The 134,566-nt window shown below is 46.2% G+C and overlaps 1 long non-coding RNA gene across 1 annotated transcript; it reads left to right on the forward strand.

Annotated features, from left to right (window-relative positions):
- Positions 1 to 26,034: 26,034 nt before the first annotated feature.
- On the forward strand, positions 26,035 to 116,716 carry LOC138301858 (uncharacterized). Its single transcript, XR_011205124.1, has 3 exons — positions 26,035 to 26,156; positions 27,868 to 27,993; positions 116,645 to 116,716. It is a non-coding gene; the product is annotated as an uncharacterized lncRNA (long non-coding RNA).
- The last annotated feature ends 17,850 nt before the right edge of the window (positions 116,717 to 134,566 follow it).

Consider the following 134,566-nt stretch of genomic DNA (forward strand, 5'->3'; position numbering starts at 1 on the left):
GCGTCCTACCCCAGTACACGTTACTCTACGATCCTCCAGACAAACAGGTGAGTACACTGTGAGCATGATGAGTGGGCCATGAATGTATGGAGTGCTGTGTAAGTAAGCCACATGTGGGGGGGGGGGGGCAGAGGCGTCCTGTAAGGTGGTCAATGTATGTGCGTCAGGGGATGGTAGAGATCTGGTGGGCAATTAGTCTGACGGTCCGGCCCACCAGAAAAAGGGTATTTGGCGTGCCATAGCCAAGGAGGTACGGACCCTGGGGGTCTTTGACAGGTGGAGCACCCACTGACGCAAGAGGTGGGAGGACCTGCGCCGCTGGACAAAGAAGGCGGCGGAGGCCCAGCTGGGGCTGGTTCCCCAAAGAGGATGGGGTTCCCCTTCGCACCATGACCCCCCTGATGTTCCGCATCCTGGAGGTGGCCTATCCGGAGTTGGATGGGTGCTTGAGGGCATCACAGCAGCCACAAGCGGGTGAGTACTGATTCTGAAACCTGACTTTGCACGTGTACCTGGGTGGGGGATGTGGGCTATGGGTGCCACTAGGCCAGGGCGAAAATGGCAGGGTAGGTCCCTTGTTGGGCAGGCTCTGAAGCACTCCTACCCAAATAGTGTTAATGGGCATCTACTACTGGGCAGGGTCCTGTGGGTTTCTGGTGTGCAGCTGATTGCGTTAGGCATTGTACCCATTGGGCTGGCGACTATCTTAGTAAATGTTTGTTGTGTACCCCAACGGTAGCGGTATTGCTGGCAAGGACCAAGTGTATCCTCCTACTCTTCCCCCCCTTTTTGTTTTGTCATCCTGTCCTTATGTGCATTAGCATAATCTGGAGGAAGAGCAGAGGCACCGGCGATGGAGGGAGCTGCATCCCAGATGGGCTTGGAGGCCGAATCCACCAAGGGTGAGGGCACCAGTGGGACGGAGGGCGAGGGGAGCACCATGACGGGGACAGGAGGGGACACCACAGACAGCGACTCCTCTTCCGATGGAAGCTCCCTGGCAGTGGCGGACACCTCTGTGCCTACCCCAATAACAGGTACAGCCGCCATCCCCCCCACCAGCGCCGCTCTCCCAGCAGCCCCTCAGCATGTTTCCCGTGCCCGCCCACCCAGGAGGGTGGGCATCTCCTTTGCCCCAGGCACCTCAGACCCTTCCCCAGTCAGCCCTGCTGCCCTCAGTAAGGCGGCTATTGACCTCCTCAGATCCCTCACTGTTGGGCAGTCAACCATACTGAATGCCATCCAAGGTGTCGAGAGGCATTTGCAACAAACAAGTGCATACCTGGAGGGCATTCACTCTGGCGTGGCAGCCCAACAGAGAGCATTTCAGGCTCTGGCCTCAGCACTGATGGCAACCATTGTCCCTGCCTCTAGCCTCCCCCCTCCAACTTCCTCTACCCAGTCCCAATCCCCTCAACCCCAGCCTATCCCAAGCACACCTTCAGACCAGCATTCACTCAAATCAACACACAAAAGTGGCTCAGGCAAACACAAGCACCACACTTCATCGCACAGGCACTCACAAAAGCACCATTCCCACGTAGACACACCAACATCTACTGCCTCCACTGTGTCCCCCTCCTCCTCCTCGTCCACCTCCCTCTCAGTAGTGTCTCCACTCACACCTGCATGCACTACATCCTCATCCACTACCTCCATCACCAGCACGCCCATCACTACTCACTGGCAGTCACCACCCCCACATCCATGCACATGTCCCCTGTGTCCTCTCCCAGTGTGTCTGTGACCCCTCCTCCCAAAGTACACAAAGGCAAGCACCCACCCACCCACCTAGCAGCCATCCACCTCACAACAGCATCCAGCACATGCACCTTCACCCAAACTCAGCAGACATGCACCTCCTACAACCACTCCCTCTTTCTCCACTTCCAAACCCTCTCCCTCTTCCCGCCCCAGTGTGTCTAAAAAGCTTTTCCTGGCAAACATTGGCCTGTTCTCTCACCCCCCCCCCCATCCTTCCCCTCGGGCCAGGGTGTCCAGAACCCAGGCCAGCACCTCAGCCACCAAGTCGGCGTCCGCTGTGGTACCTGCAACTCTCAGAGGCTCAAAGGGGACACCCGTCAGGCCAGCAAGTGTGCCATCAACCCGTGCAAAGAACCAAAACATTCCACCACCTGCCAAGGTGAAGAAGAGGACAAAATGCAGCAAGGGCAAGGAGCACGACCCACCCAGCAAGGACTCCTCCAAAACTCCAACTGCCAGAGCCAAGGTCACAGCAGCATCTGCCAAGGTGAGGAAGGGGCAGAACACCCAAGGCAAGGCACTTCAGCCGCCGGAGGCTGCATGTTAAGGCCTGGTGCCCACCAGCAGAACCACCAGCCCCGCCTCCTACACCGTGGGCAGCACCGCCAGCAGCTCAGCCGCAAGCACCGCCACCTGCACCACCGCTGGCACCACTACTATCAGCAGCAGTATTCCCAGTGGGCAGCCGTCTGAGGTTGCAGGAGAAGGGCTGGAGCATCCCTCCACCACTGGCAGCGACGGCACCTGCACCACGGGCAGCACCGCCAGCAGCACCACAGCAAGCACTGCTGCAAGCACCGCCACCTGCACCGCTGACAGTGGGACTACTACCAGCAGCAGCAGCCCCAGTGGGCGGCCGTCTGAGGCTGCAGGAGACTACCACCACCACTGGCAGCACCCCTACCAGCACCAGCACTACCACCAGTTTGCAGCCTTAAGCACTGCAGGATGGAGTCTGGCCCTGCCTCCATGGACTATCATGCAACCTGGTCCCTGCAAATCTCGTGCCTCAGACACCCAGGTGAGGGAATGTAAACTGCCACACCCCAAGTGCTGCATCACTGGGCACAAGGCCCCCTCCAGAACCAGTGGAAGAAGGCATCCACTCACCCTATCCTTGGCAGGATGAAGCACACTGGGCACAAAGCCCCCTTCAGAACCAGTGGGCAAACCACCCACTTGAGAGACTGTGGCCTTGCACTCCCCAGGACCAAGCAGTGGGCAAACCACCCACTTGAAAGACTGTTGCCTTGCACTCCCCAGGACCAAGCAGTGGGCAAACCACCCACTTGAGAGACTGTGGCCTTGCAATCCCCAGGACCAAGCAGTGGGCACACCACCCACTTGAGAGACTCAGTCCTTGACCTCAGCAGGGCAGAGATCATCAGGTAGCAGAGCAGTTCAGAAAAGCAGAGAAACTATTCCTCAGAAGGGTCAGTCCAGGCAAAGTGGCAATTCTTACAGCACAGCAGTCTTTACTTCAGCAGTTTTTTTCCCAGGTCGAAGAGTGTAATGATTTGGTAGGGTCAGACACCCAGTACTTAATCTCCAATGTGCCTTTTAAAGTGGGGGTGATTTCAAAGAAGGATGTTTGAAGTGTACAAAGATACTTTCTTCCCAGCTTTAGCTCCAGACTACCATTTGGAGGTAATCATGCCTTTGTGTGCGTGCTTTAGACAAAGTTATAAGAAACAAGATAGGATCCCCGTGCCCCAGACCATTAATGGTCCTTGACACAAAGGTTTTGACATTCTTCATCAAATGTATTAACGTACCCTAAAAAGGTATGATGGCAGAAAGGTCAAAAGAAAGAATGAGCTCAATAGATTCTTCTGAGCCCTTAATTGGGCATACAGGGCTATCTCTCTGACGGCAATTTGAGCATAAGTGGTACTTCTGAAGCTTGACCCTGAACTAGTTGGTAACCCTGGAAAAAGGTCCAGCAACTAAAGGTCAATTGTTCGGATACAATTGTATCAAATAAATTCCCAAATAACTTGAATTCCATGAGTAAAGCACAGCTTTACCTAACAAAATGGCTAACTTGTTTTTATACAGATCACCAGAAAAGGGGGCCTCTCTGTCGGTCGTGGACAGTTCGATTCAAGGTCCCAGTTTTTCTACAACAGAGGACAACCAAGGCATGAATATGAAATTCCAATTTTATACCCCCAACGGAGAAGAGGTGTTAGATACCATCAGAGAGATCAATCCAGAACCAACACCTGTAACCAGTAAGTATAAACCTCCTCCAGCATGCATGGAAGTTTGAATTTCAGTTTTTCATGCATAGCTTCAATCAATTACAGATCAGTTGGTTCTGAAGACCGTCTTAGGTTAACCAATAGAGTTCTACAAAGAACTGTTGTGAGGACCCTTCTTAGTACCTCAGTTGGGCACCCCTGTCTTAGCTTAGTTTCACGGTTTGGGCCTTTTTACATTCATACACATTTTATTGTTTTTAGTGAGTCTGCTCTTAGCAATTGCTTTTACTTATTTTATCACCTGCTGATTCTAGGAAGGCAAGGTTCACGCTGCACATTTAATCAACCATTGTACCACATGTAATCTGCACCTTCATTCAAGTCTGCTGCATACAATACATGACATGCTAACATGTGCATCAGAACTGTTCTCTGAATGAGGCATAGGTCATCATTTAAACTACACATACGCTCAAGGAGGGTAGAGGGCATTCCGGATATGACTGTCCTGGGAACTGCACTAGACGACAGACAGCTTTGCTGACCCTGGAGCTGACTTTTCCACTTCCTGAGAGTTTGCCATCCATAAAATAGGCAGACCTCTGCTATTTGATTCAGTTATGGGGCTGAGGCTAGGAAGAGGTTGGACCAGAAAGAGGGTTGCAACCACTATGCTCTCAGATCTAGACATAGGGCTTTGGTAGGGACCTCTAGAAAATCTAGGATCGCACAATATGGTGGGTTTGTTTAGCTTCTTCATTTTAGTTGTAATGTTGGTTCCCATGCTCTGTTTCATCTGCCTTATTATTGCAGCTCATGCTTTTTACTCTAGAATGCAATTGCTTAATAAACACATTGAACTCCAGTCACATTTTGGGGGTCATTACAACATTGGCGGTATAAGGCGCTTACCGTCGTGCAGAAGACCGCCAATACACCGTCGCGGCCACGGTAGACCGCCACAGCTATTATGACACACATCACGGAATCCGCCGAAATTGAGACACATCATGAAACACACACATGCAATAATCATGTACTTATACCCCCGCAGGAAACCGAAGGAACGTCACCACACCAGAGGGTCCAGACAACACCACTCCACCCCCAGAAGAGGCCCACAGTGACGACAGCAGCTCTGCCCTACTGGATCTTGATGACCAGCCCGGACCATCGTGAGCTTCAGGACAGTCGGTTCCCCTTGCCCAGCCACAGCCCAACACCAAACTTCCACCCTCTGGTAACACCAGCACAGCACCCACCCAGCGGGCCCATACCTCCCTACCCATGACAGGTCAATCAGCAGTGTGTCCACCACTACAGGGCACCCAGGCTAACCCAACACCCCAACAACAACAGGGACCTGGGGGCAGTGGTAGTGGGCACACGGTCCAGGGGATGGAGGCACAGGAACACAGGGGAACTGGGAGGGCTGCTGTGCGACAGAGGGAGGACAGGCCAAGGGAACCTACTCTCAACGAGGCCCTCTCCTCCATCATGGGATTATACCACCACTCTCAGGAGACGATGGCAACGGTCCTGGACAAGTTGCAGGAGACCCTGCGTCTGCAGGAGGAGCAGTATTTGGGGTTCAGGGAGGAGCTCAGGACCATCGGCTCCGCCCTGGGCACCATTGTAGGGGTGCAGACGGACATTCAAAAGATCTTGAGGGACACCGTGGCACTCCAAGGGGCCCCTGACACTAGCCAGGACGATGAAATGCCCACCACCTCCGCCGGCGCTAGTGGACAGGTCGCCCCGCCACAGGACCAACACACCAGCACCCCACCCCCTGCAGACGGACAACCACCACGAAAGCGGTCCCTGAGATCCAGGAACAGGACAGTGCAAGATGGCAAGACCCCCGCCAGGAAATAAGACCACCCTGATTGTCCCCCCACTGTACCACTTTGTTACCCTGTCCAAATCGGAACTACCCCAGCTCCACTTCCAATGGCCAGATGTGCAATGTACCTGTGAGACTAATCGACTGGACTCTGCCATGGACATTCTTCCACCATAACCCATCCCCATTTCACAACCCCCCTTCATTGTTATGCACTTAAATAAACACCCTTGAAACACTAATAAAACTGGAGTCAGTCAATGATTTTTAACTTTGTATTGTCAATTACAGTGTCAAAAATGGTTACCCATTGGAAGGCCAACATACCAATGTCACACATCACAAGCCTTTCAAGGGTTCAAGCTGTTGACACGTAGGTTACCACATTTGTGAAACTGAAATGGAAGGGGACAACTCAGTTAACAAATAGTGAGTGAAATGTAGGTACAGGATAGAGGTAGACGTGTGAAAGTTAATGTTATGTTAAACCTGAAAATGTACTCACCTGTGTCTCACTGGAAATATTGCTGTATGACTGACTCCCTGTTGTCGTTTTCTTCTTCATCAGCTTCATCCTCATCACTGTCCACAGGCTCTACAGGCTACACCGCTGCTACAACACCGTCATCTGGATCATTCTCCTGCAGAAAAGGCACCTGGCGTCGCAATGCCAAATTATGGAGCATGGAGTAGGCGATGATGATGTTGCACACCTTCTTCGGTGAGTAGAATAGGGACCCACCTGTCATATGGAGGCACCTGAACCTTGCCTTCAGGAGGCCGAAGGTGTGTTCGATCACCCTCCTAGTCCGCCCATGGGCCTCATTGTACCGTTCCTCTGCCCTGGGATTCCTCACTGGGGTCAATAGCCAGGACAGGTTGGGGTAACCAGAGTCCCCCAATAGCCATACACGGTGCCTCTGGAGTTGACCCATCATATCAGGGATGCTGCTATTCCGCAGGATGTAGGCGTCATGTACTGAGCCAGGGAAAATAGCATTTACCTGCGAGATGTACTGGTCTGCCAAACAGACCATCTGGACATTCATGGAATGATAACTCTTCCTGTTCCTGTACACCTGTTCACTCCTGCGGGGGGGACCAGAGCTACATGGGTCCCATCAATGGCACCTATGACGTTCGGCATATGTCTAAGGGCATAGAAGTCACCTTTCACTGTAGGCAAATCCTCCAACTCAGGGAAAATGATGTGTCTCCTTCCGTGTTTCAGCAGGGCAGACAACACTCTGGACAACATGTTGGAGAACATAGGCTGGGACATCCCTGATGCCATGGCCACAGTAGTCTGAAATGACCCACTTGCAAGTAAATGGAGCACTGACAGCACCTGAACGTCAGGGGGGATTCCAGTCGGATGGCGGATTGGTGACATCAGGTCGGGCTCCAACTGGGTACATAGTTTCTGGATTGTGGCACGTCGAACCGGTAGGTCACGATCAAATGTCTCTCTTCCATTGTCAACAGGTCCACCAGCGGTCGGTACACCGGCGGATTCCGCCATCTTCTAATATGTCCCAACTGACGGTGCCTAAGAAGGACAACAGCGAAGAAACTGTCACCATTCCTCCAGGTATGTACCCACAGTCACACACAAGACTACAACAGACAATGAACCCATCCGGGAAATGTTTTGAGTGTAGGCCTCGGTATGTGTGACGCAGTAGTAAATGAAGCCATGTGGGCCCCTGAAATGGCGGCTGCCTGACCTCTAAACTGGGACAGTGGAATTGTGGGGTAACTGCGCTGGCGTTGGACACCGTCGCGGTAGGTGGTCGTAGAGCGCGGCGCAATGCTGCATTGGTTAACATTGGACCCTATGGGTCCCAGGAGCCAATGAACAGGTGCGCTGGCGGTGATGATGCGCCCCGCCGCGGACGTCACCGCAGCGGACATCACCGCCGCGGACGTCACCACCATTTTCTATCTCTTCAATCACTAGATACCTGACCTTCGACAGGAGAGGACCGACACTGCTAGTGCTGCTGTGACCTCGGTCTGGAAGCGACGATGGCTGCTGCATCTGGGGAAAGGGCCCCTGCCTTCACTGCACAGGAGTTGGAGAAACTTGTGGATGGGGTCCTCCCCCAGTACATGCTACTCTACGGTCCTCCAGACCAACAGGTTAGTACACAGGGAGCACGTTGGATGGGCTAGGCCTGGGTGGACAGGGCTGGGTGGGAGAGGGAAGGGGGCAGAGTTCTTACCACAGAAATGCATGGGGATGAATGGACCACATCGACAGAGTTGGGAGGGGGCCACTCACATTGACGGTGCAGTAGGTAATGACTGTTCCTCTTTCCTTGTGCATGTCATGTAGGTCAGCGCCCACCAGAAGAGGGACATTTGGCGTGCCATCGCCAAGGAAGTCCGGACCCTGGGGGCCCACCAGAGACGGGGCATCCACTGCCGGAAGAGATGGGAGGACATTCGCCGCTGCAGCAAGAAGACAGCGGAGGCTCAGCTGGGGATGGCCTCCCAACGTGGGAGGGGTGCCCGTCGCAGCATGACCCCCCTGATGTTTCGGATCCTGGCGGTGGCCTGCCCGGAGTTGGATGGGCGCTTAAGGACATCACAGCAGACACAAGGGGGTGAGTACAACCTCATTCTGTGGACTTTGCGTGCAGTGGAGGTGTCTGGGTGGGGGAGGTGGGCTGTGGGTGTCCCTAGGCCAGGGCGAGTTAGGTAGGCAAGGCCCCTCCGTAATGTAGGCCATGTGGGACTCTACCCCAGGTCAGAACAGAGGCAAGTTGATGTATAGTTGCCCCTTTGTCATCCATGTGCGCAGATTTCTACCATTGCCATGTAGTCCATATCCCAGAAATTGCATGTGCAGAGGGCAGGAGCACGGCGTAATGCATGGGGCTGCTGCGTCTGTCTTGTCCGCCAACGGTAGCAGAATGCCATGCACTAAAACTCTCTTTCTTCTGTCTCCCCCCCTTTTCCTGCTCTCCCTGTCCTTTTCTACATCAGCATCATCAGGTGGAGGTACAGTGGCACCGGAGCACGAGGGAGCTGCATCCCACATGGCCATGGAGGGCCACACCACAGACTCTGAATGCACCAGTGGGACGGAGGGCGAGGGGAGCTTCACGTCGGCCACAGGATCACCAACCAGCGACACGGACTCGTCCGCCGATGTGAGCTCCCCTGTGGTGGCGGCACCATCTGTGCACCCCACTTCTACAGGTACAGCCGCCACCTCCCCTATCAGCCCCGCCCTCCCAGCAGCCCCTCAGCGTTCGCCCCGTGCCCGCTCACCCGGGAGGGTGGGCATCACCTTCGCCCCAGGCACCTCAGGCCCTGCCCCAGTCACCCCTACTGCCCTCAGTGAGGAGGCCATTGACCTCCTCAGGTCACTCACTGTTGGGCAGACTACAATTGTGAATGCCATCCAAGGTGTAGAACGAGAGTTTCAACACGGTAATGCATTCCTGGAAGGCATTCATTCTGGTCAGGCTGTCCTTCAGCGAACCCTGCAATCTCTGGCCTCAGCACTGATGGCAGCCATTGTCCCTGTGTCCAGCCTCCCCCCTCCAACTTCCTCCACCCAGACCCAATCCCCTATACCCCAGCCCATCCCAAGCACACCTACAGACCAGCAGGCACACAAGTCAACACCCAAAAGTAGCTCAAGCAAACATAGGCACCACACACACCACAGGCACTCACACAAGCATCACACCCATACAGACACAGCAACATCCACTGTCTCCACTGTGTCCCCCTCCTCCTCTTCTCCCTCCTCCCTCCCAGTGTCGTCTACACACACACCTGCATGCACCACATCTACAGGCACTAGGACTCGCACCAGGACACCCAGCACCACAAGCTGCTCAGCTGCACTCACCACCTCCACTGCCATTTACACGTCCCCTGTGTCCTCTCCCAGTGTGCCTGTGACGCCCCCTCCCAAAGTACCCAAACGCCGGCAATCACTCACCCAACATCCGTCCACCTCATGACAGCCTCCAGTACCTGCACCTGCACCCAAAACACCTAAAGTGACACCTCCTACAACCACCTCCTCTACCTCCACTCCCAGACCCCCTCCAGCTACCCATCCCAGTGTCCGTCAGAAACTGTCCCTATGTCAAACTTGACCTGTTTGCCCCCCCCTCCAGTTCATCAGTCCCGTTGTAGCGCCTCAGCCAAAAAGCCTCCAGTGCCAGTGGTGCGTGTTCCAGGTTTTTGGAGTGCACCGTCCACCAGGGCAGGCAGTAGGACCCGGAGCCAAGGCACTGGCAGCCCACCCCCTGTGAAGGCTCTGAAATTGGAGAGTGGACGACGGGACCGTGTCAAGACTCCTGGTGGGACAACTGAAATGGGATCAAAGGCGATTGTTGAGTCAGCTGTAACTCCAAAGAAGGTGGGGAAGGTCCCGAGGAAGTCTGCCCAGCCTGTTGTGAGTGTCACGGCGGAGAAGTGCGCCATCATTTCCGGCGGTCGAGACACAACCGCCAGCACCGTCGTTACTGGTCAGGAGACCACCGCCAGAGTCACAGCCCAGGAGGGCCCAAGTATCGTTACTGGTCAGGAGACCACCGCCGGAGTCACAGCCCAGGAGGGCACAAGTCTCGTTACTTGTCAGGAGACCACCGCCGGAGTCACAGCCCAGGAGGACACAAGTCTCGTTACTGGTCAGGAGACCACCGCCAGAGTCACAGCCCAGGAGGGCCCAAGTCTCGTTACTGGTCAGGAGACCACCGCCAGAGTCACAGCCCAGGAGGGCCCAAGTCTCGTTACTGGTCAGGAGACCACCGCCAGAGTCACAGCCCAGGAGGGCCCAAGTCTCGTTACTGGTCAGGAGACCACCGCCGGAGTCACAGCCCAGGAGGGACCAGGATCCCACAGCCCCGCTGGGCAATGATGGAACGTCAAGCCACACACCAATGTCCAGTGTGGAGATCGTCATGCCACACACCAATGTCCAGTGTGGAGATCGTTATGCCACACACCAATGTCCAGTGTGGAGATCGTCATGCCACACACCAATGTCCAGTGTGGAGATCGTCATGTCACACACCAATGTCAGTATCCGAACCACCATGTCAGAGCACCGCTGAACAGGGCAAAGACCACCATGGTGAAGACCACTGAACAGTCCATAGACCGCCATGGTGAAGATCACTGAACAGGGCAAAGACAGCCATGGCTAAGCACCGCTGAACAGGGCAAAGACCGCCATGGTGAAGACCGCTGAACAGGGCAAAGACTGCCATGGCTAAGCACCGCTGAACAGGGCAAAGACCGCCATGGTGAAGACCGCTGAACAGGGCAAAGACTGCCATGGCTAAGCACCGCTGAACAGGGCAAAGACCGCCATGGTGAAGACCGCTGAACAGGGCAAAGACCGCCATGGTGAAGACCGCTGAACAGGGCAAAGACTGCCATGGCTAAGCACCGCTGAACAGGGCAAAGACCGCCATGGTGAAGACCGCTGAACAGGGCAAAGACCGCCATGGTGAAGACCGCTGAACAGGGCAAAGACTGCCATGGCTAAGCACCGCTGAACAGGGCAAAGACCGCCATGGTGAAGACCGCTAAACAGGGCAAAGACCGCCATGGTGAAGACCGCTGAACAGTCCATAGACCGCCATGGTGAAGACCGCTGAACAGGGCAAAGACCGCCATGGTGAAGACCGCTGAACAGGGCAAAGACTGCCATGGGGAAGACCGCTGAACAAGGCAAACACCGTGTGGGTATGAATAGGCCGCCACATCAGGCATCCTTATCCCATGTGCAGCTGGGACAGTGACAGGACATGAACTTTCACGGGGAGACTCATCCTGTCTGGGCACCAGTCCCACCCAGTAGCAGAAGAGAACTGCAGATACTTGCGAAAATGTAGCTTTGCATTCCCCAGGATGGTCTAGTGGGCAACCCACCCACTGTAAAGACTTGTGAGACTGTGGCTTTGCACTCCCCAGGATGTAACAGTGGGCAACCCACGCACTGTAGAGACTTGTGAGACTGTGGCTTTGCACTCCCCAGGATGTAACAGTGGGCAACCCACCCACTGTAGAGACTTGTGAGACTGTAGCTTTGCACTCCCCAGGATGGTCTAGTGGGCAACCCACCCACTGTAAAGACTTGTGAGACTGTGGCTTTGCACTCCCCAGGATGTAACAGTGGGCAAACCACCCACTGTAAAGACTTGTGAGACTGTGGCTTTGCACTCCCCAGGATGTAACAGTGGGCAAGCCACCCACTGTAGAGACTTTTGAGACTGTGGCTTTGCACTCCCCAGGATGGCACAGTGGGCAACCCACCCACTTGTGAGACTTGAGAGACTGTGGCTTTGCACTCCCCAGGATACATCAATGGGCATGGAGCCCCGTCGTGGATCTGGCTTCGCATTCATCTGGCTGAGGTGCCCCCCCTTCTCTTCCCCCTGAGGTGCCTGTAGTGTTTCTATCTGATGCCCCGGCAGTGTTCTCTCGGATTTTGGTCAGGTACCTATTGTGGGCCTCGCCCATGCATTTTTGGACTGTTGGTGCACTGACATTGTTGTGTACATATCTGCACTACTTCTTGTATTGTATATATAATTATGACAGATTTCGAGATATATATCAGTATTTTTTTGTATGACATGTATATTGGCACATTACAATGTTTGACCGAAATTCGCTTTGTCTTTGCATTCTTCCGGGGGGATTGTGGGTTGTTCATGTGATTTTTGTAAATGAATTGGTGTGTATGCTGTAATATGCGAGGGTGGGGGTGTTTGGTGGGTGTCCCCCTAACTTTTGCCTTCCCCCTCCCCCGTGTCATAGATGCAGTACTCACCGGTATCTTCTGTGCCTAAGTCGCTGTTGGTCGTAGAGGAGCAGAAAGACAAAGGCAGGTAGGATTTGGAGTTCCGGCTTCATGGAGTCGTCGTTCCTCGTTGAGTGTGTTAAGGTGAGCGTTTTCCCATAGCAAAAGCTGTTTCCGCCGTGTTTTTGTCCACAGAGAATCCGCCTGGGAAAAGGTGGCGGATTGGCCTGTCATAATAGTGTGGGCGGTACATTGTCTCCCGCCTGTCTGTTGCCGGTGACCGCCGCGCTGTTTGTCTGTACCGCCGTGGCGGGCAATGTGTTAAAGTGGCTGTCTTTGTTGGCGGTTTCCGCCAGGGTTGTAATTCCCTTTTTTTGTCCGCCGGCCTGTTTGCGGTATTTCCCCAGCTTTAACACCGTCCGCCAGGGTTGTAATGATCACCTTTGTGTCTTTCATTGACATGCATAAGTAACCAAGTGAAAGGGCTATGATCTGTTTCCACGACTTCCCTGAGGAGTCAGAGTGTCAGGTTCGGGTAAGAAACTGTGAGCTAGCCAGAAGTTAGGCCGACAGCAACCAAGCAATGAGGATAGCACTCAGTCTCCCACGATCTGTGGTGCTGCCATCCTAAACATACAGTTTAATTACCAAAACAGGACCGCATAACAAAACCAGTGCAGATTTTTTTCCCTCAACTCCCCGTGCACATACACATGCAGACACACACCACGCATACACACACTCATACAGGCATACACGCATTCATACATGCATGCATCCATTCATTTATGCACACATGCACACCACATTCACACAGACACGCAGACACGCAGACACGCATTCACATATCCATTCATACGCGCATTCTCACACATGCATACACGCACGCAAACAACACTACACATACATTCGCATTCATGCACTGTGGGAAAACAGGGCTGATTGCAGAGGCCCCCTAACTTTTTGCCCCCATTTTCCACTTTATGCTGGTGTTTTCCTGACTCTGATGGTGCCCTGGGTACTGCTAACCAGTCCCAGGGCCTGTGCTCTGTGTAAAATGGATATGCAAATTAGGCTAATTATAATTGGCTAAGTTAACCTACCTATAAGTCCCTAGTATATGGTAGGGCATGTAGGTTTAGGGACCACAGCATAGGTGGTGCACACCTAGGTGCACTGCTGAGGTGCCCAGTGTCATTTTAAAAGCAAGCCTGCCTTGCTGGCTGCTTTTAAATTAAAGTTAGGGGGTTGTGTATTGAAAGGGGGTTGCCTGCAACCCCAGACCTCAGGAAGAAAATCCTGACTAAATCCCTGACAGCATGGGCTGAGGCCCAAGAGCTAGGCACAGAGGAAGCTCCAGAGGAGGAAGAAAAAGGGGAGGATGCTAACTCTAACCTCTCAGGGGAGGGAAGGCATCTGAGCCCAAGTGAGGATGAGGAAGAACGGTCCTCAGTAGATACAGTCACTAGGGGCAGATCCAAAGCTAGTGGTAGGAAGGGGGTCCTTTCAGGAGGAGAGAACCCATCCATCAGAGAAAGAGAGCTGGAAGCCCAGCTAGCCTACATAGCTTTGGAAGCAGAGAAGCTGGCCCTAGAAAAGAAAAAGTGGGCAAACAAAGAGAAAAGAGATGGTGGCAGCGACAGAGAAGTTGAGGTGTCCATGGGCGGGGGAGTTTGCCCCAGATTACCCAAGGGGGTGGTTCCTGCATATGTAGAGGGGGATGACATAGATAAGTGGCTGGGGGCCTTTGAGAGGGCCCTCCAGATGAGGAGAGTCAAGCCTCTGTACTGGGGTTCACTTCTTTGGGAGTTAGTTCCCAACTCTGGGAGGGATAGGCTCCTAACCATGAGGGGGGAGGATGCAGACTCATACCCCAGTATGAAGAGTTGCTTGACTAAAAAGTTTGGTCTGACCCCAGAGCAGTATAGAATGAAGTTCAGGGACACCCAGAAGGTCAGTACCCAGTCTTGGGTTGACTTTGTGGACATTTCACTAAAGGCACTGGAGGGCTGGATTATTGGTAACAAAGTAGATACTTATGAGGGGTTATACAATCTGATCATGAGAGAGCACATCTTGACCAATTGTACCCAAGAAAGGTTACGCCAGCATCTAGTGGACTCTAAGCAGACCAACCCTAGAGAGCTAGGGGAGGCAGCTGATGAGTGGTTGAGAACCAGGGTGGTTGTCAAGTCCCAGGGGGGAGACTCCAAGAAGGGGGGGTCAGGTCCCCAAAAACCTAAGGAGGGAGGTGGTAAGCCCACCACAGAGACTCCCTCTGGACCCCAGAACCCTAAGAAGGAGGAGAGTAAATCCCACTCCCACTCTGACAAGCAGAGACAGGGAGACCCAGGGTTAAAAAAGCTCTTGGACAGTAGGGCTTGCTTTGACTGTCAGCAGACAGGTCACTTCAGAGGAGATGCAGCCTGTCCAAAGAAGGTGGTTAGCACTGGGCTGTCCAGTGTAGCCATAGAGGAGGACTCCTCAGATGATGAAGTCCTCCTAGCAATGAGCTGGGAGACAGGACCAGATGGTAAGCTGGTAATCCCTGAGGGTGGGAGTAGGCACTTCCACCACATTCAAGTGAATGGGATCCCTACCACTGGCCTGAGAGACACCTGTGCCAGTCACACTATAGTGAGTGACCGGTTAGTGACCCCAGACATGTATGTCCCAGGAGAGACAAAGAAAGTCAGGATAGCCACAGGGGAGGTCACCTCCAAACCTGTAGCCATAGTGTCCCTAGAGAGGGAGGGTATCCTTGACTGGTTTAGGGTGGTAGTCAGTGCTGACCTGCCCCTAGACTGTATCCTGGGCAATGACCTCCCAGAGGTGAGTCTGGTCACAGATGGGGCGGTCGCCCAGGGCGCCCCCCCAACCCAAAGTCCTGGGGAGTCAGTCCCTACAGTTAGGAGACAGGGGTCCCCAAGAAAAGGAAAGAAGAAAAGGAAGGGTAGGCCACTCTTAAAGAGAGTTCCAGGGAGCCAAAGGCTTTCTGCCCCAGTAGGGGGGGAGCCCAGAGTTGGCACTGGTGAGGCCTCCCCTGACCCCACGGAAGTCCTGAGTAGTCAGGCAGCTGTCCAGATGCAGGGTGTTGCCCCTGCACTGACAGAAGGGAGAGTGGAAGGAGGGTGTCTACCACAAGAGGTGGTAGCCCCCCACTCTAGACAGCAAGAGGGGTGCCAAGACCCCAAAATTGCCCCTAAAGCAGCTCAGCCACCTGTCAGTGGAGAGCTTAGGGTGTGGTTCTGGGTACTGACAGCTGTCAGTAGCCTCTGCTGGGTGCTAGCCTTCCTGGCAGCACTGTACTTGGCCTGGGAGGCAGACCCCAAGGCCAATAGCAAAGTAGGCCCCCTGACCCTATTGGTCATGGTGGGGTTGCTCAAGTGTTGGGTGACCTCTTTGGGTAAGCTAGGTGTTGCCCTAGCAAAGTTAGGAGTAGGGGAGGTGGGCACCTCACTACCCAAGTTGGCAGAGAGAGAGGAGGAAGACCCCCCTAGAGGGAAGTTTCAGTTTGAGTTGGGTCCTTTTACTGTTGGGATGGCTTCACTACCCAGAGGGAGTGACCCTGACAGGAGGATGTAAGGCAGAGTAGGCCCTGCAAAGGGACAGCCAGTTTTCTTCACTGTCTTCCTCGCCTAACAAGCCAGGAAGACTCTCCCAGGGTTGGGCTGAGTCTCCTGGGCGTGTGGGCTGGGGGGGGGTTGTGTGGGAAAACAGGGCTGATTGCAGAGGCCCCCTAACTTTTTGCCCCCATTTTCCACTTTATGCTGGTGTTTTCCTGACTCTGATGGTGCCCTGGGTACTGCTAACCAGTCCCAGGGCCGGTGCTCTGTGTAAAATGGATATGCAAATTAGGCTAATTATAATTGGCTAAGTTAACCTACCTATAAGTCCCTAGTATATGGTAGGGCATGTAGGTTTAGGGACCACAGCATAGGTGGTGCACACCTAGGTGCACTGCTGAGGTGCCCAGTGTCATTTTAAAAGCAAGCCTGCCTTGCTGGCTGCTTTTAAATTAAAGTTATATGCAAATTCGACTTTGGAATTAAAGGTACTTCCAAAGTCTTAAACTACCTTATTTTTACATATAAGTCACCCCTAAGGTGTGCCCTATGTGCCCCTAGGGCTGGGTGCCATGTAACTATAAGCAGGGACTTTATAAAAATAGATTTATAAGCCCTGGTGAGGTAAAAACAGCCAAATTTGTTTTTCCCTCATTGAAGTAAATGGCCTTCATGGGCTAGAATGGGCAGACTTTATTTTAAATTTTAAAGTCTCCTTAAATGTTACATACCAAGAATTTGGTATCAAATTAATTGTTGTAATAAATCCCACAACTTCCAGTTGTGGGATTTAATATAACTTGTTCAGGTAAAAAGTTTAGACTTTACCTAAAAAGTTGCCAATTTCAGCTCTGCATTGTTTTTGCTGCTGTGCTCTGATTGGCCAGCCTGCAGCAGCTTCTGCCAGGCTGCCTTGATGAGGTGTGAAGTGGCCTGGCTTCACACAAAGGAATGTGCTTGGGGGAGAGAATCTCCCCTCAGCAGATGGTGAGGCAGGAAGGGGGAGGGCGGCCAAACTGGTCTTCAAAGGCATAGAAAGACATTTGGAGCACCCAGCAACACCCCCACATCCTGCAACCCCAGACAATAAGGTGCCCCCTTGATTAGATTAGGAGAGGGCAGGAGAGGGGTGTGTTTATGTTTTTTAGCCACACCAGTGGGTGGGCTCAGCCAGATGTAACCTCCAAAAATCAGATTCATCCATGTTGGATTTTTAGAGACTGTTGCCTTCTGGGATGGATTTTTGCCACACTTCCCAGCAAGTGGTCATCACAGGGGGACGACCCTGTCCCTGATTGGAGAACCAGGGCCCCCCCTGCTTTTCACCCAGGAGCAAGGATAAAACTGGCAGACCTGCACCCACACCTCAGATCCCCACCAAATTTCAAGAAGAAAGAACTTAAGGAGAAGAAGGACTGCCCTGCTGGACCCCAGGCCTGCACCTGGAACCTGCACTCAGAAGGACTGCACCAGCTGCACACTTGGGCTTCACCACAAGAAGGACTTTGCCTGGCTTCAACTGGTTCAAGGAGGGACTCCCTGTTTGCTACAGGTGAAAAATTGCTAACCAGAGTCCCCTGCACCAACTCCTGAAGAAAGCGACCAGCTGACCACTGTCCAGTGGCCAAAAAGGAGTTTGCGCCAGGTGCATTCAGGGAGTTGAAGTCCGCACCCCCCAAGGATCATCACAGAACTTCTGGACCCTTGGGGTGAGCTGTGGACCCCAAAAGAACATTAAAAGAACATCTGGGTGAAGCCCCAGAAGTTTGGAAAAGATTTGAGAATTTTTGGAAAAAAGCTCCAGAGAGGGACCGACCCGCCGCGGAAATTCTAGCCGGCTTGCCTCAACCGCGACCCGGCCTGACTTCGTGGTTCGTCCCGGTAAAGAAAAACATCCAAAAAAGAGACTAAGTCCGAAGGTAAAAAGTTGACCGGGACCTCCCAGCCATCGTATCCGAGAAGGGCTCCATGGACGTCGGATCAAGATCCAGGTTTACCCCAGTCGAAGGATTTTCATCTCGAAAAAACGACTAAGTCCTAAGGTAAAAGTCTCCACCGAGGAAACCCACATCGCGTATCCGGACAAGGGCTCCAGGAGGTCGGATTCAACTGGCAGGTTCGTCCCGGTGAAGAAAAACTTCAAAATAAAGACTAAGTCAGAAGGTAACTTTTTAACCGAGGCCTCCCGCGACTTGTAGCCGAGCAGGGCTCCATCGCGGTCGGCCTGAAACTTTGACTTTGCCCCGGTCCTGGTGCAACCAGATGACCCGATTGGCGCTTTTTGTTTCTAAGCGCTAGAAAAATAATAATACTTTAAAAATTCATATCTCCGGTTCCCCTGAACCAATTTTATTCGTTTTTGTGTCATTTTAAAGATAAAAATATAAACTATTTTTATAAATTGGTTTTGGATTTTTAAACGGTTTCCTGTGTTTTATTTAATTACTGTTTTGTGATATTTGAATGCTTTACACTTTGTCTCCTAAGTTAAGCCTTGACGCTCGTTGCCAAGCTACCAAGGGTTGAGCTGGGATTAATTTACTGAGACCTAACTGTACCTAATTGGAGGTTAGTGGCTTGTTGCTAGGTGTAGGTACCTACCTGCCCTTATCAATAACCCATTTTCCAACATGCACACACTCACATATTCATGCACACACCCCCACACACAACAGCCCCCACCTCCCTTTTCTGTCAGAAACCCAACTTACCTGGATCCAGGGGTTCTTCCGGCAGGGGACGGGTTAGGACGCTGCTACCACCAGCAGCGCCCGCCAGTAGAACACCGCCAGGCCGTATTATTTGACATAATACGGCTGGCGGCGGTCTACTGGTGTGGCACTGCTGGTGGTGGCAGTGCCACCTTAACGCCATCCGCCAGCCTGGCCACAGCCGGATTTCCACCCTTCTTTAAGCGGAAATCCATCTGTGGTCATTATTTGGCGGACTGCTGTTAGCCGCGGCAACGGTCTTTTGGCAGCCGTCGCTGCGGCGGTAGGCGGCATTTACCACCATTGTTTTAATGAGGGACAATGTGTCTTTTAGCAAAGGATTTCATGTGTGCCTATTGCCTGAACAATTGTGTAAGATCGATGAGAAAGAAGGTGCTTTAGCATTTCCCCATTATAGAACTTTTAATTTGAGAATTTTAGACAATTCAAAGGCAAATACTGTATGAGATAAACCCACTTAAAGGATCCCTACAATTTGACGCTCTTAAGCATTTGGTAACTTAATGAACAACCTAAAATGACTGGCATGTATGAAAATAGAATGTAGAAAGCAATTAAGATACTTGCAGAGGCTTGATGGGATGCAGAGCAGAAAATGTGGAGATCAGACATACTTGAGGGAGTCAGAATGTTTCCAGACCTTACAAAAGAAAAAGGTGAAAGCACTAAAGGTAGAACAGACAGCCGAAGTTGAGGTTAAAAGACAGTGATATATGAGAGTGAGAGTGATTCAGATTCTGAGTTCATCATTCAGATCCTGATGAATCGTCCACCTACGTATCGTTCAGAAGTAGGAACAAGTGAGGCAGCACAAAATGTATCAACAAATGTGTCAATTGTCCCAGTTGCACAGACCCCAAATCGACTAGTGCCAAGTACACCAGCAAATCCAGTAACTCAGATTCCTGATGTGAATCAACCAGTTCAAAATGCTCATACAGTTCAGCTTGTACCAAGTTCAGTTGTGAACCAGGTTGTGCCAAATCCTAAAGTGAGCCAGACTGTGCAGTCACCTTATGTAAAGCCTCCTGTACAAAATTGACCCTGAGTCAACCTGTGCCAATGTTTAGTCCAGTACAGTCAAAGCCAAATGTTACGTTGAGTCAAACAGGACAAAGTTTCAGTACTGTCTTACCAGGATAGAGTGTAGGAATAACAATTACTCAGAATCAGACAAATCATGTGGGTACAGATGCATTAACGGGTCCCATGACTATAGGTCTAGTTGTTCCCTTATTTGTTTCAGGTACGTCTCGAAGTAATGCCCATTTGATGATACACCAGTTACATATGCTGGGTTATCACCAAGTGGTATGCAGCGATCAGTATATTCTCATAATTCAGAAATGGAGAGACGTGGTACTCTTATTAGACGACTAACACCTATCCGGATTGCAGATCCAAACACAATGATATCAGACAGGATTCAACCTGATGCGATCTTGCCTCAGGGAACCACACTTCCTTTTATGACTAGACCTATCAGATTCAAAATGTACATTGCAGCACTCTACAACAAAGAGTACCTCTTGACATGCCAGAGAATGTCACACTTTAATACCCCAAGTCAGCAGAATATGGGACAGTCAAGAATAGAAGTAGCGCAGAGAAATAATATCAGTTTGCAAGATTTCACTGCACAATAGTTGACAGATGGGTTAAATAATTTGAGTCCTCAAAGTGCAACAGGTGTAACGAATCGCAATATGAGAAAAGAAGAGACACCCGAGAGTGAATGCGCCCAGACGTAAATTAGACTTAAATGAGATGATCTAAGGGATGTTAGACACAGACCAATTATAAACTTACACTGAATATGAATTGAGGTTTGTATGCAGAGACATTACACAATGTGCAGGACAGGGTTGTGAGAGATTAGCTGAAGTAGCCACAAAATATGATGTGGATCTAGAGAAACCAATGACAGTATATAGATGTTATTGATTAGAGTTTAGCGGAAAAGAAATAGACAACATGAGATCTCATGGAATTGATCACATATGTTCAGAAATGGGAAGCTATAGATAAGTAGGAAGGTAGATGGGCAGAGAAACGAGCTCAGAAGAAAGCCAAGCCAAGTGTACCTCTGGTTGGAGCATATCAAGCTGAGGACAAAGTGCAAATGATGCCCATAAGAGAGATACCGGGTGGAGATTATGTTCATATACCTTGGAGTAGGAGTGATATTTTGTCATTCACAAATGATTACCTGAGAGAAACCAGTGGAGTTGTACAAGCAGACAGAGAGATTTGTGAAACTTTAAAAATGTCTGTGGGAAGGTTTGAATATGTAGTTTGACATTGTCGTTCCGAATGATTTGTGAACTGAATGCAAAGTGAATATAGATTGACCTGATTGTGAACCTCAGAGAAATTCAGTGACAGGTGCACCATCTAAAGACATGATAAAAAGTATTAGAAAGTGACTGAGATTTATGACAAACTGGTGAAGCGCAGTGCTGTACCAAAAATAGCAGTGGCACGTTGTGCCACTTTTGAAATGCAGGGATGCGCTGTATTTACAGGAATATGGCGCACCACATGTTTTCCACTCTGCCCACATGGAATTAAGCTGCCTGCACCAACGCAGGCATCCTTGCTCCATAGTGCAAGGGTGTCTGCGTTGAGGGGGTAGATTATTTATGTGCAGGAAGATGTTCACTTTCAGGTTCAGACGGATCACAGCCCCTCAAAAGGTTAATGCAGATGAGGGGTGAGAACTCAAAACTGCTGAGGTGGTCTATCTCCCTACAGGGAATGGACTTTACAGTGGAACACTGCCCTGGAACATGACACACCAATGCTGATGGTCTGTCCAGATTCTTCCGTCTTAGTGATGAGAACTCCCATGAGGTTGGGTAGTTCTCCTAGCTTTCAGCCATGGGGGACACGTGTTAGACCTGGCATCCTTGGCGCGGTCTTCCCTGTCTTTTTTGCCTCTGCTTCCCAGGGTTTGACTGTGTGCCGGACTCTGTTTTTGCTGTTTTTGGTACTCTGGGCACTTTACCACTGCTGACCAGTGCTAAGGTGCAAGTGCTCCATGTGTAAAATATATGTGTAAAATAATATGTTTTTTTCCATGAGTGGTACATTTGGTTTACTAGTAAGTCCCTAGTAAAGTGCACTAGAGGTGCCAAGGGCCTGTAAATCAAATGCTACTAGTGGGCCTGCAGCACTCTTTGTGCCACCCACACGAGTAGCCCTGTAAACATGACTCAGTCCTGCCACTGCAGTGTCTGAATCTGCAGTTTTAAACTGCCAATTTGACCTGGCAAATGCACCCACTTGCCAGGCCTAAACCTTCCCTTTTTATACATATAAGGCAGGCTCTAGATAGCCCCAGGGGCAGGGTGCAATGTATGTTAAAAGTGGGACATGTACTAATGTGCTTTACATGTCCTAACAGTGAAATACTGCCAAATTCGTTTTTCACTATTGCAAGGCCTATCTCTCTCATAGGTTACAAATCTTTTAAGTGCAGTTTCCCTTTGAGAGCAGATAGAAATATGGAGTGACACAAAGGGAGCTAGGGTATAGCCTGCATATCCTAATGGGTCATCTGAGCTGGAGTGGAGGAAGGAGTGGTCACTTACACCTGAATGGGCTATGCCTGCCCTCACATAATTCAGTCTCCAAACCCCTGGTGTGAGTCTGGAGCCAGGCCTGGGCAAGGCAGGATCCTGTAAGAAACAGAGACGTTCCTTTGAAGTTTCCCTACTTTAAAGGCAGAAAGGGATATAAGTAGTGGACCCAAAACCCCAGATTTTCAGATTACTTGTGGATTCAAGAGGAACCTCTGCCGAGGAGAAGAGCTGAAGGAGGAGTACTGCCCCTTTGCCTGTGACTGTGCTTTGCTGGGTTGTCCTGCAGTTTCTGCTTCTGCCTGAAAGACGAAAAAGACTGGACTTTGTGGTTTATTCCTGTTTGTAAAGAATCTCCAAGGGCTTGGAATGAGCTTGCCTTCTGTTTTGAAGTCTCAGGGCCCCAACGACTTCCTCTGGCAGCACCTGGACTCTGCTGAGACTCCTGCCCTGCCAAGTAGTGCCAATGCAGGCCCTGGGCCATTGAAAGGTGAATGTTGGCAGAACAAGGACTAAAATCCGTGCACGTGCGAGGAAAATTTCATCACACCACGTGCAACGTGGCTAAAAAATGACACGCCACCCGCTTCTCAGCAAAAATCAGTGCTCCACCTGCATCGCAACTGGGAGATCAACGCATTGTGGCTGGAGAAACTATGCAACACCCACTTGTGGCTGCTGATAATGTCGCAAACCCCATGCAGAGCGGTTTTCCAACACCAGATTTCTCACGCATCATCACTGGGTATCAAAAGTCAATGCAAGCCTGCGCGGATATGAGGTGCCCATCCAGAAATTGACGCATCGGTCTCTTGCGGGAGAGAAAAACGATCCACCACCGACCCGAACAGAGAAGAAACGACACACACTCTCGCTTCCGAGTGAAAAATCAATGCATCCCTGACTTTTTCGACGCATGCTCGCCCGTGCTAGCTTTATTTTTTACACAAACCAGGTACTTTGTGTAACAACAATGTTTCCATTGTTTTCTATGGAGTAAGGCTCTTATTATTTAAAAAATTCATATCTTGACTTGTATATGTTGGATTTGTGTTGTTTTGGTCTTGGTTGATTTAGATAAATATTGCCTATTTTTCTAAAGCGGTGTGATGTCCATTTTGTAGTTTTTTACTGTATTACTGTGTGTGTTGGTACAAATACTTTACACATTGCCTTTGAGATAAACCTGACTGCTTGTGCCAAGCTACCATGGGGTTAAGTATGGCTTACCTAAGTGTGTATCTCCATTGCCCTGACTAGAGTGAGGGTCCCTTCATGTACAGAGTGCAAACGGACTGCCAACCAGAGACCCCATTTCTAACATTCACTTTGTACCCAATGTTGACATGTAATGACTTGCCTGACGATTTGAAAAACACAGTGACACCTGATGTTTGGGTTTTTTCAGGAAAGGAAATTAGACTCATCAAAGGAGTTGAGCCTATTAGAATAACAATGAAGCCAAATGCAATATTTCCCAAAACGCCCCCAAATAGCATGATACCTGAGACAATTGCTGGCATTACCCATTTGATTGAGCATGGTATCCTGAAGGAGATATTAGGAAGCCCATGTAATTCTCCCATTTTAGGACTGTGGACGCCCAATAGAAAGTACTGCACAGTTCAAGACCTGAGGAAAGTAAACAAAATTCTCCCTCCATGTTGTCCTATGGTACCAAATCCTGCAGTATTTTATTTGAAATTCCCAGTGAAGCAGAATGGTTTACTGAGATCGATCTTTGTCAAGCCTTTTTCTCCATCCCATTGCATGAGGAAAGCTAAATCCTTTTTGCACTCAAATTTGTCAATGGTGTTTTGGCACTGTGCCGAGTCCCATGAGGGTATACAGAGTCACCATCCATTTTCAAACAGATCTTGAAGAAGAATCTGGAATCCATTAACAAGCCCTATCATTTAGTTTTAGTATACTAAACAGATGATCTGTTAGTTGCACCAAACACCTGAGAAGAATGCAGGAGACATACAATTGCTCCCTTGAATCATTTAGGAGAGAATTGACAAAAGGTTTCCCCAGCAAAACTATAGTATTGGAAAAAAGAATTCCTGTATTTAGGTCACCAAACTGAGAAACGTGTGCAGAAGGTGTCACAAGAAATCCCCCTGTCATTCAGAAGGAAGTCTGAATGTTCTTGGGAATGTTCTTGGGAATGCTACTGTTGTCAAAGGATTCAAATTGTTTCCCTTTTGGCCAAGCCTTTACAAAGGATGGTATATAAGGCTGCGTCTCATCCAGTACCATTGGATGACAACTGCATGTGTGCCTTCACAGAGCTGAGAACAAGCTTATGCAGAGACCCAGCTCTGGGAATTCCAATTATAACAAATGTTTTTCTTTGTTTTGCTGTGAGAAGGATGGATTTGCTCTCTCCGTTTTGTTAAATGGAAATGCAAACTTATTTTCTTCCTCTCTTGATCCTGTGGGTCAGCATTCGCTGGATGTTTAAAAGCCGTAATTGCACTGAGTGTCAGCATAGATCAGTGTGAGGCATTGTTATGGGTCATCCTCTGAACATTTTTATCCCCCACTCAGTGGAAATATTGTTAACTCATACAATGACTCAATACCTTACAAGTGCATGTTTGACCCTCTATGAGCAAATTATTCTTGCATCATCTAACATAACCCTGCTACGTTATTACCTAAACCTGTTGAAAATGCATGTGACTGTGAGGAGGAGGTTGAGCATGACTGTCTTGATGCAACTGAACTGTACACCAAACCAAGATTCCCAGGCGTGTACCTTCCAGCAGGAGTGAAACGAACACAACATAGTTCCCAACTTCCCTATGAATCAAACAGACTCATGAGAAGTCACGCCTGACCCACTGGGATAAAGGGACAAGCCTTGACTAAGACCAAACCAGATTTCCACCTTGCAATGTCGATGTTGTTTCAGTTTTCAGAAAATATAAGAACAACCCTTAGTACTTATAATTCACTCATTGATTCCTTCCCAATTTACGCAACTCACGTTTGATTACCTAATGTCCCTTCTCCCTTCTTTAGGTGCTGGTTTATTCACTATGCAATAATACCAGAAGACAAACTCAAGACCATTAATTCCACCGGTAATAGTCAACAATACATGTAGAAATATGACAGTTTGCTCTAACACCTACCAAATGTATAGGCCTTATGAATCTAGATACTTAAACATCAGTCCTTTGAACAGTGAATCAAGGTTCAAATAATGGTTCCTAGGCTGAATCAGCTTTAATCTCCTGAAATCATAAATATGCATTATTATCATTGCTCTAGCTATGAGTCACTCTGCAATAATTATTGTCATATTGATATAACAACTATAATATGAGTCTTTGATCACATTTTATCAAAAAAAGCTGCTGGAAAGTAATAAATATATTTTCTTTCCTCTAGGAGAACACTAACAAAACATGCTTTACTTCACCAGCTATTTCAACAGGATTCCATCAGATAAGTATTTCTTTCCTGTCTTTAGTTTAAATCATAAACATTACCAGAACGTATAGATTTGCACTTGAATAATATCTTTTGATTGCCTTTTGCGGGTTGACAGAAGATACAGAGAACTGAAGCAGGGAAACCGGTGACCCAACAGGGAAGAGAAACTGCCATACGAGGATGCAGAGCGCTTGGGATGAAATATGAAGAGAAGAGGACAGAGCCTCCAGCACAGGTGAGTACGGAAGGGGGAGGGAAGCTGACAATGAGCAGTCATCATGGCTACGTGCTCCACCCTTAAAAGGGCCTCCCACCAAAATGCGTGTGGTGCGCCCGACAAAGACCTGACATGCAAGATGTCCCCTTAAATGAAAATGACTATGTCATGTTTACTGATGGCTCCTATTTGAGAGACAAAGAAGATACCCTGAGAGCTGGTTATGCAGTTTGCATGGCCCCAGGAATGATAGAAGTTTCCTGGCTTCGAGGAGTCTTTTTTGCTCAAAAAGCTGAATTGGTCACTCCTATTAGAGCCTGCTGTGTTTCTGAACAGCTTATAGTGACAAGTTTCACTAACAGTGAGTATGGTTTTCAGACAATTGTGGTACAAGATGACTTATGACCTCTTCTGGATCCCCTATCCGGAACAGTGATAAGATTTACAATTTGTTGGATGCATTACAGCTGCCTGAAAAAAATGTTGTCGTCAACTGTGCAGCCCATTGAAAGTCTACTGATTATGTAACTTTGGGTAATACTTATGTAGATGAGGTTGCCAGGTATTGTGCCCTTTGTTGTACCTCTTTCAATGGATAATGGATCATCGATACAAATGATGCAACAAGTCAAATTTCCTGTTAACTGCTATTGCTACATGGGAGGAAGTTAAGAGATTACGGGAAGAAGTGACAGAAGAAGAGCAGCAAAACTGGGTCGGAGTAGGATGGGTTAAGAGAAATGAGGATGATGTTTGGGTTTCCAGTGTTGGAAGAGCAATGGTGCCAAATAGCTTGTTGTCACCTATGGCTAGACTTTATCTTGGACAAGCACAAATAGGTAGATATGCAATGATCCAAACTTCAGACATAATTTAACCCCAGATTCAGAGGGATTGCAGAAGCTTTGTGCCACTGATGTGTCACATGCCAACAGATGAATGTAGGAAAACACACAGTTGTTACACTGAGTCACATAGGTAGATCAGGAGGACCATTCAATAGAACGCAGCTGGAATTTAGTGAGCTACCAATGTGCAATGGACTGACATGTCTTGGTCATCCTGTGTACTTTCTTGCTCTGGATTGAAGCCTACCCCACCAGTAGAAATGATAGTCCCACAGTAGCAAAGTTGTTACTTAGGGAGTTGACACCACGTTTCAATTTTCCAACTTCTCTATAGTCAGACTAAGGAACTAAGGCCCCTATTTCTATTTTTTTAGTGCTGCATTTGCGTCATTGTTTGACGCTAAAGCGGCGCAAGCTTATAAAATACAATTATATTTTGTAAGTTTGTGCCGCTTTTGCATCAAGAAATTTCGCAAATGCAGCACTAAAAAAATATAAATCTGGGCCTAATTTCAATAATGAGGTCCTACAAATGTTGTGTGTGGCATCACAAGTTAAGCAAAGATTGCACTGCAGCAACAAACGTGAGGCTTTAGGACTTGTGGATCAGATTAATAGAACACTGATGTCCAGACTGGCAGAAAGATGTGCATCCACCATTTTGAAATGGCCAGGTGCAGTGCCTCTTGTCCTGATGAGTTTGCACAGTACATCCGACAGAATGACTGGGTTGTCCCCTCATGAGATTATCATGGGGAGAGCCATGAGATTGCCGGCAGTGTCTGCAAATATGCAAATGTGTTTGTGAACATTACAGACAACTTGGTGCTGGATTATTACCCAAAGTACTGTGTGACGTGGTTCATTCTTTGTCTCATCAGGTTGGGGAACCCACAGCACCACTGCAACCGGAGCTTTGTCATGACCTATGTCCAGGCAACTGGGTCATGATTAAGAAGCACATAAGGAAAACCTGTTTTGAACAGCATTGGAAAGGCCCTCACCAGGTGGGTTTGGTAACCACTACAACTGTAAAGTACACTGGTCTCCCAAACTAGGTACACGCGAGCCACACTCACAAAGTTCCAGGTCTGATAGATGAGACAGCACCTATTCCAGAAGGGCCGGCTACAGTGAGTGAGAGGGATAAGGCTAGTCAAGCTGTTGGGACTGAACAAGTGACTGCTAAAGCAAAGTCCGATTTAGTCCTGAGTGAGTTGACAACAGTGGATGGTACAGAAGGGCTGAGACTGAATCAGTTGGCATGTGCTAACTCAGATGCTGACAAAAGACAAGCTGCTGTAGGTAAAGGAGGCAAATGGCCTAAAGAGCAAACACAGCCATCAACACAAGTGCCTCTGACTATTACTGCATAAACTGAGGAGCCAAGTCAAAGTGACTATTTTAGATTTTTGCTTTGCTCATAAAAAGACTGAAAAGAGACAGTGATACAATAAAGCCACTTTGCATTTTGTATTTTTTTTTTTTATTCAAACTTTCTGGACTAAAATTAGAGAACTCATGGAGTTTAATAACAATAGAAGTAGCAAATGTAAATACATATATTTATGTTTACTAGTAGTGACAGTTATCATGATTAAATTAATGCTCATTAGATTGTTTACCCATAGCAAGTGATTCAGAGAAAGTTACATCTACGAGTGCCCCAAACTTAATAGAATTCTTTGCAAATCAAGATGCCCTACATAAGGATGAGAAATATTTACACACTGGTGGTTCTAGAGTTGATTTGTCAGCTGATGCGTATTACAGATTGCTTTATGAGTATGTTGACAGCATTGAAACTAGAGATTGCTATGTTTGTACACAGTTGCTTCATCAGTTAGTGAGGGAATTACATATCATAGTGTACCCCTAATTTCCTGTAGTCTATTATTAACATTGCTGTATAAGCAGGAGTTTTATCAATACTTATATTCAAATTATGACCTAGTGTTTTCAATTGTCCACATTCCAAAGACGAAAAACATTGACACAGTGGGAGGTTCTTTGAGCCTACATTGACATTTGGTACAGCTTATGCCCATAAGAACAATTTAGCCTGTATTCTTATTCTAGTAAAAAAAGGTATTCATTGGACAAGTTGAGGAAAGGAGATGAGCTATTGTCATAGTTGGACTCTTGCTCTAGGCAAGACTGCTGGTTTAAAGATGACAGCACTTATGTTTGTAGGCGACTATGCCAATCCTACATCAAAATGCAACTGTCATCCCAATCCTTCCGGCTCACAAGCAGTACCTCACCAAAAACCCAAAACAGTAAAAGGTGATTTATGGCAGCCTTTACGCATGGACTCAAGAGTGTGACATCTCAGGGAGCGTTGTGGTGAAACAGAGATTACCCCTTTCTCACATTAACAACATGTCTCAGTCACACACAGGCAATGAAGAACATGCATTTGAGTTTTCAACAGGTTTTCTTTTAGCAAAACTGCAATCTGCGATAAGTTGCATGGGCTGCAATGATTAGGATAATGAACAGTGCAAGACACAGAATGGTAAAGACGAGAGTCATTAATACAAAGAGCCCTACCATCTTGCAGTATCATGAAATAACATGAAGTGTGAAATATGTCCTAATCCCCAAGCATAGTGAACCCAACCTCTAACCTAAAAGAGAGCTGGGTATCTTAAACCTCAATCTGCCAATGCCATGTCTATGAGAAGAGCCCCCAACCCTCGTTGCCTTGGAATGAGGTCTCTATCTCAGACTCCGTAGGGACATGAAGACTGGGTCAGTGTCAAGGTGGCGTGCAGCATCAATAGCAGCGATGGCATCTGGTCAGAATCCCTCTGACTATCTATTAAAGTGAGGAGTATTTATACAGATCTACTTGGACCCCTGACGTAGGTTTGTTCCCAAACAACAGATAACAAGACGTGCTTGGGATGGTAATTAATATAAACAATTCCCTCGAAAGCATGAAGAGGGAAAGTACCTCAAGTGAACACCTACAGTTTGTTTGTCTTTGTTGCTTGATCTTGACGTCTTAGCGCAGTGACACTGATAACGCAAACTAAAACATGGGCCTAACTCAAAACAAGGCAGCCATTTTGAAAGATTTAATTAAATAAATGTGCTAAAACAGGGCAAGCTAAGTAGGGTAAAAGTCACTGGGTAATGGGGGCATGAAAGCCACAGGCTAAGCTATCTCCTGTATCCCATTAAAACAAACTAGGATTCACTACACCCTCCCCATTGCTGTAACAAGTATGATGCCATATCTTGACGCCAACGAAGGTAAATGAATCCAAACGCTAAAAATGCTCTGGACTAAAAGCTAAAAGCATAAAAACTAACTAAATAAAATCTTCTTTAAAACATGTTAAAATCAATAACTAAAAAACATCAAGAGATATAAAGTTGACCATGACAAGCACAGCAGGCCAAAGTAAGGACAATAAATGTATACTTTGAATTTGGTATAATAAGCCAATTATCAAATTATTTATAATAGTCATGATCTTGAAGAGCATCCCGTGAGTCACTGAATGGAAAGCACCCCGAGAAAGAGGCCAGATCATCAGATGTTAGATCGATCGCGGGATGGGCAGATGGGTCAACGGAGCAGTAGTGCATAGTAGTCTCTTGTGCAGGTCCACCCGCAGTAGTGCCATCCTCCATAGTGTAACGAGCCAACTTGGTGAGCAAGGAATGCTCATAAGAGGCCTTGCGAAGCAGCGTTAGTCTCAAGGGGCACAACCGTGAATGAACCCTCATTGGGGACATCAGTAGTTCTTGGGCCACAGGAGACACTGGCGTAACAGCAAGACACACTGTAGGCAGATGTTTGAAGAGGCACCATATGCAGCGAAAGACTCATTGCACGTACCATAGGAGTGGTCAGAATGACAATATCCAATCACGCTCTAATTCCACCAGCAAGGAAGCATCAAAGATCGGAACCATGCAACCCCGGCACAGTTGAGCTGGTGGCAGCGGCTCCATTGCTTTGTGTAGCTCAAAAGACACAACCACTGCAAATTTGAAGAAATAGCAGCAGTATCCTGCCAATCAAAGTCAAACTAATTGGTAAAGCCGCCAAACACACTTGAAAATAGTGAATGGATGGCCGATGGGATGACTCAGAAGACGGTCTGGAAGATGGACACAACAGCCTTAAAGAAATGGACAATCCCAGCAGTGCTTGCGTCGTTGAAAATTCTGGAAACCAGTTCTCCAAAGTGCTTGTGGAAGTTGGTATTTAACAGGGAGTGTATCTCGGCTGATGATCTCGCAATCTGCAGAGCATACGTCTCTCTAGCTGATGTCAATGTGACTTGTTTCTGAAACAGTAGCGCCTTTAGTCTGCTCAGCTGGTTATAATTTGCATTAATCGTATCAATGTGAGGCCACATGTCTGATATTTTTTCTCTTGTGTGGGATGGAATAAAACTTGTTCACAACACGTAATGACCTTAGAGACTGAAATTGCGTAGGCAATTACTGGTCGCATACCGCATACCGCAACAGCTTTGGTGTCTCAGCACCACATAACTTCAATTCGAAAGTACATGAAATGCTCGCCGAATTAAAGGGACGGAAGTACCCTTCAGAAAGCAGGCCAAATTTGTGACCCCCACAGTGCAAAGGCCGTGAAGGGACACCTGCTTATAAATCATTGAATGACTAACAGTAGTCTCACATTTGCTTCCGCTAAGAAAGACCTCTATTTCGCCGTTCAGACACTTATAATCAAAGGGCAACTCCTACTCTTCTTTAATATAGCTATCGCCCAGTTGCTCGTACCTTCCCACGGCAAGATGTTTCAGGCATTTTGCAAAAACAAAAAGTGGAAATGGGCAGATTGATAATGCCATGTAAGAGCCATACTTTTGAAGGACTCTGCAACTGTGAAAGGCAGCTTTTCTAACTTCTCTATATGAAGCATGGTGAAACTCGCTTCCCTTTTAGCCATTGTCTGCTGTTCCTTGGAAAAATGAAAAGTAGTGAACAATTAACTACTGTTAATGTATTTCCATGGAATTCGGCCATTTATCTGTGTCTGTAACGTCCAACCTAACTGCATGGTGGAACGCAGCTGACTTTGTCCATAATATAAAAGGAACATGTCTGTCTGAATGATATCCATCGTAGATGACACAATGTTTGTCAGTGAATAAATTCTGTTGGACAAAGTGTTCATGCTGTTATTTACAACAGTTAAAGGCTTTTCTAAGTTCTCCCTGTCTCTTTGCCTTAAGCATGCAGCAGCATCGATCTGAGAAAGCTTCCAGATCTCATTATACATAGCCTATATGAATCGTTTAGAGCATGGCTTTCTAGGACCTAGCAAAAATTCCTGCAAGTCTACATCATCAGAAAGAGTGTTAAGATGTTCTTTAACTGCGGCTAACGTGTTAGACTGTACCCATTGTTGGCACAGTTTACCCACACTGTATGTTGTAACTATACCCGTGTGTTGACCAGAAATAAAGCGAGGGTCTGGCTGGCTGATTTTGAAACCCCCTGACGAGTTCAAAAAACCTGCCTGACATCCATTAGTGTTTATTGGCCAAATTAACCACCCACCGGGACTGGAAAGTGAAGAATTATAAGTACCAGCCTGAACCTTTGCATCTAGCTCTTCCCCAGTGACATTCAGGAAGAACATCCAATCATTAAACTTCGCAGGTGTAGGGATACTGGGCGTGTTCATTTCTTTAATTTTCGCTAACCGCAGACAGGATGTCTGTTGAACGGTGTCATTTTAAAAGATCATTTAGACAGGAATCAGGCATGCTCTAAATAAAGCTTCCCTACCCTGTATTTGCCAATCTTGTGTTCCCCATACAATTAAATCAATAGTGTTCTTCCAGTATTTGTAACCTTCAACTGCAAGACAGGAAACAAAGGAACCTGAATAGATCAGCTTTGTATCTGTTAGCAAAAGTTTCCTAATTGTGTAAGGAGGTAATTTGAAATAATACGACTAGGACTTTTTGTGTCATGCCCAGAAAAATAAGTGAACTTATCTAAATAACGTTTCGGGCTCCCCACAGGTGGTGTAGAACAGTGTTCCCACTGTGAATAGTTAAGTACTGGTCTGAGTCTAGAAGCACGGTGCAGGTAGTAATGTCCTCAGTTATTGTAACAGGACATTTCCCCATAATTCATTGTATGGCTATATACATCATGAATTTCGAACACTGAATAGTCCTTCATTTCAGTTAACATAGAATCAACTGTCTGGACATCCCAATCGTCAGATACAATACCAGGTATAATGACATCTGTCATAGAAATATTGAATACATATTGATTCTGAATGACCTCAGTAGGCCCGTATATATCAAATGGAACGTTGTCACACACAATACCATCAGGAATTGGCACAGCTGAAATGTTCACAAGGGACAAGTCTCTTCGGACCTTATGTGAAGAATGATATGGAGTTAAGATTTCATCCACAAGTTCAACTGAGGAGTTTTCAGGAAGGTAATGACCATTTTTAAGCAAAAAGAAAACAGTCACAAACCCAATCCAGAGGAACAATGCAAAAGTGTCAAACAGAACCATAAGTAGTTCCATAGGTGAATTAAATAGTTAATTTTAAGCCATAGGTACAGCTTACGTGTCTTTGATACATTTTCAATCACTGGAGTGGATGAGTCTGAAGAAAAGTCATCAATGTTGATGAAATAACCAGAGGCAGTCGATGCAAATACGGGAGCAGGTGTATTACTGGGAGATTGATCCACTTCACGTGGAGGATCATAGTAGACGGTGTCATCAGTCTGTGTGGTGTTGGTGTAAAAAGCAGCCAAATCATGGGCAGGTGCTGTTGTTGAAGTGGTAACTGGAATCAGCAAGAGCTCATTTTCCGCCGTCCCCATGGTCGAGGAGGTGTTTGAAACATGATTGGACATTATTATGTAGTTCGAAGTAGTGTTCTTAAATCTACTTTGCAGAGGTATGTCCTGTTGGGTAGTGAGAGGGGATCGGGAAATACCCAAGGGACCTCTGGGTCTACTGTGCAGTATCGGCCACATGGTGAACCTTAACGTCATGAATGGAAATGAATCTGTTTGCTCTGGAACCAGGCAGTGGTGGCAAGAAAACAGTTCTGGTACCTTGTGTTCCCAGGACTGGGGCTGGTGCTCTGAAGGATGGACCGAATTCCCTCATCACAGCAATCTTCTCACAAACCAGATCCCTGACTTTAGGAATCCAGCCAATGGAAGTTGTTGGTAAATCCCTTATTCCTAAGGTGGCAGCACTGGCGAATGATTTATCATCACTAAATTGCTGAAGCTCCTGTAAGACAATGAGACGTTCATTAATGTCAAAAGGTGTGGCTGCTGCCAACAAACCAGGGCCATCAAGATCTGGGACATACATAGGTATCCCAAGAGAACCTCATAAGGAGTGTGTTCCCCCAAGGACCGTCTTGGCAGATTATTCAGTGCTCTCTGGACCCATATATGTGATGAAGCCAACTGTGGCTAGAACCTAATACTCTAGCTGTTAAGGACTGCTTTAGATCACGGTTCCGCCTCTCCACGACCGAATTTCCCTCGGGATGGTATGGTGAGGAGTAATGGAGTTCAACACCCATCGTCCCCATGGTGTCCCTGAATGCCTTAGAGGCAAATGCAGGGCCCTGGTCAGAATGGAATGCTGCAACCGCATATGTACTGAAAAAGATTAGCAAGTTTTTTATAACAGTTCAAGCGTCAGCCGACCGCTGAGGCCATACCCACAGGAATCTAGAACAACAATCAACAGCGACGAAAATGTATTTGTATGCACCATCAGGTTGGAGTTGACCACAATGGTCCAGGTACACACATTGTAGTGGCATGCTGGACACTAAGAGGGATGTCTGCGGTGGACATTTGATATTAGAGCCCTTTATTTGCTGGCAAATATGACAACAAAGGACGTATCGTTTTGTCTGTTTGTATAGACCTGGCCACCAGAAGTGTTTCTGCAAGAGAGTTACTGTGGCTGAGATATCAGCATGTGCAGAAGCGACACCCTCATGAGCGGCTTTTATTAGATCTAGTCTCTGGTCTTCATTGGGGATCGCTCGATCTCCAACCCCAGAAATTGTTGCATAAGCAACATTCTGTGCACTGGTAGGGAAGAATATTTTGTAGGGTATACTCTTGGAAGAGACTTGCCTTCCGCTGAAGCCTTCACGGCTGTCAGTATTCCATTATCCAATCTTGTCTGAGAACAAGTCACTGCAGCCACAGAAGCCATAGCTACTGAGGATTTGGCTGCTTCATCAGCCAAATTGTTGCAGATGAGGTGTACCCCTACAAATTGGTGGCCCAATGTATGTACTGCATGGACACACAGTAGCTTATACTTAAGATCAGCCACCCTCCCCCACAAAGTTTTGTGTTTTATGGTGTTCCCCCCATTCATCTTCCAATGATTGAGGTAATCATTGTAGGACTGGACGCAGTAGTATGAGTCTCAGACAATCAAAGTTGGCAAGCCTGGCTCTGTGTTTTCTAGCACTAGAAGAAGGGCTTTAAGTTCAGCCAGATAAGCTGTGCAGTCCCCTAGGTTCTGCATGTAGGTATTGTGAGGGTGGAAAACTCCATCCTTCATCACTCCACTCACAGCTGCGCAAGCGGCTGAATAGTGATGTTTGGTACCTACAGCTGGTTGTGCTGAACCATCAGTATAAATGAAAGTATGGTATCTGTCAAATGACAATATATCTAAAGGAGCAGTGTACTCCTGTTCGTATTGGAGAAATACATGTGTCTGAAGTTTTGGGTCAAAGATGTAGTCAATATCAGTGGCTGTCAGGGAGGTTGCCCACTGAATCCAACGTGGATGTAATGCTTTAGCATTAGGAATGCTTGCTTTGGTGACAGCCTCTAAGGCTGGCACCGGGTTAATGACAATGATGCGTTTACCTTGGGCAAGTGGCCTCTCCTTAATGACAGCTATTTGAACTGCAGTTAGAATTTTTTCTGTAGGTGCAAAACTTTGTTCTGCATTGGAATATAAATGTGATTTATATGCTATGGGCACCATGTCTCCCTAGTTAAGGGTGACATAAGTAAACCCAATGGCACCAGCAATTATTCTGATAACCAAATTTGTTTTGGTGTCACATGTGTGCAAGTGTTTGGCTTCTAGCATGTCCTGTTGCAATTCCCTAAGGATGCGTGTGTGTTTAACTGTTCAGTGTTCGCTGGAAAAATCTGGGCGTATTAAGTCATAAAGTGGCTTGATACGTTGTGCATAGTCAGGAATGTATGTTCTGCCAAAATTAAAGAAGCCAAGTAAGGACTGTAGCTTCTTAAGCGTGTTAGGTGGGTGAAGTTTTGCACATTTCTCTAGAAAGTGCAGGGCCAGGCTCCTCCCCTTGTTTGATAGCTCATATACCAGGAACAATACACTGAGAAAGGCTATCTTACTTTTCTTAAAGTTACATTTGTAACCGAGGTCTGAAAATCCTAAAATGATCCAATTTACCCTGACAAGATGAATGGTGAGGTCGTCATCTGTGAGATAAATATCATCCACGTAGGATAACGTCTCAGGATCAAGATCATGTAATATTGACGTTACACGGGCTGAAAACATTCGTGGACTGTTCTTAATAGCCTGAGGGCAAACGGGAGAAGCGTTTCTGTGAGCCAAATGAGAATACACTCAGGTCCCGACTTTCGTGTGCAGAAGAACCCGTTGGAAACATCCAACATTGTTTTGTATTTTTTACACACTATAATGTTAATTAGTGCTGTGCTATGTGAATTTTGTTTAGCGTATGTGCGTGTATGACTGTTGAAGTGACTGTGATTTAAGACTATTCTGTAGGAATGGTCTGGCTTTGCAACCAGGAATAACAGGTTATTTATTGCAGAGACACAGGGCTCAATTACTCCCTGGTACTTGAGCTGAGTGAGGATCTCTCTCACTGGAGCTTTTGCTTCGTGTTTAACAGGATATTGTGCCTGAGGTTGGGGTGTGGACCTGATAGGTATTACATGACAAGGAGAGTCCTTGTCCCAACCTACATGATTGCGGTATAGTGCAGATGCCTGCATTAAAGCCCAATCCGGAACAAGATCAGAGAAAGAAGGCAAAATTACATCTTCCCATGTGTGAGCTTACGGACCTGCTCAGGTGGCCAGACTCTTTGGCCAAAGATTATCACAATTGAGTTCATCCCAGAATATCACTTTAATGGTGCTCTCTATGTCTCCCTCAATTTGAATTTTTAAATCATAAACCCTATGGGGTGAGAGAACGCACCGTCCGCAGTCTCAACTGCAATTAAATCGCTAGTTGCTGTCTCATCCAGATGATCTTTCAGACTCTGGCGACATATCGTGACCTCTGCTGCTCTGTCTAACAGTGCCACTGCCCACGTCATGTTCTTCAGCAATGTTCTCAAGTGTACTGGCATTATTAATTGACAGTTCTGCCACCTTTTTCTTTTTAAACTGTGGCTTCTGTTGTGGGGACTTATTTTCTTTTTTGTCTGAAGACTGTGGTGAGTCCTTCTTATGTTTTACATATTCAGGACGTCAATCAGGGCGGCCCCCCCTCTCTCGCTACGTCTATCCGGTGCATTCTGAAAGGAACGAGAGGGACATGAATCAGTATAACTGTCAGGAGCTTTTATACTTTCTCTATTTCTGAGAGTACATCTCCTTTCGGAGTTCCCTGGATGTGGAGAATCTGCTCTCTTATTTCGTCTTTCTTTAAATTCTTTTTGCTCATCTCAGCACTTCTTAGAAATTTCCTGTGCTTGTTTAGTACCTTCTTTAGGGGTGGTACTTTGTATTTTCAGCATTGGAAATAACTTTCGGTTGCTCTTTCTCCTGGTCCAAATGTGGAATCTCTCAGAGACACTGGTGTATAGCCAGTGCTACTGCTTCCCCTTTAATGTTACTGAGTATGATTGAGGAGACTGCATTGAAGTTACGTATGAATTTCATCCCCAAATCTAGGGCTGGTGCAGCCCTGTGCTCATTCTGTATTTGTTTTAGCACTTCTGGTATATTGGCAAGTGTCGGGGTACCATGTGTGGTAATATATATTGTAGCGAAGACTGTACCCCATGTGGTGCAGTCATCTTCCGACAGAACCATCCCGAAGGGCAAGCATATAGTGAGAACTCTATGTTTCTCCTGTGGTCCCTTATCGGGAAACACAGCTTCAAGCTGATTTGCTTTCTGGTCTATCCAGAAAAATATTTTCTCTCCTTCTGTGGGTACCTTACCCATGATGGTATGTTCTGTTTGTGGATTAATCCCAGTAGCCAGTTGGTATCCAGCAGGTGCTGGTGGTGCTGGATGCGCTGGTGTTGTGTTAAATGTTCGCATTACAAACTGAACTGGTCGTCTGTATAGTGTTACTAATTCAAGATATAAGTCTCGAAGGTCTGCTTCCTGCATGTTTTGTATACCAGAGTGAGGTGTGTATATGGCAAACATAGGCCATGTAGGTCCATCATTACCTAAAGGACCTAATCTCATGCATTGTATTACATGTGGTAGGGCGCTTTCAAACTGGTTCTGATGCTCTTGGTCCGTGAGCGGTATTTCAATATACTGGTATGCTTGGTACCGTTGAGGTACGTTCGCAATGTTATATGTGTGGAATGTGTCCGATCCGTCATTCTTTGCAGGAAATGTGACCCAAGAATAAAATATTTTTGTTTGGTAAGCTTCACTAGCTTCTACTATGAAAGTAACATCCCCGCACTCTACTGCTAAGCCATGCGCTACTAAATGTAAAGTTAAAGCTTGTCTAGCATTCTCAGGAATGTTTATGGCGTTAGCCATATTTGTAAAAATTAGCAAAGAGATGGAACACCAAGTGGGGAGTAAAGTCCTTTTATGAGTTCGAGCTCTTACAACCTACAGCCTAATTAGGTGGTCCATGTTCAGCTGAGGAGGATCTTCCCCAAGACCACAGACGTTTCCGTATAATGGGTCTTAGGGTACCTGTATAGTGCATAACACCATCGTTGGTGGCGCCATGTTGTAGTTGGACCCTTGCTCTAGGCAAGACTGCTGGTTTAAGGATGACAGCACTTACATTTGTAGGCGACTATACCAATCCTACAACAAAACGCAACTGTCATCCCAACCCTTCCGGCTCACAAGCAGTACCTCACCAAAAACCCAAAACAGTAAAAGGTGATCTGTGGCAGCCTTAACTCATGGACTCAAGAGTGTGACATCTCAGGGGGGGTCGTGGTTAAACGGAGATTACCCCTTTCTCACATTAACAACATGTCTGCACAACTGCAATCTTATAAGTTGCATGGGCTGCAATGATCACGATAATGAACAGTGCAGGAAACAGAATGGTAAAGACAAGAGTCATTAATACAAAGAACCCCACTGTCTTGTAGTATCATGAAATAACATGAAGTGTGAAATATGTCCTAATCCCCTAGCATAGTGAACCTAACCTCTAACCTAAAACAGAGCTAGTTATGTTTAACCTCAATCTGCCATTGCCATGTCCATGAGAAGAGCTCCCAACCCTCATTACCTTGGAATGAGGTCTCTAGCTCAGACTCCGTAGGGACACGAAGACTGGGTCAGCGTCAAGGCGACGTGCAGCATCGATAGCAGCGAAGGCATCTGGTCGGAATCCCTCTGACTATCAGTTAAAGTGAGGAGTTTTTATACAGATCTACTTGGACCCCTGACATAGGTTTGTTCCCAAACAATAGATAACAAGGCGTGCTTGGGACGGTAATTAATATAAACAATTCTCTCGAAAGCATGAAGAGGGAAAGTACCTAAAGTGAACACCTACAGTTTGTTTGTCTTTGTCGCTTGATCTTGACGCCTTAGCGCAGTGACACTGATAACGCAAAATAAAACATGGGCCTAACTCAAAACAAGGCAGCCGTTTTGAAAGATTTAATTTTAATAAATGTGCTAAAACAGAGCAAGCTAAGTAGGGTAAAAGTCACTGGGTGACAGGGGCACGAGTCTGCAAGCCACAGGCTAAGCTAACTCCTGTATCCCATTAAAACAAACTAGGATTCACTACACTATGAAAGCAAAGATGGAAGGGGGAGTAGTTTTACAAAATTGGGAAAGGAATGAAGCAAACACAGTAGTTGGAAATTGCGATTCTTATAGGTCTTACTGAACAAAGAATCAAGATTTTAATAAAGACAAGGACGTGAGCATTATGCAGAAACCTTTTATTCACCACCTCCGAGCAGCCACTTAAAAGCTTCCAGAATAGAATCAACATACATCACAATACAAGAGAATTTTGAGTCCCGAAAAGTGCAGCCTGTCAACGATTTTCTCCTTCTTTTGTTTGTCCTCCTTCCGTCGCTGTCGTTGATCTTCCTGATTGACATTACCTTATCTTCGACTATATATCTAGAAAAATAAGAATTCTCATTTAAACCATTTCTTGCAAGCTCCAATAATCAATAATAGAATACATAATTTCCAAATACATGAATGATCCATTATCATAAAATTTAATTTAAGATAAGATAATGCAAAGAAATAAACTGCTGTCTAACAGGGATCGGTGGGAGGTATAATGCTAGCCTCCTTGTCTTCAATAAAATCATGATTCTTTGTTCACTAAAACATATGAGAATCACACTTTTCTGTCAAGACAGGAGGTTAGCATTATGCATTTTCAAAGCTTTGTAAAGCATATTCAGAAACAATTTCAACCTCTTTGTATTACAATCTCCAAGATGTTCCAGCATTTGACCAATTTGTTGCTTTCAAAACATCCTCCAAACAACCACCCATCATATATACCTTCCTCGCCATTGCACCTCTTATGGAATGAGCTGTACATTTTGTCAAATCCACACCTGCTTCATGCATCACAACTTTAACCCATTTAGCAATTGTAGCATTTCTCACTGGCTTAAATGGTGTTACATATGAAATCAACAATTGATCATTCTCTGCTCTCCTGTTCTCATATTCTGTCAGACATCTTCTCACACACAACTTTGGAATTTCATCAAACCTCAGATAAAATATGGATTCAGACATTGTCTTAGTCTGTTTGTAAATTTCAAAATTCATACCTTCTTCATACAAACCTATGTGATATTTCTAAAACACGTACATCTGACACCCTACTAAAAGAAATCAAACATAGCAAATACGCCAATTTCCAAGTTAATTCTCTTATTTTCAAAAATCTGTTATATGGGCAAGCCATAAATAATTTTAATACTAAATCCACATCCCGCAAGGTCTGATATTTAGCCTTAGGAGGTCTTCTCAAATGGATACCCTTTCATAGCAGGGGGTTCCGGCCAATTCAACACCAACATAACCAAACCTTCCATCCTCCTTTACACTTCTTTCTGGTACCTGGGGCCTAAGATTCATCAAGTAAATTTGAAGCTGTTCCTGAAAGGCCTGCAATGCTTCAGGAACACCTGATATTTTCCATATTAGAAAGTTCATATAACCTGATTCTACTAAATGATGTTCTTTCCCTTCTGCACCCATCAGAAGTCCCTTGTGAGACAAAATCATATATGGAATTTCCACTGTTATTTCCATGATTGTTGAGAACCACACCTGAGTTTTCCAAAAAGGAGTCACCAATACCAACTGACATCTCTGCCTCCGTACCTGTACCAAAACTCACTGTATCATTGAAAAAGGGGAAAAGGCATAACCTTTCTTTTTCAACCACTCCTGAGTAAATGCATCTATTGTTACCGCACCTGGATCAAGTCGTCAGCTGACATACCTCTTCAACTGATCTTAGTCTTGATGCAAACAGATCTAACTCCAGTGGACCTAAAAGCATCTGAATCCCCTGGAAGAGATTGACTCTCAACTTCCAATCGCTGAAATCCCTCACATTCCTTGAATACCAATCTGCTTTTACATTCAGATTCCCTGGAAAATACTCTGCTTTCAAGTCTATCTTGTGTTCTAAACAAAAGTCCCATATTTCTTGAGCTAATTCTGTAATTTTCTTGAATCTGCTTCTACCAGTCTGTTTATATAAGTAACAGCCATCACATTGTCCATCTTCATCAAAACTTTTGGAAACAATGAAGGGCAAACAACCCTGCCTTCATCTCCCAAAAATGTATATGCTCTGTCTCCCTTGCACAATCCACCTGTTTCCTGATATGAGCAAATTGCACCCCAACTCAAGGTGCCGGCATCTGTCTCTATCACAAAGTCTGGATGTAATCCAAAGATAGCCCGACCATTCCAGGCTTCCAAATTTTCCTATCACCAAATTAGTTCTTCATGGGCTTCCTGTGTCATAGTCACCACATCTCCGTACCAAATGCCCTTTCTCAGACCATATGTCTTTAAACGTTGTAGCGCCATGTAGTGTGAGGGGCCTGGAAAAAACACTTAAATGGAAGATTATAGAAGACCAATATTTTGAGCCAAATTCCTCATCTTTACCTTTTTCCTTTTTTGCATTAATCTCACTTCCTCTCTTATCTTTTTTACTTTCCTCTCTGGAAGTTGTAATTGACTCACCCTTGTATCTATCACAAAACCTAAAAATTATATTTCCTTTGTTGAAACTAAAATGTATTTGTCTGTGTTTATTATGAACCCTAAGTGATGAAATAAATACATCACTACTTTCAAATGTCCTTGCAACTCTGTCAAATTCTGATTTATAATTAGGAAATTGTCTAGATAAATGATTAGCCTTATTCATCTCTCTCTCAAATAACCCACTACTGGTCTCATGACTTTTGTGAAGTACCAAGGAGCCGATGATAGACCAAATGAAAGACATAGAACTGGTACAATTGTCCCTGTCATCAAAATTGTAGAAATTCTGACTCTCCTCTGCCATTGGAATCGTAAAATATGCATCCTTTAGATCCAATTTCACCATCCAATCCAGATCCTGGAAAATATATCTCAATAAATGTATCCATTCCATTTTGAAATGTTGACAGGTCACAAACTGATTCAGATCTTGCATATTTATCACAGGCCTTCATCCTTTTTCTTTCTGTTCTACTAGGAACACAGTACTCACAAACCCTTTGTCTTCCTTCTCTACTGTCTCTATTGTGTTCTTCTGTAATATACACCTTATCTCCACCTGCACAATATTCTCCAATTCCTTTTGTAACACTAATTTGTTTTTGCATTGGAATTTGCAAAGGTTCCTGCGTTATCAGCTCCCAAATTGTGTCTGAAAAATCTAAACCTTCCTCCCACAGTTGAAGGGATTAAAGTCGAGGAAATCTCCATACTCACCCTGTCCTTAAATTTGGTTAGCATTCTGGCCTCTACCTCAAGTTGAGCTACCTCAAACTCTCCCTATTTGAGGATAGAAATTAGAGCTTTTCTGCTTCGTTTTGATGTCATCATCAATATCGATATCATCTTTGTATTCTAAATGAAGAATATATTCATCCAAGTCTGATTTAATAGCATGCAATTCAATTTCATCCATTAAAGTATCATTTTTTCAATGTGTAACTGACTTTTACTCATGCCGCATAGGACATCTGATTTTTTTTAACCACTAATGGTTCCCTAATTAGATGAAACATCATGCAAATGTTTCTTTTTTTTAAAACACTTACCGCCATGACCTCTATTTAATTCCTCCTCATCAGATATGGAAAAATATTCCTCATCCTCCACATTCCTTTTGTCTTTATTTTTATGTAAAGCGTGTTGTACTGCCTCTTGGACAACCCGCTGTAATTCTTTTGTTAGAATCCTCCTTATTATATCCTCTTGAGAGGAGCGTTCTCCGTTAGTTTCGCTCATTTCTTCTTTGAAATGCTCAAAACCTTTTCAATTAATTTACAAGAAAAAAATGAATTTTTTTAAAGATTTCACTTTCTCCTGACGAAAAATGCCTTCAGGAATGTAAAACGATTGTTGCTCGGCTGAAACCGTCAACCGGTCATGTTTGCTGCTCTGGTTTCCTAGAAAACCAAGAATACACTTATTTTCTATAAAAAAGACTGTTTGTTATGGTGACACAGTCTAATTCCTCTAGGATCAAATGTGCACACAGCGTTGTGTACATTTCAAGAACAACCCAATTGTTTCTCAAAACAAACCTTAATGCCTGAATGATGTACAGGCCTGTCTGATAGCACAAGCATGAGAGCGCTCGCTCTTACCTCTAGAGAACTTTCTCGATCGTCGCTGATCGCGAGGCATCGACTTACGGTCATTTTAGCCTCTTCCATGTATACAACTGAAGAAGAAAGCCACAAATATCAAAACAACTTACCTAAAAGGAATAAACTTAATGTAATACCTTAAACGATGTCATAACAAACATACATTCTCCCATTTAAAAAACAAAATTTAAATCAGAAATGTGCCAGTACAAAGAATAATTAAAAACTACCCATAAATTGGGTCATTACTAAAGCAAACCTGTACTAAATATCACTACTGTAATACACAAGCCTCATCAAATGTATACTTAAAAACATAACCAACACCATACTTATCTGCTTAGAAGCAGCAAACAAAAAAGGGAGAAAATGGAGGACAGGCTGTACTTATAGGACTCAAACTTCTATTGTATTGTGATGTATGTTGATTCTATTTTGGATGCTTTTGAGTGGCTGCTCAGATGTGGTGAATAAAAGTTTAATGCATAATGTTAGGCTCCTGTCTTGACATAAAATCAAGGATTCCAGCCTTTAGACTGGCAACATGTAAGGAAATTATGTATATACATGGGCCTAGATCAAAGACTGACAACCTTTTTTTGTGCAAATAGTTAATGCAGACATGTATTTTTGTTTAAGAGTGTTTGGAACTTTATGTTAGCTGGGCAAGATCCTGCCATACCAGAAATATATTTCTTATGTGGAAAAATGGCTACTACAAGCTGTTGAAAGGCTGGTATTGTACATGTTATCTAGGAGTAGATTTTTCAAAGATACATCATGTGGACCATTTTAATGATCCAGTATGGAACGAGAAATCAGTCACCTGAGTCAAAAGAGGAGCTAGTGCCTCAGAGATTGTAGGATATATTTTTGGTGCCAAAATGTGATCAGTTGGTGTTATCTTGAATGCTAGCAAGATTAGAAACCTGTCAACGATATTAGATTAGTTATCCACAGAGACTGCAGCTGCTATATTGTTAATGGACACAGAAATGGTTGCTGTGAGAGCACTGGTTCTACAAAATCACCCTTGTGTTAGATATTTTTCTTGCAAAAGAAGGCAGTTTGCAAAATGTTACATGCGCAACAATTGTGCACTTACATACCTGACAATAGTAAGGAGATAAGAAAGTGTACATCAAACATGACCGACTAGAAACAGGACCTGAAGGAATTAACACCGAAAGGTGCATGGAAAGCAGTAGGTAGTGGTTTTTCAGCTATTGGAAGATGGCTTGGAAAACTTAGGAAGAGGAATTGTGGGAACCACTTTGAGATCCCTGTTGATTATGATTTGTGTGCCCTAGTTGTGGTTGGTTATTACATGTTATACAAGAAGTTGAAGGAGAAAAGAGTCAAGTGTAGACAGGGAAAGGAGGAAATTGAAATAGAAATGAGAAGAAGCATATACTAGAGTAGCATCAGTTAGAGGACCTTAGAAGACCTTACCTGGAATAAGCCTCTGAAATTGTAAGGTCTTTCATTAAAAATGAGAGTTGGAGTATTTTGTGATTGCTTAATTCGCCATCAAAGGGGGTACTTATATAGCAGAAACATTAGTGCTGTCCCTCATGTCGTAGACGTTGTTTATACGTGACAGTTTATGCATTACTGAGTACTAACAGTTTGCTTGTAAAGTGATGCACTGAGAAGACATGTTAGTGTGCATTGACTCTAGACTAGATGTATAAACCCCTGTGCTATTCTGTGGTATTGAAAGTTAAACTTAATGTTAGAAGGATTTAACTGATATTATGTCATAAATGAGACTCTAAACTAACCGAATGTATCAAAACAATATTGAATGTCTAATGATCAATAATTTAAATACATGTGCAAAAATAGATAAATGTAGCTCCACGTTATATTGACTGAAATGTATTGACAGTCTTTCTAAGTTATTGTAATATGAATATTATTGAAGAATTATTGTTGAAGAGTTAAAATGTGTTTTACTTGATGTTTTAATGTAGTGTACTATTTCACTCACATTAGCCGAAGTGAGGCCTGTTTGGACCTATTTCACGTGACTGTGCAAAGAATGCTGATTCATTTCCTTAATGTGAACTTTCTTTTCAGACTTCATTCCCATGAGAAGACTAGCTTTGGTAATAGACCCCTATTGTTTAGACATAGAGAGAATGTGAGATAATGTCCTTGAGTGTAGAACATCCTGAGCATTGGCCTGAGACTGTACAATTTTTCAAACTCATGTGGAGCTACATGGTTGGAAGATGTTCTCATGACAGACTTGGGAAGAAATATTGATGTTACAACTTGGAGTTGTGTGATCGATTTCTATTGGATGATACCCCTTCAATGTAATGTGCACTTTTACCTTTGGCAAATCAGATTGCTATATGAACTTTCATATGTCAATGATCGCTTGGACTTTAGTCAGACTCTCCTTGGTCAGATCACCAGAACCCCATGGAGATCCAGACTGAGATGCCTGAAGATGAGATGTTGAGCCCCTATCACAAACAATGAATGCTGAGCCCCTTGGGGAGGTATTCTTTTACTTTCTGCATGCCCCTTCAGACGCCCGATTGAGACATAGACGTTTTTCCCAACCCCTAACAGAAGACTCTTGATTGAGCTCTGACATGCTGACGCTTTCCCTTTTTACCTACCTTTTGCCCTCCTTTGTTAGTAGTCTGCTGCCCAGGATTACCTTTTTCCAAATTATTGTTTCCTTTTTGTCCTTGTTGTCTTCTTCCCACGCGTGTTCTGCCCCAGGCAGGTTCTCCCCTGATCTGGCTGATTGTAGGGTTTCCCCTTGCCCAACTAAATTAAAACTCTGCTGATTTAAGTTGACTAGATGTTTGCCAAGCCTGAGCAATTTCGGTGTCACAGATAATTCCCTTGATGTTTTGTACTCTTTTTATTGAACACTTAGGTTTGTTAAAGTTAGTTTGCCTGAACTTGTTTCATCGCCTTGGGCAACCCTTGGGGATTTTATATCTTTAGAAATTTGTAATAAAACCCTTTAACTTTATTCCTTGTATGGCCACATTGGTCATACTGTGTAAATATATTGGTTTGTATTGACATTTTGTGATTGGTTCTACCACACCCTTTACTAGATCTAAAAATTCATTGACCTCCATGAGCACTGACTCCTGCAAAGGACAAAAATGCTCCAGCAAGGGTATGGTAGTCTCAAAGCAGGTAGACACTGTCTCCTTCTGGTGATCTACATCTCCAGCACATATGAGCCCGGAGTATGAAAGAGCTGTGGAGTTTTAGAGCTGTCCACTGCCTCCTGTGTAGCACCTTTAAACACTTGAACATAAGTTGAACCTCCCTGAGTTGTTTGTCATAGGTGGGTAAGAGTTTTGCCTGGAAGCTGCTGCAGGGGTGATATTAAGGAGTGCATATTTAAATGCAAGTTCTTGGAGAGTTGTCATTCTTGCATAACTTCAAGACCAAGTGCCAGTCTCATCAATCGTTGAGGACAAATTGGATAGGGTGGTGTAAAAGAAGACATTTAGGGCCAGATGTACTAAAGGATTTTACCCATTCTGTGTCTATGGGAAAAAGCTTTCGTACATATGGCCCTTAATCACTACACTGACCTTGGTCAGCGTTTGTGCCGTCCCCCATACAGCACCACCTGTTTGCTGCTGCTGCCCTGCGAGAGTGAGCCTGCTTGGCTCCTAGTTTGAGGCCCTCTTCCACCCGGAGGCACTCACCTGTGCCTCATCCCTGGTGGCCTAGTGGTGGTCTATGTCTGTCTCTTCTGCCTCTCTCTGCTTTCTTCTGATTTTGTCTGCCTTTCACTATTCTTCTCCTCTTTTTTGGCTTTTTGGTTTTTTTCTGCTTTTTAGTTTTCCAGTGCTTGTTCCTCACCACTGCTGCCCCTGAGGCCCTGCCCTTCTCCTTGCAGCGCTCTTTCCCTCGCTCCCGCCATCCAGCTGACTGACCCCTCTCTCCTCACTCCCCTTCTTAATGGTGGCTGCTGTGCAGCAGGCCCACCTCTGGCGCGCCAAAGGCAAGCCCATATGTGCCCTTCCGCGCTGGATCCATCCTGCTTTCGCATTCCACAGCACACCTCAGATGCATACTAGCACCTGTTCCCTCAACAAGCACACAGTAGAATTATGGGACCTCGTCAACTTAATCACTCCTGATGTCGCCTTCCTCACTGAGACCTAGGTAATCCCCACTTAAGCCCCGGACATAGCCACCGCCATCCCAAATGGGTACAATATCATCCACAAAGACTACGTCAACCGACCAGGAGGAAGCAATAGCCATAATCTACAGGAATACACTCTGCCTTACGACCATCACCAAGGCCCAGACCCAGACAACCACCGCCGAACACCTGCACTTTCAAATCCAGACGGACACTCTCTCCACGGACACTCTCGTCTATAGACCTCCTGGACCATGCCCCCAGTTCCGTAAAGCCATTGCCGACCTCATCGCCCCCCACTCCCTCACCTCCACCAAATACATCCTCCACAGCCACCTCAACTTTCACCTCGAAAACCACAACGATCCAGTCACCATATCCTTCCTGGACAACCTCGCCACTTTCGGACTCAAGCAGCTGGTCAACCTCCCCAGTCACTAAGCAGGACAAACCCTTGACTCCGTCTTCTCACCAGGAAACAACATCTCCCTCTCCCACACCTCAAAAACACCTCAGGACCGACCACCACTTCACACTCACCAAGACCACCATACCTAACTGCATCCCCCACTACCTGGCAGGAACTGGAGCAAGGACACCAAAGCCCAGCTCGCCGATCTACTCAGCTTCTCCCCTCCACCGGAGACCACAGACGCAAGGGACTCAGCTCTCAACCTCCACCACTGGATCACCAACTGTGCACCGTAGCCCCACTTAAGAAAACTCACCGGAAACCAGCACTGCAAGAAACCCAGCTGGTTCACTACCGACCTCCAAGATTCTAAATGCACCTGCAGATGAATTGAACAAAAATGGAGGAAAGTAGAGGAACAGCAAAAATCCAAAGCTCCTCCCTGAGCCCAACCCTCTTCAATATCTACATGGCTCCGCTCACCAAAATAGTCAGACAGCACAGCCTCAACATAGTCTCCTACTCCTACAGTACACAACTAATTCTCTCCCTCACAGACAAAACAACAGCTGCCTCAAGCTAAACTCTGACAAGACTGAGATCCTCATCCTGGGTGCCGCTCCCTCTGCCTGGGATGACTCCTGGTTGCCAGCTGCCCCTGGAAGGGCACCCCTTCCCACCGACTTCACAGAAACTGGGCATCATCCTGGACTCCCCGCTGTCCATGACCTGCCAAGTCAACGCTGTCTCATCGTCATGCTTCCACACTCTTCGCCTCCTCTGAAAGATCTTCAAGTGGATCCCCACCAAGGCAAGAAGGACAGTCACCCACGCACTCTTCGGCAGCAAACTTGACTAAAGCAACGCTCTCTATGCCAGAATCACAAAGAAGCTCCAAGCAAGACTCCAGATACTTCAGAACGCAGCAGACAGACTCATTTTAGATTTCCCCTGCCACAGCCACATCTGCGCCAGAGACCAGCACTGGCTCCCCATCAACAAACGCATCACCTTTAAGCTCCTGACACACGACTACAAGGCTCTGTACAACACTGGGCCAGCTTAACTCAACCACTGCCTATCTTTCTACACCCCCTCCAGACAGCTACAGTCTTCTCAACTAGCCCTCGCTGCCACTACTAGAATCAGGAAGAACACTGTGGGAGGGAGATCCTTCTCCTACCTCACATCACAGATCTGGAACACACTACCTATCTACCTCAGACATGCCCCCTAGCTGAATCAGTTCAAGAAGGACCTCAAGACCTGGCTCTTCAACAGACTGGCACCCTTCAACAGCGCATTGAGATCCCATGGGTGATAAGCAGCGCTATACAAATTGCTGATTGATCGATTGATTGACTACACTTGTTGGCTCCAAATGAACTTGCCACCAAGCCATGAGAGGTCTGCACATGTCTAAAATCTAAGCAGGTTGAGTAATAATATTGGGATAGAGTGAAACTGGTGCACAATATTATGAAGATGTTTACTACCCTCAATGAAACATACTAATATGTTCAATTTTATTGATTTATTACTTGCTTCTAAATTTTGTTCAGTCATGATTCAAATCACTTGACCTGGTTTATAATCTCACTTGGTGCATACAGAGTCCATGGAACACCTGTTGTGTTTACAAGCACAGCAGCCATTTTTTAAAGACAAATCCAGCATGTTTTTAAAAGATGTTAAGAGTTTATCTTGATAGGCTAATATATGCCGACATGGACATGATACTGAGGGACAACATAAGACAACTGTGTGAATATAGGAAAGTAATGGCTTTTAGTGAGTTGACGCCTAAGAAGAAACAGTTCTAGCCGAGTACCCCACTGTATTACAGTAAGGATGCTCCATCTCCAGGATTAAGTGTCGGGCAGAAGATTAAAGTAGGGAATGCAGCAGCAAATGCTTTGTTTACAGCAATAACAACACCACAAGTCAAGAAATAATATTGAGATCCTTTCAGGGCTAGCTGAATACCTTTCTAAATGGAGATATATTTCAAATAGAGAAAAAGATGGCCCACTACAGTGTGTAGACACTTATCACTAGCGACCCACACTTTACAGTCTGAAAGATAAAGGTTGTACGGATGTAACACATGATAGTAGAGTACGTTAAGCAGACAAATCGGGCTTGAACATAAAGACGATTGATGATTTTTCACAATAGACGTGTGCTTCACCCCTGGATAGTAGCTGGTGGGCCTGTGGCTTTCTCAAGGCTTCGGTCCTACATTAGACTATGTCATAGTGCATTAAATGCAGAGGCGCGGTATATGATGGGTTTCAAGCATGATCAGTGTGGTCTCTATCAGCGTGTCTGTAAAAAGTCAGCGGCCTAAATCCTCAAGATGATATAACCTTAGAAAATAGAAAACATCAAGGCTGCACAGTGTTTTGCTTAATTTGAGAACTTTACCTGATAATATTGTACATTTAATCCTGCTGAGTCAGCCCTCTTCTGCTTTACTTTCTTATGTCTGTTCTTGAGAAAAGGGCCAACCCAGCTTTGAGCCATTTGACATTCAATGTTTACACCATGGAGATTTGGCTGTTTTCAGAGGACATCCAGGACCTACTTTCTCCTCAACATACTAAGTGAATGAAGAGTGTTTACAATTGGCTGTGGCTGGTGGGATATATTGAAGTGACTCATTAGAGGAGGCCCATTGGGGTTATGATAAGGACTACCAAGATATTATCAAGATAAGTAGACGTGGTGGTAAGAAAGGTAGGTCCATACTTCCTTGTAGATAGTAAATCTATACTGCCTGTAGATAGTTATCTTGAAGATATGTTATGAGACAACATCATCATGTACATGATTGTTTTGGTAGGCCGATATTTAAGCCACGATATTGTGACACATATTCGCTCATGCTGTAATCTGATGGTAAGTGCAATTTTCCCATCACTGCATGAAGGAGTCTGGCATGCCTCTGAGAATGGCAGTGATTCAAACATCTGATTGGTTGAATCTCCACTTGTGCCCAATCTTGCACTTGACAACTGGGTGGGCAGGGGAGGGGCGAATGGCGGGACAGGGGTGAAGAGTAGCTACCCCCTTTCTCACCTAAGTCAAAATCAAGGCGATGTGTGCTGGAAAATGTCAAAAGTAAATGAAAAAAAAATTATCTTCACAGAGTATTTTCCTTGAAAATGTAAATACGCATCGTTACATTTTCTACTCAAAGCTTGCGGGTGATAATAAAATTCAACCTTACTAGGCTAGTATTACCTTGAGTACTGTAACTTAACTAAATTATATGTTCTTTTTTATGTAACTCGTAACTTTTTGATTTCGCGATAAAATAAGCCTTCTAATAAAAACAACCTCCCATATAAAATGGAAACTAGGACGATTAGAGAAAAAAATTACCTTAATTAAGGAAGCTACTGATTCTCCAAAACAGATTTGAAGAAAATAAAACAGCAGCTACAAATGCATTACCTGTGAAAGGAAGACACCCACTAACTACAAATATTTAGAGCAAAACATTCAGTAGCACTAGGAATCCACTTCCTCTCAGTCACACTCGGGGCAACAGCAAACGATTGTGAAGGGGGTTTGGTGTTGCGAAATCATTGCAGGTTTTGTGAATAATGGTGACAGATACTGGACAGAAACCTCTAGCACGCGAACATGAGATGTTAGGGATCGTACTTGCTCTTTTGAGCACATCTTATGGTTAAAGCTGTGCAAAGTTGTGGTGATTTCCCCCCATAAACATCAATCAGTTTTCTTCTCAACTTCTCAAACTCTGCAAGTTGTGAGTTTACAAATTATTGGTCGGAAAAATAGAATCTGAGCAAAAACCTACTGTTGTGAAAAATGTTTTTAAGGCATTACCTCCACAACGTTTTGTTCAATTCTTTGCAGAAGTAGGCGGAGTTCTGCGAATTTTATAAACATTTGAAAACTTCAGTATGTACATTCGGTAAATCTTCACAGGTGAAACTAACATTTTGACAAATACCAGACTAGGTATCTATAATGCTCTGCCTCTGAGTGTAAATATGATCATTCGATACACTTGTTATCATGTCTGCATGATAACAAATGTACGGATCACTCAATAAGATAACCTATGAACCTCCGTACCAGCGGCCCACCATTGAGGCTATGAAAATTGTTGTAACCTCTGGATGACATTTCAGTTCTGCTAAGCTGTCACGAAAATGGCATTTCTCTGATTGGGAGATGGCTCTCACCTTCGACTGCTGGGGACCTCATACCAGCATTTTCGCCAAGGATGATATCTTACAACGTCCATCGTACACTTCCTTCTTTGATGTTGTCTCATAAATTGGAACAATGTACCCCTATAGAGAAGACCACTGTCTTCATCATGGATGGACCGTGGGGGTAGCTTCCCACTCCTGCTTCCAAGTGAGCAAATCAGAACCCAGAGCGCCGATTACATCACAGTGGTGGATCCATCAGGCAGGACATTCTTGCCCACGTATCTATAAACAGCCTTGGTGATGTCACAATTCACATCCATCGCTGTCCATTGCCCAAACAGAACAACAAAAAGCCCCAAATCGTTAAAACCAGCAGAACCTTCGACCGGTTATAATTTATGGTTTATGAAAAGTTCTTGAATGGAATTCTGCACCTAGGAGATAGTTGTTGAAGATGGCCGAACAGTGCTCTTGAAATAAAACCAAAAGCCAGATTAATTAAGCCACACATATAAATGTTGCCTGTAGGATGCAAAGTAGTGAATGCATGGAGCATCAAGACTTTTAGGATATCCAATATATCACTCATTGCCTAAAGTGGTCTGATCATCACAATATTAAAATGTTAAAGACTAAAATTTGCTCCAAAACTGTCTGCGACTGGCAGTAATGCTAGAGAATGATTAACTTGTAAACGCATGAGTATCCATAATTAAAAAAGTAAAGAGAATGCATGTCCGATTAACTCTTCTTTAACATTAATTGGCATAGAACAACATAGGTTCCTTTCTTTTGATAAAAAGAGCAAACGATAAAACACTAATTTCTGTCTGTTGCATACGTTCTGATTCCATTTCACAGACTGCTAAAAGGAAATAGGATTTGTAGGGGCATAAAAAGAGAAACATTAATTTCTGTCTAATACACTCATCCTATTCAAGGTAATTATAGGAGAGTGAGGTGGAAAGTTCTGTATTGTGAACTATAGGGTGCTGGGTTCTGGTTGCAGTACCCCTCACTTTTTACCTGGTTTTTAGAGGCAACTTCGACTGAAGCACACTGGGTTCCTGTTAACAAGGTCCTCAGTGCCACTGTTACTTCCCTAAAACAAGATACCTGGTCACTTGATCACCAAGTGAGCAGGCCTTTCAGTCCCCTATAAGCCCCTAGTAAATGGTACTCTGGTACCAAGAGCATGGGTACTGAAGAGGGCCGCTCAGAGCTGCTTCACAATTTGAGCCACACTGAGGGACCCAGCCCCAACTTTATACAGACTGCCATTGCAGGCTTCTTGATAAGTGGCTCCCAAAATTGAAAACACAACATGAAGTCACCCCTACAGCAGGCCTTCAGCCCTAAGGCAGTGTGCATGAAATTACAAGCGGTGGCATAGATGCATGAGCAAATATGCCCCTACTATGTCTTTGTCGATTTTTTTAGACATAGTAGTGTACTGAGAAGCCATTATAAAAACATGCGCTGGACACTGGTCACTACGAGTTTCCCACCTACGTGATTGTTTCTCTGAACCTAGGGATGTTTGGTATCAAACATCTTGTATTAATAAACCCTCACTGATTCCAGTGATGGATTTATTAATGCATGCATCCAGAGGGCACCTTAGAGGTGCCCCCTAAAAAACCTACCAACTGCTGGCGAGCTCACTGACAGGTTCTGGCCAATATACCACCAACAGATGAGAATCTGGGCTCTCCGGGGAGTGCCTCTGCTCTCTAGAGGTTAGACACACCAGTCTGTCGAGACTGGGCTGTTAGCCACCCCTCCCCAGGATGACCTGCATTCCAAGGCAGGAGCTTCAAAGAAGCCCACTGCCTTTGATATGCAGAACTGGCCTTCCTCAGAGGAAGATGCGAAACCACCACCTCAGGGCCCACCTGACACCTTGACAGGAGGAAAAATTAGTGATGCAGGAGGCGTGTCACGCTTTCAGACTAGGAACACCCCAAGGGTGGCCAGCCTGAAGTGGACCTCACTTTAGAAATTCCACCATCTTGCGTGTGGTGGAATTTAGGAACTCTGGTTAGGGTGATGCTCACAGGAAGTGGTCATCTAGGGGGTGTAGTAACCCCAAGGGTAAGTAGCACATTGGCTACTACCCTTCAATCCCCTTAACGCCCCCTAAATTGAGTACTTAGCGGAATCCCTGGTACCAGATCCTAAGATTTTCACTGGACACAAAAGGAGAAGTGGACGAGAAGCCTGCTGAACCCAAGAACCGAGGAGCACAACTGACTTGGATCCTTTCTGAAAAATGTGCTGTCTACTTTAAAAAACTATAAAAATGAATAACTCAAAAAGTACTCACCTTACTCCGGTGATCTTGGTATTAAAGTTTATGTAAAAGTCTGTGTTATTTCAACAAAATGGTGTTGGATTTCTTCATTGAGTGTGTGTCTCAGTTACTGTATGAGTGTGTGCCTTACATGCTTACCACTACCCTCTGATATGCCTAACTGCTCGACCACATTACCCAAAAAGAGAGCATTTGGGATGTTATTTGTGCCTCTGTCATACCTCTGGGGATTGTTTGGTTTCTTTGCACAGTGTACCTCATGTTGGTCCACTCTATAAAGAGTCAGCTTTTGACATGAACACTCATGCACAATAAATGTTAGATTCCTTATAGCGGGAATAGAAAGGCATACCTGTTTAGAGTGCAGTAGCTCGCAGGACTGGTTTTAGAAGTTGTCATCTGCAAACAATGGTGGAGCTAATTCCATCTGACACTGTTTTTCTTGCAGACTGTGTGAAGGGTGGTGAGAGAGATGCATAGTGTTCATGGCTGTTATGTATGGGATGGTGCAGTAGGGTTATAGCAGGTGTTCTTTACGATAAACATTCTTTTTTTTTAGTTTCAAAGAAAGTTTATTAAAGAGAAATACAACAATGATTACATAGTTACATTGTAGTGAATCCTAGTTCATTTTTAATGGGATAACAGGAGTTAGTTTAGCCTCTGGCTTGCAGACTCGTGCCCCATCACCTAGTGACTTTTAACCTACTTAGCTTGCTCTGTTTTAGCACATTTAATTATTTAAATCTTCTAAGATGGCTGCCTTGTTTATAGTTAGGCCACTTGTTATGAGTTACATTATCAGTGTCACCACGCTAAGGCGTCAAGATCAAGCAACAAAGACAAACAAACAGTAGGTGTTCACACTTAGGGATTTTCCCTCTCTATACTTTCGAGGGATTGTTTATATTAATTGCCGTCCCAGGCATGTCTGTTATCTATTGTTTGGGAACACACCTACGTCTGGGGGCCTTGTAGATCTGTATAAATACATCACACTTTAAACAGATAATGAGAGGGATTACGACCAGAGGGCATCGCCACCATCACTGATATCAATGCTGCACATCGTCTTGACGCTGACCCAGTCTTCGTGTCCCTGCGGAGTCTGAGATAGAGACCTCATTCCAAGGTAAAAAGGGTTGGGGGCTCCTCTCATGGACATGGCATTGGCAGATTAGGTTTAGCAAAGCCAGCTCTCCTTTAGGTAGGAGGTTAGGCCATTCACATTAGGGCATATTACATCTCGTATATCTTTTCTATGCATTGCAAGATGGTGGGGGGTCTTTGTAATAATGACTCTCGTCTTCACAATTCTGTTACTTGCATTATTCATTATCCTAATCATTGCAGCCCATGCAACTTATCGCAAATTGCAGTTATGTTAAATAAAAACTATTGAAACTTTACTGCATCTTTGTCATTGCCTGTGTTTGTATGAGACATGAAATATCTGTGAGAAAGGGGTAATCTCCGTTTAACCACGACACTCCCTGAGATGTCTTATTCTTGAGTCCATGCGTAAAGGCTGCCACAAATCACCTTTTACTATTGTGTTTCTGGTGAGGTGCTGCTAGTGAGCCGGTAAGGTTGGGACAACAGTTGCGACTTGTTGTAGGAAAGGCGTAGTTGCCTACAAGCAAAAGTACTGTCATCCTTTAACCAGCAGTCTTGCCCAGAGCAAGAGTCCAAACTACAAAATGACGCCACCAATAATGGTGTTTAGGCAGTAATTTGCGGATACCCCGACTATCACTGTCTCACAGAAAAATCCTCCTCAGCTGAAAAGGTAACAACTGACTAAGCTGTAGGTTGTTCGAGCTCAAACTCATAAAAGACTTGTACTCCCCATTTTGGTGTTCCGTTTCTCTAAACAAAATGGCTGCTGCCATAGACATTCCTGAAAATGCTAGACAAGCTTTAACACAACATTTATTAATGCATGGCCGTACAGATGAGTGTGGGGATGTTACTCTTATAATAGAAGCTAATGAAGCATACCAAACAGAAACATTTTACTGTTGGGTCACCTTTCCTGAGGTCGACCAAAGAACACATACGTTCCACACATATGAAATTGCGAACGTACCTCAACGGTACCGAGCATACCAGTATCATGAAATATCGCTCACATACCAAGAGCATCAGAACTGGTTTGAAGGCGCCCTACCACATGTACTACAAAGAGTGAGGTTAGGTCCATTAAGTAATGACGGACCAACATGCCCAATGTTTGCCACATATGCACCTCACCCAGGCATACCAAATATGCCAATAGCAGATCTGGGAGATTTATATAATGAATTGGTGACATTATATAGACGTTTAGTTCAGTTCGAAATGCGTACATTGAACACACCAGAGCGTCCAGTACTGCCAGCACCTGGTGTTATCAATTGGCTACTGGGATTAATCCACAAACAGTACATACTATTATGGGTAAAGTACCCGCGAAACAGGAAAAAATACCGTTGAGGATTGCCCAGAAAACTAATCAGCTGGAAGCTGTGTGTCCCCATACGGGACCACAGGAAAACATAGATTGCTCACTATGTGCTTGCCTTTTGGAATGGTTCCCTCGGTGGATGACTGCGCCACATGGGGTACAGTCTTTGCTGCCATATTACTAACACACATGGTACCCCAACTCTTGCCAATTTACCGGAAGTGCTAAAACAAATACAAAATGAGCATGGGGCTGCACCAGCCCTGGATTTGGGGATGAAATTAATGCGTAACTTTGACGCGGTTTCCTCAATAATACTCAGTAACATTAAAGGGGAAGCAGTAGCACTGGCAATTTGCCAGCGTCTCCGGGAAACTCCACACCAGGAACAGGAGAGACAGCTACCGAACACTATTTCCGATACCTATACTAGTATAGGACGGGATAGTTTGGGAGCCAAACCAAAGAAATTGGAGTTACAAAGTACCACCCATAAGGAGGGTACAAAGCAGGCACAAGAAGGCTCTAAGAAGCGCCGGGACAAACAAAAAGATTTCAAAGAAAGAAGAAATAAGAGAGCTGATTCTCCACACCTGGAGAACTCCGAAAGGAGATATAATCTCAGAAATAGGGAAAATAATAAAACTCCAGACAGATATACTGATTCACGTCCCTCTTCTTCCTTTCAGGATGCACCGGATAGACGTAGCGAGAGAGGGGGCCATCAAGATCAACGTCCTGAATACGTGAAAGAAAAGAAAGACTCACCGCAACCTACCATTAAAAAAGAAGAAAAGACTCCTCAGCAAAAGCCACAGTTTAAAAAGAAGGTGGCAGCACTGACAGCTAAAAATGCCAATACACTTGAGAAATCTGTTGAGGAACAAGACGTGGGCAGTGACTTTGTTAGACACTGTGGCAGAGTTCACAATATGTCGCCAGAGTCTGAAAGATCATCTGGATGCGACAGCAACTAGCGATTACATCGCGGTTGAAACAGCGGATGGCCGCGTTCTCCCCCGATAGGGTTTATGATTTAAAGATTCAGATAGAGGGAGACGTGGAACGCAATATTAGTGTGATATTTTGGGATGAACCTACTAGTGATATCCTATTGGCCAAAAGAGACTGGCCACCTGAACACGTCCGCAAGCTCCCACATGGGGAAGATGTCATTTTGCCTTCTTTCTCCGATCGTGTTCCGGAAGCAGACAAAGAAATCTATGCTTCTGAATGGGCTTTAGCGCAGGCACCTGCGTTATATCGCAATCATGTAGGTTGGGACAAGAAGTCTCCTTGTCATGTTATTCCCGTTAGGTCTACACCCCAACCGTAGCCACAATATCCTGTTAAACATGAAGCAAAAGCTCCGGTGAGGGAGATCCTTATCCAGCTTGAGTACCAGGAAGTGATTGAGCCCTGTACATCTGCAATAAATAATCCGTTATTCCCCGTTGCAAAGCCAGACCATTCATATAGAATAGTCATTGATTATAGACACATGAATAGTCATACACACATATATGCTATACAAAATTCACACAGCACGGCACTAATAAACAATATAGTGCGTGAAAAATATAAAACAACATTAGACATATCTAATGGATTCTTCTGCCAGAATTTAGCACATGAAAGTCGGGACCTGAGTGCATTCTCATTTGGCTCTCAGAGACGCTTTTGTCGTTTACCTCAAGGCTATAAAATAGCCCAGGGCTATTTTCAGCCCGTGTGACATCAATATTACATGATATTGATTCCGAGGCGTTATCCTACGTGGATGACACATATCCCACAGACGACGTCCTCGACATTCATCTTGCGAGGGTCAATCGGATCATTTTGGGATTTGCAGACCTCGGTTACAAATTCAATTTTAAGAAAAGCAAGATAGCCTTTCTTAGCGTATTATTCCTGGGATATGAGCTATCAAACGAGGGAAAGAGCCTGGCCCTGCACTTTCTTGAAAAATGTGCTCAACTGCACCCTCCTAACACACTAAAGAAACTCCAGTCATTAGTAGGTTTCTTTAACTTTGGCAGAACATACATTCCAGATTATGCACAACGGATCAAGCCACTTTATGACTTGGCTCAGCCCAATTTTTCTAACAGACATTGGACAATTGAACACACACGCATCCTTAGGGAAATGCAACAGGACATGCTAGAAGCTAAACACTTGCACACATGGGACAATAAAACAAATTTGGTCATCAGAATAATTGCTGGTGCCATTGCATTTACTTATGTCACCTTCAATGAGGATGACACGGTACCCATAGCGTATAAATCACATTTATACTCCAATGCCGAACAGCGCTTTGCACCTACAGAAAAGATTCTGATGGCAGTTCAGATGGCCATCATAAAAGAGAGGCCACTTGCCCAGGGAAAACGTATTATTGCTGTCTCCCCGGTGCCGGCCTTAGAGGCTGTCACCAAAGCAAGCGTTCCTAACGCTAAAGCATTACATCCACGTTGGATTCAATGGGCCGCCACTGATGTTGATTATATATTCGATCGAAAACTTCAGACACAAGAGTTTCTCCAGTACGAACAAGAGTACCCCTGTCCTCTAAATATCTTGCCACTAGACAACTACCATACTGTCATATACACTGATGGTTCAGCACAACCGGCTGTAGGTACTAAACATCCATACTCGCCAGCTTGCGCAGCCGTGAGCGGAGTGATGGAAGATGGAGTCTTCCACCCTCACAATACCTACATGCAGACCTTAGGGGACTGCACAGCCCAGTTGGCTGAGCTTAAAGCTCTTATACTAGCGCTCGAACATACTGAGCCAGGATGCCGGACTTTAATAGTCTGTGACTCTTATTATTGCATCCAGTCATACAGTGACTAGCTCAATCATTGGAAACTGAACAGGTTTAGAGAGTCTTAGGGGAACACCATTAAACACAAAATATTGTGGGGGAGGGTGGCTGATCTTAAGGATAAGCTGCCGTGTGTCCATGTAGTACATATATTGGGCCACCAACGTGTAGGAGTACACGTTACTGGCAATACATTGGCTGATGAAGCGGCCAAAGCAGCAGTAGCTACGGCTTCTGTGGCTGCAGTGACTCGTTCTCAGACGAGATTGGATAATGAAATATTGTCTGCCGTTAAAGCCTCGGTTGCAGGCAAGCCCCTTCCGAAAGGATACCCTACAAGCTATACTTACCATATCAGTGCGCAGAATGTTGCTTACACAACAATTCCTGGGGTTGGAGATCGAGTGATCCCCAATGAAGACCAGAGATTAGATCTAATTAAAGCAGCGCATGAGGGTGTCACTTCTGTACATGTTGGTATATCGGCCGCAATAACACTCCTACAGAAAAGCTTCTGGTGGCCTGGTCTATGCAGACGAACAAAGCAGTATGTCCTTTGCTGTGATATTTGCCAGCAGATCAAGGGCTCTAATATCAAACGCCCACCACAGACATTTCTCTTAGTGTCCAACAGGCCACTACAGTGTGTGTACCTGGACCATTGTGGTCCCTTACAGCCTGATGGTGCATACAAATAAATTTTAGTCGCTGTAGATTCTTGTTCTAGATTCCTGTGGGTATGGCCACAGCGGTCGTCTGACGCCCGGACTGTTATAAAAGACTTGCTGATCTTTATTGGTACATATGCGGTTGCAGCATTCCACTCGGACCAGGGCCCTGCATTTGCCTCTAAGGCATTCAGGGACACCATGGGGACGATGGGTGTTGAAATCCATTACTCCTCACCATACCATACCGAGAGAAATTTGGTCGTAGAGAGGCGGAATTGTGATCTAAAGCAGTCCTAACACCTCGAGTATTAGGTTCAGGCCGCAGTTGGTTACATCACCTATTTGGGGTCCAGAGAGCACTGAATAATCTGCCAAGACGGTCATTGGGGGGACGCACTCCATATGAGGTTCTCTTTGGGATACCTATGTATGTCCCAGATATTGATGCCCCGGGTACGGTGGCAGCAGAAACACCATTTGACATAAATGAACGTCTCACTGTTTTACAGGAGCTTCAGCAATTTTGTGATGATAAATCATCTGCAAGTGCTGCCACTTTAGGAATAAGGGATTTAGCAAAAACTTCGACTGGCTGGATTCCTAAAGTTGGGGATCTGGTTTGTGAGAAGATTGCAGTGAAGAAGGAGTTCGGTCCATCATACAGAGCACCTGTACCGGTCTTGGGAATTCAAGGCACCAGGACTGTCATATTACCACCGCTGTTTGGTTCTAAGACGAACAGATTAATCTCCATTGATGACATCAAATTACACCATGTGGCCGACCCTTCACAGTAGACCAAGAGGTCCCTTAGTTGGTTCCCGATCCCCTCTCACTACCCAACAGGACATACGTCTACATAGTAGGATGAACAACACTACTACAAACTATGCAACAATGTCAAATGCTGTTCCAGACACCTCCTTGACCATGGGGAGGGCGGAAAATTAACTCTTGCTAGTTCCTGTCACAACTTCAGTTACCACCCCGGTTCAAGATCTAGCTGTTTTTTACAAAAACACATCACAGACTAACGACACTGTCTACCAAGAGCCCCTAGGTGAAGTGGACCAAAGTACAGATGGTGCACCTGCTCCCGTGTTTGCAGAGACTGCCTCTGGCTATTTCATTGACATTGATGATTTTTCTTCGGATTCATCCACTACTGTGATTGACACTGTTTCAAAAATAAGTAAGCTGTATCAATGGCTTAAAAAGAACTATTTGAAATACCCATGGAACTATTTATGGTTCTGTTTGACATTTTTTGCATTATTTTTATGGATTGGTTTTGTGACTGTTTTCTTTTTGCTTATAAATGGTCACTATATTCCTGATCGCTCCTCTGTGGAGCCTGTTGATGAAGTTTTAACTCCATATCATTCTTCACATAAGGTCCGAAGGGACTTGTCCCCTGTAAATGTTACAGCAATACCGATTTCTGATGGGATTGTGTGGGACAAAGTTCCATTCGATATATACGGGCCTACAGAAATTATTCAAATACCATCCGTGTTCAAAATTTCAATGACTGATGTAATTACACCTGATGTTGTCTCTGATGATTGGGATGTCCAAACAGTTGATTCAATGCTAACTGAAATGAAGGACTATTCCGCCTTTGAAAGTGATGATGTATATGAATATACAGTGAATTATGGGGAAATGTTCTGCTATAACAATTGAGGACTTTACTACCTACACCGCGCCACTAGATACAGGCCAGTATTAAACTACACACAGTGGCAACACTGTTCTACACCACTGGTGGGGAGCCCAAAGTACAATAGTGATAAATTTACATACTTTTCTGGGCATGACACAAAAAAAACAAAGCCGTATTATTTTAAAATACCCCCGGCACAAATTAGGAAAATTTTGCTAACTGATACAAAACGGATTTATTCAGATCCATTTGTTTCCCGGCTCGCAGTTGAAGGTTACGAATACTGGAAGAGCACTATTGATTTGAAAAGTGTATGGGGAACACAAGATTGACAGATACAGGGAAAGGAGGCTTTATTTTGAGCATGCCTGATTCCTGTGCAAATGATTTTCTTAAATGACACTATTCAGCAGACATCCTGTCTGGGGTTGGCAAAAATGAAAGACTTGAACACGCCCAGTATCCCCACCCCGGCAAGGTTTAAAGATTGGCAATTCTTCCTTAAAATCACCGAGGACAAGCTAGATGCAATGGTCAAGGCTGGTACCTTCAATTCTTCACTTTCCAGTCACGGTGGGTGGTTAATATGGCCCACTGACACTAATGAGTGTCAAGCACGTTAATTTAACACTTCAGGGTTTTTTTCAATTAACAAGCGACACCCTCGCTTTGTATCGGGTCAACATAAAGGTATGGTTACAACATACAGTGTGGGTAAGCTATGCCAGCAATGAGTACGGACCAACACGTTAGCCGCAGTTAAGAAACACCTGAACACTCTTTCTGAAGATGTAGACTTGCAGGATTTTCTGCTGGGTCCTAGGAAACAGCGCTCAAAAAGGTTTTTATATGGTATATACAATGACATTTGGAAACTTTCCCAGATTGAGGCTGCTGCGCATTTGAGGCAATTGGATGAAGAAAATTTAGAAAAGGCATTAGCTGTTGTCGACAACGGCATGAATACACTGTCCAACAGGATTTATTCACTATCGAATATAGTGTTGTCTGCTATTGATATCACTCAGACAGACTTGTCCCAGTTATATCATGGGCAAACACAGCTACATTCCATCATGCAGCTGGGTTGGACATTACAGACACTGAAAAGTGGCCGCATTCCCTGGAAGTATATTAATGGGAGTGAATTCTTCACTGCTTTTCATTTTTCCAAGGAACAACAGACAATGGCAAAAAGGGAGACTAGTTTCACCATGCTTCGTGTAGAAAAGTTAGATAAGTTGCCCTTCACGGTAGCAGAGAGTCCTTCAACTATCTGGCTCTTACATGGCATAATAATTTACCGATTTCGACCTTTTGTTTCTCGAGCTGCCTGAAAAATCTAGCAGTGGGAAGGTACCAGCAACTAGGAGATAGCTATATTAAGGAAGAGTGGGAGTTGCCCTTTGACTATAAATATCTGAACGGCGAAACAGAGGTCTTTCTTAGCGGAAGTGAATGTGAGACTGCTGTTCGTCATTCCATGATATGCAAGCAGGTGTCTCTTCACGGTCTTTGCAATGCGGGGGTCGCAAATTTGGCCTGTTTGCTGAAGGGTACTCCCATCCCTTTGATTCGCACGGTATTTCATGTACTTTCCAATGGAAGTTATGTGGTACTGAACGATCAAAGCTGTTGCGGCATGCAACCAGGAATTGCCTACACAATCTCAGTCTCGAAGGTCGTTACGTGTTGTGGACATGTATTGTTTCCCCCCACACGAGAGATAAAAGTATCTGACATGTGGCCCCACATAGATACTATTTATGTGAACTATGACAAGCTGAGCAGGCTAAAGACGCTATTGTTTCACAAACAGGTCACCTTGACATCCGCAAAGGAGACATATGCTCTCCAGATTGCGTGATCATCAGCTGAGAGACAGTCCCTATTAAATACCAACTTCCCCAAGCACTTTGGAGAACTGGTATCCAGAATATTCAATGCTTTAAGCACCACTGGGATTGTTCATTTCTTTAAGGCTGTCGGGTCTGGTTCCGTGTCCATCTTCCAGACTGTCTTCGGAGTCATCCCGTCAGCCATCCATTTGCTCTTTTCAAGTGTGTTTGGTGGCTTTCCAATTATTTTGGCTTTGATTGGCGGACTACTTCTGCTATTTCTTCTGATTTGCAGTGGTTGTTTCTTTCCAGCAACGCAGAGCAATGGAGCCGCTCCCATCAAATCCACTGTGCTGTGAGCGCATGGTTCGGATCTTCGGTGCACCCTTGCTGGTGGAATTGGAGCATGACTTGTCATTGTCATTTCGGCCCCTTCTCTGGTGCGTACAACCAGTCTTCCGCTGCATATGGTGCCTCTTTGAACATTTGCCTATGGTCTGTCTTGCTGTTGCACAGACATCTCCTGTGGACCACTAACTGCTGAAGTCCCAGATGAGGGTTCATACACGGTCATGCCCCTTGAGGCTGAGGTTGCTCCACAAGGCCATCAATGAGCCTTCCGTTTTGAGATCTACTTTGGATGAGGACACTGCAACGGATAACGTTACACCAGGAAATACTGCTCACTACTGCTCTGTGGATCCGTTTGTCCACCCAGCACTTGACTTGACATCGATGATGTTGACTCATTTTTGAGGTCCTTGGTTGGTGACTTCGATGACACTCTTCAAGATCATGCTTACAGCAAATATTTTGATGAATTGACTTGCCATTCCCGATTCAAAATTATGCATTTAAATTAACATTGCTTTGGCACGCTGTGCTTGTCATGGTTGACATTAACATCTCTGTATTTGTTTTAGAGGAATTGTTTTTATTATCTTTTTAACACATTTTAAAGATTTTTTAGCTGATTTATGCTTTTAGCTTTTAGTTCAGAGCAATTTTAGCGTTTGGGTTCCTGTACCTTCGTCATACCTGTTACGGCAATGTGGAGGGTGTAGTGAATCCTAGTTTGTTTTTAATGGGATAACAGGAGTTAGCTTGGCCTCTGGCTTGCAGACTCGTGCCCCCGTCACCTAGTGACTTTTAACCTACTTAGCTTGCTCTGTCTTAGCCCATTTCATTATTTAATTCTTCTAAGATGGCTGCCTTGTTTATAGTTAGGCCATTTGTTATGAGTTACATTATCAGTGTCACCGCACTAAGGCGTCAAGATCAAGCAACTAAGACAAACAAACAGTAGGTGTTCACACTTAGGGATTTTCCCTCTCTATATTTTCGAGGGATTGTTTATATTAATTGCCGTCCCAAGCATGTCTGTTATCTATTGTTTGGGAACACACCTACGTCAGGGGTCCTTTTAGATCTGTATAAATACATCGCACTATAGACAGATAATCATAGGGATTCCGACCAGAGGGCATTGCCACCATCGCTGATATCGATGCTGCACATCGTCTTGGTGCTGACCCAGTCTTCGTGTCCCTGTGAAGTCTGAGATAGAGACATCATTCCAAGGTAACAAGGGTTGGGGGCTCCTCTCATGGACATGGCATTGGCAGATTAGGTTTAGCAAACCCAGCTCTCCTTTAGGTAGGAGGTTAGGCCTTTCACATTAGGGTATTAGGGCATATTACATCATGTATGTCTTTTCTTTGCATTGCAAGATGGTGGGGGTCTTTGTAATAATGACTCTCGTCTTCACAATTCTGTTCCTTGCATTATTCATTATCCTAATCATTGCAGCCCATGCAACTTACCACAAATTGCAGTTATGTTAAATAAAAACTATTGAAACTTTATTGCATCTTTGTCATTGCCTGTGTTTGTATGAGACATGATATATCTGTGAGAAAGGGGTAATCTCCATTTAACCACGAAACTCCCCGAGATGTCTTATTCTTGAGTCCATGCGTAAAGGCTGCTACAAATCACCTTTTACTATTGTGTTTCTGGTGAGGTGATGCTAGTGAGCCGGTAAAGTTGGGACAACAGTTGCGACTTGTTGTAGGAAAGGCGTAGTCGCCTACAAGGAAAAGTACTGTCATCCTTTAACCAGCAGTCTTGCCCAGAGCAAGAGTCCAAACTACAACAACATTAAATACTGAAAATGAACTGCAAAATACATTATAGATATATACAGTACCTTAATAGAATTAAATAGATTACATAAATATACTTTATATTATAATAAGGAAAGGAAAGAAAGAGAGAGGGAAAGGGGGAGGGATATTGGGAAATGTCAGAATATCTATTGAAAGGAATAAAAGAAGAGAGTGAAAAAGAAATGCATAAATATCAAGGCACTGATAGCATATCATCAATAAACGTTTATAAAAGAAGAAACATATACACAGTAAACATTCTTTAATCTACAATTTCTTTGATGTATTTACACATACTGTAATCTTCCTAAAATGATGCTTATTCATATTTTTTTCTATTAGTTATGTATTGTTTATGCTCATATTGCATCTATGTTCCCTGAGGATTTCCAGAGCGGTTATACCTAGTGAGGACTGTGCAGTGCATGGGTGCTCCAATAAAGAGTTACTACTAGGTCACTTTTCTGTCCTTATTTATGTGCCACAAATGGGTGTGGTGGTTTATTTCTAGTTCTGAAATTGTTCCTTATAAAGATTCTGTCCTGGAGTGGAGGTTGCTTTAGAGGGCCAGGTAGTGCACCTACAGCATCTTTCCTGATAAACATCTAGCAACACAAAGGAATTGGCTCTTACTTCACAACAAGGGGAAACAGTGTTTGGGGACACCAGTTTATCCCTGTTTAGCCACATATGTAGAGCTCCTGATGTTTGCATCATTCTATGGTCATATGCTCTTCTCTTCCTCTTTATCATGAAGATCAGTTTCAGGACTGTCACATTCAGATCCTTAGACGTAATCAAGACTGTCACACTCACACTTTTAGCTGTAGTCCAGCTTTTTGCACTCCTATCTTTGGTAATATTCAGGACTGTCACACACTCACATCTTTAGTGGTAATCAGGACTGTTGCACTCAGACCCTTAGGGCCAGATTTCTGAAAAGTGGCACTACATTACATGTAGCAACACTTTTCTTGTGGCCCCTTGTGCCCCCTTATGCCCCCTATGGCCATAATGTGTATTTAAAATACGGCACACCGTGGCGCAAGTTAACGGGCAGTAGTGTCAGATTTTCTGATGCTATTGATGTACTGTTGAGGGTTAGCGCCAACATTTTGGCGCTAACTCTGAACAGTACATAGGGGCCCATTGTAAACAATGGTGTGCCCCCTTTTAACTCCTGCTCTGAGCAGGTGTTAAAAGTATGGAAAAAAATGATGCAAATAACTCTATTAGATTGTTTGCACCATTTTTTCAGCCTCCCCCCCTAAGGAGGGAACGCCTCCTTTGTATACATTATGCCTGGCGTAGGCATAATGTGGAGCAAAGGGTTACAAAGTGGGGCAATACATGCATTGTTCCTGTTAGAAATGGGCTCTTTGGTTGGCAGTCAGGTTACCCCCTGTCCAAGCAAGGACGGTCATTAAGTCACACACAATCCAAATTATCCTATGCTCACCCTCTGGTAGCTTGGCACTAACCAGTGGGGCTTAACTTAGAAGGCAATGTGTAAAGTATTTGTGCAATAAATCATACAATACCACAATAGGAAACCACAAAAATACACCACACTGTGTTTAGAAAAACATATAATATTTATCTGGATAAATGTAGGTCAAAACGATTAAAGATGAAATAAGCAAATGTAGAGATATCACTAAAAAGTGATATCAAGTGTCTTAGAGCTGAATTATTACAAGAAAAGCAATATAAAGGTGGTCATTACAACCCTGGCGGACGGTGTTAAAGCGGCGGTAAAAAAATTGGAATTATGACCGTGGCGGAAACAGCCAACAAAGACAGCCACTTTAACACTCCGAACGCCACGGCGGTACAGACAAACATCGCTGCGGTCACCACCAACAGACAGGCGGAGGACAATGTACCGCCCACAGTATCACAACCTACCAATCCGCCACTTTTTCCGGGGCGGATTCACCGCGGATAAAAACACGGCGGAAACAGCCATTTCAAAGGGAAAACGCTCACCTCTACACACTCCACGAGGAACGACGACACCATGGAGCCATAACTCCATATTCTGCCAGCGATAGTCTTCCTGCTCATATACGAGGATCATAAACGCCGGCGGCGAAGACCACGGTGAGTACTGCACCTACGACATAGGGGGGGGGGGAGGCAAAAACACAGGGACACACACAACCAACATCCCAACCCCCACCCGACCCTCACCCACTACAACACACACACCAATGCATATCGAAACATTACACTGACAACCCCCAACCCCCCCGAAAGAATGCAAAGACAAAAGGAAATTAGCGTAACCATTGTAATATATCAAAATACAGTAGCCAAATATATACATATATATATATATATACACATTAAACAAAATATACACCACGATTAGTGGTGCAGGTAATGCACCATTCATTGTCTGTGGACCACTGGGCCCAAAATGTATGGGCGAGGCCCACACAAGATATCTGATTAAAATGGAGAGAACACTGTAGGGGCATCAGATAGAAATACAACAGGCACCTCAGGGGGAAGGGAAGCACCTCAGGCGGATGAGTACACCACGCCAGATCCACAAGGGGGCTCCATGCCCATTGACGTATCCTGGGGAGTGCAAAGCCACAGTCTCTCAAGTCTCACAAGTGGGTGGTTTGCCCACTGTTCAATCCTGGGGAGTGCAAAGCCACAGTCTCTCAAGTCTCTGCAGTGGGTGGGTTGCCCACTGTACCATTCTGGGGAGTGCAAAGCCACAGTCTCTCAAGTCTCACAAGTGGGTGGTTTGCCCACTGTTCAATCCTGGGGAGGTCAAAGCCACAGTCTCTCAAGTGGATAACAGTCTCCACTGGGTCTGGAGGGGGACTGGGGCCCAGAGTGCAGCACACACCCCGTGACGGTCCCAGTTGCGTCACTGCCCCTGCCACAAATGGGCTAACGGTGCATTCCATGGAGGTCTTTGCCCTGTTCAGCGGTCCATGGCCTGTTCAGCGGTGCTTGCGTTGCCAGTGTCAGACCTGTTCAGCGGTGCATTCCATGGCAGTCTTTGCCTTGTTCAGCAGTCCCTGGCCTGTTCAGCGGTGCTTGCGTTGCCAGTGTCAGACCTGTTCAGCGGTGCATTCCATGGCAGTCTTTGCCCTGTTCAGCGGTCCCTGGCCTGTTCAGCGGTGCTTGCCAAGGCGGTCCTTCATTGCCCAGAAGGGCTGTGGCTGGCGGTCCTTCATGGGTCAGCTGGGCTGTGGCTTGCGGGGCCCTCCTGGCCAGCTGGGCTCTGGCTGGCGGTGGCCTCCTGGCCAGTGACTCTGGGGCTGGCGGTGGCCTCCTGGGCAGTGACTCTGGGGGTGGGTTCCTGGCCAGTGATGATGGGGCTGGCCTCCTGGGCAGTGACTCTGGTGGTGGCCTCCTGGGCAGCGGGGATGATGGCGGTCCTCTCCGCCTTGCTGCTCCTCCCAGACTTTGGAGATTTCTTCTGCCCCTTCCCCACCTTGGGAGGAGTCACAGCTGAGTCAACACTCCCCCCGGGACCCTTGTGAGCGGCTTTGCTGGCTGGAGTCTTCCCCCTCTCCCGCCGGGCACTGTCCAACTTCTGGTGCTTCATGGGGGGGGACTGGCTGTGCTGTGGCTCTGTGCCACACTGGCTGTCCGGGTGGCCGGTGCACTCCACATACCTTTAACAACAGGCACAACTGGTCCCGGAGATTTTTTGGCTGAGGTGCTAGTACGGGACCTATGAGTTGGACGGGGGGGTGGGAAATAGGTTAAGGGGGGCCAGGAAAAGTTTTTGGGAGACACTGGGACGGGTAGATGGAGGGGGTTTGGGAGTGGAGGAAGAGGAGGTGGTTGTAGGAGGTGTAACTTTTGTGGATTTGGGTGCAGGTGCATGCGCTGGAGGCTGTCGTGAGGTGGATGGCTGTTGGGTGGGTGTGTGCCTGCGTTTGTGTATCTTCGGAGGGGGCGTCACAGATACACTGGGAGAGGACACAGGGGACGTGTAAATGGGAGTGGGGGTGGTGAGTGCACGTGAGCGGGGTGTGGTGGTGGGTGTGCTGGTGCGGGATGTAGTGGCTGTAGTAGTGCATGCAGGTGTGAGTGTAGATGAGACTGGGAGGGAGGAGGGAGACGACGAGGAGGGGGACACAGTGGAGGCAGTGGCTGTTGGTGTGTCTGTATGTGTGTCATGCTTGCGTGAGTGCCTGTGGGATGTGAGGTGCTTATGTTTGCCTGAGCTTCCCTTGTGTGTTGACGTGTGTGCATGCTGGTCTGTAGGTGTGCTTGGGATAGGCTGAGGTACAGGGGATTGGGTTGGGGTGGAGGAAGTTGGAGGGGGGAGGCTAGACACAGGGACAATGGCTGCCATCAGTGCTGAGGCCAGTTTGCAGGGTTCGATGAAGGGCAGCCTGACCAGAATGAATGCCCTCCAGGAATGCATTTGTGTGTTGCAATTCCCTTTCTACACCCTGGATGGCATTCAAAATGGTAGACTGCCCAACAGTGAGGGACCTGAGGAGGTCAATGGCCTCCTCACTGAGGGCAGCAGAGGTGACAGGGGCAGGGGCTGAGGTGCCTGGGGTGAAGGTGATGCCCACCCTCCTGGGTGAGCGGGCACGGGGCGAAAGCTGAGGGGCTGCTGGGAGGGCGGTGCTGGTGGGGGGTGGCGGCTGTACCTGTAGAAGTGGGGGGCACAGATTTTGCCACCACCACAAGGGAGCTCCCATCGGAGGACGAGTCCGTGTCGCTGGTTGCAGATCCTGTGACCTCTGTGGTGCTCCCCTCGCCCTCCGTCCCACTGGTGTATTCTGAGTCCGTGGTGTGGGCCTCCATGGCCATGTGGGATGCAGCTCCCTCGTGCTCCGGTGCCACTGTACCTCTGCCTGATGATGCTGATGCACACAAGAACAGGGAGACCACAAAAAGGGGTGGGGAAACAGAAGAAAGACAGGTTAAGTGCATGGCTTACCGCTACCATTGGCGGACAATACAGACACAGCAGCCCCCTGCACTATGTCGTGCTGTTGGGCTCTACAGATGCAATTCCTGGGATATGGCCTACATGGCTATGGTCGACCTCCGCACACATAGATGACGCAGGGGCATGAATACCTGTACTTGGCACTCTACAGAGGTGGGGTGGGGTGCCACATGTCCTGCATTACGGAGGGGCCTAGCCTACGGAACTCTCCCTGGCCTAGGGAAACCCACAGCCCTCCTCCCCCACCCAGACACCTTCACTGCACGCAAAGTCCACTGAATGATGTTGTACTCACCCCCTTGTGTCTGCTGTGATGCCCTCAAGCGCCCTGGGAGGCCATCCCCAGCTGATCCTCTGCCGTCTTCTTGCTCCAGCGGCAAATGTCCTCCCATCTTTTCCGGCAGTGGGTGCTCCGCCTGTGGTGGACCCCCAGGGTCCGGACGTCCTTGGCGATGGCACGCCAAATATCCTTCTTCTGGTGGGCGCTGACCTACATGACATGTACAGGGGAAGAAGAGAAGTCATTAACAACTGCACCGTCTAAGTGAGTGGCCCACATCCCTACCCTTGCCATGTGGCACATGCATTCACAGTCCTTCATGCACGCAGAACTGTGCCCCCTTCTTTCTTACAACCAGCCCTCTCCACACAGGCATAGCCCATACAACATGCTCCCTGTGTACTTACCTGTTAGTCTGGAGGACCGTAGAGTAGCGTGTACTGGGGGAGGACCCCATCCATGAGCTTCTCCAACTCCTTTGCAGTGAAGGCAGGGGCCCTTTCCCCAGACGCACAAGCCATTGTCTCTTCCAGACCAAGGTCACAGCAGCACTTGCAGTGTAGGTCCTCTCCTGTCGAAGATCAGGTATAGAGTGATTGACCAGATAGAAAATGGTGGTCACGCCTGCTGCGGTGCGTACCATCACTGCCGGCGTACATCGCCATTGTCTCCTGGGACCCATAGGGTCCAATGTTAACCAATGCAGCATTGCACCGCGGTCTTCGACCGCCTACCGCGTCAGCGCAGTTACCTCACATCCCATTGTCCCACTTTAGAGGTCAGGCAGCCGCCATTTCAGAGGCCCACATGCCCTAATTACCAACTGCGTCACACAGACCTAGGCCTTGTGGCACAACACAAATACAGGCCACATTTTGTGTATATATGGTGTTCTGTATAGACTGTGGGTACATACCTCTGAGTTGTTTGACTCTGTGGTCGCTGTTGTCATTCCTAGGCACCGGCTGCTGGGACATGTGAGGAGATGGCGGAATCCTCCGGTGTACCGACCGCTGGTGGACCTGTCGACAATGGAGGAAAGACATTTGATCATCACCTACAGGTTTGACCGTGCCACAATCCAGGAACTGTGTGCCCAGTTGGAGCCTGACCTGATGTCAGCAATCCGCCATCCCACAGGGATCCCCCCTCAAGTGCAGGTGCTATCAGTGCTCCATTTCCTTGCAAGTGGGTCATTTCAAACAACAGTGGCCATAGCATCAGGGATGCCCCAGCCTATGTTTTCCAACGTGTTGTCCAGAGTGTTGTCTGCCCTGCTGAAACACATGCGGAGCTACATCGTTTTCCCTCAGGTGGAGAATTTGCCTACAGTGAAAGGTGACTTCTATGCCCTTGGACATATCCCCAACATCATAGGTGCCATTGATGGGACCCATGTAGCTCTGGTCCCCCCCCACAGGAGTGAACAGGTGTACAGGAACCGGAAGAGTTATCATTCGATGAATGTACAGATGGTATGTTTGGCAGACCAGTACATCTCCCAGGTAAATGCTATGTTCCCTGGCTCTGTGCATGACACCTACATCCTGCGGAATAGCAGCATCCCTTATGTGATGGGTCAACTACAGAGGCACCGGGTGTGGCTATTAGGGGACTCTGGTTACCCCAACCTGTCATGGCTACTGACCCCAGTGAGGAAACCCAGGACCAGGGCAGAGGAACGCTACAATGAGGCCCATGGGTGGACTAGGAGGGTGATCGAACGCACCTTCGGCCTCCTGAAGGCCAGGTTCAGGTGCCTGCATATGACAGGTGGATCCCTATACCACTCACCAAAGAAGGTGTGCCAGATCATCATGGCCTGCTGTATGCTTCACAACTTGGCTTTGCAACGACAGGTGCCTTTTCTGCAGGAGGATGGTCCAGATGACGGTGTTGTGGCAGCTGTGGAGCCTGTGGACAGTGATGAGGAGGAAGCAGAGGAATAAGACATTGACAACAGGGACTCAGTTATCCATCAATATTTCCAGTGACACACAGGTGAGAACACATTCCTGCCTACTACAAGTACTTTCACACTTCTACCTCTATCCTGTCTGTTGATTTCAACCAGTATATGGTAACTGAGTTGTACATTTCCATTACGGTTTCACAGGTGTGGTTTCCAACGTGTGTCATCTGCTTAGATTCCTCATGGACTTGAGATGTGTAACATAGGTATGTTGACATAACATTTGAAAACGCATTTTGTCACTGTCAATGCTAATACACATTTTCAAAATCACAGACTGACTCCAGATTGTTTTGTACTTCAAGGGTGTTTATTGAAGTGCTAAATATTGGAGGGGGGTTGTAACATGGTGAGGGGTGATGGTGGAGGAATGTCCATGGCAGAGTCCAGTCTATTAGTCTCACAGGTGCATTGCGCATATGGGCATAGGAAGTGGAGCTGGGGCAATTTCAATATGGACAGGGTGACTAAGTGGGACAGTGGGATGACAATCAGGGTGGTCTCTTTCTTGGCAGGGGTCTTGGCATGGTGCTCTGTCTTGTTCCTGGATCTCAGGGACCGCTTGCGGGGTGGTTCTCCGTCTGCAGGGGAGATGGGGTGCTGGTGTGGCGCTCCTGTCCACTGGCGCCGGTGGAGGTGGTGGGCAGTTCATCATCCAGGCTATTGTCAGGGGCCCCTTGTAGTGCCACAGTGTCCCTCCTGGTGTTGAGTATTTCCTTCAGCACCCCTACGATGGTGCCCAGGGCAGAGCTGATGGTTCTGAGTTCCTACCTGAACCCCAAATACTGTTCCTCCTGCATGCGCTGGGTCTCCTGAAACTTGGTCAGGACGTTGCCATCGTCTCCTGTGAGTGGTGGTATGCTCCCATGATGGAGGAGAGGGCCTCGTGGAGAGTGGGTTCCCTAGGCCTGTCCGCCCCCTGTCGCAGAGCAGCCCTCCCAGTTCCCCTATGTTCCTGGGCCTCCGTCCCCTGGACCGTGTGCCCACTACCACTGCCCCCAGGTCCCTGTTGTTGTTGGGGTGGTGGGTTATCCTGGGTTCCCTGTAGTGGTGGACACACAGCTGATTGACGTGTGCTGGGGAGGGAGGTATGGGCCCGCTGGGTGGGTGCTGTGCTGGTGTTACCAGAGGGTGGAAGCTCTGAGGTGGCCTATGACTGGGTGTGGGGAACCGACTGTCCCGAGGCCCACAATGGTCCGGGCAGGTCATCTGGATCCAGTTGTACAGCGCTGCTGTCATCACTGTGGGCCTCTTCTGTGGGTGGGGTGGAGATGTCTGGACCCTCCTGTCTGGTGACATTGGGTAGTGGTCCTGCAGGGGTGTAAAAGCATGATTATTGCATCTGTGTGTGTCATGGTGTGCAATGGGTGGGTGACCGTGTACCCCAGTGCTAGCATTCCTGTGTGGGGGCTTGTGTGATGATGGTTGAGGGGGGTGTTATGGGTATGTGCAGTGGGCATGCTTTAGTGATGGGTGTCCATGCTTTGTGTCATGCAGGGTTTGGTGTTGGGATGTGTGGTTTGTGTTATTAGTACATTTGTGAGGAGTTGGAGTGATAGGGAAGGGGGCGAGGGTGGGGGTCTGTGATAGCATGCAGTTAGGGTGGGGGATATGATAGTTAAGATTTGACTTACCAGAGTCCATTCCTCCACTGACTCCTGCGAGGCCCTCAGGATGCAGAATTGCCAAGACCTGCTCCTCCCATGGTGTTAGTTGTGGGGCAGGAGGTGGGGGTCTGCTGCCAGTCCGCTGTACCTCGATGTGGTGTCTTGAGACCACGGAACGCACCTTCTCCCGTAGGTCGTTCCACCTCTTCCTGATGTCATCCTGATTTCTTGGGTGCTGTCCCACTGCGTTGACCCTGTCGACTATTCTTCGCCATAGCTCAATCTTCCTTGCAATTGAGGTGTGCTGCACCTGTGCTCCAAATAGCTGTGTCTCTACCCGGATGATTTCCTCCACCATGACCCTGAGCTCCTCCTCCGAGAACATGGGGTGTCTTTGCCGGGCCATGTGGTGGTGTAGGTGATGTGTGGGGTGGTGTATGTGGTGATAAGTGTGGTGATATGTAGTGGTGTGTGGTGTTTTGTGCGTGGAAGTAGTGTGGGTGATGGTCTGGTGTGCCTGTGGATGCCTGGTAGTAGTTTGTAGTGTCTCTCTCTGGCCTTCTTTCTGTGTTTTTGTCATAGGGGTTTCTGGGTGATGTGGGTGTGTGTTTTATATTGTATTGGGTGTGTGGGAGTGGTGTGTGTATGTGTTTCAGGTGTGTGTATTTTGAATTGTCCAATGTGGTAGTGTTTTGTAAATGTGTGTGTATTTTGAGCGCGGTGGTGTGTACCGCCAATGGAATACCGCGGTTGAAAGACCGCTGCGTGGATTCGTGGGTCGTGATAGCATGGGCGTATTTCTGTTGGTGTGACGGTGTCGGTTTTGTTTTCGCCAGTTTATCACTGACCTTTGGTGTGGCAGACTTGTGTGGGTGTCTGAATTTTGTCGGATTTCGAGATGTGGGTCATAATAGCTGTGGCGAAATTCCACTGCCGCGGCGGTGTGTTGGCGGTCTTCTGCACGGCGGTAAGCGGCTTTTACCGCCAATGTTGTAATGACCCCCAAAGTGTCTTAAGTTCTCCTAGAAACAACAAGTGTCTCTTGCAGGAGAAGTACCTGGTTTGCATTGAAAAATCTTTGCAAGGGACCGCTGAGGAGGTGCATGGAACACAGTGGGTGTGCGTCGGTTTGGCCCATTCACACACGGACTTGTGTCGTTATTTTCCGTTGCGTCGATTTCCAGCACACCTCTTTGGGTTGCAGGGTTTTCAGACGCCCCGGGGATGATGCATGGAATACTGGGCTTGCGGAGCGAAGTCACAGGGGCTGCGTCGATTCCGGTAGGCGATGCGTGGAATTTTATTACTCACTGCAGGTGCTGCGTCGATTCCTCTCAGGAAGTCAGGCGTCGTCATTCTGAGTTGGCTTGCGTCGATCCAGTAGGGCCATGCGTCGAAGTTCCGGTCACATCGCTGGCGCTGCGTCGATCTTCTGTCACAAAGTCGGGCTGCGTCGTCCCAGTCTCGGCGTGCAGTTAATTTTTCACCGTGAGCAGGCTATGCATCGAATTTTCACCACACAGGGATTTCAGCTGCAGGAGAGAAGTCTTTTTGGTCCTGAGACTTCAGGGAACAGGAGGCAAGCACTATCCAAGCCCTTGGATAGAACTTCTGTAGCAAAGCAAGAGAGCAGCAAGTCAGCAGGGCAACAGCAAGGCAGCAGTCCTTCTCAGAAAGCAGTCAGGTGAGTCCTTTAGGCAGCCACGCAGTTCTTCTTGGCAGGATGCTGGTTCTGCTTCAGGTTTCTTCTCCAGGAAGTGTCTGAGTTGGTAGGGCAGGTGCCCTGCTTTATACCCAAATGTGCCTTTGAAGTGGGGGAGACTTCAAAGAGTGACTTAGAAGTGCACCAGGTCTCCTTTCAGTTCAATCCTGTCTGCCTGGGTCACAGTAGGGGGTGTGGCAGTCCTTTGTGTGAGAGCATGCCCTCCACCCACCCAGCCCAGGAAGACCTATTCAAAATGCAGATGTATGCAAGTGAGGCTGAGTATCCTGTGTATAAGGTGTGTCTGAGTGAATGCACAAGGAGCTGTAAACTAAACCCAGCCAGACGTGGATTGTAAGGCACAGAAAGATTTAAGTGCAGAGAAACGGTCACTTTCTAAAAGTGGCATTTCTAGAATAGTAATATTAAATCCAACTTCACCAGTCAGCTGGATTTTGTATCACCATTCTGGTCATACTAAATATGACCTTCCTAATCCTCTCAGACCAGCGGCTACCACTCAAACAATGTATGAGGGCAGCCCCAATGTTAGCCAATGAAGGGAGCAGGCCTCACAGCAGTGTAAAACAAATGTAGGAGTTTTACACTACCGGGACATGTAACTACATAGGTACATTGCCTGCCTTTTACCTACACAGTACCTTGCCCTACGGGTTACCCAGAGCACACCTTAGGGGTGACTTAGATAAAGGGGAGTTTTAGGCTTGGCAAGTACTTTTAAATGCCAAGTTGAATTGGCAGTGAAACTGCACACACGGGCCTTGCAATGGCAGATCTGAGACAAGGTTAAGGGGCTACTTAAGTGGGTGGCACAATCAGTGCTGCAGGCCCACAAGTAACTTTTAATCTACAGGCCCTGAGCACATATAGTACATCTAGTACTAGGGACCTATCAGTAAATTGGATAGCCCAATTGGGTGTGATCCAATGTTACCATGTTTAAAGGGAGAGAGCATATGCACTTTAGCACTGGTTAGCAGTGATAAAGTGTGCAGAGTCTAAAAACCAGCAAAAACGGTCACACTCACATCCTATAAGAAATTGGGTTATTAGTTGACAGGGATGAGAGCCCTGTTCAACTAATGAATACAATCGTTGTCAGGGTGAACCAGTTAAGTCACTGATTAAACCTGTTATTAACCCTTTGGTAGCTTGGAACAAAAGCAGTCAGGCTTAACTTAGAGGCAATGTTTAAAGCATTTATGTAGTACTCAAACGGGAATAATGTAAAAACATCACACAAGGAAAATCAGAAACCAATTTTTAAAAATAAAGTAAATGTAATGAAAAACGACACTAAACCTACATAAATCCGATAAGTAGAACTGAAGCAATGAGTTTTAAAAGTTATAAGTAAAAAATAGCGCCAAGAAGCACAAAGCGCTAGTCATGGTTATCTGGTCACATTGAGTCAAGTCAAAGTCAAAAGTTCAGTCTGAGGAAAGTTTACCTTCTAACATAGTCTAGTTTTCACATGAGAAGTGTTTGTCCCCAAGGTCGGCAGTAACTGGGCTGCAAACTGGATCAAAGATCAGAACTCCGCATTGGTGGGAAAGGTTCCATGCTTAGGCTTGGTCTGTGGCTTCCTGCTTCCTCCTTGGCTGTCCCTGCAGTGGAGCATGGACCAACTACAATTTCCTGTCTGTGGCTAGTGTTTTTCCACTGGCTGTGCACTTCCTGAGGTACTTTGTTTTAGTTGAGGATGCTTTCTATTATTTCTTCTTAAAATAAACAATAAAAGCACTATGAGGCAGTAGGCGCCAGCTGTGCTATAGCACTTTGTTTTCACTTTACTTTTAGAAAGTCCTCTGTTAGGGAGGATGAGGTGAGGTGGATGAGGATGAAGAGAGTCCAGAAGAGATTTGGCCATTTGCTTGTTTCATTTATTTTAAATATAAAATTGTTTGTCTGATCCATCTCACCAGTTTGTTACCAGAATGCTTAGTCGAGGAATTGGGCTTCTGCTCCTGTGGCACCATGTGACCAATTGGGTCGGGAGAGGCAACCACAGGAAAAAGGATGATCTTTCTGTTTCAGTATCTGCAGAAATCTCAATGTTTGTCTTTGTCTTATCATGTCCTTTCCAGTAATTCTATTCTAGGCAGTGAACGGATTTTAAAACACACATTCTCTCTACCTTATCATTTCCTTTCCAAATGTTTGTGCTGTGCAACATGTCTAAAAATCATTGACAAAACCTATAGGTCTTGCACAGGGAAAACCTATTGGCTTTGCCAAGGCTTGTCAGTCATATTTCTGTTTATGAATTTAAACTTGTCTCTCTGGTTAATGTTATTTGATCTGAGAGGGTGACCAGGACCATGTTGCAAAAGGAATGTCTTTCTGAATGCTTTGTTCTGATATTTAGTAGGCCAAGAAGGTTGGTCTTTTTAGATGTATTATTCCTGTTGGCCATGAAACTAATCGCTCTTTCAATTCCAAACAACATATGTGGTCAGAATTTCTTTTCTTGTGAGTAGCCTTTCGTGAGCCCAAAATGCATCCTTTGGAAGACAATTATCTATTGCCCAGATTCAAAAGCTCCCAGGCAAGGGTGGAGAATTCCTTACTAGCCTTCATCACTCATCCTCCAGATAGTTCCTCTTCCCAGGACAAAAGGTAGTGGTTAATCCTATGTCCTTGGTGAAAGAGGTCTTCATCCACCTCACTTCCAGTATTTGATTCCACATTTCCCCTATGACAATAGGGCACATACCTGGATAGAAAAGATAAGGCATTAGTTATTCATATTCACTTGATTGATAGACTCTCCACCAACTCCTCCTCTTCCCAGGGATTTCATAGTGTTGTATGGAAATGAGATTATACATGGTCCTGGCTCTTCCAACTCGTTGGATGATTCCTCTTCTGAGGCAAAGGACTAACTCCTCTCTTATCTTTCCTGGTTAGTGGTGGTCTCTGGGACGTTCCCTCTGACTCTCCATTGTGGTCAAGCTTGGCCCAACCCTCTTCTTGGTTCGGTGTTCACTGTATAGTTGATGGCTTCAGCTCTGTCTTCTCAGCCTCCTCACACAAGCCTGACTCTTTCTTGGGGAAGTCTGTCTGCACTGCCACTCAGTACTCTATCCTTCCTTGCCTGTCAAGACACTTGCCCAAAGGGTCTACCATCTTATGACAACTGGATCGGGTAGTCCCTTTCCTGACTCTTTTTGTCCTCCAATAAGTGATTTGGACATGCCTACGTAAGACGGTGAAATCTCATAAAACAGACACCTTGTTACAGTGTATCCAGATTCCAGCATTGTTAAAACACAAATAGGACATTATAGGCCCTTGCACATGAGAGAATGCCTAAGCCTCTCAGAAATTTGAGAACGGCGCTAAAGGCTAATCCTAGAGATCCTTCCCATGTTGCCATCTGTTGAAAGAGATGTAAGCAGGAAGTAAAGAGATGCAAGAACGCTTTAATGCATGTGATGGAAGACCCAAGCGGTGTGGGGACAGATCCGGTGTTGGGCGAAACTGAGGCCATGTTGTAGCCTTCTGGGGGCCCCCCTGAGTGATGGAGATGGGGCAGAGGGGAAAGTGACAGGAAAGACAAGACTACTTATCTAGAGGGGGCCAGCGGGATCAGAGACCCGGGGCCAGCGATCATTAAAGAGGTGGAGGCTGCGCAGCCTTTGAGGCAACAACGTCCTCAGCAGCGATGCGAGTCAGGAGTAAGTCCTCAACTCCCTTATGCATGTGTTTTACCAGCTGCAGCCCCTCCTCACCCCCGCTGCCCCTCCTATTTGCCAGCCAGGCCCATCCAGCCCCTTTTTTGCATCCATTGACCTCCTGCAGCTTCCTGCCACCTCCTGCAACAGCCCCTCTGCAGTTGCCAAGGTGCTTAGCTGAGCCTAGTTCCCAGTTTAGTTTTGCATTGCTCAACTCAGAAAGGAGGGGAAAAAAGGAAAGGAAAGGGATGAAAGGGAAGGGCAGGGAAGGCGGTGCCTAGAAGTGGTGCTAAGGCAAGGCCCTAGGAGATTGTGGGTTTTGGCAGAGGGTGCAGAGGTGGCCAGTGCTAGACCTGTGCAGCTTTTGCACCTCCCAAGACTTACTCCCCCATCCCAGCTCTAGCTTGGTCAGTCACGATCTATTCTAACGCACAAGGTGTGGCCCGGAATAACAGAGGGCCCTCCCTTGGGGATCCAAGACAAAAGAAGAATCACTCTGACCAGCCCAGCAGTACGCAGCGAGCTGACCTCCATCAGAAACCTGGCGCTCCCATGCCCGGGTTCAACCTTCAGAGGCAGACATCTCCAGAGCCCCACTACTAACTTTATCACTCCAACCTGGTACAACAGGGCCACCCTCCATATACAAGGACATATCAACAAAAAAGCATCAACCTAAAATGCAGAGCACATTCTTCTGCCTCAAGGACAAAGCAGAAATTATTTTTATGAACATCCCTGAATAACCATCCCTTTCAAGCCGACGGTCATCAACCAAGTTGCCTCATAAGGCCTCTCACATGTCAATCCAAACAGGTCAGCCAGGGTGGCTCAAACTCAAACTTCAATTATCAAAGTAGCTGCACACCTCGACCTCACTTAACCTGCCAGCATCAACGTCAAAGATAAGACAGGGGCAATCATTCTTAATCAAGCCACTCAGGACCAGGATAATACACCTCTAAACCTTGAAAGACATTGCAAGCAGAGTGAAGCAACTCACTCAGTATACACCTTCTCTGCGCAAGCACATTCGTGCGCAGATATGACAGATCCCTCATCAAATATATCAGAGAGCAAGGATAGTGGAGACGTTTTGATTCTAATTGTAGTAATGGGGAACAAGAAAAGGGAACTGACTGCGGCATGTCCTCTACTCTTATAATATCATTGGTCCACGGACTAATCTTCTGCTATGAAGTAGGCTTTTTAAACAATTGCCCGAAAAATCAGGGAATCAAATTAACCCCGAAAAACATATTTCTCTGGTGCATACTAAAGGCACCTTCCTGCCAGCCCTATCAAACTGGACACTTAGGAGGGAAAACCCTCACAAGACCCATCTTTGCTCACCTCAACCGAATGGGAAGCCATGTACGTGATTATCAGCTGAACTACCCAAACTCCACTCACACAGAGCCCCGACCTGATCATGCCAGCTCAGCTGACGAGTGGGCAACTTTGCTAAGAAGTTTACAACTAACAGTAGATGCCCTCAACTACCAGTACACAAAAATGGACACTCAGATCGAGCTACTGAACACTTTGGCAGTCTTCACTTCTGGAACTGATACAAACCTAGCCAATCTCAACTGTCTCATAACCAATGCTAAAAAAACAGCAGATGTCACAGAGCCGACAGGCCCCTGTGCGTGCTCCCCAATCCTAGGCAAACTGGAGTCAATCCATGCAATCTTGGACAACATTCTCTGTGACCTCAAAGAGGCATAAAAGGCTGCAACTTCGGAAACTGACCTTACAGCACATGTCTCTACGCGTTCCACTGAGCCCACTCAACCCTCGGCACAGAAAGAAGACAAAAAGGGTTCACCCAGTGACTGCCAGGGCCAAACACATCAGGTTCTACTAATGTCAACAGGAACAACAGCCCCTGCTGCAACAACCATGAAAGACTCCTGTTTTCTTTAGATGTTATTAGTCTAATCTAACCCAAGGGAGATGATTTTTCCAAATTATTTTTGTCTACTTTTTCTTCTTGATTTTGCATGCATCTGTTAGCCTGTTCCCACACATGCATGTACTAATTTGTGATAGCAGAAGGGATAACCATCCATATAAAATATGATGTTTTGAAATTTGATATTGAATGTCACCATCTAATGAACTGAAATCTGTTTCTGTTCCACAAATATTATCATTGCTTGTTGTTAGGCCTGACAGCCTTAGGGTGGTCACCCCTAAAATTTTACCTGCCTTCCTCCACTTTTCGGACACTGTTTATGCTGGTTTTATGACTCTGCGCACTTTACCACTGCTAACCAGTGCTAGAATGCAAATGCTCTCTCCCTTAAACATGATGACCTTGGATCAGACCCAATTGGCTTATTTATTTTACTTATAAGCCCCTAGCAAAGTGCACTATATGTGCCCAGGGCCTGTAGAATAAATGCTACTAGTAGGCCTGCAGGACTGTTTGTGCCACCCACTTATGTATCCCCTTAACCATGTCTCAGGCCTGTCATAGCAAAGCCTGTGTGTGCGGTTTCACTGCCAATTCGACTTGGCATTTAAAAGTCTTGCCAAGCCTAAAACTCCCCTTTTTCTACATTTAAGTCACGCCTAAGGTAGGCCCTAGGTAACCCATTCAAAATACACACACACTTCCAAAACAACACCACATTGGACAATTCAAACTACAAACACCTGACACACATACACACACCACACCACTATGAAACACACATCCACATTACCCACAACCCTTTCAACAAAAAAAAAGATTGCCGACACAGAGAGACACAAGCCAGGAGCACCCATTCAATCTGAGCCACACAACACCATCACCCATTCACCATCCACGCACCTCAAACCACACACCACAATACATCACCCCGCACATAACCCCACACATATCACTCACACCACATCCATGGCACCCGAAAGACACCCCAGGTTTTCAGAGGAGGAGCTAAGGGTCAAGGTGGAGGAAATCATCCGGGTAGAGCCACAGCTATTCGGATCACAGGTGCAGCAGACGTCCATTGCTAGGAAGATGGAGCTATGGCGGAGGATCCTGGACAGGGTCAACGCGGTGGGACAGCACCCAAGAACAAGGTATGATATCAGGATGAGGTGGAACGACCTACGGGGGAAGGTGCGTTCCATGATTGCAAGACACCAGGTAGCCGTACAGAGGACTGGATCCCCACCTCCTACCCCACAACTAACAACATGGGAGGAGCAAGTCTTGGAAATAATGCATCCTGACGGCCTAGCAGGAGTAACAGGAGGACTGGACTCTGGTAAGTCAAATCTTTACAACTATAGCCCCCACCCAACCTGCATGCCATCACAAACTCCTACCTCTACCCTCACCCCATCACCTCACATATACCCCACCATCACAACCCACCCATCCCAAATCCAAGCCCTGTATGTAACACCAATCCAAGGACCCCGATCACAGACCTGCATGGACACCCATCACCACAGCATGCCCATAAGAGAGAATCACTTAGGCGACAAAATCACCACACACACAAGCCTAAGCTGCCAGGGCTATCCCAACCATGCAGGGAAACAAACCCATGGCACACGCAGATACAATAACACTGCATTTTCATCCCCACAGGACCCCTACTCAATGTCACCGTCGAGGAGTTGCCAGCAACATCCAGCCCTCACCCCCGAGGAGGCCCACAGTGATGACAGCAGCTCTGCACGCCTGGATCAGGATGACCAACCTGGCCCATCAGGGACCTCTGGACAGTCGGTTACCCTGCCACAGTCCCAACCCACCATAGAGCCTCCCCCCTCAGGAAATACCAGCACAGCACCCACCCAGCGAGCCCCCAGACACATCAATCAGCAGTGTGTCCACTGCAACAGAGAGCCCAGGCAACCCCACAAACACAGGGCGATCAGGGACCTGGGGTCAGTGGCAGTGGGCACAAAGTTCAGGAGACAGAGGCATAGGACAACAGGGAAGCTGGGAGGACTGCTGTGCGACAGGGGGAGTACAGGCCTAGGGAACCCACTCTCCAGGAGGCACTCTTCAACATCCTGGGAGCATACCACCATTCCCAGGAGACCATGGGCCAGATACTGTACAAGTTGCAGGAGACCCAACGGCTGCAGGAGGGACAGTACCAGGGGATCAGGGAGGACCTCAAAAACACCTACACCATCCTGGTCACCATTGCAAGGGTGCTGGCAGACATGGGCAAGACCATGAGGGAGGCAGTGCCACACCAACCGGCCCCTGACACTAGCCACACCAAGGAACAGCCCTCCACCTCCGCCGGCGCTAGTGTACAGGAGGCCCTGCCATAGGACAAACAGGCCACCAGCACCCCACCTGCAGAAGGAGAACCACCCCGCAAACAGTCCCTGTGATCCAGGCAGAAGCCAGAGAACATTGCCAAGACCCCGCCAGGAAATATCTCCTGATTGTCAACCTTCTGTCCCACTCTGTCACCCTGTCCACCTTGAGCTGCCACTACTCCCCTTCCTATGCCCCATTGGACAATGCACCTGTGATACAAAGAGACTGGACTCTAACTGGACATTCCTCCACCATCACCACAGCCCATTGCACATCCCCCTCTACGTCTGAGCACTTAAATAAACACCATTGGAACAAATACTAATCTTGAGTCTGACAAATGATTGAATCATGTATTAGTACAACATTCTGAAAACATTGCAAGTCATATATACAGTCATTTATACATTGGTATGACCCTTAGTGGGCAGCAGTAAACATACCAGGAGCCAGAGTGGTCCACAGAGATCTGAAAATAGAGATGCCAAAGGGTACAGTAAGTGGCCATAGACTTAGGGAAATCAGGCTGCCATGTACAATGTCCATCAGGAAACCGAAATGTAAAGTGAAGTTACAGTGTCTTACCTGTGTGTCACTGGAAGTACTGTTGAATTATGTTACTTTTGTTGTCCACATCTTCTTCCTCTGGCTCCTCTTCCTCACTGTCCACTGGCTCCACCACTGCCACATGACCATCTCCAGGCTCATCCTCCCACAGAAAAGGCACCTGGCTTCTCAAGGCCAGGTTGTGCAACATGCAACGATGATCAGGCACACCTTCTTGGGTGAGTAGTACAGGGATCCACCTGTCAGATGGAGTTACCGGAACCTGGCCTTCAGGAGGCCAAAGGTTCGTTCAATGATCCTCCTTGTTCGCCCATCTGCCTCATTGTAACGTTCCTCTGCCCTTGTCCTGGCATTCCTCACTGGGGTCAGTAGCCATGAGAGGTTGGGGTAACCAGAGTCACCTGCAAATATCGAGGTATACCTGTTAGACACACACTAACCCTTAGGGACAACCACATACCCAGACACCAACTTATACTGGGTGGTGACCTTGGGCTCACCTATTAGCCACACCCGGTGCCTATGGAGTTGGCCCATCACCTATGGGATGCTGCTATTCCTCAAGATAAAGGCGTCATGCACAGAACCAGGAAACTTGGCATTCACATGGGAGATGTACTGGTCCGCCAAACACACCATCTGCACATTCAGAGAGTGATATTTTTTTTTATTCCTGAACACTTGTTCATTTCTCCGGGGTGGAACAAATGCTACATGTGTACCATCTATGGCATCAATGATGTTGGGGATATGCCCCGGGGCATAAAAGTCAGCTTTCACTGTGGCCAAATCCTCCCCCTGTGGGAATACAATGTAGCTGTGCATGTGTTTCAGCAGGGCTGGCAACACTCTGGTCAACACGTTTGAGAACATTGGCTGAGACATCCCTTATGCCATGGCCACTGTTGCTTGGAAGGAACCACTTGCCAGGAAATGGAGCACTGACAGGACCTGCACTAAAGGGGGGATACCTGTGGGCTAGCAGATAGCTGACATCAGGTCTGGCTCCAATTGGGCACACAGTTCTTGGATTGTGGCATGATCAAGTCTGTAGGTTAGGATAATGTGTCTGTCCTCCATAGTCGCAAGGTCCACCAGGGGTCTGTACACTGGAGGATGTCGCCGTCTCATATTCATCCTCAGCGTCAGAAGCCTATTGAGGAAAACAGTGAGTAGAGGCTCTTATTCACACATCAATTGTAATAATGATGCATCCTTTACTTAACAGAACCTGTATGTGAATCTGAGAGTCAGTTGCTGTGCCAATGTCTTCTGTGATGCAGTTAGGTGCCATGGCCTGTGCCCCCCTGAAATGGTGGCTGCCTGACCTGTGAGGATGGACAAGTGGAAAAAGGTAATTCCACTGGCGTTGTGTGCTGTTGCGGTGGGCGGTCGATGACCGCCGCGCAACTTCGCATTGGCTACGATTGGGCCCTATTGGTTCCAGGAGCCAATGGCGATGCACGCCGGCGGTGACGGTATGCACCGCTGTGGACATGACTGCCATTTTCTATCTGTTCACTCACTTGCTACCTGACCTTCAACAGGAGAGGACCTACACTGCAAGTGCTGCTGTGACCTGTGGGAAGATCTGCGCCGCTGGGCAAGGAAGACGGCGGAGGCCCAGCTGGGGCTGGTCTCCCAACAAGGAAGTGGTTTCCGTTGTGCCCTGACCCCCCTGAGGTTCTGCATCCTGGCGGTGGCCTATCCGGAGTTCGATGGGCACTTGAAGGTATCACAGGAGCCACAAGGGTGTGAGTACAGATTCAGATTCATGACTGTGCGTGCGCTAAGGTTTACCTGGGCTGGCGATGTGGGCTGTGGGTGCCCCTAAGCCAGGGCGAACATGGCAGGATAGGTCCCTTGTTGGGCAGACTCTGAAGCACTCCACTCCCAATAATGTTAGTAGTCATCGACTACTGGGCAGGGTCCTGTGGGTTTCAGGTGTGCAGCTAATGGTGTTAGGCATTGTACCCCATGGGCTGGTGACTATCTTAGTAACTGGTAGTGCATGGCCTAGTGCATAGGGCTGCTCCCTGTGAGTTGTGTACGCCAACGGTAGTGTTGTTGCTGGCACTGACCAAGTGTATCCTCTGTCTCTCCCCCCCTTTTTGTTTTGTCACCCTGCCCTTGTGTGCATTAGCATCATCTGGCGGAGGTGCAGAGGCACCAGCGACGGAGGGAGCTGGATCCCACATGGGCTGGAGGCACCTCAGGCCCTGCCCCAGTCAGCCCTGCTTCCCTCAGTCAGGAGGCTATTGACATTCTGAGATCCTCACTGTTGGGCAGTCAACCATAATGAATGCCATCCAGGGTGTTGAGAGGCATGTGCAACAAACAAATGCATACCTGGAGGGCATTCACTCTGGTGTGGCAGCCCAACAGAGAGCATTTCAGGCTCTGGCCTCAGCATTGATGGCAGCCATTGTCCCTGTCTCTAGCCTCCCTCCTCCAACTTCCTCTACCCAGTAACAATCCCCTCAACCTCAACCTATCCCAAGCACACCTTAAGACCAGCATTCACCCAATTCACCACACAAAAGTGGCTCAGGCAAACACAAGCACCACACTTCATCTCACAGGCACTCACACAAGCACCATCCCCAAGCAGACACACCAACATTCACTGCCTCCACTGTGTCCCCCTCCTCCTCCTCGTCCACCTCCCTCCCAGTAGCGTCTCCACTCACACCTGCATACACTACATCCTCATCCACTTCCTCCATCACCAGCCCATCACTACTCACCCCTCACTGGAGGTCACCACCCCCTCATCCATGCACACGTCCCCTGTGTCCTCTTCCCAGTGTGTCTGTGACCCCTCCCAAAGTACACAAAGGCAAGTAAGCAGCCCTCCACCTCACAACAGCATCCAGCACATGCACCTTCACCCAAACTCAGCAGACAGGCACCTCCTACAACCACTCCCTCTTTCTCCACTCCCAAACCCTCTCCCTCTTCCTGCCCCAGTGTCCCTAAGAAGCTTTTCCTGGCAAACATTGACCTCTTCCTATCCCTCCCCCCCTCCGTCCTTCCGCTCAGGCCAGGGTGGCCAGAACCCAGCCCAGCACCTCAGCCACCAAATCGTCGTCCGCTGTGGTTCCTGCAGATATCATAGGCTCAAAAGGGGCACCCGCCAGCCCAGCCAGTGAGCCACCAACCCCTGCCAAGGCCAAAGCCATTCCGCCACCTGTCAAGGTGAAGAGGGGGACAGGATCCAGCAAGGGGAAGGAGCCATAACCACCCAGCAAGGCCACCTCAAAGATTCCAGCTGCCAGACCCAAGGTCACACCACCATCTGCCAAGGTGAGGAAGGGGCAGAAAAAAACAGCCAAGGCTCTTCAGCCGTCGGAGGCTGCATGTGAAGGCCTGCTGTGTACCAGCACAACTGCCAGCACCGCCACCAGCACCGCCACCTGCACCACGGACAGCACCGCCAGCACCCCCGCGGCTAGCACCGCCACTAGCACCGCCGCAAGCACCGCCGCAAGCCCCGCCACCTGCACCGCCGCAAGCACCACTACTGTCAGCAACAGCAGCCCCAGTGGGCAGCCATCCGAGGCTGCAGGAGAAGGGCTGGAGCCTCCCTCCACCACAGGCAGCACCCCCACCAGCCCAGCACTACCACCAGTTTGCAGCTGTAGCCGTTGCCGGATAGAGTCTAGCCCTGCCTCCATGGACTATCGTGCAACCTGGTCCCTGCAAATCTCGTGCCTCAGACACCCAGGTGAGAGACCGTGAACTGCCGCATCACTTGCACAAAGCCCCCTTCAGAACCAGTGGAAGAAGGCATCCACTCACCCTATCCTTGGCAGAATGACGCACACTGGGCACAAAGCCCCCTCCAGAACCAGTGGAGATATGCATCCACTCAACCCCACCTTTGCAGGATGAAGCATACTGGGCACAAAGCCCCCTCCAGAAACAGTGGAGATATGCATCCACTCACCCCCTCCGGGGCAGGATGAAACACACTGGGCACAAAGCCCCCTCCAGAACCAGTGGAGATATGTATCCACTCACCCTCTCCTTGGCAGGATGAAGCACACTGGGCACAAAGCCCCCTTCAGAACCAGTAGAAGAAGGCATCCACTTGAGAGACTTTGGCCTTGCACTCCCCAGGAGAAAGCAGTGGGCAAACCACCCACTTGAGAGACTGTGGCCTTGCACTCCCCATGACCAAACAGTGGGCAAACCACCCACTAGAGTGACTGTTGCTTTGTACTCCCCAGGACCAAGCAGTGGGCAAAGCACCCACTTAAGAGACTGTGGCCTTGCACTCCCCAGGACCAAGCAGTGGGCAAACCACTCACATGAGAGACTGTGGCTTTGCACTCCCCAGGACCAAGCAGTGTGCAAACCACCCATTAGAGAGACTTCGGCTTTGCACTCCCCAGGACCAAGCAGTAGTCAAAGCACTCACTTGAGAGACTGTGGACTTGCACTCCCCATGACCAAGCAGTGGGAAAACCACCCACTAGAGAGACTGTGGCTTTGCACTCCCCAGGACCAAACAGTGGGCAACCCACCCACTTGAGAAACTGTGGCTTTGCACTCCCGAGGACCAAGCAGTGGGCAAACCACCCACTTGAGAGACTGTGGCTTTGCACTCCCCAGGACATCGATGTGGGCATGGAGCCCCCTCCAGGAGCAGTGGCGTTGTCCCATCTTCCGGCTGAGGTGCACCCCCCTTTATCCTCCCCCTGGGGTGCCTGTGTGTTTTTGACCTGATGCCCCTGCAGTGTTCTCTCTGTTGGCTCAGTGGCCCACGGACATTTTGAGTGGACAATATACTGCCTTATGTACATATTGTATATTTTTGTAAATACTGTTTTTGAAATTCTTACGTATATCTGACTATTTCTAATATATCACTGATTTGACTCTATTCCTTTTGTCCTTGCGTTCTTTCAGGGTGTTACAGGGTGTAAATGTAATGTTGATGAATGTGTTTGTGTGTATGGTGTTGTGGGTGAGGGTTGGGGTGATGGGGTGGTGTGTTGTATGTGTGTTTCACTCTCTTTTTCCACCCCCTCTCCTCTGTCTTCTAGGTGAAGTACTCACCGTCGTCGTCGCCGCTGGTACCCCTGGTAGATGAGAAGGTAGACCAGCATGGGGAGGACCTGCAGCTCGGGCTCCATGGCGTCCTGGTTCTTCATTGAGTGTCGAGAGGCGAGTAGTTTCCCTTCCAAGTACTGTTTTATGGCGTTGGTACCGCCCTGGAAAAGCTGGCGGATGGGCGGGTTGTGTTAGGGGGTGGGCGGTACCTTGTCTTCCGTCTGGCTGTTCGCTTTAACACCGACCGCCAGGGTTGTAATGATGGCCTTTATATCATTTTTACAGTGATATTTCAACATATACTTATTGCATCTTAATCGTTTTGACCTGCATCTTATTAGATAAATATTACATATTTTTCTAAACACTGTGTGGTGTATTTTTGTGGTGTTCTACTGTGTTTTTGCATGATTTATTGCACAAATACTTTACACATTGCCTTCTAAGTTAAGCCTGAATGCTCAGTGCCAAGCTACCAGAGGGTGGGCACAGGATAATTTGGATTGTGTGTGACTTACCCTGACTAGAGTGAGGGTCCTTGCTTGAACAGGGGTAACCTGACTGCCAACCAAAGACCCCATTTCTAACACTTGTGTGTGTAATTCTTCTGAAATGTTTAACGGTATTGATGTTGAGTAGATTAAACTTGTTTCGCAGATTAGGTCAGACTATGGTTTTCATTTATCTTTATAATAATTTAGTTTCATGCAGCCCCCCTCACACCCCACCCCCACCATCAGCAGTAGCTGCAAACCTTTAACAATAAAACAATAATTACTTTTATTGTCATTTTATTGTTGTAGGGGTGGGGCCATAGGGAGTGACATGAACAGAGGGGGAGTGCACAAACACACATGCGCACTGGGCTCTCTCCAACCTGGCACTGTGTTGCCGGGTTGGAGGGAGCAGGCAGAGCCTCCCAGTCTGCCTCGGATCGCCAAGCCAGGGCACTCCCGCCAATCCGAATGCTGCTTTCATGCTGACAGCAGCCCATTTTCAGCGCTGAAAACCGCTCCTGGTTTTATGTTCCATTTGTGTGGCTTTGGCTTTGTGGTTATAATAAAGATTTGAAACTTTTCATTGATTGCAGTTTTGTTTCCATGGCCCAAATGGTTATGGTGTTTACATTTGTTTTTGTATTAATTGAGATTTGATTGAATGTGTTTGGTTTTACCACGCTCTACACTGGGTTCATAGTTCCCAGCCACCTCAGTGCAAGCATTTTCGAATCCTGACCTGGAGGAGAAAACGTGCGCTCTGTGCCACTCACACTACTTGGGAATAATTTACACGAGAATTTATCAACAACCAGGCATTCGCAGGAGGTAGATCCAGAAATGTGCACAGCGTTGCCCGACGAGCAGCTAATAAAAATTCAAAAGAGTTAAAACAAAGCCTAAATGCTCTCTGTGCATATCACAAAATACCTAGCAATGGCGCACTGAAAATAAAACTAGCAAAGTCCAAGCTCAGGTATAGAAAGCACTTTTTGAACCTAAAAAGAGATGCAATTGACAACCTATCCACCAAACTCTTGTACGATCTTGATACCAACAGGCATAACATAATTTGGAAGATGGTGAACAATCTATATCACCTATTTCAGTTAAGAGACAGACAACATCTGGAGACAACTGGTACCAATACCTTTAAAAACACTTCAGTCATTCTGGTGCAGCAACAAGCCTGGAGAAGGTCATAGAACATCAAGTTCTCTCCGGACCCCACCACCACCTCAACTCCACACTCGGGCTCTAGCCCTCTGTTCATTCGGGCAGCAACAATGGAGTGGCAGATCTAAATAAACTGAAGAGAAGGAGCACCTGGCCCAAGTGGCATTCCAACACCTAAGATCAATCATTTAGGGCAAGACACATGGGCCCATATTTATACTTTTTTAGCGCCGAATTTGCATCATTTTTTTTACACAAAAGCGACACAAATTTACAAAAAGTATAAATATGGGCCCTGGAGTCTGTATATGAGACTATGCAATTCAAGCACCATGCTCTCCTCATGGAAAGGCTAAACCATCAACCCGATTTAAAAAGGGGGGAACAATTCTGACCCTGCAAACTATTGTCTCATAGCACTCTTGGACGTGCAATCCAAACACTTAGCTGGCTGTCTCCTCAAGGAATTTGCATCATGGGCAACCGAAATAGGCCTGATCCTGTACAGCCAACAGGGTTCTTTAAAGGAGTGGGCACAACAACAAACCTACCGGCCATCTTCCTATTATTTGACCAAAGCAGGACTATTAAACAGCCCTCTACCTCTCTTTTATAGATTACAAGGCTGCTTTGGATCGAGTGGATAGAGGAAAGCTGTGAAAAAAGTTGCCCAGTTGAAATATACCCAACCCTCTCCGAAGAGCCATAATTCAACTCGATACTGACACCTGAGACCGAATTAAGCTAGGAGATGGTGCCCACTTATCAAGACATTCTAACCCACCAAGAGCTACGGCAAGGGTGTGTGCTAGCCCCCACTCTCTTCAATTTCTTCTTAGCTGACCTGTCCAACAGCCTAGCACAGACTAGCACAGACTAATTCACACACCCCTAAGTTGGACAATACCCTGCTTCCCTGGCTGATGTATGGTGATGATTTAGTGCTACTTAGCCCAACTAAAATCAGCCTCCACAAGCTTCTGATGGCTAAATCCTCATTCTCTGCTGCAAGCACAATGGAGATGAATTTAAAGAAGTCTAAACCGATGACTCCGGGAAAGTTGCCTCAGTAGCCTAACCAATGACACATGAGCCAGTAGAGGGTAGAGGAGGCACCAGAATATAAGTGCCTGGGTATGCTTCTGGACAGGCAGGGCTCCTTCAAACACCTGGAACTCATGTGTCAGAAATCAATCACATCCTCTACATTTCTACCTCTACTGAAAATAATTCAGGCCAAATTAGTTCCAACTATTGTCTACAGAAGTTAAGTTTGAGGGGCAGAGATACCATTCACCTGAATAAAGCCATCATCAAACTTTTTAGGTCAGTTTTCTCCATGACGCTATACTTGTCACCAGCCAAGCTGTGTCTCGAATTTGGCCTAGTCAAGCAATCTATAGCAAGGCAGGGAGCCTTCATTAAACCTTGCTACAAGCTAAAGAAAAGCAGCAGCAGGACCCTGAACCATCATCCCTGGGCAGAAATCAGCAGAAGACATCCCTCCCCAGCTCCTGGGCAACACTTGGATTAACAGAACAATGGGAGGACCGTTCCACCTACTCCCAAGTTAAGATCACGGTCAAGAAGAATGTCAAAACCTGCTCACTGTTGCAGATAAAGAGTAATTTGCACTGAGATGGTATGCAGAGTTTACATGGGTATCTTACACCAGGCTAACACCCCAACCATACTTGGGCATTGTCATTAAAACTCAGATCAAAACATCATTCCTGACGTATCACTTGGGCTGAAACAAACCAGCATGATGTAGCTCTGCCAAATTTGCAGAAAAGCTCCCAAGACTTATTTTAAGACCAACATGGAACCAGAGAGGAATACGATAATGCAGTCCCTCAATGCTAGCTTGTTTTAACTTGACGGACATACAGCTCAGCTGCAGGCTTACAAAATACCTGATTAGACTTGATCAGAAAATAAACCGTTTAACAAACGCTAGAACCTCTGCTGCCATTCTAGCTCCCAGAACAAATTTGTTCACATGTTACTAATGCTGCATTGCCACTTCAGCACAAATAGGCAGTCTGGGATAGAAGCTGTATTTTATCTTATGGACAAATATAGCACACTAAGGACCAGATGTACGAAAGGATTTTAGCCATTCTGTGTCTATGGGAAAAAGCTTTCGTACATATGGCCCTAAGCACTTTGAACTTCCTACATTCTGCACCATGTTTTATTCATCATCACTAATCAAAGCATCTCTTTGTAAGTTTCTATTTTAAAGGTTTTATTTATGCACTTAGTACAATGTTTTTTATTAACTGCGCACTTAATAAAATTAACACTGAGAAGATGCTTTAAGGGATGAAGCCTGTGTCAATTTGTTGGACCTTAGCTGCCTTAACAATAGTGCAAAATTCTGGGGCATCATCAATCAATCAGGTGTGGCTCCAGCTGATGCCCCCTCACTTTCACACCATATAGCGGCAGAGGATTAGGTCTCCCACTTTGAATGGGTTTATAATGGTGGGATGGGGGTTGAAACTTCTGTGGATATTCAGTCACTGGTTGAGACATGGAATCTTGTGTTTTCTTTGGATAAAGTAGGGAAGGGCATCACCAGATTCACCAGAAATATGGCACCGGAACCCAAAGGTGTTCCTTCAAACCTCTATTTGAGTGACTTTCATTTTGACCCACACATTAATCGCAGATGCCAAGATGGGCCCCCACCTCCTGGGCTAGCTCTATTATCAATCAAATGTTTTGAAAAAGGTGACAGGGATAACTGTCAATGCTACAGACCAATCTCCTTGATTATGTAGTTAAGTTTGAAGGAAGTGTCCTCTTAGATAGACCTTTGTCTTGGACTGAGAAACAGAATATAATTTCGGAACTACAGTTTGGGATCAGGCCTGGAAGATCGACTATCAATCAGTGGCTGAACGTATATATGATACTGTGCAAAAATAAGGATGGCCCGCAAAGGATCCATTCATCTCGCTCTTATGGATCTCATCTCAACCTTTGTGAATTGAGATAAATTATGGAGAATTATTTTAAACGTGGGGTTCGATAGGGACATAGTTACTTTCTGGGGGACTTCACGCCCACACTGCAGCATCTGTTAGGTACACTAGTGAATCGTACTGCACACACACAGTTAACATCAACAGGGGGGGTAAACAGGGGTATATTCTTACCACCTTCTTGTTCACTTTATATATTAACAAACTCAAACGCTGACAATGCTGTGTTAATGACAAGAACTGCTAGGGGACTCCAAGCCCTTCTTAAATCCTTTGAGGATTTTATGGACAAGTTAGACTTAAGTATTAACATTGGTAAATCCCCTGTTATAGTGGTAGGCTTTTTCATGTTAGGGTGTTTTTTGGACTTTTTAGTTTATGCAGGGTCATCCCCAATCTTTTTGCCTCCTATTTTCTCTGACCTGTTGCTGTTGGCTTTTGAACTCTGAGCACTTTACCACTGCTAACCAGAAGGGATGGCAGTGGGAGGGAAGCCTCACCCCTGGCCCTGGTCCAACCTAAAGGTACAGACCCCAGGTTGGAGGACCAGTTGCAGGTTTACATCCCTGTACTGGTGGGAGAATTGTGTAGGACTGCTTCTACAAGCACCCTGACAATTTTGGACTCTGGGGCTCCTGCAGGGAAAGGTACAGAGCCCCAGAGGGGAGGACCAGGGTCAGGTTGTCACCCCTGACCTGGTGGAAGAGAGAGTGGTCAAAGGGTGCCAGGCACCTGGGGCTACCGCCCCCCACTCTCCGCAATCACAGTGGTTGGAGAGGCCTGAGGTCGGGCTCTCATCCCTGACAGTTGTCCGGGGCCACTGTGGCTTGCTCTTCCTGGTGGACAGAGTTGCCCCGGGGGATGGGGGACGAGAGTCACACCCCGGGGTTGGAGTGGGCAACACTACTGTGTTGGCCCTGGTGGTACTATCTGCCCATTGGGATACATCAGTGAGCAAAGTAAAGTTAGATGCTGCACAGATGGTATCTGCAGATGTGAAGGGTTCCCCATGGGTTAGCTTAGTGGGCCCTGAGAGTATGTACAGAGGGATCCAACTGGAGTCAGGAAGGCGTAGAACCGGAACATGCCCCTGCTGTTGTGGGCCTGGGTCCATGTTCTATCGCCCCAATCAGGGAAGTACATCAAGGTATTGATTGTTCTCCCCTGGCTTTAGGCTGGTAGGACTTTTTAGTTTATGAAGGGACATCCCCAATCTTTTTGCCTCCTGCCTCCTATTTTTTCTGACCTGTTGCTGTTGGCTTTTGAACTCTGAGCACTTTACCACTGCTAACCAGTGCTAAAGTGCATATGCTCTCTGTGTAACTTGTATTGTTGATTGGTTTATCCATGATTGGCATATTTGGTTTACTAGTAAGTCCCTAGTAAAGTGCACTAGAGGTGCCAGGGCCTGTAAATCAAATGCTACTAGTGGGCCTGCAGCACTGGTTGTGCCACCCACATAAGTAGCTCTGTAATTATGTCTCAGACCTGCCACTGCAGTGTCTGTGTGTGCAGTTTTAACTGTAAATTCGACTTCGCAAGTGTACCCACTTGCCAGGCCCAAACCTTCCCTTTTCTTACATTTAAGGCACCCCTAAGGTAGGCCCTAGGCAGCCCCAAGGGCAGCGTACACTGTATGGTTAAGGTGGGACATATAGTAATGTGTTTTATATGTCCTGACAGTGAAATATTGCTAAATTCGTTTTTCACTGTTGCAAGACCTGTCCCTCTCATAGGTTAACATGGGGGGGGCTACCTTTAAATCTGATTAAAGTGTAGATTCCCTTTGGGAGCGGATGGACATGTGGAGTTTGGGGTCTCTGAGCTCACAATTTAAAAACACATACTTTAGTAAAGCTGATTTTAAGATTGTGTGTTTGAAAATGCCACTTTTAGAAAGTGAGCATTTTCTTGCTTATACCATTTCTGTGACTCTGCTTGTTTGTGTATTCCCTGTGTGGGTCAGTTTGACAGTTGGGCTGGTTGCACCTCACACTAGACAGTGACACAAAGGGAGCTGGGGTGTAGTCTGCATTTCCTGATGAGCCATCTGTGCTAGGAGGGAGGGGAGGAGTGGTCACTTACACCTGAAAGGCCCAACCATCGGCTGTCCTTTGTAGAGGAATTCACCCCGATCATTCCACGGGGTTAGATCTTTAGAAGCAGCCATTTTACTTAGTAATATTTGCACCTCTGTACCTCTGACTTATGTTTTTTAAACGTTCTTCAACAAAGTCGTCTCGGGCGGTGCTTATGGGACCACTGGATGTGGGGGCTTTTAAGCCTGAGGCACGTAGAGGGATGGTGGTGGCGGATCAGAGTTGGGGATATATAGAGTCAGCATGTTTTCTTCTGCCTGCCACTACTTGTAATAATGTAGAAGGGTTTGAAGAACTCTGGAGTAAAGATTGGCTTTGTCGTAAGGTTTTAAATCAGTCCAGTTTAAAATGTTTTTAATTTTGGCATCTAGGTGTAGCATTTCATTTTTTTGTATATCTCAAGCGTTGTTGGTAGAAGGGCCCAACTATTCCAGCTGTTGGCGCGGTACCAATTACATCTTTTGGGCGTAATCCACTAGTTCCCGGCTAGGAGGTTTGTAATTAAAGGAATCACTATGCCCAGAAGCGCTCCGACAAGGCAGCTCTACTGTTTTACAAGTGTTTTCTTAGAAATGAGGGAAGCCCTTTTATTTCTAAGCTTTTTGATAAGGTTACGCTTCTTTTCCAGCACACAGAACTGACTCTGTAATAAAGGGACATTGCCTTTTATGGTGTTTAGGCCGATTTCTGAAAAAGAAGTTACTAAGTCGTCCGACGCCGCGCAAGGGATGTCCTTTCTTTGTTGGGGGCTAGCTGTGACCAGCATTTTTAGGAGGGCTAAATTACGGCGTAAACGCGAGGACATGGTCAGAACCTTATATTATAAGGCACAGAGTGTAAATGTTACAAAAGTCTTTTTAACAATTCTTTTTAGACAATTTAGGTTTGGTTTTTAGGTATGTAAGCGACGGGGAGGTTGGTGGGAAAATATCTGCACGTAGTCTGTAGTATACTAGAGTGCTGGGTTTCAAGTCTACCAGCAGGTAGCCATGAGGTTTAGTGATAGCATCTTTAAAGGCTTCCAAGAAAAACTGGGTGTTTCCGGGGTACATCTGTTTAGCGATGATAGATATCTGTTGTTTGTCACATGGGTTTTTTAATAGGTAGAGGTATGAGGCATTAAGAGTTATAGAACGATTGCACATACCCTTGTAAAACAAGCTCTGCACGATATATAGCATATGCTTAGATTACGATGGTGTTATTAGATCATCTACAATCACCATGTTTATAAGTTGTTTAGGTAACAAGGCATCGTCGTTGAGAGTGTCGGGTATGCCTTCTGTAAATTTAGTGTGGGGGAACCTTAGGGATAGTTCGGTATAAAGATCTTGCCAGCATAAATAAAGTCATATGATATTGATCGGGGTCTGGGATAAAACCCCAGGAGCGTTTTCTAACAACTTCTTTATAAAATAATTTTCACTGCAATTTGAGGGGCCTGCTAAAACGCAGGAGAACAGGTGTTTTAATCTTGTGTATATAGTTGGGGGGTTTGGTATACTAATGCAGCTTTAATAACCTTACGGCAGGGTTTTGAAGTCTTCAGTAAGGCCCCTTTTATCAAACACTAGCCGTAAGGTTTTATGTAAAGGCTGGGTTGTAATTTCCTACCACTTTTTGGACCGCACTATGCCGGGCTGTTGTAGAACAATGGTTTTATTATTACGCTCACCAAATCCTTTAAACTGTCAAAATTTATTTTAACGGTGTTATTAACATTTAAGATGATTCCTTTCACTTTTACACACACTAGGTAGTTTGCCGTTTTGTAGGAATAGGTCTTGGGGTCCCGATGAAGTGTATTCTACTATGTAGTCGTCCTTATCTAATTCGCTGGTCAAATCTCCTAGATAATCACCTAGGGGTGGGTCTTCACCACCATCCTTACTCACAAAAATAACAGAGTTGGCATCGTGATACAGGCAGCGCTCCTGAAGTTTATCCAGCAACCTGTAAAGCTCTAAATAAGAGTAAGCCGTTGTGAAACAGGCTATGAAAATATTTATATTGTTACATGTTCTGGGGTACTCTTCAGCATATTTCCAGCATACAGCGGCGGTCTCATCATCGATAAACTTGCAGCTGTACATATCATAACTAGGTACTTAAACAACTCATCAGGATCTGTTATTATGGTATTGTTTGATAGGTTTGTACGTTGGGCAAATTTTCCCCATAAGGAGTTTAGGCAGATCCTTGCTAACTGCCACCTGGCGGGGTTGACTTCGATGAACTCGAGTCTAAATCTTATGCCTTTGTGAGCGTGTTAATCGTCGATGTACTTTTGCCTAGAGGCCACATCGACACACCATTCAGGAAAGACGGAAGCCTCCTGTCTGTCTCTCAGAAACAAATTGATATACTTAGAAAAGAGACATGTTGATCTTCTTTCAAAGTGCCATACCGCCACTATTTTACACAGTCTGTGGCCTTTCTCAAGGGCCATTTGTACCTTGATGCTACACCAAGTACTGATGAGCACCCTCTGCTCATCGGTGTGTCTACACTCATTAGTCTCTTTACTTTCAGTGCAGGTTTGACACAATGGGAACATGAGCTTGCTGTCAACTCTGTACAGTAGCACCGGAAAGTAAAGCCACCATGTCGGGTAGATATGACACTTAATGAGCCCAAAATATTTACCTACGGGCTTAAAGTCCCTATAGATGATGGTGGGGTGGCCTATAGGGTAAAACTTCTGTTTGTTCACAAACAGGTACAAGCTTGTGAAGTCATAATAGTGTATTTTTTCACCCTCACCGGCAGCACTGCACAACTGTATAGCGTTTGTACGGCCGCCAAATAAGGCACCACAGGGTTCGAAAGGCTCGGGTAACTGTCGCCTCTTAATAAAAGACGTGAGTTCCGCATCCGAAGCTAACATGTCTAGCCACTCATGTTCCCATAGGGTTCTCATTACAAATCCACGGCTTTCAAGATATTCAGCCTTTATTAGAGTACGGCGGTGTAAGTGTTCAAACTTGGTGCCCAACAGTCTGTTAAATTCTCGGGCCTTGTAACAGTGGGGACAACCATGGTAAAAACAACCACTGTACTCGAAAGCTGTAGGCACACCGTTAATTATAGCGTAGCCATCTAGATAATAAGGCCCCACTCAGTATTCACTGCCCTGTAAGGTGTGTTGAATGAAGATGTTATCCTTGTCAGAGATGTACATGAGCCGTTGGATGGAGGGGGTTGAATAGCACTTCTGTTTGCAGTTATAGCGGTCGGTGGTACTAGAGCTATGGTGCAGGGCTTCAGAAACATGTGTTTGTAGATAGACATACACATGGAAGCCAGTGTGATATTTTGGAAAGGGTCTATGTAGTATATGGTCTTTTTCACTGTTCGGTTATTGCGCTTCAAAACTTAAGTCTATTGGTTATTTCCACCACCATGTCTCTGAAAAGGTTGCAGGCTTTTTGTAATACCATTACATCCGCCTGACAGTACGCTTTCAACTCTGTTTGAAAAGGAAAGTGATTTTCACTGTTTTCATCGTACCACTGTAGAAAGCTCTCTTTCTCAGCCGGCATCATATACTCAACACCGTAGCTGTCGGCTGGTGGCATGGGCCCTTCATAATTCTGATTGGACCAGGTGTTGAAAAAGTGGGGGAAATAACCTTTGCACCCCGGGAAACCAAAGGCTTTTGGTAATTTGCTCAGTTTCATGGGTAGAACATATAGGGTATGGATAAACCTTATTTGAAAAGGCATCGCCTTTAAGAACATCAGTTTGGAACCCTGGGTGATGAGTTCTACAGCCATTGTTTCACCAATCGTGGTCTGCAACATAAAGAAGGAGTCATACACTTTTGAGTTATGAGCCAACATAGTGTACCCGTAGAATTTCAGTTGCATGACAGTGGTGAGGATATCGTTCATGCATGTACGCTTTCAAACTCCCAGCTGTCATCGGAAGTTAGATGATGAGCATAAATATAATTAGGTTGATATACACCAGTCTCCTGTGTACACTCTATATCGAACACTATGTAGTCTTCGGTTTTGGTCTGAGGGAACCCTTTAACCATGTAACACTTGTATTCTGTCCCTGTGTGACAATATACCTTACATCTGGGACATATAATACCTTTGCATTTATGCTCATAGGCGACATAGTGCCCGCATCTCCTGTAGTCTGCTTTAGTGACACAGCGAACAAGCCTGTTATGTATGGTCAAGCAGTTTTGCGAGCAATAAAACATATTACATGTTTGGCACCGTACCTTCTGACCCACATTCTCAATACACCCGTCTCTCTGGCACATTTTACAGTGCATTTCACATTGGTGAGGTGTCTGTGAGTTGTAGATATGGTCCCAATGGGTGCACACGTACTTGGCTCCTAGAAAACCCCTCAGGTTCAAAATACCATAAAAGTGATTTTCATGATGGAGAACATACACAGCCTTGTTTTTTGCCCGCTCCCCGGTCGTGAAGTACTTCCAGGAACCTTTCACCGTGATGGCAAAATAGTTCTCAAAAGACCTATGTCCCCAAAACCGACCATCTTGTTGTGCGGTATTTCAAGCGCCCTATGTGTTTCAGCAGCGCTAGACAGAATGTGAGCATTGGGTGTAGAACGATCCATTAGTAACCCTGCTATGCTAGTAGCCAGATACGTGTTGGATGCCCCCGTATTACAGTTGAGCAACCATCTTTGTTTATTACCAATGACCTTACTATATAAGATGCTCTTTAATGGCCTGGAAACACCATCTTCACGACCCCTGACAACGAGGGCAATGACTCTGATGGTGCCATATGCAACTATTTCAGCCTTGCTCTGTAGCAGGCTAGAGAGGGTTTCTATAAATTCTACAGCGTCAAACATATTGCGAGGTGTTCGACGGGTGAACAAGGGAATGTCAATGTCCTGCCCCTGGAAGCGTAGTTGAAAGAAATCATTAGGACCCACATCATGTAGCAGCCTTTCTATGAGCGTTTGTACAGCTTGATGGATAGCTATAATGCCCTGATCAGAGGAATTTATGCAATCCAGGTTAACAAAACGGAATTCCTCATAATACTCTGTAGCGTTAAACCTCTCTACAGTACGACTATACCTTCTAACACTTTCTAAAAACACCTGTTCTAAATCCTCAGGTTGAAGATTGTCGCAGGATGGGGGTCTCACGGGTGCATCATTCACTAATAGTTGACTATGGCTCGGTGTTGGCATATTTTTATACCTCCTTATAACACTTAGGCCCTCATTATGATCCTGGTGGACGGCGGTATTTTGGAGACGAGTACTCCAACAGGTTGGCGGTACTCTTCCCCAAACTATGACATTGGTGGTTTGGCTCAAGCCAAACCTCCAATGTACCACTCCGTCTGCCAGGGCGGTAACAGCCACCAGGCTGGAGACTTCAGTATCCAGCCAGGCGGCCATCACTGTCCTACCCGCGGGATTATGTCCCCGCCTACTGCCATGGTGTTCGTAGCTTCCTTACCGCCATGAAAACCATGGAGGTAGGCACTATCAGTGACAGGGAATGTCTTCCCTGTCACTGATAGGGGTCTCCACACCCCCCTCCCCAGAGTCCTCCCCACCCTCCCACTCCAGGCCCACCCACAACATACATGCACATTCACGCACCCTCATACACACACTCATACCCACATTCACCCACACATGCATACACCCATTCACACACACATCCACACACACTTACATACATACACGCACCCATGCATTCACACGACACAACATACATGAACACTCACAACCATGCATGTCAACACGCATTCCACACACCACACACGCATGCATGCACACACAAACATACACCCACAAACCACACAAACACACACACAACATCCCCCACCCTCCTCCCATGTCAGAGCACCCGACTTACCTTTTGTGAAGGGGTCCTCTGGCGACGGTAAGTTTCTGAGGTGACGGTGTTTTGGCGGCCGTCGCGACGGCGGTAGGCGGTCAGTACTGCCAATGTAATAATGAGGGCCTTAGTCTGGCCTTCTTTAATTTTCTTATTAAAAGCTTACAGTTTCTAGTGCTACTAGCCCACATCTGTTTCTTACAAGCCCACCTGCTGTTTTTAGGTAACCGACCGCAGCCTATTTGAACAATGGTCTATGTATTTGCAAGCTGTGTTCTTGCCACTTCACCTACTATGGACTAGGGTCTTGCAGGTTGTTCGGGGGATAACCATGCTCTGGACTCTACCCCATGAGGTCTTAAAAACCCCTATGTTTTTTATGTTTTCTCCTAATTTTATGATTTGAGGCCTAGTGGTGTAATTTGATATGATACGGGTGTTCATTTTTGGGGTTTTACCCAGATGTTGGGTGACTCTTGCATTTTTTTTATTTTGAGCGCTCGTAAGAACCGTAGAGCTTAAGTGAGTATATCCAGGGTCCTCTTTTTATATTTAGACCTGTGGTTACTAGTATTAATAAATGCGGTTCATCCAATCCTTAGACGACCCCTCGCGCTTAGTCACACCTGTATATTACTTGTCTGCAGCGGTTTATTCACATGTTGGACCACCTCCCTCCTACACAACGCCAACCTTTGGGTTAAAGCCCTCAGGCTGGATCTGGAGGACGAGGTGTTGTGGCCCCTCTTCCCAAGTTTTAAAGTCTTCAGGCTCAGTCTGAATTTTAGCTTTCTAACAGATTGGTGTATTTCTGTTATATATGTGTCCAGGAGTCTAGTGCGGTCCAAAGCGTCATGTTCTGGGTCATTACTTGAGGCGTTAGATGTGGGGTTTATATTTCCCTCAGCCATACCAGCTGCAGTTTCCTTGTTAACAGCAATAACCGCTTTCTGAATGGGTGAACCAGGACGGGTCAAAAAAGCAGGGCCCCAGTGCAAACACCCGGGTGTTTTGGAGGAATGTTCCTCGGTAGACGGGGTTCCAAAACGTAGAGTTTGTGACCCGCTACCACCCGTACTACAGTCAGAGTATGTTGAAGAGGGAGAAGACTGGGGAACGTATACACTTGATGGGGGACTGGTGGGATCGTACGCTCCTGGAGGTGTGATTGGGGACATTAGATATGGGGACCCTAAATGGTGATCGTAATAGCTTAGGGCCGTGGCTGCGTGGGACGCACAGGGGCTATGATTGCATCTGTGTTTACGGTAGAACGGCTGCTGCATTTAGTGGCTGCTATTGTTTCAGAACCCTCAACCCCACCCGCAAGAGCCCTGAGAAGCCCTATACAGGCAGCATATGGGTGAGCATTTTCAAACCTAGAGTCCAAAATAGTTATAGGAGTTTTTGGGACTGATCCGTTGGGAACCACCTCTACATTACCCGTTTCAGCCGTAAAACATTAGACCTCTGTGGACTATGGGGTCCTGTCAGAGACGTAACTGTGTTTTTAACTGAGAGATCTAGAGGAACCCTTTGTAGCTCAGGGACAGGTTGCTTCTTCTTACAATTCTTTAAGACGGTTTATTTTAGACTTGTTGCACAATTTTTCTCAGCAGTTTTAAACAGTACTTGATGTTGTGTGTCTGCGGGTGTAACGGCTCCATCGTCTGTGTGTCCCAACCCTTGCAGAAATGTACTTGCAGTAGAAGAGGTAATTGTACCCGTGGCGGTGTTTATTTGTAAAGTGGTGAAGTGGTTAAGGGCTGTACCTGGTCTATGACGATAATTTGTAGACCCTCGTCATTGTTTGTCCTGACGCACTGTGCCAATCTCCACGGCTGTTGATGATTTTGTGTTTTGTATGGCTCTAGTGACGACCTTTAAAGACGAAGCGGACTACTTGGTCATACGGCAGACACCTTCTGAGATCTTTTGTGACGGTTCTATGATGTGAAAGGTAAAAAACAAGAAATTAGGTATTGCTAGAACCACTATATCCTAGAGGGAGAAAAAAAAAGTAGGTAGAGAGAGATAGAGAGAAAAAGAGAGAAAGAGATAGCGAAAGAGGTTTGGATTCTTTAGGCTCTACATTTTTAAAACACATCTGATGTGCTCCCGCAGTTGGGGCTTTTCTTTATAGGTGTTCCATGTTTAGGCGTTGCAGACTTCTTTTTCTTGCCTGCCTTTTTAACGCCATCTTCCACATTTTGCGCTGATGACGCGCCGCTCGTGCACGCCCCCAGGGGCTCTGTACAGAAGAGGAAAAAATTAATGTCACACTTACAATATAAACCCTTAACTATTAGCGTTCTCTGAGGCATCGGATAACTTTATTTACCTGGAATAGCTGTATCTTGTTGCACTGAAGACTTTACGTCTTGAGCCTCTAGGTTCCGCTGTAGAGCTTTGACAGCCATCTGTACTTCGGCGTCATATCCTGTATAAAGAAAGAAAAGTATCAGAAGACATTGTTAGAAATAAAGGAAAATAGGTAATAAGAGTAGGTCGTTGACACGATTGTCTAACTATAAAAGTATAGGTAGCTGTACCATGTTGAAAGCCATCCATTTCCTCACATGCAAACATTTGCTTTTGGAGATCCTACGTACAAAAAGAGACACACTTGATTTTAGACTGCCATTCATTTTTATGGTGCCATCATAGCACATTCATAAATATACTATAAGACTGTAAAAGCGTTTACTTGAATAATTACATACACAATAAAGCAAGCTCACTCAGGATGTTAGCTAATAAGTAACCTATCATCCCCTTACATTGTTTTGAAAGTACAATACACAAAGCCTCTTGTTCACATTTATCAAAAACCATACACTGTTTATTTTAAAAAGTCCACAGAGCGGCACTGCTGCACAACATAATATTCAGGAATCTGTCCATAAAGCATTATTTATATAGTTCCAGGGGCTCCACAGCCTTATTTTACTCATATTACAATACTGCCTCTAGTCCCTATAATGTCATATAATTACACTAATTATTAAAAATATAAAACACAAAACATTTTAAAACATCAGAGTTCATTGTATGTATACATGTAAAATAGAATGGCAGCTGGATCCTAGGATTGGTTGCTGTGTTTTAGCCGTAGTTCTCCAATTCTCTGAACCATGTGTGGGGGTGGAGCCTAGAGGGTGGGGCAGACAAGCAGAGCCAGCTCCACCACCACAGATACAGTCTTTTAAAAAAATTGCAGGCTGTGGAGGCAGCAGCATGGGGGGGGGGGGGCATGCGTCCTTCTCATCATCTCCCCAGGACAATAGGATCCTAATATAAGGTAAGTGGTTAGGGGTTTGTGGGGCTTGAGCCTGTTGCTCAATGTCCCCACCATTGATAGGTTGTGTGGTGGCTACAGGACAGAGGACACAAACACATTGTGCTATGTGTCCTCTGCCCCCCCCACTAATTAATTTCTTTTTTAACATTATTATTCCTTTTTTATTAATTTATGTTTATTGTTTTTTTTTTTTTTTTATTAAAAAAAAAACACTTCTAGATGGGCCCCTGGGGACCTGAGCCTCATGCTCGGAGCCCAAGGGCCCCAACTGTTTGGTATATTGTAGGGCCTGAGGCCCAAGTGGGCCAGGCTAGGGCCCTCAGGCCTGTACCTTGTGCCATGCGTGTCCTCCTCCAAGGGAGGCTATAGGGTGTTTAACGCAATGTGCAAGCCTCCTACCACTAACTTAACAGGCCTGGTCTCAGAGGACAGGACAGAGATCGCAAAGCATTTTGTGGCTCGGTGATCTCTGCCCTTAATTTAACAGACTTGCTCTCAGAAGCCGCACAGCGTGAGCCTACGGCCTCTGAGAGCGGGTGTGTTAAGTTAATAACACGGATCACCGAGCGCTTTGTGACTCAGTGACCATGTCATTAACATAACAGATCTGTTCTCAGAGGCCGCGCAGCCTCTGACAACAGATCTGTTATGTTGATAACGGAGATCGCCGAGCTGCAAAGCACTCAGTGACCCACGTTATTACCTTACCGGACCGGCTCTCAGAGGCCACGTGATCTCTGAGAGCCGGCATGTTAGGTAAATAACAGGGGTCGCTGAGACACACGCTCTCTGCGACCCTCATCATTAAATAAGAATACCTGGTCTTGTATTGTTAGTTAATAACGAAGGGTGGCGAGCCTCATGTTCTCGCCACCCAATGTTTAATTTGTAAATAAAAAAAAGTGTTGGTGTCCAAAGCAGTCCTCTTAAACACATGGCTGCTGCACTTAAATGCTAGGGATCATGGAATACTGAGGCACCGTAGTACTGAAGCCATCTTGGGTTAAAGGCACTCCCTGACCCTTCAATTCATTCTACAGTTTGCTGCTTTCTCCCATTGTGGCGTTTTTTTCATTTTTTCTCTTCCACCATCTTAACCGAGTGTGTCTTTTGCGTGCACCAAATGCTTGAGGCAGAAAAATAAGCACCAGCCCTCAAAAAAAATAAGGGCATGTGCTCAGCCTCAAGCACAAATAAAGCAAAGTCACCCTCCATCACTTGACTTTGCATGCGTGTTCTCAGGGGGAGCCCAGGGCTCATAGCCTGTGGACCCGTGCAACAGCCTTTTTGGCACCTCCTCCCCCATCAAAAAAATACATTGTACCTCCCACATCTCACCATACTCCTCCTTTCACTTACATTAATATAATTTTAAAAGCGGTTGTAAAGGCTAGCTTTACCTATAGCAAAAACAAGTGATGGACGGAATGTTGAACATTGTCAAACATTCACCCCCAGTACAGTGATCTGGGCCTAAATCCATCGTTTTTTGCTGCCCATGCCATTCCAGTTTGGACCCAGCCATATGCAAATCAGTCTTGACCCTGTTACCCATGGGAACAGTCCAGCCCGAACTGCTAGGCCAGGTCTTCCCTGGACTGGAAACAAGCATCCTGGGACCGGTTTCACTGTGCCACTGGAATCAAGCTAGCCTGGCTGAAGTAGGGTGATACCCTGAAACCAGTCTAGTAACAGTCCTCTTGAGCCTAGTCTTTCTCTTCTCGGTTTCAAACTAGTTCCCTTGTTTTAGGTCATTATGATTCATATAGTCCTTGTCACCGTGGTTTAGTGTGCCCCTGACTCTGACCCTCAAAGACCTTCTGATCCTGGTCTTACTGGCCTGGACTTCCTGGTGTTTTGTAGTCCTACTGGTCCTGCTAATCCAGCGTCTTGGGGTCCTTTTAGCCCTGGTCTGTTCCCGTCATAGTCTTCCTGGTCCATTTCCTTTTGGTCCTCCATTATCTGATCTCTGTGGTCTTAATCCTCCTGTCTCTGGTCCTTCTTTCTATTGGTAACCTGGTACTGGTCCTTTATGACCTGTCTTGTTGGGTCTGCCATTCCTGGCCCGGATTCTCCATGTCCCTCTGGTTCTGGTCCTAGCCCTCATTGTCATTATGGTCCAGGGCCTTCTGTTCCTTGCCCACTCTGGCCTGATCCTCTTATTCCAGATCCTGCTGGCCCTCCCAATCTTTCTCACCTTGCTGTTATGTTATGTAGATTTGTATGGTGCAGCTTATCACCTATCAGGGTATCCAGGTCTGGTGGTGCTCATAGTTAAGAATCAAGGTTTTCAGCTTCTTGCTGAAGTTGAGGAGTAGAGTGATGGTCCTGATGTCTGCAGGTAGTTTGTTCTGGCTTTTGACGGTGATGAAGGAGAAAGTGCAACCTACTGCCTTGTTTCTGCAGGTGCTAGCAATTTGTGCAATGGAGAGAGAGGTGAAATGTAGCTGTCTGAAGGGTTGATAGAGTTGGTTGTTTAAGTAGCCTGGTTTTGTGTTGTAACACGTTTTGTAGGCGTGGATGAGAAGCTTCAAAGTGCAGCATTTCTGGGTGAGTAGCCAGTGCAGCTTCACATGGTAGGGCGTGATGTGCGCCTTTCTGGGGTAGTCTAGGATGAGTGTGGCGCCAGTGTCCTGAATGGTTTGGAGTCTTTTCATCAGTTGGTTGGAGATGCCAATGTAGAGAGCATTTGTTCATTGAAAGCATGTTGACAAGGATTAAGTTGAGGTTTCTGGCATGGTCAGCGGCAGTGAGAGTAAAACCCGGGTTGGGTGGCCACCAGGATTCCCAGGGTGAATTCTTATTTATGGAGATCAGGATCTCCGTTTTGTCTGTGTTGAGTTTAAGGCAGTAGTCTTGCATTCAGCTGGCCACGTCAGACATGCAGGTTGTGAAGTTGTTCCTGCTAGTGTTCTTTGTGTCAGCAAGAAAGAGGATAAGCTAAGTATCATTGGAGTAGAAGATGATTTTGATGTGGGTTCTTAGGATGCGGACAAGGGGTGCCATGTAAACATTGAGCAGGGTTGGACTGAGGGAGGAGCACTGGGGGACCCCACCAACAAGCTTCTTGTGTTAAGAGGTGAAAGTAGAGAGTCTGACTTGTGTCCTGGTAGGAGGGCCCTTGGAGGTCCGAGTCCTGAAGTCTGCCGATGAGCGTGCTGTGAGAAATGGTGTTGAACACGGTCAAGACATTGAATGGGAGAAGTGCAGAGGTTTCTTCTCTGTACATGATTGAACAGATGTCATGTGTAGCTGCTAGAAGGACAGTTTACATGCTGTGGTTGTGGTGGAATCCTTACTGGATGGGGGCCAGGAGAAAGTTGGAGAGATGCTTGGTAATCTCTTTCTCCATGACTTTGGCTGGGTAGGGTAGTAGCAAGATGGGCTTGTAGTTCTGTTCAGCAGAGCAGTGACCTACGCATGTTTCAAGCAGTCCAGGAAGTTTCTGCTGAGGACTGAGGAGTGGTGAGTTTGGCGATGATCAGTGTGTTTCCCAGGTTGTAAATGTGGTGAGGGCAAGGGAGTGATGGGTACATTGAGTGGATGTCCTCTATGGTGGGTTGGGGTGGGAAGTAGCAGTGGATCTTGAAAAATGTATTGGGAACAATATCTGGAAGGTTGTCACAGAGTATCTGTGGTGAAATGATTGTGTTTGCGGCAGCTGTTGATGAATTGATTAATTCTTTGATGATGTTGAAGACTTGGTGCAGGATTCATGTCTGATCATGGGGGCCGCTTTCCTTGGTCTGTGCGTGGTACCACCTGAGTGCAGATTTGTAGGTGTTTCTGGAGGTGTTGTCTCAACTGGTCCCCTGTCTTTTTTTCTAGCTGCTTGCAATTGTGCTTGGAGTCTCTTCTGTTCTCCATGTGCCAACATGCTTGAGTGCAAGTTGTTGTGTGTCTGGTCTTTTTCATGGAGGCCAGATTGTTGGCACAGTCTGAGATCCAATTGTTGACAGTGGATAGGTTGTTCTGAAGGTCACCTGTGAGGGCCGGTTGGATGGATATGATGGCATAGGTCCAGTCTGTTTCTGTTATGTTGTTCCAGTTGTGGCTGAGGTTGATGCTAGGTTTAGGTTTACTGGGATGGGATGCTCTGAATGTAGAAGTGTCCGATTGAGTGATGTGTCCATGTGAGCAAACAGATGTGGTTGAAGGTGATCTTGATGATGGATGTTAAGAATGGGTCAAGTGTGTGTCCGGCAATGTGAGCTGCACCTTGTACAAGCTGCATAAGTCCCATGTTGTCAATACTTTCTAGGAGGTCAGTGGTGTTGTGGTCCACAGTGCTATCAGATCAATGTTGAGGTCACCAAGTTGGAGGAAGTCTTTGGATCTGATGGCAATGGGGGGTGATGAAGTCAGTGAGGAGGTTGTTGAAGGTGGTGTGGGTTCCAGTCAGATGGTAAGAGAGGGAGCTTGAGATGGTCGCAGAGTGGCTGATCTGCAATTGGAACTACAGGTGTTCTATGAGCATGGTTGATTCATCTAAAGAGATGGTGTAGGTGGTAGTGTCCTTGTGGATGATTGTGAGGCCTCCACCAGGTTTGTAAGGCCTGTTGCGGTGAACAGTTTTGTAGGGGGATGGCCATTGCGATGGCAGGGGTGGAAGATGGGCTGATCCAGGTCTTGGTGAGGAAGAGGATGTCCGGGTGAGTGTTGATGAGGTCCCAGACCTTGGTTGCGTGCTTGCAGAGGGATCTGGTTTCACATACAGGCTATACGGGATGAGGTGTGTGTGGAGTGTGGCGTGGAGAGATGCTGCATGAGAAACAGCAGTGAGCTCATGAGAAAGGTCTTGCCATGTGATGCGGTGGAGGGCAGTGATAGTGGCGCATTCGGTGTTCAGCACCAGCAGGGTGGCTGAACTGTAGTAGTGGCAGTCAGACACACTATGGTTCGTGGTACTGGGCGTGGTCCAGGCATGGACAGGTGCAGATGGGTCAGCTTTTGGCACTCCCAACTCAACGTGCCTGCTGCGCAGTTATGCAGCGGCCACCATTAAGTAGGGCAGAGGAGAGGAGTGCAGGAGGCAGGGCTAGGGAGGGATGGGAAAGCAGTGGGAGAAGGCAAAGGGGGAAGGCAGGTAAGAGGAGTGGGGAAGCAGGAAGAGCGTGGACGTTAGAAGAGGAAGTATGAGAAACAAGGGCAGTTGGGCGAAAGCACAATTATGGGCACAAAAGACTGGGCAGAGTAAAATAGGCACAAAAGCAAAAACATTTGCACAAAAGACAAAAGCACAAAAAACAAAATGGGCACAGAGGAAAGACGAGTACAAAAGACCGAAGCACAAAAGCCACATGGGCAAAGAGGAAAAGCGAGTGCAAAAGACCAAGGCGCAAACATATGGGCACAAAAGACAAAAGGACTTGCAAAGCAACAAAGAGGGCACATGCAACAATGGGCATACAACAACAGCACAGAAAGCCAAGCACAGGGACAGATTGGCACAAAGCAGGAGTGCAGAGAAGTGGGGCCTCAAGGCAAGACAGTCAGGTGTGGAAGGGCCATAGACTGACCGGAGGACCAGTCCAAGGTAAGTGGAAGCTGGGCGCTAGACCCAGTACCCCTAGTGTTTTTTCTTTTCCTTTTCCTCATTGGCTGTTTGTTCCCAGTCCCATCTTGGTAGCCATGGTCCTCATGGATTAGGTCTCCTGAGCTGGGATATTTGTCTCCTGGTCCTTGAGGCTCTGGTCATCCTAGCCTTCATGGTCATCCACCGTCAGGTCTTTAGCCTACTGGTCATCATCTTCCTCCTATAAATACTACTACGTGTAGAGCAGAATAACACCTTTGCCAAATGAGAACTGCTTGCTTTTCAAAAGTGGAGTCACTACCACCACAGGGCGCGCCACACAATCACCATTTTCTCAGATCATAAGAATCTACAAATCTTCCCTTCCACTCTGCAAACTTCTTGACCCCACGTCAGATAAGATGGCTTTTATCCTTTAGCCAATTTGATTTAATAAATTTTCACCCAGGTTTCAAGCAAGCCAATGCAGATGTACTTTCATAAGTACAAAACCACTGGCAGATACAGTTCAAGAGATTAAAGAAACAGACGATATTCCTGTAAAGCCTGTCAGCCTTCAGGTAGCCTTCCCCTAAATGTTTTGCCTACTCCCTTCCTGTTTCCTAAAATTCATTTTTGTTGCTAAACAGTGCTGATGTGCTTGTGCAGAATCCATAAAACATGATAAAATTGGCCTACACCTGATTGGCACATTTAATTTACTTGTACGTCCTTAGTAAAATGGTACAATTTGCACCGAGGGCCTGTAAATTAAATGCTACTTTATGTATTTAAATAGCCTTTTGCAGCCTGTGTCCAGTTTTAAATTGCTAATTTGACCATTGATTAAACCTTTTCCCAGGCCTAAAACTCCCTTTGTAATACATATAAATCACTCTTAAGGTAGGCCTTAAACAGCCCATAGGGCAGGGTATAGTGTATTTAAAATTTTGAACATGCATTTTTAAGTTTTACATGTCCTTGGAGGGAAAAAACCCTAAATTAATTTCTCACTACTGTGAGGCCTACCTCTCCCACATGATAACATTGAATTACCTTATTGCATTTACTAAGTGATAACTTTTGTTGGGAACAGGTTGAAATATTATGTTTATTCTCTAAAGAAATGTATTTTAAATCCTCTTTAGTGGGAAAGTTAGATTTTAAGTCACTATTTTGAAAATGCCACTGCTAGAAGGTTGGCATTTTCCTGTCCCCCACCATTCAGCTCCTGCAACCTGTAACTTGGGTCACTGTGACTGTGATGAATAGAAACTGGCCTATGTGTAAAGGAGCTTCCTCAGCACACTCACAAAGAAATTCACATCAGGCTTTTGTCACCTTAGACTTCTTGGAGACTGGGTAGAGAGGAAGGAAATTCCAGAGCCAACTGTGAGTATAGCGATGGAGGGGGGGGTCTAGATGTTTCTTCCACTTCAAAGCTGGTGCCAGGTATTAAAATAGGACCCTTAGACCCACTCTTAAATTCACTCCTGGACCTGCTGAGGACACTCAGAAGGCCTGCCCTGTACTTCGGAGGACTGCCCGTTGCATGAGGCCTGGTATTCAGAAGACTGCCCTGCTGCTTGAAGCCTGCCTTGAACTCTTAGAGGACTGCCCTGCTGCTTGAGGACGGCCTTGCTGCTTGAACCTAGGACTACCAATGTGACTCCAAGGGATGAGTCTGGAGGTGGTTGGCTGGCCTCCTGTTCTGAATTATAGGGACACAAAAATATTCAACAACTAAACTATGTACCTAGACCTTACCTGAAGTGTGCCCTACCTTCCAACTGTTATCCGCCAGGTTCTGGACCCTTGAAAGTGATGCTAAAGAAGCCCAAACATCCAAAAAAACAAAACCTTGAGACTTGAAAAATATTCAGCCAAAAGATACTCTGCTTGCCAATCAGCCCAAGGTGCATTGCCGGTCAGCCTGACTTTGCGTTAGCTCCCAGTTCATTCTTCTCTACAGCAGCAAATCCTGTTCAGTGGCTCCTCATAGAAGGGGTCTTGTGAATCCATCATTGGCTACAGCCCGCAGCTTTGTCCTGCTAAAGATTTTCAACTACCAAGAAAGTCACTAAGTCTGAATGTAGAAATCTTCACCAAGACTTCATCTAGTTGCTCCTTAATGACAATGCCTCCCCCTTGGACACCTCCGGACGCTTTTCCCGGCTGTAATTTACCTTCTCAGACATTTTTCTTTTAAATTTCAGAAGTTAAGTTGAGACCAGGACCAATCCACTGCTTATATTCAAATTATGCTCCATTGCGGTCAGCCATAACTTTCAACTTCACCTCAGTTATGTGTGACAAGATGACAGCACTTCTCTATTTGATCTTTTAAGCGCTACTGTATCCAATTTCGTACTGGAAAACTCAGACAGGTATAACTCTGGTTCTACTTGCATTTTTGTCGGTTTGGTGTCCAACTATTTATTACATTTACCTCTATGGTTCTAAATTTCTGTGGGTTTTTTGTGTTTTCTCTAGGTTATGCCTGACTGCTTTTGTGCCTAGCTACCAGATGGTTAAGCACAAGCTAATTTAGTCATTTTTTATGATACACCCTGACAGAGCTTAAAGCCCCTCTCAATCAAAAACCCACTTTCCTACATTGGTGCTCAGTAGAGGGGTCCAGTTCTTATGTTTGTGCAGTAACATACAGTGATTTGTGTAACAGTACAAATCTAAAAAATAATTTGCTACCAGATACGACCACTTTTTAAATTCTCCTTAGTTTCAGATTTGGCTATTTTTCTCTTTTTTCAAACGTAAGTTTACCTCACCTCCTTTTTTGGTTAAATGCAGATGAAGCTGGAAATGGATCACTTCAAGTGCAAAAGCAACGAGGTGATGGATGGAATGCTTAAATTGTTATCAGACAGTGGCAATCACTCAGGTTTCATCCCAATTCATCATTTTCTGCCCACCATGTCACCTCAGTTTGGACCCAGTAATATGCAAATTAGTCTTGACCCTGCTTCTCCTGGGAATAGTTCAACATGAACTTCCAAGCCAGGTCCTCACTGAACTTAAACACAAGCAACCTAAGATTCACCCTTATTAAGATTCTTCAGTCAGGTGTAGCTTGGTTGCAGTGGCACAGTGAGCCACAGGCACACATCACAGCATACCCAATGAGGGGTTAGGATTCCAAAGTGTTGAGGTAGTCCATCTCCCCCCCATATGGACTTTGTGGTGGAACAACACCCTGGGCAGACCCCCCCCACCCCACCCCCCTGCTGATGGTATATCCAGGTTCTTCAGCCTTAGTGATGAGAACTCCCTTGAGGATGAGTAGTTCTCCCCACTTTCAGCTGGGGACACATGGTACACCTGTCAGCCTTAGGGTGGTCTTCTCCCAAACTACTCCCCCCTCCATTTGCTGAAATTCATGTTGTTTGGCTCTGTGCTTTACCGCTGCTAACTAGTGCACTCCTTAAAACATAGCAACATTGACCTACACCTGATTGACACATTTCATTTACTGGTAAGTCTGTAGTAAAGTGGTACAACATATACACAGGGGTTGTAAATTGAGAACTACTAGTGGGTCTGCAACACTTTTTGTGCTATACTTTTAAGTAGCCTTTTAAAACATGTCTCAGACCCGCTATTGCAGCCTGTGTACATATGTATCTGTCAATTCCACCTGGCCAAATAAACCTTTTGCCAGGCCTAAATCTCCCATTTTAATACATATAAGTCACTCCAAAGTTTGGTCCTAAGCAGCCCATAGGGCAAGGTGCAACTTATTTAAAATGTTGAGCATGTCATTTTAAGTTTTACATCGCTTGTAAGTGAAAGGTTTTTCCCTATTGTGAAGCCTACCTCTCCCATAGGACAACATTGGGTTGCCATATTACATTTAATAAGTGATAACTTTTGTTTGGGGACAGGTTGAATGTAATTATTTGGCCTCTAAAGAAATGTAAGTTAAAATCTGCTTTAATGGTAATGTTGGATTTCAAGTCATGATTCAGAAAATGACAGTTTTAGAAAGCTAACAGGGAAAGAGGGGATGGGCCCTTCTAATGTCAGCAGGGCTTTGGAATTCCTTGTTAACAAACGCACTGAGAACGCAGTTGCGTTGAGACGGCTCCACTTAGAGAACAAGTAGATACTTCGACTCTGCCAAATGCTTTAATTCAGCGAGTGCAATAATGTGGCAGTTTTTCATCCGTGCTCTGCCGCCTCAGGCACTTTCAGCCAGCCAGCTTGAAATCTCATGGTTTCTGCTTTACGATCAGATTTTGCTCAAACTTTGGCAGTTCCTTAACTCACAGACCGGACTTTCTCGCTTACATTTTGCAGGGCTGACACACCACTGTAGAAAGGCCAAAGACACAAGAAGTCGTGATCTAATGGGAATAAGACAAAAGGCGAGCTTTCTTTAAACCAAGTGAGTGTCATCAAAGCGACACAGTTCTGGTACTTTTGCTTTCTCCACACTTATGAAAAATGCCATAATTAACCATAATACTCCTATTGTTTCTTCCAGTTTCACCTAGATGTACAAATGGACCATTTAAGCACAATAGGACTGAAGTAAATGTAATTATAATAGTGAAGTGTGTTTTCAGAATATTGCTTTGCCCAACTTAAATCCAATCAGAGCATTGGCCATGTGTCCCCTGACTTTTCTTTTTGTAGTGTTCAGCAGCTCTGTGTCCTGAGAAGAACCTGGAAATAATTCTTGTGCAGTTCAAAACACGTCAACAGTGTTGAGAACCAGGGAGTGCTGTGAAGAGACACCACTGGCATGCAGGGAATAATTGAGTGAAATGTGACATGGGATATATATCTCTGCTTAGTGCCTGTCTGAACTTACACTGTATTGGCACTCTCTGGTCACAGCCCATTAGACAGGGGTTTTCAGTAATATAGAATGGAGAAAGGCCCTTCATGGGCGTATAATTTTAGAACTGGTACATATCAGTTATTGGCACAATCCACATTATCGTGTTGTCAAATGGTGATTCAATGTCATGATGTTTTGTCATGTGGGTTACAGAAAACATCAATGTAATGCTTGTTTGGGTTGTTTAGGTGTTACTGTTAATGACCATTTTTTCCAAAACAAATCTAACAAATGCAGTATATATTTTGTTGTACATAAATGGTTGCAGTATTTTTATTATGTGTTCACAAATGTAAATGAAACAAATGTGTAGGATAGATCAGTACAGGCTCCTATATTGTTTGGATACTTTTAGAAAGTTGGCATTTTCTTGTCCTAACTATTTGCTGCTTGCAGCCTGTGTCCTGGGTCACATGACTGTGATTAGAGTTGCAGCTGGCCTTTGTGTGTTCATCCCAGACAGTGAGATAAAGGGGGACTAGACGTTGGCAGGATTAGTCCTCCTGCCAGGATGAGAGAAACAAAGCTGTTTCCTGCCCCACTTACGTTTTAAGGGAGCTGCATCAGCACACTCACAAAAAACTTCATCCTGTCATCCTGGACCTCTTGGAGCCTCAGCAGGGAGGAAGGAAATTCCAGAGACAACAATGAAGGGGAAAACTCTAGAAGTTTTTTCCACTTCAATGCTGGCATTAGGTATAAAATTAGAACACTCAGACTACTCTTTATGTCACTTCTGGGCCTATGGCGGACACTCAGGTCTGCCCTGTACTCCAGAGGACTGCCCTGCTGCTTGAAGCCTGCCTTGAACCTTTGGACAACCCTGGTGCTTCAAAAGAGTGGCTCTAAGGGATAATTGACTGGCATCCTGTCCTGAGCTACAGGGAAACAAAAGCTCCTACAGCTTGAACCCTGCATCTGGACGCTGTCTAAAGTGAATCCCACCCAGTTCTGGACCCTTGGAGTTAGTGCCAAAGGTGTCCAAACAGCCAAAAATCAAGACTTGGGCCTTTTCAGCCAAAAAAGTGCTGTGAGAACTGACAGAACACCAGTACATACTTGCTTGCCAATCCAGCTAAGGTGCATTGACAGTAAGCCTGAATTTCCAGTAGCTTCTTCTACACTTTTCTCCTCCGTAGCAAATTCGGTTCAACATCGCCTAGCAGAAGGAGTATTCAGCCTCCTGGAGCCTTCATCAGCTACAGCCTGTAGTTTTATGCCACTGAATATTTTTGATTTCCAAAAATGTGACAAAGTCCAAACATTGAAAGCTTCACCGTGACTTTGTTCAGCTGTTCGTCAATGACAATGCCTCCCCCTTGGACACTGCCAGCAGCCTTGCCCTGCAAACTTTACCTTCTCAGACATTTTTCCTTAACATTTCTTCTAAATTCAAAGTGAGACTGGACCCAACTCATTTCTTTTATCTGGACCACACTCAATTGTAGTGGCAGTTGACTTTGCCTCAGTCTCGCATGACTAGAATGCCAGTGGTTGTCACTTAGGTCCAAGTAGTCACTGGAAACTTTTTAAAAAGTCGTACTCCATTTCTACTAACTGGATTTTTGTTGTTTTGGTGTCATATTATTTAATAAATGATACTCAATTTTTCTAAATTGGTGTGGGATTTTCCTTGTGTTGTGGTTTCACTTTATTTCTGTTTGTGTGCTGCATTAATACTTTACACATTGTCTCTAAGTTAAGCTTGACTGCTTTTGTGTGAAGCTACCAGAAAGTTAAGCACAGGCTAATTTACTGACTTTTGTGATTAGCCCTGACAGGGACTGTGGTTGTTGCTTGAGAAGGGTGCAAATAAACCTCATCCAAAAACCCAATTTCCTACAACTCCCTAGTGGAGAAGTCATCAGAAGCTGCAATTCTGAAGAATGTTGGCAAAAGGTAGCAAAGGCCACAGAAACCCTGGACCCACAAGGGTAGTTAGAGAAGTCCAACCACAGTATAAGAAAGGGTTGTTCCTACAATGAAAACTTACTAGATAGCCCAACACCAGGATTAAGGAAGTTTGTGCTAAATTGGCATCATTCTATTCCCTTAGCAGGCCATCCAAGACGACAACAACAGACCAAATCAAACTGCCTGCGATAGTCCTGGTGGGAAATAGTGTCCAATGATGTCACAACCTTCAACTTACCAAACTTCTGCTTGTAAAAAAAAAAAATTTTTTAAATCAAGCTGCCCCTACTTTACAGGCCTCCTCGAGGTAATTCCCATTTTACCAGCTCCCCCAACAAACTATCAGCATAGATTTTTGTAACAGATCTCCGGCCACCAAAGAATGCACTACCATTTGAACGGGGGGAGGGTGATGGGTCTGGTAATAAAAATGACCCATTTTGTTCCTTTGAAGAAACTTCTCCCTGCTACAGAGTTGGGCGAAATCTTCATTTTACAGATACTCCTTCTACAGGGAATTCCCAAAGGGCTCCAAGTTGTGGCCAGGGTTGTGTTAATCACTTGGCATAGACCTCCGCATATCACTCCCAAACAGCAAACAGAAATGGTTAAACAGCCTTGGAACAAACTCTGCAATGTTTGCTATCTACAAACACTTGTAATTGGGTCCATGTCCTTAGTCTGGTTGGGTTTGCATACAATACCACCATTCACTCCATTTTGTAGTCTTGGGTACCATCCTGCAGTCTTTCCCTTGGAAGTACTAAAATGAGTCAGGTCCCCACAGTTCACTTAGAAAGACTAATCTCACTTAGATCCTTAACCAATTTCACAAGTAGTGAATCATGTAGCCTGCCCGGCGAATACCAAATTCATCCGGTCTTTCATATGTCCCCTTTCAAACCCAACCGATCAGGTACTAATAACACATCTGTTAGAAATGGGGTTTCTGATTGGCTAGGGTCTGCACCTCAACCAGGCAGGAACAACCACTCTAGTCAGGGCGAGTAAGTTAAACTCCAAAGATAACATGTGCTCACCCCTGGTAGCTTGGCACAGAGAAGTCAGACTTATCCCAGAAGCAATGTGTAAAGTGCTTATGCAACACACTCACACCAGTGACAAAATAAATACACGACAAAAGAGACTCCACACAGGGTTATAAAAAATATGCTCTTTATAATGTAGACACATAATTAGACCAGACAGCATGGATGATAAATATTGTGTTCCCCTTAGATGCTTGCAATCCTGAATAACATCATAACCCCTAATGGTATACAACACATTGTTAGTGAGTATCTTCACAGCATGATATTAAACCCCCTAGAAACAACTATATTCATGGAACATAACGTCTGATGTCCACATAAATACATGAAGCATGATGAATGCGCTTATTATGCAATTACTGAAATGCTACGTGTTATCCTGGGTCTGTGGACATAAAAAACAACTGGCATTATCATCTCAGGGCATGACATGTAGCAGTAAGTAGATAAATCACCGAGGGCCCCCCTGAGCACACGACCACAACATCATATTTCAGAATTACTCCCCGGGTGATGCAGCAGATTCCGAGGCCACAACCCATCAGGCTAGAAATGACACATGAATCCCATTGTCATCATAATTGTCTAGACCACTGCAGGACACCAACCTTACATGAATCATGACATCACCAGGATGTGAGGCCTTAGTGGTTCGCATGTACCCAATAGTTACTTTACCTCTCCTAGTATGATTGTTGGGTATAGCTTACGTGCCACTGTAGAAGAGATAACCTCAGGCGCTGGGCAGCCTCTGGGCAACCCTATCTGGGAACATCATTGGGTGCAGGTGCTATTAATGTTTACACAATTTTGGCGACCTCCAAGTTCTAACAGTGTACGGTGGAAAGGTTTCCGAATGTGTGAGCTAAAGGGAGATCTCCCTCACAGCTCCTAGCATTAATGTACCCACGGAAGCACTACAAGGTGTCCTGTGGACTTGCCCCAGGTAAGGAGATGAGGTGGGGGGGGGGGCACAAACCCACCATAGGGATGCGGGGTAACACACTTCACCCTCCGCAGGTAAAGAGCAAAAGGTAGCTGCATGGAGCAACGGCAAGGAGAGATGGCCATACAGCATTACGTTGTCACATGCCCAAAGCCCTCTGGGTACTACAGGCAGCCTCACTGTAGACGTCAGGTGGATGGCAGTGTTGTCGCTGATGACGTGCTTGTCCTGCCAGAAACACTGCTCCTCGGGCTTCCTTGACGAGGGGAGCGCTGCTCCTGCAAACGCTAGTGCCGACAGGAGCACTGCTCTGGTAGACTGGGCACGTTAGCCTGGGGACATACCAAGAGCTCACCATGTGCTAGTCTTTTATACCAGGTAGAAGTTAAAATTGGAGTGTGCACCGGCACTAGTCTTCTTTCTAGCACTAGGGGGGTGAAGTGGTCACGCTCACCACGTGATTTTCCTTCAATAAAATAAAAGGAGAATCAAAACGCTAACCACACCTTAGCCCAGTTGGGAATGGAAGGGGGGAGCCTTGCTGGCCCCTCGTAGACCCCTGGCTCCCAAATGAACGGGGGTGGGGGGGGGGGCAGCAGCCCACTAACCCCTGGAGTGTGCTGGGGGGGGGGAGGCGGGACAGTAAGAAGGCAGACTAGTGCATAAAACCGGTAATGGTGGTTCCTACTAGTAGCCCCAGTGACCCAAAAGTCAGGGAGCAGGGGGCAGCAGGGCAAAAAGCAGAAAAGCAATCCTGATGAGTCCTTTGAACCACCCAGCAGACATCAGGCAGAAGGGCTGCAAACAGAAGAGCAGTCCAGGTGAGTCCTTTGTGCAGTCCAGTAGCCCTTCTGACAGAGTTTTGGTCCCAGGTCCAAAAGTGATCTACAATCATGGGTCAAGAGCTCCTCTAATTATACAAAAAAATGCCTTTGTTCAGGGGGTAACTTGAAAGGGACCCTTTCAAGAAAGGCACAGCACCCTTTCAACCCAGCCACGTCTCCAGACATCAGTTTGGGGGTAAACAAGCCCTTTGTGTGAGCGGAGGACACAGTCTATGCAAATGTAAGTGCACCCCGCCTCCCACTCTCCCAGCCCAGGAAGACCATCCAGTATGCAGATGTAATCCTGTTACATCTCCCCACTCCCTGTGTGATGGCTGCCTGAAAAGTACGCACAAAGCGCAGCTGTCACTATACACCAGATGTGGTTTGGAGTTAGGCTGCAAAGCACAAGAGTCATAAGCACAGTGAAATGGCCACTTTCTAAAAGTTGCATTTCCACAATAGTAATACAAATCCACCTACACCAATAAGCAGGACTTCTCACTACCATTCCACCTATACCAAAGATGCCCACGCTACTCCTCATAGATCAGAAATTACCATTTAGACATATATAAGGAAATTCCTAATGCAAACCTATGAGAGGGGCAGCACTTACAGCAGTGAGAAACCAAACAGGCTGTTTGTCACTACCAGGACATGCCACACAATGAAGGCACATGTCCTACCTTTTACCTACTCTGTACCCTGCCAATAGGGCCACTAAGGGCCTACCTGAGGGGTGAACTATATGTAGTAAAAGGGGAGTCCCAGGCTTGGGAAGTACTTTTAGATGTCAAGCGAATGTGGCAGTAAACTGTGCATGCAGGCCTTGCAGTGGCAGGCCTGAGACAGGTGTGAAAGGTTACTTCTGTGGGTGGTGCAAGCTGTGCTGCAGGGCCATTAGTAGTATTTAATTTAAAGGCTCTGGGTATATAGGATACCACTGTACAAGGGACTTATAGGTAAATTAAATGTGTCAAACAGGTGTAAGCCAATCATACCAATTTTAAAGGAGAGAGCACATGCACTTTAGTACTGATCAGCACTGACAAAGTTCTCAGAGTCCTAAAGCTAACAAAAGAGGGTCAGAAAAACAGGAGGAGGAAGGCAAAAGGATTAGGAGTGACCCTGCAAAAAGGGCTACATCCAACATCATCAACCCAAGTTGAATACGAAATACACATAATCTTAGACTATAAACGGGATATGGGGAAATTGTATCATCTGACCAAATGGACATTTTACTGCCTGGAGTTCAGGTCCCGGTAACTAGCCACACACGTCCATGCCTCCCATCTGGTACACAACTTTTATGCTCGACAGCCAGCTAAACCACCTCCAGTCAGTCAACCTTTGGGAGTGAGGAATCTTCTGGTTTGCCTGTGCCTTATGTTCATCGTTATCATCAGTATTTTCCAATTTAACAGGTGCCATGTACGCTGCGACAAACTTTACTTTGTGTTTACCATTGCCATCACTATTTTCCAATTAGGCAGGCGCCATGTACTCTGCTACATACTTAATTTTGTGTGCACTGTAAACAAGACGGTTTAATGAAGTATAAGTGCCTGGTATTTTTGTCAAAACTACGCGCACTACTGAGCAATCAATTAAAGGCCTCCGTTTCCTCCTATCTTTGTTTCCTTCCAAAAGGCTTGGTATTTTGTTTTTTTGTTTGTACAATAGCTGTTGACTAATTATACACTTCTAAGCAACTAAAGCTGCTGTTTCCTACCTGAGTGTATGGTATTTTGTTTTTGTTTGTAGGACTGCTGACTAATTAAGCGTATGTTTCCTGATGAAGTGTGTCTCCTGATTGGCAGGCAGTCTTCTCCATGTGCATGATGGGCTATAAATACCACGTTCAAAGTGTGGTTTCTAGCCTGGCTTCATCAGTCTGTCTGAAGAGAGAGCTGTGCGTCCCACCAGCACTGCACGTTGGTTCCGAGTCCCACCACCCGCAACAAGCGCATGTCAGACACTGTCACCTGGAAGCTGGGGGCTTGCAACCTCTCTTGAAATCCCATCCATTTGAGACAATGTTCTACAACCTTGAACCCGGTTGTTCAGCCGGCAGTATCCCGCCTCCTTCACCTTGACTAAGACCATCATTCACGCACCTCTGCTTAACGCTCCTGCAACTTTGGGCCACTACTCAGACCTTATATTAGTGCGCAATCCAGACACCCCCCATTTTGATCTCTTCTTTATTTAAGGGCACCTTTACAGTTAGTTTAAATGAGGAAGCTTTAGCAGAAGGAAAACAGCCTCCAAATAGGCTCAGATTGCTTTCTGTATTTCTTGTTTGATATTTTCTCACGAGCAAGCACCCTAAAACCTCTCTAAATGACTTTTTTTGAAGAAAAAAAACAATTATACGGCTAAGTCTAATTTTACCGGTGAGTAGAAGGATAAACTTGAGAGAGCATGGGAGACCATTGATTTATTGCAGCAGTGTAACTATGCCTCCCACATCTAACAAGGAGGAGCTAGCAGGGATCTAATATGGAATCAGCGGTGCACATGTTGGACTCTATGGATTCATCCAGCGCTGCTAGCTAAGGAAGGGGTCATGACTCCCATACCTTTGGAGGCACCAGAAAGTCCACGAAAGGCAGGTGTTCCCCCCCCCCCCCCAAGGACAGCTTCCCCCACATTAAAAAGGCTAACAAGGGATGTAGGCAGGTGGAGGGGGTAAACAGTACAACCCACTCCTACAGGGCACCCAGTAGACACTATGGCCTCAGGTGGAGGTCACGGTGTGGTGAGGGAGCAGCAGGTAATAATTCCTGCAGGTGAGTTCACAAACACTGGGAGTGGGAAACACTGCACGGAAGCAAGCAAGGCTGTTTCACCTCCTAGAGCTGGGAGTAGCACAGTCGGTCAGCAACAGGATGCTATGGTCCGGCCACAGCTTAACCTTGTCGCTAATCTAGCTAGTGTCTTTTGCTGACTGTCGAAGATTGAGGAGCTGCATGCAGCTTCCTCAGGGGACCTTGTGTCAGGGGTTCCAGAAGGCAGCTTATTGGTGGCCCAGTTTGCAGGTGCTGATCAGACACAGAGGGCATCACAGGTGGTGTGCCAGCTTTTTACCTCACTGGAGGAGGGGGTGTGGGCGCAGTTTCCAGTCCTGGCATGCCAATCAATGGTACCTGGTGAGGAAGCGGTGACGGGGGCTCAGCAATCATCACCTGAGACTCAATTGACTGGGGTGGTCCCAACAGAACAGGCAGGTGCATCCAATGAGACCAGCCTGTTAGGTGCAATTCCGCCATTTCTTATTATGGGACTGAGATCTGTTCAGTCTAAGTGGGTTCAGCTGGGTACACATTTGTCTGTAGGGACAAAAGAAAAAATCTGGAGGGGTACATTCGTGGAAATGGTTGATTTGATTGTTGAGACGTTGGCAAGGAAGGAGACTAAGAACTGCAAGGAATGCTCTCACTTGAGGAACTGTGCTCACACCCAACACAAATTAGAAGAAATGGAGGAAACACTACTAAATTGGGCAAAGTAGTTTTCTATCTTTCACGCTGTTATTTTAAAGAAGTTCCCGGAGATAGGACAGCAGTTATAATGATGCCAGAAAATATTTATTTGCACCCACAATGAACTTAGTAACGCCTCACTGAAAGATTACGATAGAGCACTTAGGAAAAGAAAGAAGGCCACAAGTAAGACCCTGTTCTGGGACCAGAAACACATGATTGTATGGTTGCGCCACAATGTTTAAGAAGCTTGAGACCGGTGGCCAGCAGCCATTTCGTGTTGGGCAAGTATATCAAGGAGGGAAGGAGAAAATGGGGTTATGTTGGGCTTACTACAAGAAGACATGTTAACAGGCTGCCTGGGTCAAGGAAGTTTAAGCACAACTGCTCTGTTCGTGGCATGCCCACCCACCCATGATTCAGTAGAGGTAGTGATGGACGCTCTCCTTATGAGAAAGGGGAGTTCCTGGTGGGTTTACAGGCATTGACTTCTTGGCTACACCATTATATAAACACTCATGCTGCTCAGGCTCTGTATGAAGGTTTTATGCTTGGCTTTAGTATTCCTGCAGAAGGAAAAGACTCTGCAGACCCTTGTTTTGCACCTTGAAATGTCCAGGCCCAAAATTGCTAAGGAAAGTAGTTTGTGTAGAATAGCCGGCCCCTTTAGGGTTGTCCCATTAGAGGATTTTTCTGCTCATCACTGGGGGTACTACCCAAAGAACCTGATTTCTACCATATCTGCCCAAAAGAAGAACTTAGTGAATGAGGCAATTAATAAAACCCTGTGCTCTAAGTACTCATCCTTTGAACAGGCCAGCGCTACGCTGCAGGATTAAGCCCCTGGCACTCAGCAAAAGCAGACATTGATCTTTCGGATTCTTGCCTGTGCACCCAGGTGATTTCACCTACTAGGTTTTCAGTTTGAATGCTCATTTTACTTTTACAAATACATGCCCATGAGGAGTTGTATTTCCTTTGGAAACTTCGAGAAGCTTAGCTCATTCCTGGAATGAGCATTTAAGATGGCATCACGTTCCTCATTGGTATTGGGCTACCTTTATGACGGTCTCTTTTTGAGCTCCATATGCTTTGCAGCACTGCAAATAAGTCCTAAACCATTTTGTAAGACTGCTTTGCAGGTTTGAGGTTCCCCTCACACTCAGCAAGGCGGATTGCCCTGTCACCAATATTACATTCCTCACCATTGAGCTAGATTTGATTGCAGGGGGTCTGTAGGCTCCCACCGGAAAAGGTGGTAGCGTTTCATCCAGGAATGTCTAGCTGCTACTAAAGTGACTCTGCATAAGCTCCAGGTCCTGGTAGGACAGCTGCTTTACGCATTATCCCCATGGGATGATCATTCTCCAGGTCCATTTCTCATGGCCGGCCTACAGCAGAAGCATCATGGAAGCAGGCTTTGTGGGGGACGATAGACAGGATTTTATAATTTTGGGACTCCTTTTTTCAGCAATTTAAAGGATCTGTGGTATCGTTCACAGATGCAACTGGCAGTGTTGGTTTTGGAGCCATTTTTGGTAGAGTTGTTTGCTCAGCATTGGCCCATTGCATGGTTTGAGTCTTGGTTAGTGAGGAACATCTCTTTTCTAGAACTCTTCCTCATCCTGGTGGCGCTGACGGCGTTGTCTGCCTAATTTAATAATCAGTTAGTGGTTTTTATGGTGTGACAACATTACGGTGGTGGAATCAATTACCAAAGGCGAGCAAAATGGTGCTCAGATTGCTGAAAGAAATAGTTCATTCATTCATTTAAGACACATGAGACGCACGTATGACGTTCCCAGAGCATCTATGGAAGCGTGGAGTAGCCTTGGAAAAGGGGTGCAGGAAAATACCTCTTTTTGCATGGGCACCCCCATTTTTTCTGGATTGATGCTGCTGGTTTTTCGACACTGCGCTTTTGGAAACTGCTAAACATGCCCCAGCTGCAGTGCTCTGGCCCCTAAAGCACAATAAAATTGGCTACACTCTTACATATTTAACTTACCTATAAGCCCTTAGTATATTGTACCAAGGTGTACCCAGAATCTGTAAGTTAAATGGCACTTGTGGACTGCAGTATATATTGTGTCACCACTATAGTAACAATACAAAGCATGTTTCCAGGCCTGCCCCTGCATTCGGGGTAGGCGGGTATAGATCTGGCAATTTGACCTGGCAAAATAAGCTATTTGCATGTCTAAAGGAGGGCATGTAAACCTGTTTTACAAGTCCTGCCAGTGAAAAATCTTGAAGGTAGTTTTTCACTGTGGTACGACTAGCTCTCACATAGAATAAATGCACAAGGTTACATTATAACACCTTATAATACATAAACTCATTTTTGGAAAGGCTTGGAGGGGGAGCTACCCCAGAACCGGTTTGAAGTGATCACAGGGAAGAGTTTGCCCATTATCATAGCTGCACCCCTGGATGTGCACAGGAACATCTTCACAGGGGTATAAAGGATCTGACAAGTTGATCTTAGGTAGAGAGGGTCTGTGTGAAACAGTTAAACACACATCAAGTGCTGCAAAAGTGGTTAGGGCAACCCCTAGGAATGTTTATGCCATTAGTTAGGGAGTGGGCAGGAGTTTACTCCCACCCGCATGCTGGCACAGGACATAAATGTGGCACACCCAGTACCCTCCTCAGAACACCCCTGGACTTGTGGAGGGCAGAAGGACTCTCCCTGCTCTTGTGACCCTCAGGGGTGCATCTGCTCCCACTTGTACCTAAAACTTAGAAGTGGATACAGAGTCAGTTTGCTGATCTCCTGTTAAGCTACAGGAACACAAAAGCTGTAAGAAGCCTACTTTCCTAAAGAGCCCAGCTGAACAGACTTGCTCTGGATCCAGCTGGTGGCTTCTACTGGAGCAAGGCCTGACCTCAAAGTAGAGTCCATTAGGTCCTAGGCCCCTAAATACATGTCAGATTGTCCTCCTCCTGCCTAACCCTAAAAGCTGAGACTTTAAGGGTTTTTGTCTGGAGAATCAAACCAAGACTGGGACATCCTGCCAAATAAATCCCCAAAAAGTTGTGTTGAAGTTGAGCCACAAATTCAGGTTGCTCACGCTCTTAGTTTTCTGCAACAGCAAATCTGTTCCAGCAGGACATCGCGGAGAGGGTATCCGGACATTGGTACCCCTGTTTGGCTACAGCTTCTAAGCCTTGCCCCACTGGAGGAACCCAAGCTCAAAAAAGGTGATTAAGACCAAAGGTTGAAATGTTTACAGAGCTAAGCAAATGCATCTTGCTGGTGCGGGGCCTTCCTTGGGAGAAAATTTTATTTTTTGTCCCCACTCAGAGCTTTCCTGCTAATAGTCAACTGATTCATAGGGACTTTTCCCAATGGCTAGCCGGCCTTGTAGAACCTATCTCTGCCATATGCTGCAGCCTTGCACTCTAGAGGATTTTTGACGTCCATTTAAGAGATCAAGTCAAAAGGTAAAACTTCTGACTGAGACAAATCTGTCTCTGTATCTGACTCGGACACCATTGTGGTTGCACTTTAAACTTACCCTTGTCCCGGTCTATCTGGACCAGTTGTCCATGGTTGGCGCTTTGCGTGCTATTTTCATCCAAATCTTTCGAAACATTATATATACAGTTCCAGTTATTGAATTTTTGTGGTTTTGCTGAACTTTTGTTAATTAAACTTTTCTCTAATTTTATAGATAGGAGTGGGATTGTTATCGAGATGTATTTTTGACTTTTAACAGTTTTAGCACTTGTAAATGTTTTGCACATTTCATTTAGTTAAGCCTGCCTGCTTTGTGCCATAGCTAACAGGGTTTGAGCTCATGTTTAAATTACAGAAACCCTTACTGGGACAGAGACATTATAACTTGTGGTAGACTACCATTCACCCCAACTAATAATTCATGTTCACACAGAATGCAGCACCTCTCCTCGCATGTTTCAATGTGTTTACTTCAGGTCTGAAACTGCCTTTCCTATTCAGTATTCTGACCAATACAATTTTCAAAGTCTCACACTCTAGCTTAGGATAAAACAAAACACAACCTACATTGCTGAGGAGCCCAACAGTTCAGTTAGTTCTACAGTCTAGTTGCAGACACACGGTTCAGGTTGAAATCAGCATCTCTGCAACTTGCCCTTCTGCACATCTTTAACTAAACATAGGACTGATCTCACAGTCAACAACCGGTGGTCCTCAGCAGCCTCCCACAAACATGCAATACAAAGTGCTGCAACATTTATTAAGCTATTTTTCTATTTTTAAAATGGGTTACATGTGCGTGTACTCTGTGTTCCCTAAATAATAGAGGACAAACTAAAACAAAAGTTACACCACAACCTTATAGCCTAAGGCAGCACACAGCAGTGAATGCTGGGCATGTTGTTAAATGTCCTCACTCAAAGCTAAGGAGGGATGTTTTATGTAACTGTAGATGACTCATTTGAGGATTAAATCATTCGACATCCGCACCCTCTGCCAATCCGCAGAGAAGACAAGATGGTCGAGGACAACATCAAAGCCGGTATGACAGGAGTCGGCAGAGTGGTACATTCAAGCAGCAAGCTGGAGATGCAGAAGTGATCAATAACGTGGTGATGGTAGCTAGAACAGTATCCGGACAGGTTCAAAAGAAGGCAGTGGTGCAGATGCATTGAGCAGAAGCCATCAACTGACACCCTGCAGGGATCAGTTTTAGGACCATTTATAAGTGACTTCCTTGTCCAACCTCAAGCACTCAGTGTGTACATGGGATAAAGAGGCCAGACTGGAGCAGTGAGCCAAAGTTTCAAAAACGCTGAAGCCAGGAGGTAACAGAGCTGCATAATACATCGCTGGGTAAATGTTCTTTTTTTCAAATATGTTTTGTACTTTAATTCCAACATAGCCAGTGAGAACAAATTAGACAGTGTATTCGACGGGGAGGGAAGCATATAAGGCATTAATTATATTATACTATGGGTTCAACCGGCATGCAAATTGCTGCCTCAATGTGAGTCACAATCACCAAAGACCATACAGTCTTGTTATTCATGCAAGAGTGTCTGTAGGTCTTGGGTGGTCACTTGGAGAGGATGCAATTAATGTGCAGAGGCAGGGATGCTTGAGAGGAGTGGTGTGAAGCATCTGGACGCAATTTGGGTTGCAGGGGGGGGGGGGGACTAACGATTGCAGACTACAGTTGCATAAAGGGCTGGACAGCTCACCGAGCTCCGCTTCAGGTAATCAGTAGTAGTTATTTTGGAGATACAGGCTAAAATAAATATTGGGGTGAAGGGTGAATTCTGGAATTGAAAATGGAAGGGGGACACTGTGCGCTGAAGACAGGTAATATGACGCCATTAGGCTGGTTAAAGCACCCGGCGACTATGAGAGCTAAGGAAGGAGTGATTTGGGGATTGAAAACAGGCATTGCACAATACTGTATCAGGGGATTCAAGAGCCCTGGCCCATTCTGAATCGTGGAAAGGTCTCCCAATGTCGTCTTCCCAACACGGCTTGAGGTGCGTCAAGGGTCTTTTAACATGCACTCTTATGGCTTTGTAGAGCCAAGTAATGAGGTGCCGTCCATGTCCAATGATATATAGGGTGTGGATAACTTCATGTCTAGGTGGTCCTGCTGCAAGGGGCCCCCAGCGAGAGCACACTGAGGCCAGTAGGCATCCATACATAAGGAATTGTCCAGAGGGATGGCATAGTCTTGTTGAAGCTGGTCAGGAGTTGCCCATCTTGAAAGAGGTCCCCCACAGTGTCAAACCTGCATGTTTGTCATTCGACTAGCTGATCTATGGTAAAAGGGCCCTGCATTCTGGGGAGTCCAGGTAGTGGAATGTTTGTAGCGCAGGGTACAATCTTGTTAGAAGAAAGATTCTAGTGAGACGCCTCCGTGCCAACCAGCAACCAGGTGTGCCGCAGCCTGATGGGGGATGGAGGAGCTGCTGAAGTATGCATTTGGGGAGCGGGCCAGCCTCAGTGATAGTTTCAAAGGTGTTCCTACCTGCTAGTCAGCGGGCCACCCATTGGAGTTGGGCCGCTAAACAGTAAGATTCCAGAGAGGGGGCTCCAGCCCTCCCTGGCCCACTAGTAGCTGTAATTTTTTGTAGAGCAACCTCTATGGCCTGCTGTTGTTCAAGAGCAAATCTCCCATCAAACGGTCAAGGTCGCGAATAAAGCGGTGTGGAGGAAAGGCTGGGACATTAAGAAAGTAGTACAGCAACCGGAGAAGAACTACCATTTTTGACAGCGTCATCCTTTCAGTAGCGCTAATCGAAGACGCTGCCAAAAGCACACTTGAGAGCGCAGGGTAGCATACGCCTTTTCAGATTGCCTTTAAGCAGATCTTCCTGGGAGTGGTATAGTCTAACTCCTAATTATCGAGAAGCCAGGTTAAGGGTGTTGAGCAGATAGTGACTGTATGTGGTAGGGTTTTGCTCTAGAACAGGAAAGTACATAACTTCCCACAGTTGGCTCAGAGTCTGGTCATTGCTTCAAAGTCCTGAAAGGTAGCCGCCAGGGAAGAGGTGTCCATCAACGTTTCCCGAATGTAAAGTAGAGTGTCATTGGTATATAGGGATACAGCGTGTATGTTGCTGTCCAGTCATATCCTCATGATACTCTCCATTCAAAGTCGATGTGCCATGGGTATGGAAAACAAGATTGGGGAAAGGGGACAGCCCTGTCACCTACCAGGACTGACTGGTGAGGGGGAGATATTATGCAGCCAATGCAAGCTCGGGAAGAGGGACTTGTGTAAAGCAGCCTAGTGTAAACTAGGAGACGGGGCCCAGTCCTGACACTCAGAGGGTCACAAACAGATACTCCCAGGAGAGAGAGTTGAAGGCTTTGTCAATGTCTAATATCAGACATGCCGCTATGGGATACTGTAGGTGTTGCAGCCTGGCACAAAGCCGTTCTGATCGGGGTGGATCAGTTCAGTGGGCACCTTCAATTACCGGCAAAGGGAAACTAGCAGATTCCTTCAGGGAGTTGGGGACAGAGACAGTTAAAGGACCTCATTGTAAACCGTCACTAGACAGCGGGCTAGGATGGTGGTGTAGTGTGCATAGTATTCAATTGGGAGCCGGTCAAGACCAGGGTTCTTGTTGCAGGCGAGGTCATGTATCATGGCAATTAAGCTAGCAAATTTGTCCTGCTGAATCGCATTTATGGTTGGGAGAGAAAGGGGCTGGAAGAAGTGCCTAATTGCTGTTGAACGGGTGGGCGGGAGACTGTTTATAGATATTAGAGTAGTACGCGCTGAAGGCTTGTAGGATAACATACTACGAACGCAACATATGTCCCGTGGGTGAGGTAACTGCTGTTACCGATGGATTTTGCCACGTTTGCCGAGCCAGCCACACCAGCAATCAATGGGTTTGTCTGCTTGTGAATGGATGCAGGCCAAGTATTCCTTGAAGCTATAGAAGCGGAGGTGCTCCACCAGAGCTGCCTGCCGCCTTTTGGCATCTAGCAGGGCATCTCAGGCTCTTTACTTTCTGACACATCACCTCCTCTGCTATCCCGTGTCGTTTTTTTTTATGCATTCCCAGGTACTTTTGGTTAAAAGGACACAGCTACTGATTCTTATGGATAAGACTCATCTCAACCTTTAAAAAGTGATATCTTGACTTGTGCATATTGTTATCGTTGTCGTTTGGATCTTATTTTATTCAGATAAATATTATTTATTTTCCTAAACTAGCATGGAGTACTTTGTGTGGCGTTTTCACTGTGTTACTGTATGAGTTATTGCACAAATACTTTACACATTGCCTTCTAAGTTAGGCCTGCCTGTTCTGTGTCAAGCTACCGGAGGTTGATCACAGGATAATTTAGGTTGTGTTGTGACTCGACTGTGGTCCCTACTTGGACAAGGTGCATACCTCTCCTAACCAGAGCCACAATTTCTACAATTTTACATTAGAATGTGTTGCCGTACCTGTGCATAGCTCTGTCTCGTGCCTGACATACTCCAAGGCAAAGCTGGAGAACATTTACTACAGCTTTGTCACTGTCAAGGTTGTCGTAAATTTAAAAGCTAATTTTGTGAATGGCTAAGGAATCACACTTTTGTCTGTGGGTGTTTCTAGTAACCTTTACCTCCGTAAAGCCATCCTTACTTTTCCCTAAACCCCTCCCATTATGTGGTATATATATATATATCCATTTTTTCTGTCACTGTCCCTGGTCCACTCACATGTCCCACTAAACTTACATTAGTAGAGATCTTCAAATAGAAAATATATGAGGGGTGAAGAGCTCAATGCATAGGTTTATGACCTGCATTTTAAGTACTACAAAATGCACTGTGTGAATCAGGCGATATGGGTAAGGATTTATAAAACTCATTATCATCCTCAAATGAAACTAATGAATGACCTTTCTGAGGTTGTATTTTTGTTTGTTTAATACAAAGCAGAATTCTGGGTATACAGCATACGCCTGAGCAGTATTTTCAGGAAGCCCAGAATAGAGGTTATTGTTTAAGTCCATTGTAAAGTTCTGATAGCTTTTCCTAACACATTATGGGCTTCTGTGGACAAAGGTGTAGCACTCGTTGGACATGACACAGCCTGTGTCAACAGCCCCTTGTTAATTAGCCTGAGGGTTTTCAAATGTATTATCAAACTTTGAAGGCATTGGAAAGCAAAACCAAAAGCAGCACACAGAGCAAAAGAGAACAAAATAACTTCTCTTTTGGTCGAGTAATTTTCTGTGCACCAGCACCTAGCAACTCAGCAGTCTTATTCTGACTTCCGATGACCCCACTAAAGGACTAATTTACATATATATATTGTTCGTCATCTACATATAAATTACACGTAAAGCCTAATACATCAATCAGAAAGAAATGCAAGAGTTGCAAAACGTTAAAGTAACTAACTAAAATGTGGTTTTATTGCCCCTTCCGCCGCCGAAGGCAGCAACAGTGGATTAACATGTCAACCCTAACAGAAGGAAAACAATTTGTTTGCGACATTGCCTAAAAGGTTTGACATTCACTGACTCAACCTTGGTAATCAGCTAGAGACCTGGACTACAGTGTTGACGTGGAAGCCTGTACAGCTCTGATATTCTGTTCTTGTCATCTTGGCTCAAGGACAGGCAGTTTTTTTTTTTTTTTTTTTTTTTTTTTTAAACATTCACTGAAAAACGCTGTAAATCAAG

The sequence above is a fragment of the Pleurodeles waltl genome, chromosome 6, assembly GCF_031143425.1.
Source record: "Pleurodeles waltl isolate 20211129_DDA chromosome 6, aPleWal1.hap1.20221129, whole genome shotgun sequence".
In the NCBI taxonomy this organism is placed as follows: domain Eukaryota; kingdom Metazoa; phylum Chordata; class Amphibia; order Caudata; family Salamandridae; genus Pleurodeles; species Pleurodeles waltl.